This window comes from Trachypithecus francoisi, unplaced genomic scaffold (assembly GCF_009764315.1).
Source record: "Trachypithecus francoisi isolate TF-2019V2 unplaced genomic scaffold, Tfra_2.0 Contig01566, whole genome shotgun sequence".
NCBI classification, from domain to species: domain Eukaryota; kingdom Metazoa; phylum Chordata; class Mammalia; order Primates; family Cercopithecidae; genus Trachypithecus; species Trachypithecus francoisi.
Genome location: NW_022681441.1, coordinates 270472 through 414650, shown reverse-complemented (window position 1 = coordinate 414650; position 144179 = coordinate 270472). Strand labels below are relative to the sequence as shown.

At 37.6% G+C, this 144179-nt stretch overlaps 3 protein-coding genes and 1 long non-coding RNA gene across 5 annotated transcripts in view; 2 read left to right on the top strand and 2 right to left on the bottom strand.

Moving 5' to 3' along the window:
- LOC117064104 overlaps positions 1-17467 on the bottom strand; it is a 19788-nt gene extending 2321 nt beyond the window's left edge. Inside the window, exons 1-2 of the long non-coding RNA XR_004429267.1 lie at positions 17457-17467; positions 26-29 (exon numbers count right to left, since the gene is read on the bottom strand). This is a non-coding gene — a long non-coding RNA (uncharacterized LOC117064104). The remainder of the gene's footprint in view (positions 1-25; positions 30-17456) is intronic.
- An 8502-nt stretch (positions 17468-25969) lies between these two features.
- CUNH4orf54 (chromosome unknown C4orf54 homolog) lies at positions 25970-45083 on the top strand. Its single transcript, XM_033178215.1, has 3 exons — positions 25970-26143; positions 26978-32432; positions 40414-45083. The coding sequence occupies exons 1-2, from the start codon at positions 26076-26078 to the stop codon at positions 32394-32396; spliced, it is 5487 nt and encodes a 1828-aa protein (XP_033034106.1). The 5' UTR covers positions 25970-26075; the 3' UTR covers positions 32397-32432; positions 40414-45083.
- Positions 45084-56834: 11751 nt separating this feature from the next.
- Positions 56835-122811, bottom strand: MTTP (microsomal triglyceride transfer protein). The gene is made up of 20 exons (XM_033178181.1): positions 122658-122811; positions 115663-115828; positions 111612-111773; positions 104676-104863; positions 103221-103364; positions 97102-97209; positions 95517-95633; positions 95082-95221; positions 91684-91834; positions 89356-89513; positions 85864-86032; positions 84885-84992; positions 79743-79955; positions 78564-78775; positions 76304-76401; positions 76091-76212; positions 74397-74624; positions 62149-62273; positions 60002-60172; positions 56835-58127 (listed from the first exon to the last, which is right to left on the bottom strand). The coding sequence occupies exons 3-20, from the start codon at positions 111670-111672 to the stop codon at positions 57956-57958; spliced, it is 2685 nt and encodes an 894-aa protein (XP_033034072.1). The 5' UTR covers positions 111673-111773; positions 115663-115828; positions 122658-122811; the 3' UTR covers positions 56835-57955.
- A 26-nt stretch (positions 122812-122837) lies between these two features.
- TRMT10A (tRNA methyltransferase 10A) lies at positions 122838-139404 on the top strand. Of its 2 annotated transcripts, none has more exons than XM_033178194.1 (8): positions 122838-122985; positions 127224-127431; positions 128379-128541; positions 129171-129242; positions 130359-130433; positions 132792-132941; positions 136000-136105; positions 137635-139404. In XM_033178194.1, the coding sequence occupies exons 2-8, from the start codon at positions 127247-127249 to the stop codon at positions 137901-137903; spliced, it is 1020 nt and encodes a 339-aa protein (XP_033034085.1). In that variant the 5' UTR covers positions 122838-122985; positions 127224-127246; the 3' UTR covers positions 137904-139404. The 2 variants fall into 2 exon arrangements, with proteins under 2 accessions (XP_033034085.1, XP_033034095.1); XM_033178204.1 differs by lacking the exon at positions 122838-122985 and adding an exon at positions 123022-123340.
- Positions 139405-144179: the final 4775 nt, after the last annotated feature.

Here is a 144179-nt window from a genome sequence, read left to right as displayed (position 1 = left end):
ATGGCTAGATATGCAGTGCACTAACACAACTTTAGTTTTTAAATTTTTAAATTTTTTTTGAGATGGAGTTTCACTCTTGTTGCCCAGGTTGGAAGGCAATGGCATGATCTTGGCTCACCACAAACTCTGCCTCCTGAGTTCAAGTGATTCTCCTGCCTCAGCCTCCCGAGTAGCTGGGATTATAGGCATGCGCCACCATGCCTGGCTAAGTTTGTATTTTTAGTAGAGACAGGGTTTCTCCATGTTGGTCAGGCTGGTCTCTAACTCCCGACCTCAGGTGATCCACCCGCCTCGGCCTCCCAAAGTGCTGGGATTACAGGTGTGAGCCACCATGCCCGGCCACAACTTTAAAATGTGCTATGATTATAGACCGGAATGTTTGAAGCCTCTTTGAGTTGTGCAGTGCTTCAACTCTTCTTCGTATGGTCGTGCAAACAAAATTTTCCAAAGATAGTCTACACAGCTTCTTGAGAAATGTCATGTGAGGTATATAAGCCCTAAGATCTAATGTAAGACTGAAACAGTTATTGCTCCACACAGGTGCTGAGAGAGGTAAGAGAGAAATGCCGATGGCAACAGGCTCTCACGTAGCTGGGGAAGGACCCCACAAGAAGGTAATATAAAGCCCTTTGTATCAAAATAGACTGAGGGAAAACTTCCACTTCCATCAATGTGTCACAGCCTGGAAACCAGTCCCAGTAGGGATACTCCACCATGGTGCCCAATTCAGGGGCTCAGGATATGGACTGCAGAAGAATGTGGAAGAGTCTCTAGATTGCTAAGCTCCTCCATAGGATCTGCTCCCAAAAACCAACAGTCCTTTTTCTTTCCGTTCTCTTTTTGGGAAAGGCTAAGATACATGCACCTTCCTTTGCTTCACTGTAGCCAATAAAGTTTGTAAGTCTTCTAGAAGTAGGCCCTTTGTTCACAATCCATGGTGTATCTGAAATATGTGAAGAAGTAAATGAATGTCTGTACTTACCCATTTCTGTACACAGTAGATGTATCTCTGATAAGTTGTAAATATACTTCATAGAAACCAAATTTTACTTTTAAATAGTTTTTCTCGTGATGACATTATAAAACTATCTAGCAATTATAGTTTATTTAAACATTTATTAAGCATTTTAACCCAGGGTGGACGTCTGTAAGAGAGGAAAATTGCAGATGAAAGTACATACACTGTGTTGATTATAATATCAGTGCTTAACACATATATGCACCTGACACATAGTAGATGCTTGATGAATGTTCACTGACTTCACAAATACATGCGTCTGTTCAACCAAGAGCTTCTACACAAATTATCTCATCACTAACAAGTCTGTGAAGTAGGTGTTCTTATCTCTGTTTTGCATAAAAGAAAACAGAAGCTCAAAAATGTTCATTGACAAGTCCTAGTTTCCATTCATTTCGAAGATGGAATAATGGAGTACATGAAGAATATACAAATAGTTGATAGGCACAAAAAGAGAAAAAGAAAAAGGGCAAAATACAAAACAAAATCCACGAAATTTTGACTTCTTAACTCTCCTATTTTGTTCTGCCTATTGTTATCATTTCTTTCATTTTTTAGTTAGCATTATATAACACTTATTTTTTTTATATCTACTTTCAGATTGAAAGATTTGTTTTCCAAAATTGTTATCCTAATTTGTTGGGTTGACTTGATAAACTGATAAAATAGATATTTTAGGAAGAAGAACAAACAAGCTTCAAAAAAAATAGCAGGTGTTGAAAACGATGGATGGAAGGGGCCATGATTCGCTGGGACTCTGATGTTTCCTCTGCACAAAATCTAATGCTGTTGACCCTAATGTTGGGGGAAGCTGGTTTCATAGTGTCACCTCTCCAATATACCACAAAGTATAGACTCTGCCCATTTGTGGTTATTCAGGTTCCCACATCTCTCCCACCTGCGTGGAGACCTCCTGGGCTTAAGTCAGCTCAAACCATCACATCCTCCCTTGGTGATCCCCATGGCTTCCACTGGAGATCGTGTTACTTGGTTCCTGTCCTAAACCAGTGCTGAGCTTTGCACACTTGATGTGCTTTTTCTCTCCTATCTTTTTTTAGGTGAGGGTGAACAGAAGTCCAAGGATCAGGTGCTGGCTACAGAACAGAGAGATTTGGTTTCTGTCAGGATCAAAGGTGAACATAAACCAAAAATAAGGACAGCACCTCCACTGTTAGGGTCCTTTCAGACAATAAAACAGGATACATATTTACAATCTGCAAACACCACTCAGGAGAATTTGTAGCAAGCAATGCACTGTCTTAATTTGATTGACCCAATCCTTTTTTGGGGGCATTGGGTCTCTGCAACCTCAGATGGCATTTTCCAAGAACTGCAGAAACCTCAATCTTATCTTTGGTTAAACTTCTTTCATTCAGCCTGCTCTGACTCAGAGATCTTTTTATTCATACTTTTTCTAAATCATTGAGCAGGAATTGATTAAATATCAGACTTTAAAACAAAAAATAAATTTGCTGGGGGTTTTAGTTCATAAAAGAAGGTCCAATAAGATAGAAATAAATACATGCATGCATGAAATTTTGGTGGAGGTGGCAATGTACTCCCCAGCAAGTAAACTGCAAATTCACAATGGTGTTTACTGAAGTGCACTATTTTTAGAAAAGGCAAGTCTAATAGAGGTTGGCTTTGAGAGCTGTTTGATCCAGCTTTTCATCGCTATGAGGTGGAGACAACTTTGGCAAGCCCTCAGCTGGGAGAAATCACCACCAGGGCTTCCACTGCACGAACCTCTGCTCTTGTGACCAAACATAGACTTGCTGCTTCAGGAAGATTTGCATAAAAAGGGATTGATTTTCATTTGATTCTGCAAATGGACTCTCTGAGCTAGCCTGGAGGAAAGGAAGAGAATAAAAAGGGGAACAAAACTGCTTTGGCAGTTCTGGCCAGCTTCCAAATGCTTCAAGCTGCCAGCACAACTGGCTTAATCTGCTTCTTTAGAGCAGAAGATATGCTTAACTTTCAAGGCCAGAAACTCAAGACTTAATGAGGGATAATCTAAAATTCTGACTCTTTTTTCTGGTAAGAAACAAAAGCAAAAGAGAAAAAAAGCAAGTTACTATTCTTGGACTCTTCTGCACTTAAAAATTTTTTAATTGCAGGAATGGTGGTCGTTCTCCTTTAAAAACATTTTAAAAATTGTAAAAATGCACAACATCTGTAAGAAAGAATCCTCCTGCATGTGTTGTTATTATATTATTGAGTTAAGATTGTTTAAGACAAGAAAATATCTCTCTGAAATAAAATTTATTGAACTTGATCTAAAATTGTTACTTTTTTGCAGACCATTTATCATGGGCAGGCATTAATTTTAGTTTAGTTACAAAGATGAAAGATCAATAAAATATATTCCCTATACTCAGGGACCTCACAATCTAGCAGGGGAAACACAAATTCATGAATATATAAAGATATGTCTCCTAATTTTCATGCAGTGTGAAGAGCATTATATGAAAGATATGGGCAAGATGTGAAACAAGGTAAGGTAGCAACAAATTCAGCCTAGGTGGACAGAAGTTGATTAAGGCTTCACAAGGATATTAATGTTTGAGCTGGACTTTAAGGAAATATTATCTAACAAGTGTTGGAAGTGAGACCAGGATTAAGTGAGGACTTAGAAAGCACTTGCTAATGGTGAGGTCAGCTCTGTTCAGACAAGGGGGCTGGGCCACACACAAGATTGCACAGCTCCTACCACCTGGTCAGAGCTCCAAGAGACTTCACCAGAACTGGAGCACTAAGCTTCTGACAGGGCTTCTTGCTTTACCCATTATCCTTCTATAGAAGACTTTTCTCCGCAGAGTGTTAAGACTCAATCCTTTAATATATAAATCATTTATTTCTTAAAAACGTATTTATATAGTGCCTACTATGTGTCAGGCTCTCTACTAGACACTTGGAATACACCAGTAAACAAAACAGAAAAAAAAAGCCTTGCTGAACTAATTCCTTAGCAGTGGGAGATAGTCTCACCATGAAAAAAACATAATAGATAAGTATAAACTAAAATTTATAGTATGTTAGAAAGTAGTATTATTTTTTAAAAATATGAAAGCAGATCAGAAAGACTAGAGCTGGGAGGAAGTTAAAGTTTTAAAAAGAGTGGTCAAGGTAGACTGCACTGAGGCATTGGTCTTTAAGCATAGACCTGAAGGGGTTAGCCATGTGAGTGATTGGTGAAGAGTGTTATAGGCAGAGGGAATAGTCGATACAAATGACAAAAGTGTTTTCAAAAACAGCAAAGAGGTCATTGTGGCTGGAACAGGGATTGAGGGAGAAAGAAATAAAGTCATCTCATGAAGGGTCAGGGTATTACAAGATATCTGACTTTGCTTGGTGGAAAATGGGTTTTGAGCAGAGGATTGACATGCTCTGATTTATACTTCAAAGTTAAACAACCTGACTGACTTGATAATAGACTACAGGAGAAAATGTTGAAATGGAGCAAGCTTGAGAGACTACATCAGCAACCAGGAGACAGGAGGAGGAAGCTGAAAACAGGGAAATAAGCAGAGGAAGTTGGGTGAAGCAGTGAGAGTCTGGATATACTGTGAAAGCAGAGCCAATAGGATTTGCTGATGAATTGACTGTGAGGTGAGAATGGAAGGAATTGGTAATGACACCAAGGTTTTTGGCCTGAGCATCTGGAAGAATGGAGTTGCCATCCACTGAAACGGAAAAGACTATAGGTAAAACAGGCTTGGGGATAAGACAAGGAGATTAATTTGGGGCATATTAAGTTTAGACACCCCAACAGAGACAGAAACCTAAGTTTATGGGAGAGGTGAGAATTGGGATATTCATTTGGAAATCACTGGTGTATAAATTGTATTGAGTCATAAGCCTGGGTGAGATCACAAAGTGAGTATGTATACAGGGAGAAGAAAAGAAGATCATGTGCTGGGAAAGTAACAAGCTCAAAAGACTGAGAAGGAGCAATGATCAAGGTAGGAGGAATACCCAGGCAGTGTAGTTGCCTGGAAACCAAATAATGAAAGTTATCATCAAAAAGTAGAAAATGGACAATGCTGTCAAATGCTGATGAAAAAAGCAGAGAACTGCCCTTTGTATTTATCAACATACAACTTATTGTTAAATCCAGGGAGTCACTGGTAAATTTTACAATGGTAAATTTTACAAGAGCAATTTTGGTAGAGTGGTCAAGGTAAATCTTGATTGGAGTAAATTATTCACAATTTCTGCTTTGGAGCCATATTCCCAACCTTTTCTTATTTTTGCCCTGCATCTGATCCTCCTACTCACCTTGCTGTTTTCTTTTTTTTCTTCTTCAACTTATATTTTAAGTTCAGGGGTACATTTGCAGGATGTGCAGATTTGTCACATAGGTAAAGGTGTGTCGTGGTGGTTTGCTGTACAGATTATCCCATCACTCAGGTATTAAGCCCAGCATCCATTAGCTATTCTTCCTGATGCTCTCCCTCTCCCCACTCCCTCAACAGACTCCAGTATGTGGTGTTCCCCACCATGTGTCCGTGTATTCTCATCATTCAGCTCCCACTTATAAGTGAGAACATGCATTGTTTGCTTTTCTGTTCCTGTGTTAGTTTTCTGAGGATAGTGGCTTCCAGTTCCATCCATGTCCCTGAAAAGGGCATGATCTCATTCCTTTTCATGGCTACATAGTATTCCACAGTGTTACGTACATTTTCTTTATCCAGTCTATCATTGATTTACATTTAAGTTGATTCCATGCTTTTATTACTGTGAATAGTGCTGTAGTGAACATACATGTGCATATATCTTTATAATAGAATGATTTATAATCCTTTGGGTATATACCCAGTAATGGGATGGGGGTCAAATGGTATTTATGCCATGTGTAGATCTTTTAGAAATTGTCACACTGTCTTCTACAATAGATGAACACATTTACACTCCCACCAACAGTGTATAAGCATTCCTTTTTCTCCACAACCTCACCAGCATTTGTTGTTTTTGACTTTTTAATAATAGCCATTCTGACTGTAGTGAAAAGGTATCTTATTGTGGTTTTGATTTGCATTTCTCTAATGAGCAATGATGTTGAGCTTTTTTCATATGTTTGTTGGTCTCATGTATGTCTTCTTTTGAGAAGTGTCTGTTCATGTCCTTTGCCTGCTTTTTAATGGGTTAGTTTTTTTCTTGTACATTTTCTTAAGTTCCTTGTAGTCTCTGGATATTAGATCTTTGTCAGATGGATAGATTGCAAAATTTTTCTCCCATTCTGTGTGTTGTCTGTTCACTCTAATGGTAGTTTATTTGGCTGTGCAGAATCATTAGATCCCATTTTTCAGTTTTTGCTTTTGTTGCAGTTGCTTTTGGTGTTTTTGTCATGAAATCTTTACCTGTTCCTATGTACTGAATGGTATTGCCTAGATTTTCTTCTACAGTTTCCAGAGTTTTGGGTTTTACATTTAAGTCTTTAATCCTTCTTGAGTTGATTTTTGTATATGGTGTAAGGAAAGGGTATAGTTTCAATATTCTGCATATGGCTAGCCAGTTATCCTAGCAGCATAATTTATTAAACAGGAAATCATTTTCCCATTGCTGGTTTTTATCAGGGTTGTTGAATACCAGATGGTTGTAAGTGTCAGGTCTTATTTCTGAGTTCTTGATTCTGTTCCATTGGTTTATGTGTCTGTTCCTGTACCAGCATGGTGCTGTTTTGGTTACTGTGGCCTTGTAGTATAGTTTGAAGTTGAATAGCATAATACTTCCAGCTTTTTTCTTATTTCTTAGCATTTTCTTGGCTATTTGGGCTCTTTTTTGGTTCCATTTAATTTTAAAATAGATTTTTCTTATTCTGTGAAGAATGTCAATGGTGGTTTAACAGGAATAATACTGAATCTATAAATTACTTTGGACAGTATGGTCATTTTCATCATATTAATTCTTCTTATCCATGAGCATGGAATGTTTTTCTATTTGTTTTTGTCCTCTGATTTCTTTGGGCAGTGGTTTGTAGTTCTCCTTGGAGAGGTTTTTCACTTCCCCTGTTAGCTGTATCACTGGGTATTTTATTCTCTTTGTAGCAATTGCGAATGGGAGTTCATACCTGATTTGGCTCTTTGCTTATATATTGTTGGTGTATAGGGATGCTAGTGATTTTTGCAAATTGATATTGTATCTGAGACTTTGCTGAAGTTGCTTATCAGCTTAAGAGGCTTTCGGGCTAAGATGATGGAGTTTTCTAGATATAGGATTATGCCATCTGCAAACAGAGATAATTTGACTTCTTCTCTTCCTATTTGAATACCCTTTATTTCTTTCTCTTACCTGATTTCCCTGGCCAGAACTTCCAATGCTATGTTGAATAGAAGTAGTGAGAGAGGGTATCCTTGCCTTGCACTGGTTTTTGAAGGGAGTGCTTCCAGCTTTTGCCCATTAACATGATATTGGCTGTGGGTTTGTCATATATGGCTCTTATTATTTTGAAGTATGTTTTTCCAATAGCTAGTTTATTGAGAGATTTTAACATGAAGGAATGTTGAATTTTATTGAAGGCCTTTTCTGCATCTATTGAGATAATCATGTGGTTTTTGTCTTTGGTTCTGTTTGTGTGATGAATCACATTTATTGATTTGTGCATGTTGAACCAACCTTGCATCCCAAGGAAGAAGCCAACTTGATGGTGTTGGATAAGCTTTTTGATGTGCTGTTAGATTTGGTCTGTCAGTATTTTGTTGAGTATTTTGCATCAATGTTCATTAAGGATATCAGCCTGAATATTTTGTTCGTTGTTGTATCTCTGCCGGGTTTTGGTATCAGGATGAAGCTGGCCTCATAGAACAAGTTAGGGAGGAGTCTCTCCTTTCTAATTGTCTGGAGTAGCTTCAGTAGAAATTGTGCCAGCACTTCTTTGTACCTCTGTGGAATTCAGCTGTGAATCCATCTGATTCTGGGCTTTTTTTGGTTGGTAGGATATTCATTAATGTATAAATTTCAGAACTCATTATTGGTCTGTTCGGGGATTCAATTTCCTCTTGGTTCAGTCTTGGGAGGGTGTATGTGTCCATGAATTTATCCATTTTGTCTAGATTTTCTAGTTTATCTGCATAAAGGTATTTACAGTATTCTCTGATGGTTGTTTGTATTTCTGTGGGGTCAGTGGTGATATCCCCCTTATCATTTGATTGTGTTTATTTGATTCTTCTCTCTTTTCTTCTTTGTTAGTCTAGTTAGTGGTCTATCTTATTACTATTTTTTTCAAAAAACCAACTTCTAGATTCATTGATTTTTCTGAAGGTTTTTTTCTGTCTCCACCTCCTTTAGCTCAGCTCTGATTTTGATTATTTCTTGTCTTCTGCTAGTTTTAGGGTTTGTTTTCTCTTTGGTTCTCTAGTTCTTTTAGTTGTGACATTAAGGTGTTAACTTGAGATCTTTCTAGCTTTTTGATGTGGAAATTTAGTGCTAGAAATTTCCCTCTTAACACTGCTTTAGCTGCGTCCCAGAGATTCTGGTATGTTATCTCTTTGTTCTCATTAGTCTCAAAGAACTTCTTGATCTCTGCCTTAATTTCATTATTTACCCAGTAGTCATTTAGAAGCAAGTTGTTCAATTTCCAGCAGTTGCATGGTTTTGAGTGAATTTCTTAATCTTGAGTTCTAATTTGATTGTTCTGTGATCTGAGAGACTGTTATGACTTCAGTTCTTTTGTATTTGCTGAGGAGTGTTTTACTTCTGATTATGTGATTAATTTTACAGTAATTCCCGTGTTGCAAAGAGAAGAATGTATATTCTGTTGATTTTGGGTGGGGAATTATTTGATATCTGTCAGGTCCACTTGATCCAGAGCTGAGTTTAGGTCCTGAATATCTTTGTCAATTTTCAGTCTCCATGATCTGTCTAATATTGTCAGTGGAATTTTAAAATCTCCCACTATTATTGTGTGGGAGTTTAAGTCTCTATGTAAGTCTCTAAGAATTTGCTTTATGAATTTAAGTGTTCCTGTATTGGGTGTTTATATATTTAGGATAGTTAGCTCTTCTTGTTGAAAGGTATTACATAATGCCTTTCTTTGTCTTGTTTGATCTTTGTTGGTTTACAGTCTGTTTTGTCAGAAACTAGAATTGCAACCCCTGTTTTATTCTGTTTTCCATTTGCTTGGTAAATTTTCCTCCATCCTTTTATTTTGAACCTATGTGTGTCTTTGCATATGAGTTGGGTCTCTTGACCACAGCATACCTATGGATCTTGGCTCATTATCCAGCTTGCCAGTCTGTGTCTTTTAATTGGGGCATTTAGCCATTTACATTTAAGGTTAGTATTATTACGTGTGAATTTTATCCTGCCATCATGATGCTAGCTGGTTATTTTTTAGACTTATTTATGGGGTTGCTCCATAGTGACACTGGTCTGTGTACTTCAGTGTGTTTTTGCAGTGACTGGTAACAGTTTTTCCTTTCCATATTTAGTGCTTCCTTCAGGAGCTCTTGCAAGGCAGGACTGATGGTAATGAATTTCCTCAGTCTTTGCTTGTCTGAGAAGGATCTTATTTCTCCTTCACGTATGAAGCTTAGTTTAGCTGGATATGAAATTCTAGGTTAGAAATTATTTTCTTTAAGAATGTTGAATATTGCACCTCAATCTCTTCTGGTTTGTGGGGTTTCCACTGAGAGGTCTGCTGTTAGTCTGAAGGGTTTTCTTTTACAGGTGACCTGGCCTTTCTCTCTGGCTTCCCTTAACATATTTTTTTTCATTTTTGACCTTGGAGAATCTGATGATTATGTGTCTTCTCATGGAGTATCTTACTAGGGTTCTCTGGATTTTCTAAGAATATTGGCCTGTCTTGCTAGGTCGGAAAAATTCTCCTGGATGATATACTGGAGTATATTTTCCAACTTGGTTCCATTGTCTCCCTTGCTTTCAGGTACCTCAGTCAGTCATAGGTTTCATCTTTTTATGTAATCTCATATTTATCAGATGTTTTATTCTTCCTTTTCATTATTTTTTCTCTATTCTTGTCTGCTTTATTTCAACGAGATAGTCTTCAAGCTCTGGAATTCTTTCTTCCACTTAATCTATTCTGCTATTGATATTTGTGATTGCATTGTGAAGTTCTTGCATTCTATTTTTCAGCTTCATAACGTCAGTCGTGTTCCTCTCTAAACTGGGTATTCTAGCTATCACCTCCTGTATTGTTTTATTATGATTCTTAGCTTCTTTGCATTGGGTGACAAGACACTCCTTTAGCTCAGTGAAATTCCTTATTGCCCACTTTCTGAAGTCTACTTCTGTCATTTCGGCCATCTCAGCCTCAGCCCAGTTCTGTCTTTGTGGGAGAGGTATTGCAATCATTTGGAGGACACAAGGCACTCTGACTTTTTGAGTTTTCAGCATTTTTGCGTTGATTCTTTTTCATCTTTGTGGGCTTATCTACCTTTGATCTTTGAGGTTGCTGACCTTTAAATGGGGTTTTTTGGAGTTTCTTTTTGCTGATGATGTTATTGTTTTCTGTTTGTTTTTCTTTTAACAGTCAGGCTACTCTTTAATAGAACTTCTGTGGTTTGCTGGGAGTCTGCTCCAGATCCTAGTTTCCTTAGTTTTTCCCATACCTGGAGGTATCACCAGTAAAGTGTGCAAAACAGCAAAGATGACAGCCTGCTCCTTCCTCTGGAAGGTTCATCCTAGGTGGGTACTGACCTGTTGCCAGCCTGAACTACACCTGTAGGAGGTGGTTGGAGACCTCCATCAGGAGGTCTTACCCAGTCAGGAGGAATGGGAATAGGGACCCACTTAAAGAAGCAGTCTGGCTGCTTTTTGGTAGTGCAGCTGTGTTGTATTGTGGGTGACCCTTCCTCATCTGCACCATCTGAACTCTTCAGAACTGGCAGGCTGGAACAGCTGAGTCAATGGAAACACAGAGATTGTAGCTTTCCCTCCCTCTTAGAACACAGTCTTTCTCAGGCAGACTCTAGCCTGTTGCTGGTGGTTGGCTGGAATTCCAAGCCAGTGGCTCTTACCTTATGAGGTGCTGTGGAAGGGGTTTAAGACAGAAACCAGTGGCTCTTAACTTGTGGGGATTGAGAAACAATGCCGCTTGGCTCCCTGGATTCAGCCCCTCTCCTGGGGGTATGCATGGATGGATCTCCCACCTTGCTGGAAATCCTGAGGCAGAATATGCAAAACTCCTTGGTCTCTGTGCATGCCTGAGTGGCTACTCTGCTGGGACTCCACACAGCTCTGTGTGTTGGAACCAAGGCCCTGGTGGCATGGGCTTACAAAGGGATATCCTGGTTGCAAAGATTAGTGGGAGAAGCATGGTTTCCAGGGTGGGATCACACAATCACTCACTGCTTCTCTTGGCTGGGATGTGGGTTCCTTTGGCTCTGTGCTGCTGCCGGATGGGCTGTTGCCCCACCCTGCTTTTCTTCATTCTCTGTGGGCAAAGCTGTTTGCCTAGTCAGTCCCAGTGTGAGAATCTTGATATTTCAGTTGAAAATGCTAAATTTACTTGCCACTTTCATTCCCTTCTGTGAGTTCTGCAGACTACTGCTGCTTCTAATCGGCTATCCTGCCTTACTGGTTTTTTTGTTTGTTTCTGTCTTCCTGTCAGGTTTGTACTTGGTGCTTGGCCCCATCTCCATGGTTACAACTTTGCTTCCTTTAAATAATGACTATCTGTCCCAGTCACATTGCCTTCAGATGTGTCAAATACAAACCTCTTCTAGCTCTCGCAGACCCTTATCTTCATGGCTTGTTGCTACTGGATTTTTTGTGGCTTTAGAAGGGACCAGTGACAAGTGTCAAAGAGTTTACTGTAAATTGGATTATTGGCAAGACTTCCTGGTACACAGATCCTAAACCAAGTTTCGTTTTTCCCTTCAACCCAGTCTGTTTCATTTTCCCTAAGGCAAATTCACCAACCTGGCTGTAACGATTTGTCTACCTTTCCATGAAACTAGGATATTTCATGTCTTTATCTGGCCACAAGACCTAGTTTTTTTAATGGAGAGTTCTATCTCCTGGAAAGCTGTCTTATTCTGAATTCTTTTGAAGATATTTTGGCATTTTCTACTTCTAAGATCATCCCATATCAGAACTTCCACTAAGTTTTTGTTATCAAGAACAGGTCTAATATTCATCATATTTGCAACCCTATATGCTAGGGTCTGCTGAAAGCTAGAGACACACAGATGAAAAGAAGGTCAGGAAGGTTCCTAATACTTTTCATCAAAAGAAATATGATATAGGGTATTCTTCAGGAGCTTATGCTGATCCTTATGTTTGTTGTGGCTCCATTCAATACCAAGACATGGCTATAACACCAGCATGACGGTAAATCTAGTATTTAAATTTCCATAAAAATTAAGGGGATGAGAGGATAAGAATAAAGAGTTGTTGAATAATGACTGCTAAAAGACACTATCCAGGGAGAAAACTAATTTCTCTTTGTCCATATCCTTTAGTCCAAATATTTTATGATGGCTTCCTAAAAATAAACACAGTAGTGGCACCTTAGAATGGCCATAGTGTTTATGTAAGGCGTCCTAATAGCAACTGTGTAAAATTCACCATTTACTTAATTTAACAATAATGGAAAATGTTGATGGTAAGCTCTTTGACACTTTGATAAAAATGATGGTCCCAGTGATCTCTTCCTTCCAGTATTCCCACTCTTATGTAGTCCTCTTCCATAATATAATCAACAGAATGGGGCAGAAGTGATGGATGCGACTTTTAAAACTAGGTTATAAAAGGTGCCATGGATTCTGTCTTGTTCCCTCTCTTTCTTGGATCACTTGATCTGGGAAAGCCAGCTGCCATGTTAGGAAGCCATTCAAAACTGCCCTGTGGAGAGGCCCACGTGGTGAGGAACTGAGGTCTACCAACAGCCAACAAGGAACTAAAATTTCTTGCCAGTGTATGAGTGAACCTGGAAGTGGATTCTCCAGCCCCAGTTAAGCCTTCGTATATCTTCAGCCCTGTCCTACATCTTGACTGCAACCTCATGAGAGGTTTCAAACCAGAACCACTAGCTAAGCTACTTCCAAGTTTTTGACTCACAGAAACTATGCGAGATAGTAAAAATTTGTTGTTTTAAGCCACTAAATTGTGGCATAATGTGTTACGCAGCAATAGATTACAAATACAGTGTTTTATGAAAACTTTTGAAGGTACTATCTTCTCTCAAATTCTCTCAAATTAGAGCACTAATAAAATAATTGACTTTGTTTAGTGTCTCTGTGTACAATTTAATTTCCATTTGAAAATGTTTTCAGAATTCTGGAAATTTTATTTCTTTACCTTGATATTTACCAAATTTTAACAATAGCACTAAATGATTCAAAAGTTGGGCCTTGGAATCAGCAAACTGTAGTTTTAATCACAGTCCTGCTATTCGTTACCAGTATGACCTAAAGAAAGATGTGCCTCTGTTTTCTTGTCTGAATCATGATTATAATAAACACCTAACCTAAAAGACTAACATAAGGATTAATTTGATAATTGCAAGATCCCCCAGTTCCTCTTGCTTTCTTCCTGTGTCCTTACTGAAAATCACAGAGTGCCTTGACCATTTTGTGAGCCAACCCGCCGCAGGTTTATCCCAGCAGGCCTGAACCCAAACTGGGGCCTTGAACATTCATAGACACTGATAAAGGTCTCTAGGTTGTTGCCCAAAACTCTGAGAGGAGCTGGCTCCAGCCTTGAGCAAAAAATTTTAAACCTTCATATAAACTCTGTACCCTGACCCTTTCTCTGCAGACATACCTAAGTAAAATGTCATTTCTCTCTCACTGTCTGTCACAAGGATTAGTGCAGCACTCTGTAATTAGGTTCGTCTCATAAATGCTTTGGGCCGATTACCCTGGCATTTATTGCTTCTTTCTTTGGAATCCCAACCAGCTCCATCTCAGCTTGGTGTGGGGGCACTCCTCTGTAGGAATTCCCCTGACACTGCTTTTGGGGTGATTCCAGCCTCAGCGTCAAAGGACCAAAACAATAATATATGTAAAACCGCATATTGCTAGCTTATAACAACTACTGATTAAATTGTACTGAGGATGATGATATGATGATGATGATGATGATAATGTTGACACAATGATGAGGATGATGGGAAAGGAAAAAAAACTCCTTGTTTTTAACCTGTAGGTAAATTCTTTATGAAGTAAAAGATAGAACCTTTGCATTTCTGTATTATGATGTTCTCAGTTTATTGCCCTGTATTTTCTTCTTGAACATGTATAATTACATCTTTAATAATCATTATTTAACTTGGCAACATAACTCCCTAGCTTCTTCACAGTTTTCCATAGCCCATGATAAAGAAGGCATGTTGCAGGTATTCTCATGACAAAAAAAAAAAAAGCACATACTATTGAATCAATTAAAGGACAATTTTAGCAATAAGTTTAATTTTGGTCATTATTTAGATTCCTGTTGATTGCTTTTTCTGCAGTTAGTTTACTTGATAGTAAAGAGATAATGAAATGCATAAATTGTTCAACTATTCAACTCTTTGTAGAGACGTACAACCATATCCTTTGGCCAAGTGTCTGAAAACCTTGTGAGGTTAGTTAAATCTCAATAGTAGGATTAATTTTTAAAGCTACATAGAGTTCACTTTCTTTAACAACGTTTTACTGTGTTTCAATCTCATAGTTAAATGTGAGTTTGGATTTCCTTTCCCCATGGAGTTTAACAAATGAGCAAAGACCTACTTATTATCACTGATATGACAAGAATTTGGTGCTTCTCTTAGTCTCAATTTTATTATCTTTAAAGTAAGTGGATTGAGCTAATTGACTTACAGAGTAATTCTTCTTACAGATTTCTACTCATGCTCCAAGTGGTGAACCACAAATCCACTTCCCAACAAAGGCTACAAAATAAATGCTTTGTTGAATCGTCTTTGTTTCTAAATGAATATCTAGCATTAGAGGAGAACTCTACCCAGCCTTTTATATGTCTTTGGAGTACCTGGGGTCAGTAAGTTATGAAAACTTTGCTAGATGCTCCCCAAAAGATCAAAACTCATTGCTAGGATGTCCTTTGTGATGAGACTGCAATAGAAATGATAGCAACAAACAACAATTATGGGCTCACTGTAAGCTGGGCACTGTTCTAAGCAATTCACATGTATTATCTTGTTCAATCCTAAATCTGACTCTATCAGCTATTGCTATATTTTACAGAGTCACCTGGTGTCTCGCTAAGAATATTCTACATTCTCTACTTCCAGACACAGGAGAGATCATTCTTATTCTCTCTACAGTGTTCTGGCCTAAGCAATTGAGTCATCAGCATTGTCTTCTTCATGCCAGTAGCCATGGAAGGTGAACTTTTAAAAAGTGCAGTTCTGCAAACCTAGAACTAAGTAAGAAAATGTCCATTCACAGCAAAAAGATAAATGTGTTGTTTAGAAGTCCATTTTGAGAGATATAAACACTTTGCTCAGAAGCTGTGAAGCCCAGTACTCCCCTACCCTTTCACTCCATTATAAACACAAATACTGTATACACATACACGAGGTGTTCACTTGTGCCATTTTACATAACCTAAATTTGATTGCATACCAGAAGAAATGGAAAACACATTTAATGGCTTTTTTAAAAAATGCAAGTAAACCAGATGAATGAATCATTTTATACAAGAAAGGCAACAAATAACAGGAATTTGAAAAGATCAGGGCTATGGCTAGGAAATAAAAAATTCTGCCTTTCTAGCTAATAACATGGATCAGTGGTTCCTAGATATGTGTTTCTTGTGTTTATCTGATTTGTCTAATTAAGATCACTGGCATTTATGAAAGCGCTTTCATGGAAACAATGTCTAAGGTGCACAGCTGGTTCCAAATGACCTTGCTTCGGACACAGAACAGGAAGCAAGACTTCAGAATAGAACTCAGAGGCCAAAAGATATATCTAACCTCTGAAATAGAGAACTTTCTTGACTCAAGTGCATTTGATTTATATAAATTCAACCACTCTGTGTGTGGGGGTGGGGAACTCGGAAATAAAATGTTGCAAAGTGTTATTTTGCATATATGTTCTTTATTATATACTGAATAAATATGTGCACTTATATACTGCATACAAGTATGTGCATTCACATATTATGTTATGCAGGTTTTTACTCAAAATCCTGAAATCAGAACTTATGAGTGATTTAAAGGATTTCTGAGGATAATTTTGACCTTTCCTGCTTCTTATCTTAACCTACCTTAGAAGCCCAATCAGATAGCAACCTGAGACTCCACTGTGAATTAAAATGGCCCTGTGAGTGAGTGACAAGGCTGATAGGATGGATGTCTCCTGGTTCCAAGTATTAATTCAGATCTGTTTGCTAATAAAGTAGGGTCTCTCCCTTTCATATACTGCAATTCACCTGGAATAGAGAAGGAGGAGAAGTCAAAGTGGCTCAGGAGTATATTTGGTCAGTCTGTTAGATTTGATCCAGAATTGTGCAGAAGTTGCTTTTGTTACACTAGGACAATTGGGAGAAAACCCAGGTAAGAATTATCTTTCAACTAGGAGAACATATTCCAAAATCACTGAGAGAGAGTTTTGTATGGTATCACATTAGAACTGTGTTGTGTTGAGTTAGAAATGGTTTTCTTGCTCACAATTTTTCTTCCTCAGCTGGTGAAGGCATGCAGAGAGGATGACTTACCAGAGTTAGTCAGAAAAGCCCTCTGCACCTATTTGTATTCTTAGAGGCTGTGTGCATGATAAAGGTACAGAGACCAACTCAAGTCTTGTGGAAGCGGGTATATGTTTCAGGGACTAAAATAATACCACATATAAGTCAGGCAGGTACTTGCCTAGGAATGAAAAACCATCCTCTCAAAAGAGTCTCTGGAGGTTTTTATTTAAATGTTTTCAGCAAAATAAACTGTTACTAGGAAAACATGTTCTCATAAATATAAGAAGGGTCTGCAGGCCTGAAATGTATCTGGCTGATGTATCTTTCTTTGTAATCCCACTAAGCCCAGATACTCAGCCATGAAAGTCAGAACTCCCTGCACCCTTCATCACCCATTGCTGCTGGCAGAAAGCAGCCAGTGTTCTGAGCTTAAAGTAAACAGTCTTTCTTGATTAATGACCCCTGACCTTTTAAAGACTGTGTCTTCAGTGAGCTATTTTGAACACAGAGGCTCTTACATGATATATGGGCTGATCAACAGACTTAGAAGAATTCTGTTGGCCTGGTTTAATGAAGTGCTATAGCATACTCCAAAGAGACCTACTCTTTACTTGCCTCATCAATATTTGAGCTGAATTATAAACTAAAATCATTACTTCAGAATTTGTTAATTCTGAATTTGCATCATTTAATAGTAGCGTGTTAAGTATTTTATCATTGCTTTAATTTAAAAAGCATTTTACTAAGCAAATTAATAATGTAAACAAGAGGAAATTTTTGCTAAGTTTTGAAAATTAAGTGTTTCTAAGGAGTTTGTATAAAACTATTTGTAAACAACTTGTTAATAACACCTATAGATCATAATGCTTTGATGCATTAATTATAAACTTTTTAACCTATTCAATAAAGCAGGATTTTTTCCTAAATATTCTTGCTAGTTTCTCTCCAGTTATACAAAAGTAGTAATTAGACAGTTTAATTATTAATTCAATAATGTAGGTAAAATAGCATTTGCTGAGTTTCTATTGTTCAGTCGTTACAGAGTTAATAAAGATGTATTGCATATTCACTGTGCTAGGCCCTTTTTTCGGCACTGAAGACAATATAATGAACGAAAGAGAAAAAATAAAAAGAACAAAAAGAAAAAAGAAAATCTTTGTCCTTGTGAAGCTTGTATTGTCCTAGATGTTACAATTAAAACAATAAATACGTTAGACATGATTCCTGCCTGTGTACAGTTTTGATTCTGGTATAAAAGATGGGCAACAAACCAGGAAAATAATTTCATAAAGAGAATTCAATAATAAGGTAATGTACAGGGTGATGGGATAGGACATGGCCATTCTAACTCCCACTTTGGATACAGTGGTCAGAGAAGATCCCATGAAGAAATGATTAAGCTAAAGCATGAGGGATAAGAAGGAGCCAGACATTTACAGCCAAGGGAAAGGGGAAGAGTTTTCCAGGCTGGTTGACAGCCCTAGGCAGAGAAGAGTTTGCTGGGGGAGGAACCTATGACTATAGCTTAGTGTGAGCAGCCCTGGAGGTTCAGTTGGGAACCAGATCATATGTGTTCTCGTAGCCTGAAGTAAGGGGATTGGGCTTTACCTAAGTGAAATGAAAAGGGGTTTAAGACAGGGAGTAGCAACCAATTTCTATTTGTAAAAAAATATTTCTACCTGCTGAAGAATGGATTGTGGAGGGGCACGAAAGGAGCAGGAGGGCAGCTTGGAGCCATGTAAGAATGGTGAGGGCTTGGACCACGGTGGTGACTCTGAAGGTGCAGAGTAGGGAATGGGTTTGGGATGGACTTTGAAGGTTTATTTGAGAGCATTATTTAAAAATGGGATGGGGATGAGCACAGCAAAAGGGAAGAACCAGGTCTAAATTGATGAAGTGCCACATATTAAAATGGAAAAGACCAGGGTAGAAATAAGATTTGCTGAGGGGAAAGTTGACATGAACAATTTTTGATGTTCAATTTTTGATGTGTTAACCTCTGTGATGTCAGTCAGGCATCCACATGAAAACATCAAGTAGTCCATGGGATATGTGAGTTAGAATTGAGGGGACTGTTTAGGCAAAGGCATAAAAATTAGCAAGCAATCATCAGTAAACAAAAAATGTTTAAAACAAAGGGCCAGGATGAGATCAACGAAGAAAATAATATAGATGAGTGGGGCCAATTAGTCAGCAATTCTTTATTGTGTGCTCTTATGTGAGAGGCACCCTGCCTCGTCATTGTTGACAAACAAACATAAGATGTATAAGACAATATCTTTATCCTAAAGAGACTTACATTAAAGGTGAAAGGAAAAATACATACAAATGAAAGCAAATGTCAATAAAACAATCAAAATGTATTCATCCAGAGAGTAATTACTTTGGGTATTGAGAAAAAGAGTCATTTTGTGATGGTGATGGTAGTCTGGGGAACCCTAGATGGGGGGCTGGTCTAGGATTCAGGGGGATTGTAAAACTTCCAAAACTAGATGGTTTGTATACATGTGCACTTTTTTTTTTTTTTAAAACAAGAGTGAATTGTAAAATTCTCAAAGGGTTTTCTGAATCAAAAAAAGGATTAGAGGCATTGCTGTGGGAGATAAATTTAGTCTCAATCTTAAAAGGATTGGTTAAATTATAGAAGGTACAGAGAAGAAGGAAGGATATTTTAGGAAATGAGGAGAGTACAAAGAAACTTCCTGAGATAAAAAGACATTCAAGGCATCTGTGGGAATAGTTTTAGACACTGTGTTTGGGACAGGGGATTTATATAAAGCAGTGAATAAACTAAAACTAGAAAAATAGTTGGGAACTGAAATGGGGGACAACCTTAAAGGAGAACTAAGGAGATTGAATTTTCTTCTACAGACCATGGGGAATTATGGCATTCAATTCAGCTAAAAAATATTGAGCATCTGATAAATGTAAAACAATGTGTTGTGCCCTGGTGTGTGTGTGTGGTAGGGGGTAGAGACTCACATGTAGTAGGAGAAGGGTTAAAATTTCCCCATAGCATAACAATAGTTAGCAATTATTAGCATTTATTCAGTGCTTACTATGGGCCGGGTTCTGTACTAAGTGCATTAAATGTATTCTGTAACTTAATCCTCACAACGTTATTGAAGTGGACCCTATTAGGATACAGGGAAGCTAAATGTCATGTCCTTGGTTACATGACTAGGAATGGTGGAGTCACTATTCAAACTCAGTCACTATTCAACATTCAGTGCCCATGCCCTGAATGTTGGCTCTGACTCTCTGCTTCTCACACCAGGGGCGTTGACACCTCTAGAGGCACTCTGCAGTGTACAAACTGGCATGTGAAGGACAAAATAAATATTACATATTTTAATAAACCATAAACTTCACTTGAAGATTTGAAATATATACATATGAAAACAGACATGATTGTAAAAATCACATCAATTCTTAACGACCATATTGTATAACATTTATTCAGAAAAGTGCACAATCATAAGGATACAGCTCAATATACTTTCACAAAGTGAATGCATCCATGCAATCGCCACCCAGATGAAGAAACAGAACATTATCAGCACTCTAGAGCCCCAGCGTGCTCTCTGACACTATAACTAAAATTAACCCCATCCTGATTTCTAACTAATCACTGATTACTTTGTCTTGTTTTAGATTTCTATATAAATAGAATCATATAGTATATTCTATTTGCCACTGATTTCTTTTCCTTAAAATTATGTTTGTGAGATTCATCCTTATTGTTACATGTGACAGTAGTTTGTTGATTAAATTCACATAGTTTTTAAGATAAAATATGATGTCACAATGAAATTTTTTGCCTTTTAAGGGAGTATACAACAATTTTTTGAGAATGCAATTAAGTCTCCTCTTCCTTCTGGTCACTCGGATGACAAAGTTTAAACAACACAAGAGCAAGCCCTGATTTGAGGTCAGGAGAAACGGATTTTAGTCTTCCTCCACTATTCATAGCTCTGTGACTTGGGCAAGTCTCTTCTCTAAACTTCTGTTCCAGTACTGATAAAATAAGGAAGTTAAGCTAAAATGTCTGTCTTTAGTCTACTCTATTGTGAATGTTCCTTGCTCTAACTCCAAACTTCAGCTTAGTTTGGGTTTAACTTAAGGAAAAGTTATAGAGAAAATACATTTTTCCAAAATAAAATTATTTTTTCTATTATAAAAGAAAAGCACATTTGTTTTAACAATTCAAACAACACAGAGCTACCTAAAGGAAAATGTAATAATGCACTCATCCCTTTGTTGAATTCTACCTTCCCAGACATGCAAAAATAATGTTAGTTTTGTATTTATACTCCCATAATATTTTCTATGCTGATAGAACTATATGCTTACTTAAATGGATGTTACTGTTTGTTTGTTTGTTTATTTATTTATTTTGAGACGGAGTCTCACGCTGTTGCCCAGGCTGGCATGCAGTGGTGCGATCTTGACTCACTGCAGGTTATGCCTCCCGGGTTCACGCCATTCTCTTGCCTCAGTTGCCCGAGTAGCTGGGACTACAGGCACCCGCCACTACGCCCAGTCGATTTTTTTTTTCTTATTTTTAGTAGAAATGGGGTTTCACCGTGTTAGCCAGGATGATCCCGATCTCCTGACCTCATGGTCCTCCTGCCTTGGCCTCTCGAAGTGCTGGGATTACAGGCATAAGCCACCACGCCTGGTCTGTTATTTTTGAAATGGAATGGTACTAACACATTTTATTCTTCAATTTTCTCTTCATGGAAATCCTTTCAAAGTTAAAACTGTTCATTTGAATTAATGTCTGCACAATGTTCCATAGCATGCATTCACTGTGATCAGTCAATCATTTCTCTATTGATTGATATTTAAGTGGTTTCCATTTTTTTCTATCATAATGCACTGCAATAAGCATCCTCATGCATATAATATTAAGCCCTCATAGTTTTTCTCATTTTGTATGATAGATAAAAATGGTCAGATTGTTTTCTAAAAAGTTGCTCTAAATTGCATCTCAGTACTTGATGTTTCTGAAGGTTTGAATGTGAGATTTAAAGAAAGGGAAGACATGATGTCTTAAATAATTTTCAAAAATATTCATAGAAATAGAAAACTAAAAAATAAAATATTGGGTGTATCTTTACAGGCTCGTGTTTGAAATTGCTGAAGTCTGAAATCAGATGTATAGGGAGAAGAAACATTTTCCAAACTAAACAGAAACAGAAACATGGTTTTAGCCCCCAAAATGCAATATCAAGAATTAAAAGGCAAAAAACAATTATTTCTTAAAAAGTCACAGAAATAAGTCAGTCATGTGATTCTGTAGACAGGCAGCTGAGCTGGCTGCTTAATTAAACTCTGCTTCAACATCAACCTGAAAAAACTTACAGCAACTTCTGAAAGCCTAATGAGGCAGCTCTTCTGTCCTGCCCTCCACACTGGGGAGGATATTCTTGGCCACTCACTTCTCTGGGCCCTATATCATTCATGCTGGGATAACAGACAGAGGTCTTGGATAAGACGGACCAAGATTTAGGATTAGGCTACTTGAAGTTGCCAGTATCATATAGAGAAAGAAAGATTTGTTTGTCCTGTTGGTGTTTCATCCTGAGGCTGGTCTGGAAGGAATAATTTTCCATTATCCAGCAAAATCTGAAACACCAAAGCTTCCACAACTCCCTTAAGAGAAAGCCAGATGAAAACTATTATCTGGGACAACAAGTCAGGTGCTAAGAGGAAAAAGAGGGGCAATGGGAGTGAGGAAAGGGAGGGCAAATGCCTAAGAGACCATTCAGAGAGGAGAAGGAGAGGGAGGGAGATCAGAGAGGAGTGACTCCTTGATATACAACCTGACTCAAGGGGGAAGGTAGCAAACATTTTTGTATCACCTCTGGCCTCTGTGTGCAGGTTTAAGTGGCTGTTAGTAAGGTTTTATTTCTGGCGGTGAATTGTTTCGTCCTGTCCTTCCAAGTTTTAATGGCATAGCTAAGGGGTTACATCTACAATGTGTATGGCATGATTCTACAATAACGTGCTCTTCTTTGCACAAGAAGATAGTGCTACTTATTTATCCTCATAGTACATGCTGTTTTTCTATTCACAGGGATAGTTTATACTAATCATGCCATTCCATTTCCTTGGACTCCATGGTGACCAGCTGTTCCTGTGTGCAGGCAGCTGGTTGAGGCTGTGAAACAGCTAACGGGCCAGCAGTGGGCATGACCCTGTGACCTCCACCAAATAGACTAAATGCTCAATCATCAACTTAGCATGAGCTCCAGTCACTCAGAGCTGAGTTCTAATGAAGGCTCTAGCACTTACTGATTATGAAAAGTCATTCAGGGCACGTGTCTTCACTCAGCCTCCAATTCGTATCTATAAATGGAAATAATCGTTGTTCTTTCACAATATGTTTGAGAGGACTAATGAGCAAAAATATGTAAAGTATTTACCCCAATAGACAAATAAATGATAGTCTTTGGCACCCTCAGGAAAAAGATAATACAGTACCTTTCCTTCAGATATAATTCTTTTGCATGCCTCCCTTGGCCAGGAAGAGAAACAGCTGGCCACCCTCTGAGTATTAAGCTGTGGCCCACGGAAGAGACTCCTTTCCATCAGTGTGTGTGAATAGCTGCGCAAGAGTCTATGGAAAGCCTGACATAAAATGTAAGGTAGTCAGAGAATATCCCTCAACCATGACAGCCCAGAAAATCCTGAGAATGTCTGTGTTTGGTAAGTCCTTTTTCTGACTCCTTATTTGAGTCTGAGTTTGACTCTGTCTTCATTTCTGGTCTAGTGCTCTACCTTTGATAAACTGTTCTTCCTTTTGAATAACATATTTATTTATCCTATTATGCCACTGTCAGAGACCCTAAATATAACGATGTCCTTTTACCAACTGGTAGATAGTCTGGCCTTCATTCTTTTACATACCATCATCTCCAACACTTTCAGGGAATGCTAAGAAACTTTCTCTGCAGAGATAAAAATAATGATACTGAGTCATTGCCTTTGTTACTCTTTGAATTTCCATATAAAGTTATCAACTAAGTGTACCTAGCCTGGTCTAGCAACTATGCCTGCTTAATATGGTTTAATGCTGGTGACATTAGTCACTGTTAATTGCTCAAGAGTTGAGATCAGGTAGGCAATCGCTGAGTTCATCTGTAAAAAAAATGACTGTAGTCATATTAAGGAATAAAAGGCTCAATGGCTACCTAATGACTGCAAGTTATTTCAACAAAACTGACAGCATCCATTTTCATAGTAACATATACTACAGCAGAACTCTGAAAATGCCAGAGGGCAAGCAGTTTGGGGTTCTTAATTGTTTTACTTTAGCCTTTATTGGTTTTCTATTTATCAGTTGTTTTTGCTTTTAATAGAGTCTGTTTTATTAAAATTTTTCAGCTCATATGGTTTTTAAAGAGAATTTGTGGTTTGAATTAAACCCAACTCGAAATTGACTTCATTTAAAAAGATTTCTCTGCAAATTTTTTCCTACACTGGCATTCATTTAGCTAGAAAGCAGTAAAGGAGCCACACAGATACTTTGGAGGTAAGTACTACTGTCAGAACGATGTTCTCTCTTTGCCTCTTGGGGAGTTTTAACTAGGGCTGTGCTCTGTGGAGGAAGCAAGATGCTGGAGGTAGATTTTCAGAACTTTGGGTGTTAAGCAATTACGTTTTAACCTACACTTAGGGCATATGACCTTCCAATTTTGCAGTGTGCCAACTGCAGGGAGAATCTCTGCTGAAATCTGTTTTCATGACAGACAAGGCCATATGAAAAGTGCTGGAAAAATTCCTCCTTAGACTATAATTGCCTTGATGGGCAGCAACTCTGCCTTCTATTCCACTGTGGAGTATGTATGCGCCACAGTGCTCACGGCTGTGTTCAGGGTTTATCGTCCGAGACACGGTTAGCCTCAAAGCAAAATTAAAATGGGACATTGAAAATACTTGGCTTGCCTGAAGGAGCCAACTATATTTTATTTCATTTTATTTCTAGGATTATGATCCTTAATCCCTGAGTAGATAAAGTGTACACAGTTTTGTTATATGAAAAACCACAAAAAACAGACAAGTTATGTGGTATATTTGTAGTCATGCAGATGAAATGAAATTGCCTAGTGGATAAGTGGCTTCCTTCTAATTGTGAATCTGGGTGCCCTGTAGAGTATTTGAGCATGGAAGTCAGTAACACTGTGTAGCATAATGGTTAAGGTCCAAGCTCTGAAGCCAGACTACCTGGGTTTGAAGTCTGTCACATCATTTCTTAACATCATTCTGCCTCAGTTTTTCCATCTATAAAATTAGAACAATGATTACACCTAACTCATCAAGTTGTTAGGGGGATCAAATAAATTAATACACACATTTAAAAATGTTTCAAGTAGTTCTTGGCACATAGTAAATGCTCTGGAAGTCTTAGCTATGAATATTGTAATTACTATCATTAAGAATCTAAGGGCTGGGCATCGTGGCTCACACCTGTAATCCCAGCACTTTGGGAAGCCGAGGCAGGTGGATCACCTGAGGTCAAAAGTTTGAGACCAGCCTGGCCAACATGGCAAAACTCCATCTCTACTAAAAATACAAAAATTAGCTAGGCATGGTGGGGTGCCCCTGTGGTCTCAGCTACTAAGGACTTGGCTGAGGCATGAGAATTGCTTGAACCTGAGAGGCGGAGGTTGCATTGAGCCAAGATCGTGCCACTGAACACCAGCCTAGGCAACAGAGCAAGGCTCCCTCTCAAAAGAAAAAAAAAAAAAATCTAAGATTTTGTGGTATTAAACATGGTTCTTTATAATCAAAAAGTTGATTGCAAAACATTTAGCAAGTTCTCTCTATTCTTTCATTCTCTTCCTTTCTTTGTTTCTTTCCTTTTCCTTTCCTCTTTTACTCTCTTCACCTAGATCTCTGGCTTTATGTCTGCATTCTGATTCTTGGTATTTTTAGTCTTGCCTTAAGTCATACTTTTAATGGCAGTGGTGTGGGCAGAAAGGAGTTGGGAGGATAATGGCAGGCCTGTGCTGTCCACAGCCCAAGTATGAGAAGGTAGATGCTTCAGTTGTTAGGGGCTCCCACTCCATACCTACCCACATGCCTATTTGGAGGAAAGAACATTTTTCTGTGTGGAGGTGGCATTCATGTTGAAAGGGGATGGTTGATGGTGTTATTTTTGTTCCCCACAAATGTGGATGTTTAAAATAGTGCTTTATTCAATCGGCATAAGTGACACATAGACTATGTATAGTGGTGGAACTGGGCCTGGCAGGTGACAAGGGTCAGATCTCACCAAAATCAAGCATCATGGTTCTCCACTGATAGTACCCAAGGAATCAGCTCTGAGGATGGCCAGCACAGACCCCCATCTTAAGCGGACTGGCAAATTTGCTTGCACAACTACCGAATTGTCTGAAATGGAGGTACCTCAGAGCCAGTGAACTGGGATTTTGGCTTCATTTCCATGGGTCATGCCAGTGGGTCACATTTCCTCTCTGAATCTCCCTCCAAGCTGCACTGTACTCTTAAAGGGTAAGTGTATTTGTTATTCTTTTGCTTTTTGACTCAGTGCCCTGCAGGCCTGGAATTCAGCCAGTGTAACTGAATCATGAGGCTGCAGCTCAGGCTATATTTAATTGGAGGTTTATTGTCTTGCCATGGTTCCACAAGTTTAGGGATCTTTTTTCAGATTGATTAAGGCACTGTAGGGATTTGAAGTAGTGTCAATTTTGGCTCCATGTGCCCTTTTTAGTGACTATAATGAAAAGTTTACTTAAAGTGTTAAGTTTAGTTCTTTGAAAATTGCCCTTTTATAATTTGAGTCACCATAGTAAGGATTCCAGGAGAGATCCTTTTGAATCAAACAGGTCATGTTTCATAAAGTGTAACTTTGGGGGAAAAGGGATGGAATATTCTATTCCTATGAAAAGTTTTACTACCAAAACTCATCTGATTTGGCTCTCCAAAGAAAAAGAAATGCATAGATTTTGAGGCGAATATAAAGCTACCATATGTACCAGGGAGACTTTGAAATATTTCCAGAGTGTCCTTAATTCATTTGAAATGCGTGAAAATTTTGAATTTTATTTAAGAACAAGTGGGGGGAACCATTTAATCAAAAACTTGAGAGTGAAAGATGGCTGTGAGGAAAGAATAATCTCATACTTGCTAGACATCGCTATAATAGATTACATAGAACATTTGGCTGATTTGAATTAGAACCCACATGCCTCCTCCACCCCCAACCTTCTCTTTTCATCTCATTAGAGCCTCTTCTTTTTACCCTCAAGTGTGGTTTCGATATGACTAGGGAATGGACACTAAAAATATTTCTGGAATGACGTGACCCTCTCTCGCCCCATCCAGGAAAGGGACAAGGCTTCACAAGAAACAGCACATGCTTTCCTTTCATTTCTGGGAGTCCCGGGGTCAACCTACAGATGCTGCTTCTTCCGTGGCCGATGGCATTCAGACTCCTCGCTGCTGCCGATGGTGCCAGGCAAACAACTGGACAGGACAGCTCAGCTACAGAACACTGGCCACAGTCTCGGCCAGAGCAGCAGCCCCCCAGCCACAGACCACCTCCACCGCCCCATCCAGGAGCCTTCCCACCTCCCTCAGGCTTGCTGCGGCCCCGCCACAGGGGCTGAAGAACTGGGAGGTGGTGGCAGCAGTGGCAGCTGTACCTACAGCCTTGGGGCCAGTCTGGACACGTGGGACCCTGCTTCGGGCAACTCTGCAGCCCCTCCGGGGCCGGAGACGGACCCAAGACTTCCCCAGTGCTCACCATTGTCTTTTCCTGTCGCTGAAACCTGGGCAAGGGCTCATAATGGAAGCTGCCCCTCCTGAGCTGAATTCGAAAGCAAGACAGGCGGAGGTGGGGGACGGGGTGAGCAGTGCTCAAGACAGCCAGGAGCCCAAGCAGCAGCTGTGGCCACTTCCCAAGCCTTCAGCCTCCTCCCAGCGAGAAGCGAAATACGTGGAGATGTGCGCTTCAGCTGAAGTCCAGAGGGAGAGCCCCCGGACCATGAAACTTACCCTGGGGCACTGCCCTGGGGATCAGAGGGCCTCTAGGAGCCCAAAGGAGAAAGCCCAAGAAGAACCCAGCAGTCAAAAGTGCAAGACTCCAAGCCCCCAGAGCAATCCTGCCTCCTCCGAACTCTCTAGATCCCAGCACTCTGCCTCTGAAGAGGGTGGCAACTTCTCATCTTCCTCATCCTCCTCCCCGATGAACAAAGCAGAAGAGGATGGCGTTTCCAAAATGGAGGACTCCACTACACCCACAGGGGCTCTGGCCACCTCCTCTTCATCCTTAGGCTTTGAGAGTGAGAGTGGTGAGAGTGAAGGTTGCCAGCCCGTGGGAGGAGGAGAGAAAATATCAGGAGGAGGGGGAGGAGGAGGAAAAGGAGGAGGGGGAGGAGGGGCAGGGGATGGAACAGAGTGCAGGGACATTATTGCCAAGTCCCAGGGTAGCAGGGACCCCCCCAAAGTTGAAGAGGCTCACTACATCACCACCCATGAGATCCAGCTGAGTGAGGTGGAACAGGACATGGATTTTGACGTGGGACTGGCCTCCCGCTGGGATTTCGAGGACAACAACGTGATCTACTCATTCGTGGATTATGCTTCCTTTGGTGGCAGCGACGAGACCCCAGGGGACACCACCAGTCTGACCGAAGAGGACGACGACAACAGCTGCTACCTCAGCACCACTCCCAGCACCAACACCACCCGGACGCCCAGCCCTACCAGCAGCGACCTGGCCCGCCCCAATGCAGGCCACAGTGGCCGCGACACCAGCAGCACGGAAGTGGGCAGCGGCCCCTCTGACAGTGGCCCCACTCCCCCACCCACTGGGCCTGGCACTGCCCCCCTGACTGAGGCCTTGCCCGAGACCCCGGAGGCAGCTTCAGGGGCAGTAGCCGCCGCCGCAAGCAGCTGTGGGAGTGCAGCAAGCCAGATCCTCCTATCAATCAAACCGGCTTCCCGGGCTATAAATGAGCCTAGCAACGTGCGTGCAAAGCAAAACATTATTTATGCTGCCAAGCATGAAGGCGACATGAGCCTCCGCGTCTCTACAGCTGCTGAACACAATTCAAGTTCTCTGAAGCAAAACCCGGCTGCAGCAGTGGCTCAGGACCATGCAAAGAAATTCATTGCTGTCCCTGCTCGCCTGCAAACCAGGTGCGGGGCCATCCGGGCGAAGGAGCTGGTGGACTACTCCAGTGGAGCCTCCAGTGCGGTGAGCGAACTGGACGATGCGGACAAAGAGGTGCGTAACCTGACCTCCCGGGCCTTCCGGAGCCTGGCTTACCCCTACTTTGAGGCTCTGAACATCAGCTCCCGGGAGTCCTCCGCCACACTCTCCGAAGTGGGCTTTGGGCGCTGGTCAACTTTCCTGGACTTAAAATGTGGGGGTGTTGGGGCCAGGGTGGAGCAGAGCCTCCTCAGGAGCAGTGCAGCCTCTGTGGCTGCAGGTCTGAGGAAGGGCAGTGGGGCCCGGGCCACTGCCGACCAGCTCTACATCCAGTCCAAGAAGTCTCAGACCAAGGCCTTGGAGTTCGTGGTTAGCAAAGTGGAGGGGGAAATCAAACATGTGGAGACGCCCCTGTGTTTCCAGAAGCAGGTCCAGACGGGCTCCCGCGTCGTTACCCTTTTGGAGCCCCTGAATGTACGCAGTGAGAGCAAAGCCAGCTCGGGCCCTGGGCCTGGCAGGACCACCAAAGGCCCCGGCAAGGGTCCGGGGTCGTCATACACGGACGACGGCTCCGAGACCTCGGAGGGCAGCAAGCCAGCCTCCCGCGCTGATGGCCCCCAGAAGTCCAAGTTCGCCTCCAGTCTGCTAAAAAATGTCATTTCCAAGAAGATGCAGCGGGAACACGAATTCAAAATGGAGAGGGGAGAAGTCACGGATACATCCCACCACCTCGCAGGCACCTCCAAGGAGACAGAGGGCGCCCCCGGGAGCGAGAGGCAGCGAGAGAGGGGCCTGCAGAGGCAGAGCTCTCGTCACTCCGAGGTCGGCTCCGAGTACACCGTGGTCAGCGTGTCCGACGCGGGCGGGGAGGGGTCCGTGGCAGGCTCCAAATCCCCGGTCTTCAAAGCCAGTACTCCTCGCGAGCGGAGCGCAGGCCCTAGCCGGAATTTCACTGATGGACACACAGAAGTGTGTGAAATTAAAAAGAGTGCCTCAGAGACTGTCAAGGGCATCTTCCTCCGCAGTCAGAACAGTGCGTTCCGGTCATGGAAGGAGAAAGAGGCCGAGAAGCGGGAGGAGCAAGCCCCTATCGGGAAGCTGAAGCTGCCCAAAGGAGGCGACTGGCGGGCTGATCTCGGGGAGATTTCTGCCAGCAAGAACACCATCATGTCACGCCTCTTTGTCCCCAACATCCAGCAGACATCCAAAGACAAGCAGCCGGGGAAGCAGGCCACCAAGTATCCTGCTGCTCTGGCCACTTCCACGGCGGTGATCAGACCCAAGGCTCCCGAAATCAAGATCCGGCTGGGGAGTGTGCAGCAGCCGAGCTCAGACTTCAACATTGCCAAGTTGCTCACGCCCAAGCTGGCAGGTGGCAGCGCCTCTAACCTGTTCAAGACCATTGAGGACAATAGCAGGGCACAGCAGAAACTCTTCCGCGGGGACAACCTAGAAAAAGTGCCCCATTTCCAGGTGAGAGACATCAGAGACAAGTCCAAGGCTCAAGGCCCCCTCCACCAGGTGAGAGATGTCAGGAAACTAATTAAAGGGTCAGGGGATAGCAGTGACAAGGGCAGTGTTACCCCAGAGCAGGGGCTGACTGGACCCAAATCCAGGCAGCTGTCTGCAGCAGCTGGCGGATCTGGATCCCTGTCTCCCATGGTGATTACATGCCAGGCTGTAGTGAACCAGAGGGAAGACAGCATGGACCGAGAGCCCAGGGAGAGCATGGGCAAAGGGGGCAGCAGCAGAGTCTTGAATTCCTCCTCCCCAGAAGGGACAGTCCTGGTTCACAGGGCATCTGGCAGGCTGCCTGTGGCTACCATTGCCCCCAATAAGCCCGAGCAGGGCTCATACCTGCCTGTGCTCAAGATTGTCTCCAAGGCTTCCACCCAGAAGACTCCAGAGAAGCTCAAGGAGGAGGAGGTAAAGGAGGAAGGGAAAGCTACAAAGCCAGCCCGGAATGCCCTGGAGAAGCTGACTGCAGCCGTGAGGTCCATGGAAGAGCTGTACAGCTTCAACAGGAATGAGTGGAAGCGCAAAAGCGACCCCTTGCCTATGATGATGGACAGCCACGTGCTGTCACTCATTGCCAGTGAGGAGAGGGAAGGGGTAGTGGGTGCTGAGGGAGACCACGACAAGCTGTCCAAACGGCTTGGTGAGGTGGAAGAACGGGGCACAGGAAACAAAGCTGGTGTGGTCCTGCGAGGGGCCCCCATAGAACGTCTGCAGCGGAGAAACTCCAACCCCAGCACTGAGAGTGTGTCTGCCAGGGCAGCGGCCTTTGAGAACCTGGCCAGGGAAAGACCCCGATCTCTCTATATTCCCCAAGTTCACAAGGATGTGGAGAGAACACAACCCCTGCAGCCCCTCCCACCACTCCCCAGCAACCGGAACGTGTTCACTGTAAGTGCCAGCAGCATCCAGAAAACTGGGGGTGTCGCTGGCAAGTTCCCACAAGGGCCTTCTCCAGAGAGTCCTTCAGCGGCTAAGGGCGTCAAATCGCAGGGACTCCGGTCCCTCAAGATCCCTCCAGCCACCCGGACACCTCCTGATGAGGTGACCAACAGGAAAAGTGGCAGCAATTTGGAGAAGAGCAACAGTGACTGTGAGAATTACCTGACCATCCCTCTTAAAGGAAACTCTGCTGCAGGGGAATTTCTTAGCAGGCCTGGGGTTTCCAGGGAGGGGCCCCCCAACTCCTCAGCTGCCACTCTCTGTAGTTTACCCCCACTGAGTGCCCGCAGTCAGGTCCCCAGTAGCTCCAAAGGCTCTCAAGTTAGTGGAACCAGCCGACCAGCTTGGCGTACCAAACCTGAAAACCCCCGGGAGACAGCTGCCCCCCAAGGGCCCCAGAGCCCTGAGCATCCCCCCACCACCATCTACCACCAGCCTCCACTGCCCTTCACTCTACAGGGGGCCCAGCCCCAGGTCCTCTGCTTCTCCCCACCCAGCATGCCTGCCCCTGCACCTGCAGGCTCAGCTCCAGTTCCCACAGACCCCTTCCAGCAGCCACAGCCTCAACAGACCCAGCGTAAGATGCTCCTGGATGTGACAACTGGCCAGTACTATCTGGTGGACACACCGGTACAGCCCATGACCCGGAGACTGTTTGACCCTGAGACAGGGCAGTATGTGGATGTGCCTATGACCTCCCAGCAGCAGGCTGTGGCTCCCATGTCCATCCCTGTGCCTCCCTTGGCCCTGAGTCCTGGGGCTTACGGACCTACTTACATGATTTACCCTGGGTTTCTGCCCACCGTGCTGCCCACAAATGCCCTGCAGCCCACACCAATTGCTCGTACTCCAGGAGGCGGTGAGCTCTCCCCAATGGCGGCCGAGCCTTCCAGCAAAGAGGCAGCTGCAGCGTTCACTGAGGCCCCATACTTCATGGCTTCTGGTCAGTCTCCAGCCTCCTCATCCTCCTCAGCCCCAGCAGCCACATCTCAACTTGTAGGGGCCAAGGGCTTTGCCCAGCTGCATGGCAAGCCTGTCATCAGCATTACTTCGCAGCCCCTGGGGCCACGAATCATTGCTCCCCCTTCCTTTGATGGCACCACCATGAGCTTTGTGGTAGAACACAGATGATGGGCAGCCACCAGGAAGTGGAATGAAACACTCCTGGTAAGTGAATTTCACTTTGATAATCAGGTTTACGAGAGTAAGAACAATAATTTTTTTGTTTGTGTTTGAAGTAAGAGATTTACAACAAAGGAGGCTGTCTCTAAAAATGGATGTTTTGAGAGAATAGAGTAAAACCACATCCAATTTACAAAGGGGATAATTTTGCCAGGATTCTCCCCTCTCTCCAGGCTTCAGTCCCCAAGGTCAGCCTTTGCCCTTTGACCTCTTCAGATTGCCTGAGTGTTTTTTCCCACCTGAGAGTAGAAGGGAAGTGAACCTTGGGTCTGTCCCTTTGGTCTGTGGTAAATGTTGTCAGGGCAAAGAAATGAAAATCCAGCTTGGATTTTGTGGAGTGAGCCTCACTCTGTTTGTGACAGCCCTAGGGACAGGAGGCACTGAACATCCTAGGAGGTCATTGCAAAACCCTTCAATCTGTTTGCTCCCCAGAAGTATGGAGAAGCAAAGACAGATGTTTCTTGTAGGAACATTTTCTAAAATCTGCAAAAAAGCTTCTTTCTCCTCTTGTATCTTCCTTTTGAAATTGCTTATAAAAGCGGCTGTATGTTTTAAGCTCTTGTTTTTCAGTTTTCAGATAATCAGAACACATTCTTGGGATGAGTTCAAGGTCTTTAATGTGTCTTACACATACACACACACACACACACACTTTGATTTCTATGGAGAATTCTGGAGCTGCAGTTACTCCTTGCTTGAATGGAGTTGCTGTGTTTAATCCAGTCCTGTTCAGACTGAATACATTATGCTTTGCTGCTAATCCCCACAAGACTATTATTTTCATGTCTGCATTCTTTCTTCAGAAAAGAATCAACTTCCACACCTACCCCCAGGTAAAGGAAATCAGAGTAAATAGATTCCTGACACCTAAGTTAATCCAAATGTCCAAACAGGAATTCCTGGAAATACAGTACATGGAACTTGATAGGAAGAGGGAGCTTTACTTGTTCAAACTGGGACACTTCAGGTCAAACACATGACAGGGCAAAGACACCTTCAGATACGAGCGTAAAGGTGTCAGAACTGTGTGGGGACAAACTTGTCCCTTACACTCCTGTTCTCTTCAGATGGGGAAAGGGTGATATTATAAATGCTTCTAGAACTTTCAGTCTTTGGTAAGATCATATTCTGAACTAAAAAAAAAAAGAAGAGAAATCCTATTTATGCTTCCATAATAAAAAATAAGTTATTTCTCTCTTCTCTGTTATAACTGAAAAGGAACAGGAATATTGTTGCTTTGTGCAATGAAAGAGCCTTCATTCTGGAGTTAACGATCATTGGATTTTGGAGTCACACAGCTTCTCACCAGCTGTGTGATGTTGGGCATTACAAGCTTTTTAGCATTCATGTGTCATCTCTAGTGGGGGCAATAATATCTAACCCTAAACACGCATCTAAATATCAGATGATATAACAGTGTACTGCAAGCTAAAAATTTTGTTCAAATTAAGGGATTGTTACTGAATATTATTACACTTATTGGACTGTAAGACAATATTAGGCATTGTTTAAAAAACCCTTAAACCTTTCTGTAAGAATTCAGTTGAAAGCACAAGCCTCATTTTAGCTGCAATCTAGAAATACATTATTTAAATTCTTCCTCTGGGAGAGTCTGCAACAGGCACTGTGTGATGATAACATATAAAGAGGGGAGGGAGAAAAGTAAAGACAAATAAGTCATATTTTGTTTAGTGTAGAAAATTAAAAAAAATATTCAATATGCATGGGTAGGAAACTCAGAATTAGATAATTAGTTTCGCAGAAGGAAAAGAGTAGCCTATAGGCAAAAGTGTTTTAATTACTTAGACAGGTGGTGTGTTTACCTAGGACTGTTTGGGACCAGCTAATGCTACGAGACCTTTGTGCAAGCTGTGGAGGTACAGAAGCAAGGGGAAGGGAGGACAGGGAAGAGAGGGAGGATTGGGCACACACTTGCACAGTATCCTCTTAAGCAGCTGCCTTTGGCCTTTCGCCTGTCTGTTGAGTCTAGAGAGATTAGACTTGGGGTTGTTTCCAATAGACACAGATATGCATTAGAGTTTTTAGCATTTGGGACTTGAATGGTGATATTTGAAAATTTTTCCCTTTTTGAAAGCACGACCTTTATTTTAGTAAATAAAGCCCTAAAGATAGACAGAAAGGCCAAATCTGGTTGGCAACTAAAGATTAGCTTTTTGTATGTAGGCAAAAGTTGACTTAGCCAAATTGAACTAATGAATTAAAAATTTTTCAAAATTCACGTTTTTGAACATTCAATACCACCCTCCAAAGAAAAGCCAGATGGATTTTTTTTTTAAGTGTGTAATTCTTCTCCTTGTGTAAAAAATTATAAGTACTGTTCAGATATTTCAAGATGCTCATATAGATGGTCAGTGTGAGAAATCTTGAAAGGTGATTTCAGGTCAAAATTTCCTTTAAAAACCAGACTTATTGCAGATATTTGTTTTGAGGTAGGGTGGGTTTATGTGCCCTTTTCAAATGAGAATTTATGTAAATGATTTTTATCTGACCACAATATTTCACAGAGAAGAAAACTGGAACTTAGAAAGAAATGGTTTGCTGAGGTCCCCAGAGAATGAGATAACCAGGATGTTTAGAACCAGCTCTTAACTCCTGGGCGACACCATGCTCCCTGCAGACCACTCTATGTTCCTTGGTGTGATGCATGGAGCAAAAAAGAGACAGTAAAGAAGGTATAATGAGCTCTGAACTGGCAGCAAGGACACCCGGGATCTGCTCTGTGGTGGCATTTGGCTATTAACCATCTGTGTTTCCATTTGCCTCTCTGGACATTTGTAAAATGAATGTTTCAACAAAATGCACTAATTCAACAAGCATGAATTACATGCCTACATTCCACCAGCCACTGTGTACTCCCTGTTGGGGCCGTAAACCCACATACGGATAACACAAATTAGGGGCTTACACTCCAGCAGGAGACAAACTTGTACACACAAAACTATAAAACAAGTGTTCAAGAACTGTCATAACCTTTAAGATTCCTTCCAGTTCAAATAATAAGTATTTCATCATCTATTTTTAGCACCACATTGCAACAGGGAGCTTCACTTTTTTTCCTTCCCGTATATATTTGGACATAAACAGCTGCTGTTATCTTTTTCTGATTATTCTCTTATAAATGTTCCCTTATTAAAAAAATTTTTATAGGTGAGTTTTTCTCACTTCTCTTCCATCCTGTGGTCAATATTCTAGTATTTCTCAGATTTTGCCATGCCACACCACATCTAAAAAGATAATAATATTATTCATTTTATTATTATTTAGGACTCCGATCTCACATTGTGATTAATGGACAAGGCTGTGTACCACCTGGGACCCAACTGCTCAGATGGCTACAGCAGTAACCCAATTGCAACACACCAGTGTACTAGGCACACCAGCTGCAAAACTTCACCACTTTCTTTTTCGTTGTTGTTAGGCCTTTTTGTCTGTCTATTTTGGTTTTTAATGTTCCCTCTCCACATGATCTTTGAAAACTTTTTAATGAGTTTTTTTTTTTTTTTAGATTTCTGTTATTCGAGGCACATGGCTATATTTTTCTCTTCCTGACATACTCTCCTGCCCATCCACTTAGATGCTATATTTTTGTTTTAAGATTTTAATTGAGACTTGATACTAAATACCATTTACAAGGGCATAAAGATAAAATAAATATGTAATATTAATAAAAGAAAACTTTCATTGGCACAAGTAGTGGATATCAGCCTAAGGGAACAGCAATTATTTTGTTTCATTTTTATGTCCTTTTTCTCTTTTTACTGTAAGCCTTTGTTTCTTCATTTCTCCCTGTGTTTCATGTTGCTCCTGCATTGTTGGTCTTTCTTTTCTATTTACTTCCTCAGAGTTATTTCTACCCCCTGTATAGGGCCCCATGCATCAGCAACTGAAGTAGGAAGAGCAAGGGCTGGATTCAGGGAGAGCTGTTTTATTATTCTAAGGGGTCCCTAGACTGGTCCTTAGATTGTCAAACCCAGTCTCTTTGTACTAAAATTCCAAGAGGAAATTGGCACATAGAGAGGTTAAGTGACCCTTCCTTAGTCACAGAACTGGGACTCAAAACCTAAATATTCCATGCCAGATATTCCATGCCAAATATTCTTTTCCTTTTTTAGAGGTGGAGTCACTACATTGCCCAGGCTGGAGTGCAGTGGTGCACAGGCACTTTCTTCTTGCTGTCCATTTCTCCTTTTCCTTTTCTCCCTAAGGCCACTTTTCTTTGATGGAGTTACTTCCAGGTGTCTGTCCCACTAGTCTCTCTTTTTCCCGTTGCCATTTACTTGAGAGTTTATTTTCTGTCCTTTGCTTTTTTATTTTTGCAACTTGTTCCTTATTGTGGTTTCTCATTTTCCATTCACTTCAACTTGATTTAGTTCAACGTGCCACCACCTTGCTTCTTCCCTTTTCCTCACTTTTTTCGTAGTTTGTTTTTTATCACAGATTAGACCGCTTAAAGGGTAGGACTGGGTGGGTTCTCCAGCTCACCTGAATGTTCTTAAAGCACTGTACTTGCAGCCCAGGCAAGTCATCTGAGGGACAGGAACTTTGCTGCCCCAGCGCATGCAGGCCAGGTAGCTAATCTGCAGGCTATAACCTAGACATTTTATTTTCACTTCATTCCATAATTACCTTCATGAATTGATTCGTTTATTTCTATTTTCCCCACTAACTTGGTAGTGACTTCCTCTCCCAATTATTGTATATAGCTGCTGTTTTGTTTTATCTTCTTAATGTATTTTTTTGTTTTTGCCTTTTCTTTTCTCCCTTTCCCTTTAATTGCAATGTGGCTTTCCTCTAGCTTACTATTTCATACCTTTCTTCACAATTCCACTGCCTTTATATTTTCTTTTTTAACTTACCTAAAAATTAATAAAAAATGAAAAGTAATAGCTAGTGTGTATTAATCATTTAGTATATACCAAGACTTAACATCATTGAATTTCTAACACAGGTAGGTACTATTTTTGATCTCTGTTTGACAAATTAAACAGTAACTTGTCCCACATCAACAGCTATTGAAATCCAGGCACTTGGAGCTCCATGCCCGTTCTCTTTTAGATCACCCCCTTGTTCATCTATTTGTCTTATTCTCTGCTTTCTGGTCTCAGTTCTTTGTTGTAAATTGTCCCTCTTCCCTTATCTGTTCTTTGTGTCAGGACTTTCCCACTACCTAACTTCTCCAAAATTTTTCAGCCCTTGCATTTTTCCTCTCGGCCACATCAGTCCGCTAAAGGGTTAATTATATGAAACATTAAAGTTGTTGTGGATGGATGAAGAGAACACAGTTGGCATTTGACTGGCTGCCCTGCTGCTGATTTTCCAAACTTCTGTTTCATTCAGAGGAAATAGAATCTTCTGGCCATTTTACTGCCGTGGAGTGTGTGTGTGTGTGTGTGTGTGTGTGTGTGTGTGTGTGTGTTGTGGTTTGGGGGAAAGGGCAAGGAAAGGGAATAAAGTAAGAAACTGACCCTGAATCTGTCAGTGTTCAGCATATACTAAAACTCTATGTGTGCTTTTCATTTTATTAAAAAACTAGCTGTCCTTAGAACACTGTATGCCCCAAAAAGAAACCTGAGCCAGCTTAAGGACTCCTAGGAGCTGTGGCTCCCAGCGGTGGGAGAATTTTTGTTTATGTAAAGCAGAAGAATGTGGGCTATAAAGGTAAGGGTGAAGTCTTCTTGGATACCAGTGAATTAAAGCATTTTAGTTAAAGGGGAGCTGTGTGACTTTTACTAAAGCACAAGTATGTGTGCCTTGAAGTCAGGCAACCCCAACTCAGATTCTAATACTGTTACTTACTAGTCTAAGTAACTAGTCTTACTTACTAGTCACAGTGTAGTCCAGGCAAGTGACTTGCTGTCACTGAGCCTCATTTTCCTCATCTATTAAATGGGGTACATTTCGGGAGAGTAGTGAGGACTGAATTACAAAACCATGACAGAAGACAGCACATATATATGGCATGTAGTAAGTGTTCAAGCTCCCTCATAAATGCCTCAGAATCCCCTTATCTTCTCAGGGCCCCTCACCAGAGCAGAAAATCAGCTCTTATCAATGCAGACTCCCAGGGTAAGCATCATGGACCTGTGCCCAGGATTGCTCTGTATTTCCCCCAACCGGAGGCAGTGCCCACAGCTCTGCAGTCCTCTCTGAGCTAGCTGGCTGATCTCTCAGAGCAGGCCAGTTGGCTGTGTGTCAGGGTACTCTAGTATCCCCCAAGGCCTTCCAGAATGTTATACAACTCTGAGCATAGCTTGCCAGCTGTGTCTGGTGATTTTCCCCTCTGTCTGGGCACAGGCCGGCATGGAGAAAGGGAAAATCTGACCCAGGATCCCTGTTGAACTCTGTCATGTGTTCTGGTCCTAAAACCGTGGGAAGTCATCCAGTTAAACTCCCTGGTGACACAGTGTAGTCATCCTGCATCTTTACTGACTTCTTCATGATCCATTCTACTGCAGTAAATGTTTGTGTGGCCTCTGACAGGTTAGCTATATTGGCGATTTTTATTACTTTTTCTTTAACAGGAATTGGGAGCAACTTTACTAATTCTCAATTTCAGACCAAATTCCTCTGAAATTAGTGTAAGCAGAAGCGATATTCTGTGAATATCCAAAAAGGCAGTATCTATACTATCAATCCCTAAATATGATCCTGGTAGATTGATTAACCAGATTTCTCCTTCATTTCTCAGACTATTACCATCCTATAGTGCAATCTCTCTCTTGACTGTTTCTTTCTTTTCTGTCTCTCTGTCTCCCCTCAATGTCTTCTCACTGCTTAAGGAGTCTTTGCAAACCTTGCCTTGTGATAGGACTCAGCCAGAGTTGTTGTCAAATCCTTGGATCCACTTGAAATGATTCTTCTGAGTCTCATATTTTCTTTTCTCCCTCTTGTAATTAAATTTTATTTTCCTATTGCTGCTTTTGATCTCCTAAGGTAGAAAAACTTACATTCAGCAAATGAGGGGTCTCCAAATTCACAACAGTCCCTTTCATCTTGCAGGTCATTCCTCAATATAAAATACAACACAATAAAATAAACATGGAGTATATACATATGAGCTTACAAAATTATTCTTATGGACTTCTTTTTTAAAACACATATTTAAACAGGTTTGTTTCTAGATAACAGAATTAAAATGTCCCTTGCCTTGCTACTCCGAGTGCATGTAATTGGCTAGATAGCTGTTATTTGATACTTTTTGGAGGTTATTTTTCGCATGAGTCTTCTTAATCCCTAACAAATATTACCTGTAGGCCACTCTATTTCTGTTTTCATAATATTGTGTTCAAATATTAACTCCCAAATGTTAAAAAAAAAAAAGCTTATTTAGGCAAAGTTCTGGTAGATATGCTAGAACTTATGTGGAGATAGAGAGAAAAGGCTAACTTTCAGTAAGCTTTTGAACATGTCAATGCCGTTCTAGATTGATAGTTAGGTTCTAATCAGTACATCTTATTTTAAACAAAATGTACTATGTGAATTTTGACATAATTTAAGTACTAGTCATTTGCTTTATAAGAATTCTCAGTATAGAGTTTACTCATTTAATAAGATTAATAACTAAATTTCAAATATTTCCATTTAGCTTAAATATTTCTGAATGCTAATATTAGAAATATATCTATTATATTATTTTATCTTTGCTATGAATGATTTCAGTGAAAATGAACATTTAACTTTAAAGTCATTTTTGAAGAGTTGATTAGATTTGATTCAAGTTCCAGTTGGAGCAATTTCTCGAAGTTGGCATAATGTTCAATAAGTTCATAAACATATTTGCCAAGCACGTTTTAAAATGTTAACTTCATTATTAACATTGAAATTAGCCAAACAGTTAAATAAAATGTATTTTAATATTTTTCTTGTTTCGTAAAAGTGAAATTTGCTTTTAGAACTAAAAATGTTTTCCTTGACTATGTTTTTTTTTAATTTTTTTATTTTATAGGAGCAAGACAAAAAGATGGACTATTCTTCTTTAATCTGGAATTTGCATTGTAATAGCACTAAGAATTAATTCATCTGAAAAACTTCTTCCACATGTGTTATTCTTAATTTTTGCTTCTTATAAGCCAAGTGTGTAAGTTTCTACATTTTTCTGAACAACCCTCTTAAGGCAGTTTTTATTTTAATTTTATTAAGTTGATTGAATGGTTGCATTGCTTCCCTTTATGACTATTTCTTTTTATACTTCAACACAGGATATAAACTTTCTATTCACCTCCTTTCCCCCTATACTTGTGACTAGACAAACAATTCCTTTGTTCCCATTGTTCAGTCAAAACATGCAACAGAATGGGATTGATTCTGTTGTGAACCAAGCTAGCAAATCAGTAATTTGGATCACGAATCTCCTTATAGGTTCTTGGAATATATCAAGACTAGCTGGCTGAGTTGTAGTACATATTTAAGTTTTCAATATGGTGGTCTGCTCTTTGAATAATATATCAGCCAAACCTACCCATTCTCTTGGTTATGCTCTATGTGTTATTTTATTAGGTTTGGCATGATTTCAAATGTGATTGTGAAAAATGGTGATTTTAATGTTTGTGCTTTATTTTATTTTTCCCATTTGTACAATGCCACGACACTATTTGTTGCCTTAAAATAGAATAGCTTGAAATACTGGAAAGCCAATGATTGCATCTAAAGTACTTAGTCTCAGAAAGGTATAAAATATCTATTTTCCTTTAAGAATCCAACTATTTTTGTGGGTGTATAGCATTTTTCTTTTCTTCAATAATTCCCTCCATAGTTGCATACTCATGTCTCTCATAGATTTTTTTGGAGTTTAAAGAGTGACCCTTTGGGGCAGTAAAGTAGAATACGGCACTAATTCAGTGGCTCTGATTCACTCCAGCCGTAGCCTTGCTGTCCCAATAACAGTAACCTAGAGTTACAGCACTTGCTCCTTATGAGGCAGGTTTGAAGAGATGTCAAGAATCCAAATCATGGAATCTTTTATCGACATTCAGTACTGTCTCAGTTGTAACCCAATTCTGAAGGCTATTTGAGTGAGTGTTTGCAGTGAGTCTTGAAGACTGGAAGATTTGATTGAACAGATAAATATTTAGCTTGCCATAATAAGTGTATCGATATATACTTGGCAAATGTTACATTGAAATATTACTTAATTACTTTTTAAAGGAATAATTTGAAGTGTTTCCCAGGCTTCTTTTTTTTTTTTTTTTGAGAATCTCCCTTTATTTACCAATTTGTTTAAAGATAAAGCATTCTGGTAATGTTTTTAATGCCCTATTATTATTTTAATCATCAGCAATATTTTATTTCTGCTTAAAATTCCTTCATAAGCCACAGAGTTTTATGCTACTCATGACAAAAAGTGTGAGTAAAAAACTATGAGACTGAGTTTTGTATGATTTATATAATCTTGTTACTTTGTAGTTATGCTTCCCATCTCAGACTCTTAAAAAAAACTTAATTTAACTTTCAGGGTCTTCCTTTAAGGGATCTTACTCTGAAAAAAACTTCTCTTGGGTATAGGGAAAGGTTTGAGGCAGGAATAGTCAACTCTGATCATGATTCAATTGCTTGTTGTGCTGATGAGCTATGAAATGAAGCTATAGACTTTATGAGACATGAAATACGAAACATAGTCTCTATGTATAAAAAAGATGCCCTTGTGCCAAATTCAAGAAAAAGATATTTCTTTATCATAGAGGTCTTCTTACCCAGGCATATCAATCAATTCCCCCCAGAACGTACTGAAGTTTTCTCCACTGGGGAACAAATCTTACAGCATCAGAGCTTCCTCGTTTTCAGAAGAGATTGGTTGGGTATAAGGTAACTTAGTATTGACCCAAGAAAGTAGAATCCCTTTCAGAAATCTTTACACTTATTTTACTGAAAGCAGCACCAAGAAACCTCCAGTATTTGAATACACCTGGTGAAACGTACATAGAATTTGGGTGGATAGTACCAAACTTGTTAAGACTGGTTTAAAGCCAAATGTGACTTTCAGGAAAAACCAGTGGCCGTGTTGAGTAGTGACCGCTTGCTCACCAACTCTTCAAAAAGAGAAACAACTCCTTCCCTAGAAAATGTGGTAGAGTTGAGGGTTTGGGGCCCATAATCTATGTATCAGTGTTTCTCGCCAGCAGATTTGAGTTTTAAATTCTCACATTGAGGTAAATTAGGACACAAACTAAGGAAAGAAAGAAAAAGCTTTTCATGTGTTTGTGCTATACAAGACACTTCACCTTTTAGGAAGCTGCCAAGGACACAGTGATGTCGAAGTGGTTAAAAACGCAACTTTTACATCATGTTCTATTAATATCACGTCATCTATTGATAATTTTATGGTTCTCTATTTCACCAAATCATACAAAGCTGCTAGGCCATTCACTACCTCCAGTGATAGGAAAAAATATTTTCACAGGCATGAGGTAAATCTCAATCTTTATTTTTATTGTTTTGTCATTTCTTGAGGTTGCATGAATATTTGAATGAAGTAATATACCCTTCCTTTTATAATTCAAGTGGAATCAAACAAGAGTCTATGAAGCCTTCTGACCCATAAAACTATTACTCTAATGATGTCCCTTTAGCTACTGAACTTCCTTTTTATTTTTTATTACTATAATACCATTAGTAAAACATTTCCTAAATAGTGCCTTGAACTTGAATCTAATCAGATTTGCAGAGTCTGGCTTTTATAATATCCTCTTAGGGTTGTATGTGTGGCTCAGTTTTCCAGAAGGGCCTCTTTTTATTCTTGATAAAATGGTCATATTTGAAATATGTCCCATTTCAATCGTTTCTGGAAAACTGAACACATTTGTAACCATATAAAAATTGAATTCACCAGAATGTATTTTTTTTAAAAGTACTCACTGAAATTGCCCTCAGGATTAAGTGAAGGCCCAGATATGTAGGTAATGCCATAGCAGATAGGCTCTCTATATGTCCATTTATCATGGAATAAATAAGCTAAAGCAAATTACACTTTATATCTTTATAACAAATCTCAACTATTGACACGCATTTCTAATACATCCTTATGTCACTGGAAATATCTGATGATATAAATTCCTTTTTCTTATTTTCAAATTTGACATGATCATCTTTACCTCTTAAAAAGATACATCTTAATTGTTTTCATACTTCATAGAAATCAAAGTCTGTGTTTGCTACAAATTGAATGCTCACATTACCTGAAATAATATTTTGGACTGCAGGACAGGACAGTATTGATTCCTAAGTAGATTGACTATAATCTCATGATAAGTATGTATATGTGCATGGGAAAACAACATTCAACAATAGTCTTTGTGTTTAAAAACTATCATGGTATACATTTACTTATGTGGTGCTTGAGGAGTTTCATTCTACAGTTTACAAGGTGTAGGTTTGCACCCCAAATTCTCAGGGTATGCTATTTCACCCAAATACTTGAAAGAAAAAGGTGCCCTGTATTTTATCAGTACTGTTGAGGTGGACATTTTTTGTGTAAGTTTGTTTGAGAAAACTGCTTATAAAAATCAAATTCACAAAATATGTTAGGCTTTCACATAATTTCTAAGGAGATATATGTAGAAATAAGATATATATTATCAAGAGACTGCTTATATATTCTTAACTAACTTCTGGGTCCTAAGTAGACCTCACAGGTGCATAAAATCGTTAATAAAGCATGTAGCACTTGCTAATTGGTGCCTTAAGCTTGAATCTAATCAGAATTGCAGACTCTGGTCCTCTGGGGTAAAAAACATGTCCATCTGTGGCACGTGTGAGTACTAGGCCCAGAGGAGGAGTCTGAAAATTGAACTCCTTAGTATGTCCTGTGTCTCAGAAGAGAACTGAATGTACAGAGCAGCGTTTGTAAGCTGTTAACATTCAGTATTTCATGTTGCAACTAGAACACATTAGATTTATTCCTGTTTAATTCATCATGGTGCAGAATAAAACACACACACATCTGATTTGATTTCTTTTTCGTTTTTTAAGTTTCATAATTGCTTTTTATGGCTAGTGTTAATGGCAAGAAGTCCTTCCCAGGGCTCCCTGAATAACCTACTATACCTGTATCCACAGCAGGTGATGCTTTCTTTTTAATCCCCACTTTGAAGACATGTGTTTCTGTATTTACACATAAATTATACTATTGTATAGTAAAGACAGCAGTGGTTGAAAAGAATGTGAACACTGTAGACGTTATGTTGGAAAAGAGGAGAGTAAATTGTGTGATTAATGGGGAAGGATATTGGATAATGTTGTACCCCGGACTATGAAAAAAGCTGGTGGTAAATGGGAAGAATGTGAAATTTTAAACTGCTCTCAACATAGGAATCTTGGTGGAAAAGGTTCCTACCAGAGGTCTGATATGATTCAATTGTAGAATGCAATGAACTTGGCCAAGGGAACTTTGAATCCAGCCAAAGGGACTTTGAATCTCAGCAGCTCTGAGAATCACATTTTCAGTGCATTGAATATGGAGTAAACTATTTAGACAAGGATTCTGTGAGACTAGCCTACTTACCTTTAATTGCCAGCATTTGTAAATGATTGTGCAATCTTGTGTAAAGGTCTTTTAACTGTTTTGGAAAAAAAAAGTTTTATTGTTTTTTTTTCCCAGTAAAAATTACTTCAAAGAAAAAACGCATTGTCTGTCTTTATTTTAACTCAAAAAACAAGCTGTGGATAGTTTTATTTTCTTCTACTTTAAATCCTTCATTTAATTAAAATACTCTATTAGTATTTCACATCCAGGTACTATTCATTTTCTATTGCTGTGGTAACAAATGACCACAACTTTAGTGGCTTAAGACAACATAAATTTATGATCTTACAGCTCTGGCTGTCTGAAGTCTGGTACTGATTTTTGCCTATACCCAGAGTATTTTACTTCCTGTACCCAAAGTATTTTGGCCAACCTAAGGAGTCTGATCTCAGCTCATTAAGTAGCATTGTGAGGAACACCTCCCAAGGTGCTGACACTCCACTGACACCAGAGAGCAACACAGACAACCTATGTGCCTGAGAGTCCACACTGGGACCCCAGAAAGTAATGTGGCCATCCCTCTCAGAAACTACACATCAGAGACATACATTTTGGAAATCTACTGCACAGTGAAGATTAATGCTGTAATATGTCCCTTAAATAATCCACTAGTCAGGTGAGATCACTATAAACCTTAAGATTAAGGACCCAAAACACTTGAACATATATTCCACAAAGACAAACATCCAGGATTCCTCACATCTGTCTAGTGGTTGGGGAATATAAAGCAAGAAAGGAAATTAAGGGCAGTTTCAGATCTTATATGTCACCTCTGAGTCACCTCTGGCTTCCGGGTCTTGTTTCTAATGAATTCTCAAACTACAGTCTCCACTTTGCATCAAGTGTGCGCCATTTTTCTCTGCATTGCATTGCCCTGCCAGCCTTCATTGCAGCATGCTCACCCAATCCTGAGTATTTCAGAAACAGGGACTGTATGTGTGGCAGGATTTGGCTGAAGGTTTACCGTAACTCGATGGAGATTAGCAGGTAGTTCATAATATGGCAGGCAACTGCATTAGCATACACCTTAAATCTGAACCACTGGCATTCCTATTCTTAAATAGCCCCATGCCATCTCTGGCACAATGTCATTTTCACTGGTAGCTGAGTTTATTTGTGCTCCAGATACTCTCCTAATTGCTAGAGCCCTCTCTTTCTTCCATCCTCCACTTCCTCTGCTCCCTAGATTTCTGACTCCCAATCCTCCATGTTTCTGTAATTTCTTGTATAAAGCAATTTACCTATCTAATGAATCCCTACTGATGCAGACCCACTACACTATATCCAGAAGATCTTACTTTCATAAACAAGCATGCCCATTGTTCTAGCAATGTATTGCTGAGAAACAATCTACCTCAAAACTTAGTGGCTAAAAACAACAAAAATTCTTCATTTAGCTCATGAATCTGCAATTCAGGCAGGGCTCAGCATGGCAGGTTTGGCTGTGATTCACATAGTATCAGTCTAGGAATGGGAGAATCCACTTCCAAGACGGCATACTCACATGACTGGCAAGTTGATGCTAGTTGTCAGCTGGAAGCTTAGCTAGGCCCAAAAGAAAAGGGTCTTGATTCCTTTTCATTTGGGCATCTTTCTGCTTGGGCTTCCTCAAAATATGGTGACTGGGTTTCAACAGTAAGTATCCCAGAGACAGGGGGCAGACAGTGCCAGTTTCTTAAGACCTATTTCAGAAACTGACAGCAGCACTTTCATCATCTATTTGACAAGAAATCACAGAACCCAGATTCAATGTACAGGAACATAAATTCTACTTCTCAATGGATAGAGTGCTGAAGAACTGGGGGACATGCTTTAAAAGCACCATACTCATTAAGGGGTGTTTTTAAACAGCTATTTTTTTAAAAGGAATTCTAAAGTCAGTTCTTAGATCAGTATCATCTCTGTGAAATAAGTTTAGTAATAGCACTACTATTAACAGTATATAAAATACTATCATTTGTGTGTGTATGTATATAATATACACAAACACAATATATTTAACAGTATTGCAATATAACATATTATATTTATGATATATGTATTATTATAATGAGAAAATTATGAAATAATATGTATCACTCGCAGCTTATAGTTAGCATTCAAGAAACATTAACTGCTATAATACACCTCTCCATTATAGCACTTCTTCTGAAAACTTCAAATTCACTGTTATACAGTGTACTTAAAAATACTCAATCATTTATTGGGATTCCTTGTATGCATTATATTTATAAATATAAAGAAATGGACAAATGGTCTTATGTGGTCTTATGATTGTCATTGTCTTTCTTCATTCCTAGCTCAAGTTTCTCTAGAACAGGGCTCTCGAAGTGTGGTCTCCATATCAACAGCGTGGGAAACTTCACCTGTTTTCAATGCAAATCCTTAGGCCACCTTACACCCGTTAAATCAGAAATGGACAGGGAGTGGTGAGAAGCTGCAATCTATATTTTAACAAGCCCTCCAGGTGGTTCTCATGCAAATTTGGGAACCGCTTCTCTGGAACATCATGGCCTGGCAACACAGTTTGGTCACCTTCCTGGACGGCAGCAAGACTGATATTCCTGAGTAGAAAACTCTTCTCTTGACCCATTATATTAGTGTACTAGTCCCCAGTGAGATATTTTCTCTCCAATGCTCATTTTCTTTGATGACTTTTAACAATGGGGACAATAAATGCCTGTCTCGGGGTTTTTGTGAATATTTTATAAAGAAATCTTAAAAAATACTGTTTTCCTTCCATATTGGTACAATTAATCTAGCCTTTATTTTTTGACCCTTTATCTTTTTTTTTTTTCTTTTGAGGGAAGTGTCAGAGTACCAGGGCATGAGGGGAGAGTAAATTGATTTGCTATGGAGGCTCTAACAGAAATCTACCCACTTCAAATGGCACCTTGGCCATCCTGAAGAACAGTTTAAGTTATGGATGCTCTTAGCATCCATAGGGAATAGCTCAGTGGTAATTGAACACAGACTATACACTGCACGGAGGATACTGAGGATATACACATAGCGCTGAGTTTGAGAAGCTCACACTTTATTTAGAAAGATATTTACATAAGTAATCTTAAAGTAAAACTTCTAAAAAATAATGGCATAAGGCAACAGAGAAAGGCAGTCACCCACGTTGGTTTGGTTAATTTCCAGTTGGGTTGTATATTTAATAAGCGTACATGGGAAGCAGGTGTCTCCATAGCTGGCAGATTCTATGTGCAGGAAATGTAATAGGAGCTAGGCTTGGTAAGATTATTTGGGCAGAAGGGAAGGGAGAAGGCAAGAACAGAGAAACAAACAGCTAAGGGTAAGGTCTGTTTGGGACAGTGCATATTTCAGGGGCAGGAAAGGTGACATTCATGAAGAGTCATGCATAGGAGACGGGAATGAAGTGTGGAATGTGAGTGTGAGGAGAGAATCGAATTCTAGTCTTAGGAGCTCAGACTGGATCTTGCCATAGGTAGCAGACTCCTCTAGAGTTAAATCTTTCAGAGTTAAATCCAGACTCTGCCTTTCACCAGCCGTGAGACGTTGACAAGTCACTGAATCTCTCTGTGTTTTGATTCTTCCTAAACAAATCAAGTGTATAATAATAGTTCCTACTTGGTAGGGTTGTTATGAGAAGGAATTGATTTAATGCCTGTAAAGGGCCTAGAGCAGTACATGACACTTAACAAATGTAATATAGGCCGGGCGCGGTGGCTCAAGCCTGTAATCCCAGCACTTTGGGAGGCCGAGACGGGCGGATCACGAGGTCAGGAGATCGAGACCATCCTGGCTAACACGGTGAAACCCCGTCTCTACTAAAAATACAAAAACTAGCCGGGCGAGGTGGCGGGCGCCTGTAGTCCCAGCTACTCGGGAGGCTGAGGCAGGAGAATGGAGGGAACCCGGGAGGCGGAGCTTGCAGTGAGCTGAGATCTGGCCACTGCACTCCAGTCCGGGCGACAGAGCGAGACTCCGCCTCAAAAAAAAAACAAAACAAAACAAAAAAACAAATGTAATATAAAATGTTTGCTAAATAATAAAGGTGGAGAAAACTTTGTTTAGGCATGTTAAGTAATGTTAATTATTGGAATTGTCTGCTCATCTAACAAGTGCTTTGTATTTACCGTAACTCTTTCAGATCTCATTAAAGATCGAACGTCTGCTTCCTTTTTTTTTTTTTTTTTTTTTGACAGAGTCTCACTCAGGCTGGAGTGTAGAGTTCAGTGGCATGATCTTGGCTCACGGCAACCTCCACCTTCTGGGTTCAAGCGATTCTCTTGTCTCAGCCTCCCAAGTAGCTGGGATTACAGGCGCCCACCACCCTGCAAGTTTTTGTATTTTGAGAAGAGACGAGGTTTCACCATTTGAGAAATATATGAGAGCGTCTCTACCTTTAAGCATCTCTGTGTATCTTGGCAATTTGAAAGATTCATTGCACCCTGAAATTTTACTCCATAACTGTTTACATGGTTAATCTTCAGGCAAACTGAGTGGGAGAAGTGTTTTAAAAAGATAGGTACCCCCAAACCAAATAGCATTGACTGATTTTCACTAACAAAAGAAATCAGTTAGTTTATAACTAAAGCCTATTCTGGAAAGAGAATGTCCACACTTTTACATGTAATCCTAGATGATTATGGCAGGAATCTTTCTATTAAAAATAGAAGGGTGAAAATAGTTTACAGATTTACATCATGTTCCAGTTAACTATGAATAAATTAAGCTTTTATGAATAGGAAGGTAGCAAAGGATTACTAACATCATTCTAGACTAACTATAATCCCAAGATAGGAGGCAAATGATTAGCTAATATAACTCCATCAGTGGAATTTTTATCAATCTAAATATTCATCTTCTTTTCTACTCTCATCAAATATAATTGCAATTTTTACAGCAGGCTCTGTGAGACTGCAGATTATTTCTCTGTACACTCAAGCTGAAGACCAACAGACCTGACCCTATGCTGGGGTCTTAGATGTCGTGGACAGTAATGGAAGCTGATAAACAGTTAAAGTAAAATAGCAGTTGGTTAAGTAGCAGCTGGGGTTGAAGTAAAGGAACCATGTAGCCTAATTCAAATATCACCTCCTCAATGATGTTTTCTTTATCTTTTTTCTCTTTATGCTCCATTAGGATTTTGAATATGTTTCTTCTACACTTGTTTTATTGAACTAAATTATTTTTAGTTGTATTGCTTCCCTCACTTCACTGAGTTTCTTGAGATAAAAGCAGCATATCTTGCCTTTAAAAAAAAAAACAAAAAACTAACACGTTTCTTGATTCTAACAGATGTTCCATATTGCATAAGACAAATGATTAAATAAATTAACAAGTTGTAGAGAAGGACTCATCATATAAGCTTGGCTGGATTTATTTCATTTTCCCCTCCACCCTGCTCTTGACTATTTCTACCTGCTTTGTATATAGTTTGGATTAATAGGGCACTATTGCCCTCTGGCTCCTGGCTGGTTCAGCTAAGGGGTACCATCAACAGAAGACAGAGAGATGAAAGAAAGTGAAAACAGAGTTTCCCTAGTTTCCACCCAGTGGAGATGGTGAGGGTGGATGCATTCCTCTACCCAAGGCCACAGCTCCACACAGTTTATATCCCATGGGTGCCAATAACCACTCCCTCCATTGACTTTTTGGGATCCCTGTTGTTAGAAGCCTCAAGGAGCTACATCATCCCTTGTGGCTTTTTTATATCCTACCCACATCTTTATGGAGTTTATTGAGCTCTCCTCAAATTACCCAGTTTCAGTTTCATGCAAAAACCCTATTTCTTACAGGGGCCTTGACATGGAAGGAGAAACTGATGTTAAGGAAGATGAAGACTGAGAATAGGTAGAAGTTTAAACATAGATATGACATTCAGCTCAAGTCCTAAAGAAGAATGACTGAGCTGGAGTGATGTCTTCTGGTATTTTCTTTCCTCTCAAAAATCCTATCCATTTTACTTATGATGTAGAGTTCTTTTAAGATTTTCTCCAGAAACTTTCTACTAGAACTTTCTTATTTTGTGGATGAATTTTAGATTCATTCCATGCCCCCTGGTGAAAAGACTTATTCTTTCCTCTTGGTAATTATCATATTTACAGAGGACAAAAGCAAAAAAAAAAAAAAAAAACTGCAAAGAAAGGATCAGTGAAATCTGAGGTCAATTTAGGTATGCAGAGAAATGGATGAAAGTCATGTTTTTAGAAAATGGAAGAATAATTTTTTATAATGTGAAAGTAGTGTTTTCATGATGAGTAAACAAACAAAACTGGTTGCCATTCCAAAACTTATGATGTTCATGGATGAAAGTCCAGCAAATAGATTCACTCCATTGAGTCAGAACACAAAATGTTGCTTTACTCAGAAATTGTATAAGACTGCACATGAAAAGTTAATATTAATGAGTACTTATTAAATGCTTGTTATGTACCAGGAACTTGCTTATTACCTTACTTCATCCTCGCAACAACCTATGAGGTGCTGCTCATATTCCCAATGTGGAAGCTGAGAGGTTTGAAGGTTTATCTAGCAGCAGTAAGAACAAGAGGTGAGATTTCACGTATGCAGGAGTGTCTTACTCCAAATCTCCTCACTGCTGCAACCCCCTGCCTCCCACCTTCCTGGAATCTGCATGGGAAAGATTTTCATGCCATTCTGCACCAATTCTGGAGAGTTAGAGAGAAAATGACTACTATGCTCTCCAACTACCTGTAAGGAGGAGGTAGAAATAAAGTGCAAACAAACTCCTTTTTATTAAAACTAATCAGTTATAAGATATTGCTCACTACATCTCCAAAATTAAAAATATTAACCAAATGCTACCAAGTATGTGCTGGGCAGTATGCTTCACATGCATAATCTCCACGAATCCTTAAAACAACACAGTGAAATAGAGATTATAATACCCATTTTGGAAATGGCAGATAGGTTGAGTCCCATGCCCAAGATCCAGCAGGTAGTGGAACTGGATTTCTAAGCCAGGCCTCCCTGTCCTATTCCCTTTGTCTCCACACTTCCTTCTGGGGGAGGACTAAGTTGACAAGGAACACTGAAGCTTCGACCAGTCTGAATCTCAAACATATTCTTAGTGCTGAGAAAGGCACCTCAAGTTGTGTATCTCTTCTCTGTGCAGTCGGGCATCTAGACTATCTTGAAAGTGTTTTAAACGTTCAAATAAGCTTGTATTAATTTTCAAGCACAGCAGAACTTACAGTACTTCATATTCATAAGTTCTCCATCTATGGATAGATTCAACTAACTGAGAATCAAACATATACAGAAAAAAAATTTATGAAGTTTCAAAAAGCGAAATTTGAATTTGCCCCACATTGACTACTGAGTTGAAGCCACGTGAATGAAGTGATGTTTAGACATTTTATTAGGTATTATAAGTAATCTAGAGATGCTTTAAAGCATATGCAAGCACGTGTAGGTTATATGCAAATACTATGCCATTTTATGTAAGGGATTGAGCATCTACAGATTTTAGTATCCACAGGGGTCCTGGAACCAATCCTCCACAGACACCAAGGAACAACTGTATATTACTGAGTGAAAATAGAACCAGAGCTACCGCCAAATGATTTGGGCCTTCCTTTCATGTCCCGTGGTTATTAGTGTCTGTCACTGTTATCAACACCACCACCTTTTTTACCAGCATTATCATCTTTAGTATGTCTACTCTCACCACTTCTATTCAAGATTGTGCTGAAGGTTCTTGCCAGGGCAATTAGTCAAGAAAAAAAAAAAGTCAGATGGGAAAGAAAGAAGTAAAACTATGTCTATTCAAAAATGACATTATTCTTTATGTAGAAAATTCTAAAGAATCTATTACCAAAAGATATAGAATGAATAAATGAGGTCAGCAGTGTTGCAACATAATTTAATTTTTACGTGAGCAGTATATTATACAAAAATAAACTATATTTTTATATTCTTGCAATGAGCAATCAAAAAATGAAACAAAACAAATATATTCAGAATAGCATCAAAAAGAATAAAACATTAGAAATAAATTTAACTAAAATAGTGTAAAGCTTATACTCTGAAAATTACAAAACACTGTTGAAAGAAATTCAAGATGTGTGTAAATGAAAAGATGTTTCATGTTCATGGACCTGGAGACAATATAATTAATTTTTGATGCACAGGTTCAACACAATCTCCATTTGAATCCAAACTGGCTTTGTGGAAATTGACAGGCTAATCCTAAAATTCATATGAAAACTTAAGGGACTCAGAATTGCCAAAACAATCTTTAAAAAGAACAAAATATGCAATTCACACTTCACAAGTACAAAATTTACTACAAAGCACCAGTAATCAAGGCAGTGTGGTACTGGCATAAAGATCAACATAGAGATTAATGGAATAAAACTAACAATCCAGAAATGAACCTTCATGTTTGTGGACGCCAAAATAATTCAATGAGGACAGAGTTGTTTTTCAGCAGTCAATGATGGGATGACTGGAAATCCATACACAAAGGAATAAATTTTAACCCTCTACTTCATATTATATAAAAAATTAACCATAATGGACTAATTTAAGAGCTAAAATATGAAGTCCTTACAAGAAAACATAGGATTAAATCTTTGTGACTTTGGATTTGGCAATGGTTTCTTAGATATTACACCAAAAGAACAAACAAACAAGAAAGAAAAAGTATAGATAAATTGTATCTCACCAAAATTACAAACTCTTGCACTTCTAAGGCCATCATCAAGGAAGTGAAGACACCAACAGAACAAGAGAAGGTTTTTGCAAATTATGTATGTGATAAGGGACTTATACTGAAAATATACAAATAATTCTTACAATTCAATAATAAAAGGAAAAATATTCAATTTTAAAAAGGGCAAGGACTTGAATCTTTTTTTTTTTTTTTTTTTTGAGACAGGGTCTTGCTCTGTCATTCAGGCTAGAGTGCATTGGCACCATCATGACTCACTGCAGCCTCAACATCCTGGGCTCACATAATCCTCCCACCTCAGCCTTCAAGTAGCTGGGACTACAGGCATGTGCCACCAAGCCCTGCTAACTTTTTTATTTTTTTGTAGAGATGAGGTTCTTCCTATGTTGCTCAGGCTGGTCTCAAACTCCCGGCCTCAAGCCATCATCCCACCTTGGCCTCCCAAAGTGCTGGGATTACAGGTGTGGGCTGCCAAATAATTTTTTTTATTTATTCAAGCCAAATACTTTTTTTATTTATTCAAAATATAGTGATAACTTCACACCCACTAAGATGACTATAATAAAAAAGAAGGATATTAATAACTGTTGGTGAGAATGGAAATATCAGAACCCTTATACATTGCTGGTGGGAATGTAAAATGGTTCAGTCACATTGGAGAAAATTCTGGCAGTTCTCAAAAAGTTAAATATAGTGTTATCATTTGACTCACCAATTCTACTGCTAAGTTCACAGAAATGTAAATATATGCCCACCAAAAAGTTTGTACACAAATGTTCACAGCAGAATTATTCGTAATATCCAGAAGGTGGAAACAAACTGAATGTCCATTAACTAATGAGTGGATAAACACATGGCATGACTGTATAGTGAAACATTTGACCATGAAAAAGAATAAAGTGCTAATACATGCTACAATGTGTAAGAAACTTGAAACACAATGCTAAGTGAAAGAAGTCAGTCACAAAAGACTACATAGTATATATGATTGCATTTATACGAATTGTCCAGAATGAATCTACAGACACAGAAAGTAGGCTAGTGATTTCCTAGGGCTGAAAGATGGGTACATTGGAGGTGGTAGCTAAAGGGTACAAGTTTCTTTTTGGAATGATGGAAACATTCTACAGTTGATTATGGTGGGCTTCTGATTCCATCAGAGGAGGAGACTGAACAACCACAGAGAAAGGGCAACAACTCTGTCAGGCGCGGTGGCTCACACCTATAATCCCAGCACTTTGGGAGGCTGAGGCGGGTGGATCACAAAGTCAGGAGATCGAGACCATCCTGGCTAACGCGATGAGACCCCGTCTCTACTAAAAAATTAGCCGGGCGTGGTGGTGGGTACCTGTAGTCCCAGCTACTCGGGAGGCTGAGGCAGGAGAATGGCATGAACCTGGGAGGAAGAGATTGCAGTGAGCCAAGATCGCGCCACTGCACTCCAGCCTGGGTGACAGAGCGTGACTCCGTCTCAAAAAAAAAAAGGAGGGGGGGCAACAACTCTTAGCTTTATAGCTGCTATCACATGTTTGTCATTTTCATAAACTACTGTCTGTATTCGTTTAGCAGCAAATCTTTAAAACCAAAAGCATGTGGGAAACATCCTATAGTGGGTTCAGAGAGCAGGTTCTGAGGTGAAACTACTTATATTTGAGTCCTGTTCTTTCACTTTCTAAGTCAGAAAGTGTCTTCTGTGGGGCAAATTAAATGTCTTGTGTGCCCAATATTGTACTATTCAATATAGCAGCTTCTAGCCACATGCATCTACTGAACACTTGAAATGTGTCTCATCCAAATTGAGATGTGCTTTATATACAAGATATATACTACATTTTGAAGATCTAATCTTCCCCCAAAAGTAAAGCTTCCCATTAATAATTTTTTATATTAATTACCTATTGATATGATAATACTTTGGATATTGTGGGTTAAATAAAATATATTATTACAGTTTATTTCACCTATTTTGGTTTACATTTTTAAAGTGGCTACTATAAATTCCAAATTACTTATGTGACTCATATTTCTCTTAGTGCTGATCTATAATACGGAGATAATGCTACCTGTTAAATATAGTTTTTGTGAAGATTAAATTAATATGTGGAAAATGCTTTAAAATATCTTGTATATAATACGCCCTCAGGAAGTGTTAGCTTTAACATTTACTTGAAGGTGGTCAGTTCAGAGAAGCAGGGAGCAACTTGTCACAGGCAGGACTGCAACATGAGCCAGGGAATGACAGCAACACTTCACAGAAGAAAAGAAGCCAGGCTAACCTTAAGGCTTGCAGGAAAGCCTGACTGGACAGAAGCCTGGAGATTCGCATTAGGGGGCTATACAATTCCCAAATAGACGTCTTTTCAGAAGACAAATGTGTCTGTATGCTGACATTTGTAATGGAGAAGTAGTCAGAACTAGAGGACTGCAAATGAGGTTTAAAGTTATTTTTCTGGCTCCGATACTATCTTATTTTCAAATGTGGACTGTCACTCTACCCCTCTTCATTTTCTATCTTGTTTATCTACAAAGGAGTTACTGTTTGTCCTATGCTGCTGCTTTCTTGTTTCTTTGGAGCATGTTAGAGTTGCTCAGGATCGTCCATTCTCCACTGGGTGGGCAGATACTTGGCTCAGCAGCCCAGTAAACAGTTGGGAAATGGCCAAACACTAACATTCAGGGCACCACAGTCGTCACTGTTAGGTAAATGATTACATTTCGCAGAGCTGGCTGTGTTTTGTTAAACCTCACAGGGCTGAAGCGCCTGAGTCCACAGCATACTCAGCTTAGAACCCTAGACCAACTCACTTTCCCTGCGATGTCAGCATCTTTACAGAGTGGTTTCCCCAAGGCTGATGCTACCACCTACCATGTTCCACCCACCACCTTAGTTTCTGATTCCTTTCTTCCTTTATAGTAACATGAGAGTAAAGGGGCCAATCCAGAGCTTTATGAAAATTGGGGTTATGGTATGTTTTCAAGCTCACAGGTCCTTAAGAGGTTTCGGCTGCTGCTATTTTCAGTAGCCCATTTTTCAAATGGGTCTGGTCTCCCATCTAGAGAACCTGGCCTGACCTATATTGCTGCAGAGGCTTAGCTGTGTATGTGTCTAGACTCAGAAAGTGGCAGGAATGAGAAATATGGTGTTGGAAGTAATGAAAGACAAAAGGGATTCAATATTATTTCTATATATTTATTTTATCACACTTCGTTTTCAATTTACAACAAATAGTGGGCTAGCTAAACTTTTATTTCATGTGTGTGTGTTTAGTGGAAAATAAGCACCTGTCATTTGTTTTGGGTTTATCACCACATTTGTTTATTAATAAATATTTGCGAATGTTCAACATGGCTCTTTTAATTCATGCAAATAAAGACATTGTTTTCTTGATTTCATATTTTGGAAATCCGTTTCTTGAAGCAATGTTCTCTTAGTCATCCTAGCTATTGTGCAGATTACAGTTAAGTGAACTAGAGCTCTCACCCCCAAAAAGTTGAGATAAAATGATTAATATATGAGGCTGTCCCTTAGAGGACAGTGTATCACAATACAGTCTCAAAAAGCCACAGCAAAAGAAAAATCAAAGGGAGTTTCTGAAATTAATTTTTCTGATTCCTCTGTGCTAAGTCCAATATTTTTGCAGGGCTGGAGGTAGAGATCTGAATGTCTTTGGAGCAACCTCACTACATGGTCAGCAGAAAGATGAGATATTATTTCTATGTTCCTTCTTCCTTAAGGCTTAATAAAACTAACAATAACAGAGACATAAATATTAATTCTTGAAGTTGGCGAATAAGTCTTTTAAAAGTCTTGTCCCTTCTCCCCGAGCCGCCAACTCCAAAAAAGAGAGAAAAAAAAATGATTTGTTTCTTACTTTTTTTTTTTTTTTCTGATTAGGGAACATGTTTGGATTTCCTGTCATGCTTAAGGAAGTCTTATCAAGGGCTTCATATACATTGATCAAAAATTGTTGAAACAAAATTAGGTTCTCCTTGTGTGGTTTTGTTTTTGTTTTTGTTTTTAACAAACACTAGTTTCCTCTTACCAAATGGGATTTGAGAGACGTACAAGAAAACTAAGAATGTTGTTGAAAGTGTCACATGACGATTCAAAATGACACTGTGGGTAGCATACTGCATATACACAAATTTGATCAAACTGCAGTTTTTTGTAGCTTTTTACAAAAATCTTAAATACAGGTAAATATGTAAACGCTGTGCTCTCAGAGAGCAAGTACTTAGTCATGTCACATCGTGTCCCTTTCGGGGAGACAAATTCAAGTAAAATATCACAGGTCAGTTTCAAAACCATCCGCTGGAAGTACTATCTGGCTGAGGGGCAAACACCACTTTGCACATCTCCGAGTTCTCTTGATGGAGCGGGAATTCACATCCTGCTAACACGCTTTCTTTTCTTTTCTGAGAGACATAACCTCTGCCTGTGGACAGCCTTTCGTACTTTTTCTCGAATTGCCTATACAACAACAGCAAGAGTAACAGAATTACACACACAGTTAAGTCACCCTACACCTCTCCAGCCAAGTTACTGAATGTATACTTGAAGTTTCTGTTCCAAAGCAATTTGAGAAAGGATATGAGTGTCAAAGGCTACTCCATGAATGGGTGATTTTCTTCTCCTTCCTTTCTTTCCTTTCTTTCCTTCCTTTCTTTCTTTCTTTCTTTCTTTCTTTCTTTCTTTCTTTCTTTCTTTCTTTCTTTCTTTCTTTCTTTCTTCTTTCTTTCTTTCTTTCTTTCTTTCTTTCTTTTTTTGACAGAGTCTCGCTGTGTCGCCCAGGCTGGAGTGCAGTGGGGCGATCTCGGCTCACTGCAAGCTCCGCCTCCCGGGTTCACGCCATTCTCCTGCCTCAGCCTCCCGAGTAGCTGGGACTACAGGCGCCTGCCACCATGCCCGGGTAATTTTTTTTTTTTTTTTTTTGTATTTTTAGTAGAGACGGGGTTTCACCGTGTTAGCCAGGATGGTCTGGATCTCCTGACCTCGTGATTCACCTGTCTCGGCCTCCCAAAGTGGTGGGATTACAGGCGTGAGCCACCGCTCCCAGCCTCATTTCTATTTATATCAACAGAAACACTTCAAATGCCTGGGATATGGGAGTCCTGCCATACAGTTTTCTAGAATGAAAGACTAAATTCCTTTCAGCTTTTTGGTGATGCTGTTAACGCTTTGCATGCTGTGCTGTGTCTCACCCTTCATTCCAGAAGTCCCACCTTGGGAGCACTCTCCTTTTGAGTAACAGGCAAGCCCCGCTGGATTTAAGCAGAGAATGTGGACAGAGAAACATTCCAAGAGCTCTGGCCCAAGGGAAATGTGGAACCAAACCAATTAATCATGTGGGTGGGTTGGTGGTCACTGCATTTCAACCATTAGAAGGTTGGCTTTTTTTAATGCATTTGTGGAGGTTTATTCTAGATGTAAGTTAATGTAAGTTAGTGACAGCTTAATAGGTTTACTATAATGCGCAATATTTTATTCTGTGAAAATACAGCCCATTCATGTTTACATTTATATAATCGATGCATTTTTTAATATGAATCATGAAATGTCAGTAAAACAATGAAGATGCTCGATTTGGCCTACTTGTCAAAGGAGATGATGTAAGATGTGGCTTGCTGTTTTAAGTCTACAAATGATCCTTATAGTTAGTGTAGGTCAACTACTATGAAAGGGTCAGTGCTACCTAGACCCAAAGCATTCTAGCTCTGTGTGATAGTACTGGTACAAATAATGGTTACAAAATTCAAATGACATAGCATAAAGTTACATGGAAATTATATCTTTATATTTTAAAACACTAACAATTCTACCAAAAGCATTATTTAAAAAAATTCAGAATCTCAAACTCTGAAACTTGAGCCAAAACTTAAACAGGGTCAAGTTGCTGTTATATGGAATACTTAATAACTGCAAATTCATTTTTGCCCTTAAAGATGGTAAACGGATTGCCAGGTGTTTTATTTGAAATCTTCTGTCCAGCAGTTTATTGTGAAGATATCAGAAAGTAAATGTGTATCTGATTTTTTTTTTATGAAACTATGTGGCAACTCCTATGGTAAATCATAGGCCTTTCTTTCCTTGATAAATTGTTTCTGGATTAGAATATGATACTATCTCCAGAAACAAATGAACTAGTCATTAGATTTTTTTGGTACCCCAGAAACTGACTTTTTTTTGGCCTTATCAATTATTCTTCTACTCATTTAAAGAAAATTCATCTTTCACTGAGTTTCTACTGTTTCCTTTTAATTCTGAAACTGAATGTTCTAGATTGAATGCAAGTTCCTGGTGCACTGGTGATGGTCCTGGAACATTACCTGAATGCTGTATCTTACCTGAATGGAGCTTCATCCTTGTCCATCTGCATGCAAACTAAGAATGGGTACTGAGAAAACTGTACTGTGGAGATAAACTCCAGGCTTGCTTCTGTTTCTGTACTGGTTTCCAAGCCAGCTTTCACAAAAGAGGAGTCTACTGTGATGTCAGTAGTTATTACCACAGTCACCCTAAATATTTGAGAAAAAAAGAAAAAACTGTTCATATTATATTTAATGGAATTGGACTAACAGCTATAATTTTACAGGATCTGAACTTATGATGCCAGTGACTGGAAGAAGACACTTAAGGGATTCAGAAGTGACCTGGATGTGCTCAGAGTTCTGCTGGTAACCAGGGCCTGGTGAGTCTCAGATATTGGGCAGGGAAGATTTGCCCTTCCCCTGAGCTCTCCCCCGCCTTCAGTTGCAAATGTGGGAAGTGCCTATAAGATACTACATTGTTTTGTATTGGCATAACAAAGACCAAAATGAAAACATTCTTGGAACCCAGTCCTCTTAGGAGGTCAGAAATACTCAAGTTATATTAAAAGGGAGTCTAAACTCACCAAGAAGACAATTGATGTTTATAGTTTTTGTTAACTATCTCTCTGTTGGCTTCTAGGCAGCTTTTTAATTCCATTTCATTACCTTCCCCAAAGAATCTCTAGAGGTGTAAGCCCTTGGTTGCCAAGATATTTGAAAAAAAATATTGTGTTACAAAAAATCATTCTTACAGTGGGGCATGTACAGTAAGTAGGTCCCAGGAGGAACGAATATGGTGGGTCCTTTAAGAACTGGATAAACAGATTGCACTGGCTGGGAGTGTGCCTTGGATAACAATGAAAAGGATAAATAATTTCAACAGATGGTTTACCTCTACTTTAATTTAATTGTGGACTTTAAATCAAACTGTGATAAATTATTTTCACAATTATTTCACAACTCTGATTTTCACAAAATCAGAGTTCTATGCCCATATTTTTTGACAGGCGTATTAATTTTTGCTGTGCAAATTAAAACCCCTGCTGCTGTTATGATCAGTGTAAAAGTAGGTCACAGGTTGTTTTAATCCCTGAATCACTTAGAGTACTTTCTGATGTCCTATATTCAGCAAAGGCTTAAAAGATATTTTTTAAAATGAACAAGTGGAAATGGAAGACAGATTGGTTACACTATGGCTAATAAGAGATTCTTAAGGATACTGTGTTCTTTAGAAAAAAATCCAAATTACTTTTTGTTGTTGTTGCTGTTGTTGATTTCTCTTTACAAAGAATTCAATTCCATTTCATTTGGAAAAACTTCTGTCTAGAAAGTACTTTGGAAAGAGGTGAAAGATGACTGATTATGTGGGAAGCCCTAAATTATATTGCTGAACCCTTTGATGACCAGTGTCATTTTTCATTCTGTGGTTCCTTTTAGTAACATTGTGGGTCACAGTTCACATTAAATGTACTACTGTTTGCTCTCAGTTCCTTCATCCGTAGTTCAAAATGAATCAAAAATTTGATTTTATCACATATCTCACTTTTGCCCAAGTGTGTTTTTAAATATTAAAAAAGTAAAAATAGGTTGCATTTCTATTTCCTTTTTAAAAATTCTGTAACAAAAGAAGACTAATAATTTTCATCTTCACACTAGTTCAAAGACATTGTTTCATGCTCAAAGTAAAACACTTTCATTAAATCTCACAGGTAGATTCGAAAAATTAAAGGAGCTTAGACTATTTTATTTAGAAAAAGAAATGCTGATGAAAAGACTTAAGGACTCCTAACGTTTAATACTTAGTTTCTGCATAGATGAAATTATCTTCTTTATTTTTCTCCATTGAAGACAACAAAAGAGGAAAGTTTGCCTTAAAGTAAAATTTCTTCTTTTGGTGAAACACCAAAAGAAGATGAACCATCTGATTCACAGGGCATTCTGTCAATGTATGTCTTTAAAAACAGGAAAATTGTTGGCTGAGTCGTGTTAGGTACTGACCTGCTCATAAGAAGCTATGGACAGAATAACTTCCTGTGATCAGTTCCAACTCTATCATTTTATGATTACAGATAGAAAGCATAGATTTTGAAAAGTCAGAAGGTTAATTCCCAAAACATATTTCTGAAGTTCTCTGCATACAGTATTATATGTAATTCATAAATGTATAATGCATAAATACTTACCTATTTTTCACTCGGGTTTTAGACTCACGATACCACAAGCTAAACTCCATTGCACCTGAAATATCAATAGCTAGGCCACCCTGGACCTCTATATTGGCTTTTAGTCCAGATTGTAACTGAAGTTCCTAGAAGAAAAAAAAACATAATAGTTATAAAAATAAGAATTACAATTTAGTTAACCCCCTTTCCAATGGCACATTTGACCTCCTGCTGTAGATAATTCCATTTGAATTGTGTTGATGTTGGAGTCTTTCTCTAGGCTTGGAAACATGCTGTCCTAATCTTGATCACCAGAAGTAGACTCTGTTGATTTGCTAAATTAATTAGTAAATTAAAACACCAGAGTAATGAAGTGCCAATTAAGAAGGATGTTTTCCTTCAATCATTGCCACACTTTGAAAGGAACAATGATTCTCAAAGTGTGTTTCTGTGAGGAACAGCATTAGCATTGCCTGGGAACTGGTTTGAAGTACAGATTATCAGCTCCCCTCCATACTTATTAAATTAGAAAATCTGAGGATGGGGTTTAGCAGTCTATGTTTTAACAAGCCCTTGTATGATTCTGATCCACCTAAATTTGGAAACTTTTGAGCTAAGGAAAATGACGTCATCTCTATCAGAAATCTAGCTGTGGCTTTTTGTCCAGGGAAGTAAGGGGAGGAGGTTTGGATCAGGTGATCTCTCGAGGTCCCTCAGCACTTCTCTAGTTATGTGCTGTGTCAAATACAGTCAACTGCATCCTGCTAGAAAATAACAGACAAGTTTTAAAACTCCCGGTGGAGTGTGTTTGTCCGTTAGTTTCCAAGGGGAACTTGTTACAGGACTACCTTTGCCCAGCCCTGAGTATAATAAAATCCAAGGGTGCTCAAGTCCCTTATATAAAAAGGCATAGTATTTGCATGTAACCTACACCCACTCTCCCAAACACTTTAAATCTTCTCTAGATTACTTATAATATCTAATACAATGTAAATGCTATGTTGCTGTTATGCTGTATTTTAAAAATTGTATTAATATTTACTGTCGTTTTGCTATATTTTATTGTTCGGGTTTTTTTTTTTCAAATATTTTTGATCTGGGGTTGGTTGAATTTGATGAAGAACCAGCGGTTATAGAGAGGCCAACTGTATACAAGTTCCAGGAATTGCTTACATCCAACTAGAAAAAGAAGGCAAAGCAATTTAACTAAGCCTTAATATGCTGCTGTTTGACATTTGAAATGACATTGAGTTAATGGTCAAGTTCAACATGAACTCAGTAGCATTTTTCAGAGGGACAGTAATTATTTACAAACATGGTCCATCCTGAGCAATTTTGTCGTTGTCTGAAACCCATTGTTTTGTGAAGTTTGCCTGCATTTAGCCTTTAAGTCTTGCTTTTTTTTTTTTCATGTACATTAGTTGAGGTGATGTTGGCACAAAACTTTTTAGCTGGATTGGAATCAGATTGCCTGGGGACAGTGTTGAAAGTGATAATGATTTTGAGAAAAAGACTCATTCTTAATTTTGATATTCCTCTAAAGATCTTAAATTCCTGGCAACTGGCAGGATGACTAACTTCTTTATGTAACTGCCCTACTCAGACCAAACAAGTCATGCATTTGCCAACTATAACTGCCATGATTTCACTTTCTAGAAAGGATTGTGTTGATTTCCTTGAGTTCTCTCCACTTTCCAAAAAAAGGTGACAGGAAATCCCAGGCAAAGGACTTGGTTTACAACCAGGAGTACTAAAAAAGTATGGTTGTGGCATGAAGCTATTTTCAGTATGAAGGACACTCTTTGATGGAAGCATGAGATTCTCAGTGCCATGCTCAGGACACATTAGGAGATAGCCCTAAGGATACTTAAAGAGACATTTGGTATAGAACAAAATATGGCTGCATGGTGTGAAGGGGTTGCCTCAGGCATTATAACTAATGTGATGGATGCAAACTATCCCGAGGAAATGACAATAGTCATGCCCACATTTTCACCTATGCCTGTGAACTACGGGACCAAAATATGAGAGTTCTGTATGTGTATGCAAACGTGATTGTTCCCAAATGAAAGCTATGGTGTGCCTCGCCTCAGAAGTATTCCTTTCTTTGCATCTTTTTCTCTCTTCCTAATTTGAAAATTATAATCTTGGTCATCTACCCAGTCCAGCAGAGCCCTGTGATGTGGACCTTGACCTTCCCACCAACCATATATTAAATGGAAGGCGGGAACGGGAGCAAGATGGCCGAATAGGAAGAGCTCCAGTCGCCAACTCCCAGCGTGAGCGACACAGAAGACCGGTGATTTCTGCATTTTCAACTGCGGTACTGGGGTCATCTCACTAGGGAGTGCCGGACAGTCGGTGCTGGTCAGCTGCTGCAGCCCGACTAGTGAGAGCTGAAGCAGGGCGAGGCATCACCTCACCTGGGAAGCGCAAGGGGGAAGGGAATCCCTTTTCCTAGCCAGGGGAACAGAGACACACAACACCTGGAAAATCGGGTAACTCCCACCCCAATACTGCGCTTTAAGCAAATGGGCACATCAGGAGAATATATCCCACACCTGGCCGGGAGGGTCCCATGCCCATGGAGCCTCCCTCATTGCTAACACAGCAGTCTGGGATCTAACTGAAACAGCAGCAGCGAGGCTGGGGGAGGGGCGCCCGCCATTGCTGAGGCTTAAGTAGGTAAACAAAGCCGCTGGGAAGCTCGAACTGGGTGGAGCTCACAGCAGCTCAAGGAAACCTGCCTGTCTCTGTAGACTCCACCTCTGGGGACAGGGCACAGATAAAAAACAACAACAAAAGAGCAGCAGAACCTCTGCAGACGCAAACGACTCTGTCTGATAGCTTTGAAGAGAGCAGTGGATCTCCCAACACCGAGGTTGAGATCTGAGAAGGGACAGACGGCCTGCTCAAGCAGGTCCCTGAACCCTGAGTAGCCTAACTGGGAGACATCCCCCACCAGGGGCAGTCTGACACCCCACACCTCACAGGGTGGAGTACACCCCTGACAGGAAGCTTCCAAAGTAAGAATCAGACAGGTACACTCGCTGTTCAGCAATGTTCTGTCTTCCGCAACCTCTACTGCTGATACCCAGGCAAACAGGGTCTGGAGTAGACCTCAAGCAATCTCCAACAGACCTACAGATGAGGGTCATGACTGTCAGAAGGAAAACTATCAAACAGGAAGGACACCTATACCAAAACCCTATCAGTACGACACCATCATCAAAGATCAGAGACAGATAAAACCACAAAGATGGGTAAAAAGCAGGGCAGAAAAGCTGGAAATTCAAAAAATAAGAGCGCATCTCCCCCTGCAAAGGAGAGCAGCCAATCGCCAGCAACGGATCAAAGCTGGTCAGAGAATGACTTTGACGAGATGAGAGAAGAAGGCTTCAGTCCATCAAACTTCTCAGAGCTAAAGGAGGAATTACGTACCCAGCGCAAAGAAACTAAAAATCTTGAAAAAAGAGTGGAAGAATTGACAGCTAGACTAATTAATGCAGAGAAGGTCATAAACGAAATGACAGAGATGAAAACCATGACACGAGAAATACGTGACAAATGCACAAGCTTCAGTAACCGACTCGATCAACTGGAAGAAAGAGTATCAGCGATTGACGATCAAATGAATGAAATGAAGCGAGAAGAGAAACCAAAAGAAAAAAGAAGAAAAAGAAATGAACAAAGCCTGCAAGAAGTATGGGATTATGTAAAAAGACCAAATCTACGTCTGATTGGGGTGCCTGAAAGTGAGGGGGAAAATGGAACCAAGTTGGAAAACACTCTTCAGGATATCATCCAGGAGAACTTCCCCAACCTAGTAGGGCAGGCCAACATTCAAATTCAGGAAATACAGAGAACGCCACAAAGATACTCCTCCAGAAGAGCAACTCCAAGACACATAATTGTCAGATTCACCAAAGTTGAAATGAAGGAAAAATCTTAAGGGCAGCCAGAGAGAAAGGTCAGGTTACCCACAAAGGGAACCCCATCAGACTAACAGCAGATCTCTCGGCAGAAACTCTACAAGCCAGAAGAGAGTGGGGGCCAATATTCAACGTTCTTAAAGAAAAGAATTTTAAACCCAGAATTTCATATCCAGCCAAACTAAGTTTCATCAGTGAAGGAGAAATAAAATCCTTTACAGATAAGCAAATGCTTAGAGATTTTGTCACCACCAGGCCTGCCTTACAAGAGACCCTGAAGGAAGCACTAAACATGGAAAGGAACAACCGGTACCAGCCATTGCAAAAACATGCCAAAATGTAAAGACCATCGAGGCTAGGAAGAAACTGCATCAACTAACGAGCAAAATAACCAGTTAATATTATAATGGCAGGATCAAGTTGACACATAACAATATTAACCTTAAATGTTAATGGACTAAATGCTCCAATTAAAAGACACAGACTGGCAAACTGGATAAAGAGTCAAGACCCATCAGTCTGCTGTATTCAGGAGACCCATCTCACATGCAGAGACATACATAGGCTCAAAATAAAGGGGTGGAGGAAGATCTACCAAGCAAATGGAGAACAAAAAAACGCAGGGGTTGCAATCCTAGTCTCTGATAAAATAGACTTTAAACCATCAAAGATCAAAAGAGACAAAGAAGGCCATTACATAATGGTAAAGGGATCAATTCAACAGGAAGAGCTAACTATCCTAAATATATATGCACCCAATACAGGAGCACCCAGATTCATAAAGCAAGTCCTTAGAGACTTACAAAGAGACTTAGACTCCCATACAATAATAATGGGAGACTTCAACACTCCACTGTCAACATTAGACAGATCAACCAGACAGAAAGTTAACAAGGATATCCAGGAATTGAACTCATCTCTGCACTAAGCAGACCTAATAGACATCTATAGAACTCTCCACCCCAAATCAACAGAATATACATTCTTCTCAGCACCACATCACACTTATTCCAAAATTGACCACATAATTTGAAGTAAAGCACTCCTCAGCAAATGTAAAAGAACAGAAATGATAACAAACTGTCTCTCAGACCACAGTGCAATCAAACTAGAACTCAGGACTAAGAAACTCAATCAAAATCATTCAACTACATGGAAACTGAACAACCTGCTCCTGAATGACTACTGGGTACATAACGAAATGAAGGCAGAAATAAAGATGTTCTTTGAAACCAATGAGAACAAAGATACAACATACCAGAATCTCTGGGACACATTTAAAGCAGTGTGTAGAGGGAAATTTATAGCACTAAATGCCCACAAGAGAAAGCTGGAAAGATTTAAAATTGACAGTCTAACATCACAATTAAAAGAACTAGAGAGGCAAGAGCAAACACATTCAAAAGCTAGCAGAATGCAAGAAATAACTAAGATCAGAGCAGAACTGAAGGAGATAGAGACACAAAAAACCCTCCAAAAAATCAATGAATCCAGGAGTTGGTTTTTTGAAAAGATCAACAAAATTGACAGACCGCTAGCAAGACTAATAAAGAAGAAAAGAGAGAGGAATCAAATAGACGCAATAAAAAATGATAAAGGGGATATCACCACCGACCCCACAGAAATACAAACTACCATCAGAGAATACTATAAACACCTCTATGCAAAACAACTAGAAAATCTAGAAGAAATGGATAATTTCCTGGTCACTTACACTCTCCCAAGACTAAACCAGGAAGAAGTTGAATCCCTGAATAGACCAATAGCAGGCTCTGAAATTGAGGCAATAATGAATAGCCTACCCACCAAAAAAAGTCCAGGACCAGATGGATTCACAGCTGAATTCTACCAGAGGTACAAGGAGGAGCTGGTACCATTCCTTCTGAAACTATTCCAATCAATAGAAAAAGAGGGAATCCTCCCTAACTCTTTTATGAGGCCAACATCATCCTGATACCAAAGCCTGGCAGAGACACAACAAAAAAGAGAATTTTAGACCAATATCCCTGATGAACATCAATGCAAAAATCCTCAATAAAATACTGGCAAACTGGATTCAGCAGCACATCAAAAAGCTTATCCACCATGATCAAGTGGGCTTCATCCCTGGGATGCAAGGCTGGTTCAACATTCGCAAATAATAAATGTAATCCAGCATATAAACAGAACCAAAGACAAGAACCACATGATTATCTCAATAGATGCAGAAAAGGCTTTTGACAAAATTCAACAGCCCTTCATGCTAAAAACGCTCAATAAATTCGGTATTGATGGAACGTACCTCAAAATAATAAGAGCTATTATGACAAACCCACAGCTAATATCATACTGAATGGGCAAAAACTGGAAAAATTCCCTTTGAAAACTGGCACAAGACAGGGATGCCCTCTCTCACCACTCCTATTCAACATAGTGTTGGAAGTCTGGCTAGGGCAATCAGGCAAGAGAAAGAAATCAAGGGTATTCTGTTAGGAAAAGAAGAAATCAAATTGTCCCTGTTTGCAGATGACATGATTGTATATTTAGAAAACCCCATTGTCTCAGCCCAAAATCTCCTTAAGCTGATAAGCAACTTCAGCAAAGTCTCAGGATACACAATTAATGTGCAAAAATCACAAGCATTCTTATACACCAGTAACAGACAAACAGAGAGCCAAATCATGAATGAACTTCCATTCACAATTGCTTCAAAGAGAATAAAATACCTAGAAATCCAACTTACAAGGGATGTAAAAAACCTCTTCAAGGAGAACTACAAACCACTGCTCAGTGAAATCAAAGAGGACACAAACAAATGGAAGAACATACCATGCTCATGGATAGGAAGAATCAATATCGTGAAAATGGCCATACTGCCCAAGGTTATTTATAGATTCAATGCCATCCCCATCAAGCTACCAATGAGTTTCTTCACAGAATTGGAAAAAACTGCTTTAAAGTTCATATGGAACCAAAAAAGAGCCCACATTGCCAAGACAATCCTAAGTCAAAAGGACAAAGCTGGAGGCGTCACGCTACCTGACTTCAAACTATACTACAATGCTACAGTAACCAAAACAGCATGGTACTGGTACCAAAACAGAGATATAGACCAATGGAACAGAACAGAGTCCTCAGAAATAATACCACACATCTACAGCCATCTGATCTTTGACAAACCTGAGAGAAACAAGAAATGGGGAAAGGATTCCCTATTTAATAAATGGTGCTGGGAAAATTGGCTAGACATAAGTAGAAAGCTGAAACTGGATCCTTTCCTTACTCCTTATACGAAGATTAATTCAAGATGGATTAGAGACTTAAATGTTAGACCTAATACCATAAAAACCCTAGAAGAAAATCTAGGTAGTACCATTCAGGACATAGGCATGGGCAAGGACTTCATGTCTAAAACACCAAAAGCAACGGCAGCAAAAGCCAAAATTGACACATGGGATTTAATTAAACAAAAGAGCTTCTGCACAGCAAAAGAAACTACCATCGGAGTGAACAGGCAACCTACAGAATGGGAGAAAATTTTTGCAATCTACTCATCTGACAAAGGGCTAATATCCAGAATCTACAAAGAACTCAAACAAATATACAAGAAAAACACAAACAACCCCATCAAAAAGTGGGCAAAGGATATGAACAGACATTTCTCAAAAGAAGACATTCATACAGCCAACAGACACATGAAAAAATGTTCATCATCACTCGCCATCAGAGAAATGCAAATCAAAACCACAATGAGATACCATCTCACACCAGTTAGAATGGCAATCATTAAAAAGTCAGGAAACAAGAGGTGTTGGAGAGGATGTGGAGAAATAGGAACACTTTTACACTGTTGGTGGGATTGTAAACTAGTTCAACCATTATGGAAAACAGTATGGCAATTCCTCAAGGATCTAGAACTAGATGTACCATATGACCCAGCCATCCCACTACTGGGTATATACCCAAAGGATTATAAATCATGCTGCTATAAAGACACATGCACATGTATGTTTATTGCAGCACTATTCACAATAGCAAAGACTTGGAATCAACCCAAATGTCCATCAGTGACAGACTGGATTAAGAAAATGTGGCACATATACACCATGGAATACTATGCAGCCATAAAAAAGGATGAGTTTGCGTCCTTCGTAGGGACATGGATGCAGCTGGAAACCATCATTCTTAGCAAACTTTCACAAGAACTGAAAACCAAACACCGCATGTTCTCACTCATAGGTGGGAATTGAACAATGAGATCACTTGGACTCGGGAAGGGGAACATCACACACTGGGGCCTATCATGGGGAGGGGGAAGGGGGGAGGGATTGCATTGGGAGTTATACATGATATAAATAATGAATTGATGGGTGCTGACGAGTTGATGAGTGCAGCACACCAACATGGCACAAGTATACATATGTAACAAACCTGCACGTTATGCACACGTACCCTAGAACTTAAAGTATAATAAAAAAAAAAAAGAAAATTTATGTATCCTCTCTCAAATGTATTTATCTTGTAAAATGAGGACAATGATGCCAAATTCACAGGGTTATTATGAGGATTAAATGTGAAACTACAAAAAAAAAAAAAAAAAGGAAGGCAAAATACACCAAGTGCCATCGAAAAGGCCATTTCATGGCTGTTAGACAATCCACCTTTTGTGGGGTGAGAGCATTTCCATTGCAAGGTGGGTTATGAGGAGTGCCTTGGATTTCTGGGAAAAGTCCACTTCTTTACAGAAAGGGACAATAGAAGAGTGTGTATGTACAAAGAGGAATTTTCTTGGACCCTCTTATAAAGATAAACCACTGACCCCTGTAGAAAAACAAAGCACTCTTTCCTTTTTGAAAGGGACTAAGCCACATGGTGCTAATTTTTAAGCAGTATAAAGTAAGTGGAACTAACAGGTTTTGAGTACATACTGTGTGCCCAAAGTTCTATAAAGCTTTGATGTCTCATTTAATCCTCATACCAATCTTCCATGGTAGGCATTATATCTTAAGATTGAAAGGAAAAATTAGTCTCAGCGGCTACACATCAAGCCAGAATAAACGATCCAGCTGTCTGTAGGGTGAAGACATTTCTTTCTTTCTTTGAGATGGGGTCTTGTCCTATCAACCAGGCTGGAGTGCAGTGGTGTGATCATGGGCCACACCAGCCTCAACTCACCCCCAATTCAGCCTCCTGAGTAGCTGGGACCACAGGCATACCCCACTATGCCCAGCTAATTTTTTTTTATTTTATTTTTTTGTAGATCTGGGGTTTCACCATGTTGCCCAGCCTGTTCTCAAACTTCTGAGCTCAAGGAATCCACCTGCCTTGGCCACCCAAAGTGCTGGGATTACAGGTGTGAGCCACTGCACCTGGCCTGTGTGAAGACTTTTCTACTAATATTCATAGCTATCACAAGCTCATAACTCTGTTTTGTCTTCTGGTGTACAAGAAAGCCTGTTCTAAGAAACAGAGAGAGAGAGAGAGAGAGAAAGAGAGAGAGAGAGAGCATAGGTTTATATCCTTGTTTGGCCCAGAGTGCATATCTATTTAGATTCTTTCCTATGAACTAGAGGAAAAAGATATTAGAACTTTGTATTTGTAGCTACTGTGACTGCTTTGATTCTCTTAGTCCCGTAAGTGTTTCTTATAGCTCAGATGCCGACATTTTGACAACTCATCCCATTGCTTCCATTTAGGGAAATACGTTCTTTACTGGCTAAAGAGGATCCCCCTTATTAAACTGACTTTATCAGACATCTTTCTCTGAAGAGTAATCCAATTAGCTGAAGAGAGAAAGTGTGAGCAAGCACACAGTAATTCCATCTGCCCTAGTGGCTGTGATGGGCTACCCACTGCCAACATTTCCTTTAGTGTCAGCACTTGACCTAGAGTGGTATGTGCCTCTGAAGCTAGGATGGCATTACTGGAGTGCTCTGCAGAGCCAGGGGGCCTCAGACAGCTTAATTTGTATAATAACCTCAGATCTGCCAAATACTCCAACCTGACACACAGACACTGGGCTATGTTTAATAGCTAGGGGACAATCTTTCTCATAGAATATGCCTTGCCTTAGCTGCCCTAGCTTAGTGAATAGAAAAACTGTACAATATAATCCAGATCAGGGACTGGCAAACTATGACCAGCAGGCAAGTCTGGTCCACTGGCTATTTTTGTACATAAAATTTTATTGGAACACAGCCATACTTATTTGTTAATGTATTGCTGATGGCTGTCTTCACTCCACAGTAACAGAACTGAGTGACTGCAACAGAGACCATGTGGCCTGCAAAGCCTAAAATATTGACCTTCTACCCTTTACAGAACAAGTTTGCTGACCCAGGTCTAGATTACTCCTCATGGTTTTACACCGCAATTCAAATTCTCAAGCATTGTTTATGGACGGCTAAGCACATACAGGAGGTGTTGAGCTGTCCTCTGTGTCTTAAAACGTAGACTACTTTTTCAGTACTTGTGCTGCCTTTAGACAATTCTTTCATTAAAACTGGAATTGTGCAATGTAAAATTCTGATATAATTTGAGAACTTTTTTTTTTTATGTGTGACTTGAGGATTAAGGGATACAAGAGGCACTGCTGTTTGTCCTTTCTACATTTGTATTGACAGAAACAATTTTGTTCAGACACCCATTGAAAAACTATGTTCACAAGCTTCCCTCTCAGCTAGAGGTAGCCACGTAACACCGTTTTGGTCCAAAACCTAGACAGGGATTCCAAACAATTCTTGAAAAAGAGTCAGACTCTGTGACCTCTTATCCTTCCCTTCTTCCATCTTGGCATGAGGAAGTGGTTCTGGAAGTGGAACAGTCATCTGATAATCACAAGGTGACAAGCATGAGGTCAAAAGTCACAAGTAAGAATGGCTGAACTGAAGGAAGGCAGCTTGAATTCGGATGATACCTTAAGTTTTCCATATTAACCCTGGACCACCTACTTCCAAATGTTTGTTACACTATAAAAGTCAAACTATTTAGTTAAGCCACTCTAAATTGCTTTTTGTTTTTGTTCTATACAGCTATCCTGAGCTGATAGGAGGAACAAGAAAGATAGAAAATTAACACTGTTTAATTCCAAATAATGAGGTTTTGGAGGAGTTTTAATACAATCTAATATCTAAGATGTCTCCCAACCATTAAAATCTATGATTTCTTAACCAGAATCTAACAAATCAGAATCCTCAAATTATCTGGCAAACAACAAAGCTGATAAAATCTTCAGACCACCTGCTCCAGGTGCCTCACTTTACTAGTATGAAACTGTGGCTTAAGGCTATTAAGTAACTGCAGAAGAGCACATAGCAAGAAGGTAACGGAGGCAAAATTCAAATGTAGGCTATTATCCATTAATGTATTAAAACAATAAAGCAAACTTTACAAGTCAATCCAATCATCTGTAAATTATTATTTCAATCTCCTTATATATTCTCAATATAATAAGTATGAATCAAAGTACACAGTGATCACTTTGATTCCCTATAAGATCTTATTTAGCAAATATTTCATTGTTTATGTTGTTATGCTTAATGAAGCAGGAAATAAATCAAACTATTAAAGAAAAATTTTAAGCACCAAACATTCAAACTCAAAGGTTATTCAGATTAACCCTCTTCTGTTTTTCAGAAAATCTAATTAGGCAGACCATCTCCATCCCACAGTAACTTGGCCACTTAAATCTTACTGCACCAAAGATCATATTGTCATTTTTTGGTACAATATCATAAGAGTTTGGGCCACAAAAAATTGAAAACCAGTTTGAAGAATGTGACTCAAGAGAATGAAAGTACTCCTATACTCTTAAGAATGAACACATTTTTCTAAGATTTTATATACATGAGACTTTTGGGCAAAGAGTCTTCATGATTTCTTGCATGTGGCTCATGGCCGTGGTTGCTTGTGCCTCTACTAATTTGGCAGGGTCAAAATGATGCACTGTATGCATCTTCATCATCGCTGTCATTACAAATGTCATCAGTGACTTATAAGGCCACATAGTTCAGCCTCTGCCTTCAGGATAAATATCACCTAAGCCCTCACGCCGGAGAAAGCCAAGTGAGAAGACAATGGTAGCTCTATTCTGTTGTGTCCTAACCTTTCTCGTTTCTGTTAGCATCAACATTTTCTCTTTGCCTCAAATTAAAGGCACTTATTAATCATCTAATAAATGAAATTATAACATATCTATAGTAAAGGAGAAAGGGCAACAATACCAAGGGCCAAGTGCTTGGAATATGAGCTCCAAGATGGGCACAATTTTGTCTTGTATCCTCCAAGAACCAAGCATATTTAAAACGTGCCAGGTATATTTTAGGGACTCAATAAATACTCACAGACTGAATGAATTACCTGAGAATGATCTATTAGCAGAATAAGTCCTTTCACCACACTGATAGGGTCGCTAGATGCTGACAGCATTTTGGACATCAAATCACTGTATCCATTGAAAAAGGTGACAGGTCTGAGCTGAACATCAAAGAGGATGGCTGACAGGCCAGCATAGGAGTCAAGGTTCTCCTCCCCCTCGTCAGGGGTGGCTGCGATTAACGCTTCCAGTCCTTGGGCTTCAATAACCACCTGGAGAAAATCAATATAATGTTCATGATGCAAGCTCCCTCCCTGCTCTATAAATAATGGTGAAGCTTCTGAGCTGCAGCTAGAACTTCTCAAGGGGCCAAAAACTTAAATATTTGCAACAGCTAAAAACAGAAAATAAAACAGACAAAAACCTCTATGCCCGAATACAAGGTGGGTTAGTTTTTTATTTAATCCTCACAACCACTCTTTGAGGTACATATGATATTACCCATTTTGTAGATGAGGCAAAAAAAAAAAAAAAATCTCAAGTTTACTCAGCTAATATATGTCAGAGACAGGACCCATACCCCTTCTGTCTGACTATGAAGACCATGAGCTTTCTATTTTATGATGTCATCCTAGAAACCCTTAGTCTTTCCAGGACTGTCATATACAATGCATCAGCTATCTTGCAGAGCATCTACAATGAGATGGAAAGGTGTTGGCAGAGTCATTCTAAGGCTGCTGCTATGTGAGGACATGGTATTCTCCAAACCATGACTCACCCCATTCCATGTCAAACTTTTCTCCCTAGCCAAAAAAAAAAAAAAAAGTTGATAAACACCATGAGGGGACTAACACCCTTATTTCCACCAAAAATAGGAATCCTACACATTTTCTGTCCTCCATATCCAGCCCTTTAACTCCTGGGTGTTTTGCATTTCAAAGTACATATCAGAAAACAGATGGTGATTCGTCAGGACAGAAGGGCATAGTATTCTGACTATAGTACTACCAAAAGGTATAGTAATATAAGATTGATAAAAACTCAAGTTTTTATAGCATTGGATCATTTAGAAAACTTAAATGGCTGTATTTATGAGGTTATAATTTGATGTACATAAAAACTAAAAAGAAAGTACATGTCATTATTAGGAAGTCTTTACAGACCATCACCTCAATTTGGTTAACACTAAAGGGATGGAAGTCAGCCAACTGTTGAATGCCTACATTTTATTCTTTTCTCTCCTAGCAGTGTTGGAGAAATACAGATTGACCCTTTAGAGCGTCATATTCTATTATGAAAGGTTTTATTATGGGGAATCAATCTCTTCACAGAAACACCCAGAAAAGGAAAATATATTCTAGAATTAAATACTTGGGGGTGAGAGTGGGCTAAGAAATATATCTGTGAATAAAAATAAAATATTATATTTAAATGTTTGTGTGAGAAATATTGGTACAATTTCAGTTTTGTGAATATGTGCACCTTTGAAAAGACAAATAGACATTTGGCAAGTTCAATTGATCAAATTACTTAGGTTTCAAGTTCATATTTGAAACTTTCTCTGAGTGACCATAAACCATACAGCCTCTTACAGATAAGGGAACCTTGGGCAAAATATGACAGAAGCCAACATTAACTTATACATTCTATGGCATTAACCACAGTATATATGTTTTATTTTACCGTAGCCTGATTTCTTGCGTACTTTATTAAGCAAAATCCATGAGAAGTGAGTTACCTGGCTACCATGAAGACCAGCCTTCCCAATGTACTGAAAGACGTTCAGGTTACTTCTCCTTAGAATGCCAGAACCCGAGTAAAGAATGTCTAGGCTGTAAGTAGACGCCGAATGGGGACTACCTGATGACATACAATAACTGTAATTTAATAGCAGTTCCAGCAACGCTAAGTTGTGGGGTACAGAGGGAGAACTTCTTTTTGGTGTACATACGTTCTATGTAGCCAGTGTAGGCAGAAGAAGATCCACTCCTGGAGAAACGGTCATAATTATGAGCAACCATTTCCTTCAGAACTCGACGGACAATTTTGCTGCAACACATGAGGGGTAAAAAAAGCTGCACATTCATTGTAATGACTGTTTCCCAAGTCAAATTTGGAAAAAAGAAATCCTCAGTGGAAAAAGGAGGAAGCCAAATTTTCCTCATGCCTTTCCAAGAGCCAGGGCGATGCCAGCTGGCGTGGTAGCATCAGGATTAGGGCTAGCCCCTTCATTACTCAGATATTTGAAATTTAGTTTGGTATCAAAATGACAGCAAGGCAAGGGTGTCCAGCTTTGAGGTGGCTTAAGTTGACTAGTAGACACATTTCAGGCATGGCAAAATTCGTCATGGCTTTATTGTTAAATAGTGCATACACTTAAAGGAAAATTGTGCCAAACTGGAGAGGTTGCACAATATTTCTTTAAATGTTTTTCTTCATTCTCTAATAGTCTCTCTTACTAATGACATATAACAGTACATTTCCAGTATTTCTTCTATATCTGTGAAGTTTCCAATTACAGAAACAGCTCAGTAAAACCCATATAGAAACCATTGTCTCCTCTGAAGCAAGTCTTAATCCTTACCCCATGCTTCCATCTTGTCTAAGTAATTAGTGTTAAGATGTTCATTTCTGATTACATAACACTAATCATATCAGTAATAGCAACATTATGACAATACAGCAAAACATCAAAATAATCAACTATAGAAATCTGGTCCTAGGTCTGAGGTAGAAAATAATTGAGGGGAAGCAATGGCATCCTGAGAGGTTTCCCCTCCAATATCACTAGGTTATAAGATTTTAGCTTAGAGAAGCAAAGATGAGGAGGGTCATGACAGCTGTTCTCAGATATTCAAAGAGTCTTCTTGTGGATGAATGACTAGATGTATTTTGCTTTGCTCCTGGGATAAAACCAGAGCCAATAGGAAGATTTCACATTATACAAAGACATAACGTTGAGAGTCTCTGAACAACACTGGCACAAGTTCCCTCAAAGATGGTGAGCCTCCTGTCACCGGGAGAAGGAAGCAAAGTCTGAATACCACCTGCTGGGAGACTACAGCCCTAGAGTGGAGAGATGCCAAGCAAGGGAGCCTTTAGTGTTCCTCCCCACTCTAATGTTTTTGGTTCGGAGACTCTGACCCATATTGTTGGTGATACTTTCCTCACAATTTCTAGTCTGTTCTCTATCCCACTGTCTCCTCTTTCCAGGTCCCTGAAATGCTAGGGCCACAAGACAAAGGCAGCAAGTACACCCAGGATCTCCTCCACAGGGTCGCATAAAAGCAAACAAAGAAATAGAGGGAGAAGCTAAATGCATTCAACTAGAAATACATGGCTGCAGAGAGGCTTGGCTTCTTTTCTCACTCGCTCACCTGCTCCCTTCCTCTTTCCTGAATGTCCTGCTTTTATCTCTGCTCTACTCGCATCCGTTTCTTAGGTCTTCCTTCAGTCTTAGTCCTTGTTTCTCTTTCTTTCAACCTCTTAATGCCGTCTTTTTTCATTTTCTTTCTCTTTATTTTTCACCCTTCCAATCTCTGTGGTGAATGCTTAAATCTGATCTTTCCTGGGGGTAGTGTTCTGCATGTAACTCAGAAAAAATGAAACTTCCTTCTCTGACCCTCTAATTCCAGGGAGGAGGCACCTTGGCGGAGCCACCTTGCATTTGGGAGGAGAGACTTGGGAACTGGAAGGAAATTAATTCAGCAAGAGTTATAGAGTGATGAACTCTACTGAATGCACTCTTTAAATTTTGTATCATCTTAAAATGTAGGCAGTGCCTAAGATTTTAAACTTAAATGGGAAATTTATTTGATCTGTGATAAATGAGGTTTCAAAAATTCCTAACACTCAAAATGTTACAACAAAAAACCATTTGGTAAGAATTTACGTTGTTTTGTTGTATGTATTTTAACAATCCTGCTGAAAATGCAGTTAGCTTTTAAAATATTTGGCAATATACACTTGCCAGACTGAACAAGACATCCCTAGTAAAAATTATACCGAGTTCCCACTCATGGACTCATAGTGCCAAACTGAAGTTGTTTCACCTGGTCCCCTAAATAGCCCTATTATGGGAAATCTGGCACTCTTTGGTTTTATGCAATGCAACCCTGCATAATGGCCACATCATTATTACTAGCTGCATGGGTACCACATGAACACACAAATAAGCTTGACTACACAGAGAGACGTGCAATATATTATACCTTGCAGGCATTTCAAAATGTAGGATGTCTTGAACAATGGCGAGCATGTATTTATTCATTTCTTGGGGAAGCTCCCCAATAGACAGCAGGATGTTCTTGACTTCCATGTAGGATGGATTGTTATTTAAAATGATAGCAGCTGCAGTAGTGCGCACAGTCTTTTCATGAACTTTACGGTTTTGGTGGTATATTCTGTTCAAGGTCTTCTTCACCTGTTCATGAGATGTTCAAACTTAGTGCACATCTAGATATTTTTTAAATGGACATTTCAGCAGGAATAGTGAGTGTTCATAAAAATATATATGTGTTACTACATTTCTCAGATTCCTTTGTGATTTGGTGGGGGCCACGTGACTAGTTCTGGCTAATGGGCCATTGACAGAATCTATGAGGATCACTTCTAGGCTGAAGCCATTAAGAATGCCAAAATAATTGCATTCCATTGCAACAAGTAACTTCATAGATTATTAGAACTGCCTAATGATATGCAATATGTAAGGATCTATACTAAGCATCTATATTTAATTCCATTTCCCCTTACCTTTTACTAACTCCCTCAAATCCTGGCTTTGCCCTCAGATATACAGACGTTAAGTAAGTCACCCAAGAACAAACAACCAGGGAAGGACAGAGCCAGAGTTTATGTGTAGGTCTGTCTTTCTCAAAAGCGTGTGCCCCTAACCGTCATGATTTGCAGCCACCAACTTCAACACAAAACTGGTGGGCAGGTGCTTAGCTACAAACTGGAAACACCATCCTTGGCAGATGGTTTATCTTGAGATTTGTAGACATTCTTTGCCCTAACAAAGGTTTAATTTAGTTGGCTTCCTGAAACATGTAGTTGTAGTAACAAACAAAGTTATATTTAAACCAGGATATTTCAGTATTGAAAAATGTAACAGCATCTTAAAACTTATAAAAGTAAATATATTTCAAAAAGGAATTTGTTTCTTAAAATAAGAGAATATGCTTCAATATTTACGCTTCAGGATATAGGATGTTACCCTGTGAGGATATTTAGAGTAGCCTCAAATGCAATTTTAGAGTTATTTTTAAGCAGGAGAGAAGACTATTTGGAGAAAATACAGAGTGACTTGAGAGGAATTTGCATTTGACTCATGTTCAGACATGCTTTTTTTTTTCTTCTGTTAATGTCACAAATATTCTCAGAGATTTTACCTCATCAGTTATGAAAGGGAGATCATATCTCTGGAGAGTAGTGGTAGCCAGGTGGCTGATGGGCCCTTCTCCTGCTTCTGCGTACTTCAGAAGACTTGGGATGCCTTCTGGAAGCAGGGCATTCTTCAAAGCCAGCAGATACATCCTGGTGTCCTCTTTTTTCTCTGCTTTTTCAAGTCCTCCTAGGATTAACTTCTTAGCTTCCACTACTGCCTGAAAAATCATATACCTTAGATATATGCATGACCATACATTGAAGAAGACTTGGTAAGACTGGCTTTATTCTTGGGTCGAAGAAAGCAACCTACAGTTTTACAAAGTTTTCCATTGGTTGCTTGACTGAGGCACACAGTGGAATAAAAGCAAACAAGTAAAGCCTGATAAAGGTGTTGTGCTTTTTTTTTTTTTTTTAATACATATACATTCTCAAGAAGCGGAGAGTATTATCAATTGCTAAAGCAGCAATTAGATGGAGCCTTAGTGTCACCATGCACCTTTCCTTAAGTAAAAACTCGGGTGAGACCTCTTAGAGCTCAACCATAAGGTCTGGCTCTAAATGTTTTAAAAGTGCTTGTTTTAACTTAATTCCAAATTTAATTAGTGCTGCAATATAGCTTAAAAAATATTTCTTAAGTACCTCCTATGTGGTAGGTACTTTACTAGGTACTTTTCAAATACATTCTATAATGAGACAAGTCCTTTCGTCCTAGTCTGAGAAAAGGGAGGATTGAGTATAAGTTAATAGTTTAATGGGAAAGCAAATTAGAAACAGGGACATCTGGGTTCTGGTCTTATATTTGCCACTACATATGTTTTAGAGATTTCAGTTTCATGTTTAAAATAAAGATTCTTTGGATGACAGAGCCTAGGCTGAAAAAATTTTTTTAAAAATAGAGGGTTTTAAGATCTAATTCATCCACAGGATTCATAACCTCTGAAATTAGGCTACAAGCACACACACACACACACACACATACACACACACACACACACACACGGGGTTGGGGAGAATGAATGATATGGGGAAGAGTGGAGAAGTATTAACAAAAGGCTCCCAATAGAAGGGAAGATGCTAAACATCACAATCAGAGAAGTGACATTTCTCAACTACCAAACTGGTGAAAAATTCAAAAGTTTGCTACCATATTTTGTAGGTGAGACTATGGTGAAGTAGGCCTTTTCATAAATTGCTGATGAAAGCCTAAAACGGTACAATTCCTATGAAAGATAATGTGACAAAAACAAACAGAATTGGTTTTTGGCAAGCAACTCTATCCCTGAAGCTACATCTCAAAAATAGCAAAAATCTGTGCCTGAGATTAGTCACTTCAGTATTATTTGTAATAGCAAAATAGTGGAAGCCACTTACATGACCATTCATAGGAGATGTTAAATAAAACATAGTCCATAGACACAATGGAGTACTAGGCAGTTGTCAAAAGGAATGAAAAAGATCTCTACGTAGGGAATATTTTCATGATATATTGTTAAGTGAAAAATGTAAGATACAAAAAGAGTATATATAGAATGACATATTTTGTGCAAAAACGTATGTAAATGTGTGAACATCTGTTTACTGTTGCAAAAGGAAACATAGAAAGAAATTTTTTTTTTTAATCAGTGATTTTGTTTACCTAGAGGAAGTAGGTGAGATTGGGGAAAAGCATCAAGAAGTGAATGAGACCTCTTTGATAATACTTTTAAAACACAGTTTTGCCTTTTGAACCACATTGCTATTTCACATGTTCAAGAAATAAAATTAAATCAACAGGATGAACAATTATCAAAATTCAATTTAACCAGAAACAAATGAAACTAAATGTCTGTCAACTTGTTAATATGACTAAACAGAAGAGAATAAAAAAGAATTAATCCAAGTAACTTTGGAGTATAAAACTTTGTGTACATGCAATGGAATATAGTCTAAGGACAAAAATAACTATAATAAAGTTTTGAACTTTACTTAGTTTATTTCTGTAGCAATACTGGTGTGGCAATTCCAAAAAAATATTGTGTAAGTTTTAGAATTGAGCAGATGAATCAATATATTGATGTTCTCGAAAACCACATTTGTCACAGTGAGAGAAGGAAAATATAATGATGAAATGAGGGAAAAAGAACCCTATAATGTTGAATTAGAATTAGAATTAGAGATAGCAGTGGGAATTCACGATTTGGTAAATACATGTATTTTTTTTTTCATTGTAAGATACTAGTTGCAATGGCACTCAAGTAATAAGAAGTAAAAGTATTTAGAGGTAAATGTCAGATGTCTGCAAATAACTGTCAAATTATACAACTAAAATAAAACAGAAAGAGATAAAGCAAAGATGAGAATATCTTAACAACTGATGAATCTAGATGAAAGATACCCAGGTGTTTGTGGAATTGTACTATTCTTACAACTTTTCTGTAGGTTTAAATTTTTTCAAGTACAAATTCAGTGAAAATAAGCAATTAGGATGCAGGGAGGTCAAAACATAAGCAAAAGACAAACATAAAAAAGAAACATGTGGCATAGTACTGGTTGTGCACTTGTCTAGCCACCATTCAGACTGTCATAGGACAGTAGCTTTTATGCTAGTAAGTTCTGAAAGGCTATAGAACTACATAGGATGGCAGATACCTTTTATACAGTATGCATATAGTGTGCCCAGTAGCTACATTAAATTTGTGCTTATTTAATACAAGACATCATTTTCTTTCCTTCCTTTCATATATCTTTGATTTGGGCAAAAGATAAATGAGTGTTCCACAGCAGAAAATTCAAAAGAAAAATTGCACCTTTATTACAGTTGTTCGGTACTAAATTCACTACGGCCAAATCTCATCATCCTCAAAGATGAAAAAAAAACGTTTGCTCAGAAACATGAACAAAACTGAATGCCAATGATAGTAGATGGTCTGCAGCTACCTTCAAGGTAATTTTAAAGATGTGATGAGAACCAAGCTGTCCATTATCAGAAGAACTTTAAATTTGATCGTTTGCTCTGTTTCCTTATGCTACATGACTTTCCTAGGTAACCCCAGTCTCTTTCAAGGTTTCAGCCTCTCTCTATTTCTGACCCTAACTTCTCTCCTGAGCCGCAGGTGAATATGGACACCTGTCTGTTGGACAACTGAACCTGGTGACCCAAAGGATTTCGAACTTAACATGGCCAAAACAAACTAATAGCTCTACTCTCCTCCCACCCCCAAACTAGGCTGTATAAACCTTACTTAAGTGGTTGGCATCACCATACACCTGGTATCCTCAACTGAAAGCTTTAGAGTCACCTGGATTCTTACATCTTTCTCATTCCCCACATCTTATCAGTCACTAAATAAAATGGTCCTTGAATCTATCTCCTCTCAGCCCCCTGCCCCTACATTAATTCAGACCTTTACTAATTCTTGCCTAGGTTATTGCAAATGCTTCCAGTCAGATCTCAGTAACTCTAATCCAGTAAACAATCAGTCCACACAACATCTTGCTTCTTTCTTAATAAAAAATCTGAGTATGTCATTCATCTGCCTAAAGACTTCACTGGTCTCTTCTTTCTGTAGAATGAAGGCCAGACTCCTTAGTTTGTTATTAATGAAGATCCAGCTCACCTTCCATCTCTATTCTCATCTTTCCTATGTCTCCACTCTCACTTATCTGCTCCCAGAAACATACATATTTTATGTTCCAACCCCACAGAATTTCTCACTGTTCCCAAGCATACCAGGCCCATTTTGACTTTGAGCCTTTTCATACATTGTTGTATGTCTCCTAGAACATCTTTCATTCCATACTTTGACCTCTTCACTTAAAAACCTCTTCTAGACTAAGTTTAAAAATTGTTATTTTGGTGGAAACTTCTCTAACACACTCAAACAGAAAACACTGCTGCATCTTCTGTATTGTCTGAGTACTTTATTTCAATATTATTTATTTGTTTATATTTGATAAACAGACTAGGAGTTCTTTGAGGATGGTAGAATATTTTACGTATGTTTATATTTGAGGATTAGCATCATGCCTAGCACAGAGTAGATGCTCATTAAATACTGCTGAATAGATCTTTCGATATGTAGGTTTTATCTTTAGCCAAGATATTTAATATACAAATAGCTGAAGTAAATCGGCTACTCAAATAATTACAGAAATTGAAAAATATAAGAAGTCATGCTTCCCTAATATAAAAATAATAAAATTAATTTCTGCCAGAACTTAATAAGTTAATACTCAAACCTTTTCAGTACTACTGGTTTTCAGTGATCTTTTTCATACTTAATGTATATTCTAGTTTTAGCTTGCCTCTTTTGGGACTATTTGGTTTCAAGAACATTTTCCCTACTATTTTTAATAGCAAGCACTTAGTAAGCAAAATGATACATAGTGCTGTCTGAGGTAGAAAAAATGCGGATGGAACACTGTCTGTATAATGTGGACAGAAAAGAGACTTATTTTTTATATATTTAGCATCTTTATTTGCATTATAGAAAGACGGGGTGTGTTAGACATTAATCTATTTTGGTTTTCCATATTTAGTTATACTTAAAAAGTGTTTTTGCTTTTTGCTTTTTAGTAAGAAAGATGTGAAAATTGATAGTCCACTCAGGCAAGTAGAAAAGTTTTAGGCAAATGAAATTGAAAATAAAATATAAAGTTCTCTGTGATTAGAAGTAACTAAATTCCTACTATCAAAACTTAAAACTGAAAATCACACTTACTATAGACAAAGTTCTGCTCTAGGAGATAGCCTTAGAGTCTAATATTTCTCTGAAAACAAGAAGTATATCATACACACCATTTAAAACTGAATACGTAGTGGGTACTCAATAAAGTATATGGGTAGGGAGGTTATCATACTTTCACTTTTGACCAAGTCTTTATTAAATATTATCCATGTACCAGGAACTGGTGAGCAATTGGTGTTGAAAAAAACCGAGTTCCATTTCTTCATGGAACTTACATTCTAATGAAATGGAAATATACAATAAACATAGTAAGTGAATGAATTGTAATGTATGTTAGATGGCAAAAATTGCTATGCAAATAAGGTAAGTAGAATAGAGTAAAGAGAATTAGTAGTGCCAATAGTAGGCAGCATGGTGAGTATCAAATAGGATGATGGTGTAGAATGATGTAATACATGAGATTGGATTTGCACTTACTTTGAGTTTGCAGCCTTCATTCTGACACAACTTTCTGACAAGTGTCCCAATGATGATCATAACAGTTTCTCTGATGTCACTGCTCCCAATAGAACCTTTGAACTTACTCTATTAACCAAACAGGGATAAAATAGGTTACCAAGACATTTAAATATTTCCAAGGAACACTTTTAGTTAAAAAATCGGTAACCAATACATCCCTGGGAAAGTATTTTTACGTTTCTAGATTGCAAACTCAGAATTTTGCTTTTGAGACACTTACACATTTGCTATGTAGCTTTGAATTGAAGAGTTAATCCCCTTTTCAGGGATTTTTAACCTGCGGTATAGGGAATTCTTAACCCTGGAGGTTTATGGATTGGATTCATTGGGTCAATGAACAAAAAATAAAAGTGGGGGAGGGGTTATAAAATTTTATGTATGAGTAAAAAGGGGCTTCATCACTTTTATCAGATTCTCAATGGGTACATTTTCCATAAAGATTATGAACTATTCCACTAGATCATAGGTAAACAAGTGCAATTAAAAAGAAAACATTCTTGGACACAAGAGAAGTCTAGCTTTCGTTTTCAATATAAATCTTTAACAGCAGAAGAATTGTATCTCTTCAATGTAGGTATATTAAGTATCACGAGAATTTTTGAAGTCGAAACAAATCTTGTAAAATTGATTACTGAAGCATAACCCAGACTTCCCCCCTCTGAAATTGTGTCCTGTGCTATTTAACATGATAGGTGAACACAATCTTTAAATTTCCATATAGTTTATACTATTTAGTGAAATTGCGAATAAGGCACTAAGTGAAATAATTTATTATACAGTTAATAATTAGTGGATAGAAAATACCCCAATTTGAATATGAATACTCAGAAGTCTCTAGTTGATAGCCTTCATTCTGATCTAAGGAACTTTTAATTACTGTTAATATTCTTAAGAAGTTTTACAGGAGCTGAGGGTCTTTATTTTCTATTTGACTTACAATGAGGGCTCTCAGGAGTTCTTCATCGGGATGAGAAGCAAATCCACAGGCATAGAGAAACCTCTCCTGGAGGATAATGCTACTGTCACTTTTGAAATCCAAAAAGTCCAAAATGGCTTCTAATGAGTCTGAGGTCTGAGCAGAGGTGACAGCATCCACCAGCTGAGGTCTATAAAAAAAGGCATAATCATGGATATCAACGTTTAGGGGAAGGAATGCTTAAAAATCTCTACCATTCACAGAGTCTCTATTGGCTTGAGTTTTCTCAAGAAGTGATTTTTTAAAATTTGAACCAATGAAGAAATGATTAGGACTTTCTCAAAAAGACCCCTCCCCATTTAATTTTAATTTTCTCCTTTAACGCCCCCTCTCTCACTCAAACAGTGTATACTCAGAATATACAAACTAATTTTACTATATTAACCTAAGCTAAGTATAATTTGGAGATTTGTAAATAAAATTATATAAATACAATTAGAAATTAAGTTCAAATTCTTTCCTATATAGTAATACATAAAAGCTATGGGTCCCCAAATTTATTCTCTTTCTTTAATTAGCTTTACAAATACACACATTTCAGAAGTGCCTACTTGAACTAAAGCAGTATTATTTGATGGAAAATCCTTTAACCTTATATCCAAGGAAGAAGGTTTTGCTCTTTTTAAAAATTAAAAAAAAAAACATGGTATAGCTCTATGTTTAATCACAATGAATATGTGTGAGCAGAATAGAACTCCTACAGAAAAACTCTAGTTACATATTCTAGTCATCAAAAATCTTTGTTTTTTTGAGCCTGGGACGGTAAAACTTCTAAAAGTAGTTGTCATATTAATGAACACATGTATGTAAATATTACATACTACATCTATTTAAACACACCAGACAATGTGACACGTGCTTAGTAGTTTATACTTTTAAAAAATGATATACTTGTACTATTTTGATCCTAACAAAAACCTAGTGAATTAAGGTTAGATAACTAGAAGACATAATACTTATTGAGTTTATATTGCGCAAGCTCTGTGCTAAAAATTTTATGTGTCCAACCTCTCTTTAAGTTCTTCATCTGTAAAATGAAGTTAAAGTAGTATTTACCACAGGATTGTTGGGAGGATTAAATTATGTTATCTCTGTAAAACATTCAGAAGAGTGCTTGACATATAGTAAGTGATTGATAAATATTAGCTGTTATTAATACTACCACCTCATTTAATCCACTGAACATTCCTGTCAGTATAATATTAATATTCTCCTGTACATGCTAGGAAACAGACGCAGATATACCTAGTCATTTGTTCAAGGTCACAAAGCTGGTAAATGGGATTGCTGGAATTGAAACCTAAGTTTTTCTGACTCTGGAGTCCATGGTTTCTTAATTACATTGATGTTTCTCAAAGTGTTTTTCATGTTAACACTAGTCCTACAAAATGCTTTAAGAAAAGGGATTTTCAAGGTCATGTATTTTAGAAAATATTGAAAACTTACCAGAATATTATCTGATTAAAGATACTATAAAATTCTGCAACAGAGAGAAATTGACATGGTTTCATCCAGTTTTACAAACTCAGTTGCTCACAGAATCTTTTCCTTTTTGCATACCTGTTAACTTTCTGCAAATTACAGGATACAACATATAGGCTCTTTGGGAAATGTTACATTCCACCACCCTGCCTCTCGCTATCCTATAATAAATAGAAAGAATTATTATCCTTATTTTACAGATGTTGAAAGTGAGGCTCCGAGAAGCTAAATATAAAAGACTTCCTTGGCCAGGTGCGGTGGCTCACATATGTAATCCCAGCACTTTGGAAGGCCGAGGCGGGTGGATCAGCTGAGGTCGGGAGTTTGAGACCAGCTTGACCAACATGGAAAAACCCCATCTCCACTAAAAATACAAAATTAGCTGGTGGTGGCACATGCCTGTAATCCCAGCTACTCCGGAGGCTGAGGCAGGAGAATTGCTTAAACCCTGAAGGTGAAGGTTGTGGTGAGCTGAGATTGCACCATTGCACTCTAGCGTGGGCAACAAGAGCAAAACAGGGTCTCAAAAAAACAAAAAACAAACAAACAAAAAAAGACTTCCTTAAAGGATATACCGTTACTGGAGGTTAGAATTTAAACTAGATTTTCTGATTTTAGTTCATCTTAGTGTCCTTTCTATTACACTACACTACATGTGTGTTGCATGTTATATGGTTCAATATTGTATAAATAATCTGATTTAGAAAATACGTCATGCAGTCCTCCAAATTATTGCTGCCTTAAGATTTTTAGGATACAGATAATGCTAAGGTAGTGTAATCTCTATTCTCAATTAATACCTAATGATTCCACTTTTATTCTCAGTAATTTCTGTCTTTAATGTTAAGACAATGTACTTTGAGAGTGGTAAAATTTTTAAAGAATCTTAAAAATACAAAAAGTAATGTTAAGACAAGTCCTTCTACCAATATATTTTAACATGCTGTAATTGAAACAGAGCCTAAGAATTTATGATTTTGATTATTTTTCAATTTCTGATTTAAATATTTCTTTTTGAAGAGAATAACCAACTTTGATTAGTCATTTGGAATTCTTATCAATTTTTTAATATCCTTAAGGCAAGTAAATAAATGCAAGTGAACATAAACAGACTATTCAGAAAAAAGCTACAATTGTCCTCCTGTTGGGGAATTCAGTCCTTTGAACTCAGTGACTGCTACTGCTGTGTGTGTGTGTGTAACTTGGCTAATTTCCACTTTTGATTATGTTAATGACTGTTTTTCACTGTCAAATTAATTGAGACTTGTTCTATATCATCAATTAAGATAATTGGTATCATAAGCTCAATTTGTATATATAAACAAATTCTGTATTATAGACTAAAAATACATTGTATTTAGAAATAGATGCAATGTTTTGGGGAAAGAATTAAGTCAACTCTGTTTATTACACATGTAAAATGAATCATATTTTCACCAAATATTAAATAATGTATGGATTTATTCTCTCCAGATTCTTTTCACCATTTGCCTCAGTTCTCAGTTTTCTACATAAAACATAGTTTCAACTGGTTCTTTAGTGAAATCACATTTTCAACTGAACAAGTCAAACCTTTCTTGTTGTTTTTTTTTAAATCAACTCAAATTTGTTCAGGTGTCAACAGCACGAGGAACACAATTTCAAAAACAGCGAGGAAGCACATGCCCCACGGTGTCACGACGAATCCCTGCCTTCACTTATCTATGTACCAATCTAGTCCCAATTTAAACTCATAAACACAACAACATATTTATTCCAAGTCCCTGCTAAAAATCTGCTATTGTATTTCTGGTCAAGTGACCATTAAATTACAGAACTGTGGAATTACTGTCCAATGAAAATGTAGTACAACAAAATAATTGTTTTGGAGGTGGGGCAGTTGGTTTAAAAGGGGTCTTTCTTGCTTCAAAAAAACCAACAATCCAGAAATGTTTCTGACAGACAACCCCACACAAAGGTTGGGGAACTTACAATACTTCCTTGCTTTCCATCTTTAGGATTTGAAGGATCTCTTCTTTCTTTGCATTCCTGAGGTGCTGAACAAAAGCCAGGAAGTTTCTGACAGCCTCGGCCTTGGAGAGGCTGTCAGGCTGCAGGTATTTCCTGATGGATTGCCAGTGCTCCAAGATCTGCAAAACATAGCTGTAGGCTCATACCCCACTCACAACTGTGAACATCCACATTTACAAAGGGTGTTCTCCCAGGAATAAAATGCCCCTTGTGTCTGAAGCAAAAGCAGCTTTTTGTACCTTACCTCAATATACCTGATAGTTATCTGCCCCTATCACACCCCTGGGACTTCCATTCATTCTGTGTACCATTCCTCTGTAGGAGGACTGTTTTTGTCTATTCCTATTTAGCTTGAAGAGCCTAGGACAATAATTAACTGGTTTCTGGGTATACAGGTCATTTCATGGCTACACCAAGGGAATTGTATCTGAGACCAGGCTTTGACTACCATAGTGTAATTTAAATTGTGCAGAATTTTAATTAACAGCAAAATATTTCAGTGATAAAATAATAGAACTGCTGAAGAATTGTATCAGGTTTCTAATTTACCTGCACTTCACCGAAAATCAGTTTTTTGGTGAGCTCCCCATTCTGTCTCTTTATTGTATTATTTGTATGAAATTCAATGTTTTGCTATTGCTAAGGTCTGAATTATTCATTTCTTATGTCTATGTTTTTTAGAGTAGAATTTAGACAAAGGTAATTCTCACACACACTAAGTTACTCTGTTGCGGTTTTGAAACTAGTATTAGGTTGTTGCAAAAGTAAACGCAAAGATCACAATTACTTTTGCAACAACCTAATAAATAGTTCTAATTAATGGCATCTCTTGGCTTTGAAACTAACTAAATAACTTATTTTTCATACTTTACTACTTTCCCCCCAGTTTTATGAAATCCTATCAGTGACTTCTGACTCTCTAACTCTATAGTAATAACTTGCTGTCAGTTTTTAAATTATTCATTACTTCTAATAAGCCATGGATCCTTTTTTTTTCTCTTTTTCAAGTCCCTTTTAGCTATCTAATCTTAAGAAGATATTCCAAGTGAAATTCCAGCTGCACTTAGCTAAAGATTTACTGGGTCATTTCTGAAGGCAGAGAACATCAATATGAATTCAGGTGTTTTTGTTTTTCTTTAAAGAGCTGCAACAGAATTTACAAAAGCAAATTTAGAATTTGAAATTCCAAATTTGGAAAAGCAAATTCCTCAATGACATAAATAAATCATTTTCTCTAATAATTAGGAAATAATTATCAAAAATCTTAGATGGCTCATAATGTTTAATATCTATGGGACAAAAATTAATAGTGCAGAGCATAAGAAAAGATTAGTTTTATTAGCCACCTTCCTAATTTCCATCTCATACATTAGAAAATTACATTAGAACATTAAATGACATATGAAAAAAAAAAACAAGTAAAAGAAGAAACGACATTTGAAGATGATGATTTTGTGTCTTAAAATGTTTTGTTTTTCCTCTAACTCAATTTCAGAAACTAATAAGCAATTACTGTTTTGTACTTTAAGCAAATTATGGTATTACATCTTGATGATTTCACTTTTCTGAACAAACACCAGTAGTATTGAAGGAAAGAGCATCTCCCTGTAGTTACACACAGAGCATGAAGCCAATGGTTTGTTCTTCTGATAAAAGATTACAGATAAGGAAATGCTGGATGGTAAGTCATTTCTCTGACTGTATATCATAATTGATTCATGCAATAAAAAGAAAATTTTCTTTGTTGTATTAAAAATGTTACAAGATAATCTACACTTTGCCCTGGGGATGAGATATCCCATTTCTGAGAGTAATTTTAGGGGAAACTGGGGTAAATAAATGTTTCCTAATTTAGGCAAAGATCCTGGTATCCTTTTTCAGTCCTTGCAGCAATACTCAGAACACTGAGGCCAGTAAAGTATGTCACCTGTGGACAAATCACTATTATGTGACAGAAATTTCAGGGTTCAGCCCATGTCCACATTCTTGATACCATATGCTTCCCCCTGACTTCATTAAGCCCTCTATCCTCCCTGAATTCTAGATGACTTATTAAAAGCTGCCCTTGAGTTATAACACTTTTTGAGAGGAATGAATGGTAACTAGTTGTTAATTATTGGTGTGTCATGCACCATGTCAGGTGCATATTGTGACTGCTGTCATCACAACTCTGTGGTAGCTGGTAGTTCTTCAGAAACTTTCTTCATTAAATGAGCTGATGTTTTCACTGGAGACAAAAGGAAAACAGAGTCTGATGTCATGATTATTCCCACATTTGTCTGCACTTACAGAAGGACATCCTTTACACTGGCTCTGGAAGACCTGCCCCACAATGGGAATGGCCGTGTACTTTGAATCAACTGCTTTGATTATGGTTGCAGCCTGCTTTCCAGACATCAGTCTTGGGCCTGCCTCGGTTGTCTTCAGCTCTAATTTCTGCCTGCATAATACCAAAGGGAAATGCTATATTATAATCATTCTTTTGAGTGAACAAGATATTAATTGCCACTCTTTTGGCAAACAAGATAGTAATTTATTCAAGTTGTATATAGCCATGTCTTTCAAACTGTGATATCTCCAGAGGTAACTGAAAGCTCATTATGAAGTCTTTCTGGAGCAACAATTGTATGAAAAGATTTGAAAATTTAAGTTTGGATTTTCAAAATATTATGTCAACAGTATACAGGGAAGAAAAATTGCCTGGATGATGTATAAGATATGCGATGTCAGCTCTTTTGAATTTAGCCCAGCTTTCTGAAAATGATACTGTCAATAAAACCATGTGCTACTTATTAACCAAGACAGCTAGAAAAGCTTATTTTCCAAAAATAGTCTCAACTATATTTTTGTCTGACACGTTCTTCCAGAACCTGTCTGTCTCAAAAAGTAGGGTCTACATCCCTCTCCTTGAACCCGGGTAGGACTCTGCGACTGCCTCAACTAATAGAGGGGAGTGAAAGTAACGCTATGTGATCTCTACAGCTATGTCTTAAAAGAGGATTCAGCTTTTCTCTGGCACACTATCAGTACATGTGCTTCGGAGCCTCGAGCTACTACATAAGAAGTCTGACATGAAGCTGCCATGCTGAGAGGCCCCAGGGAAATAAAAGATAGTTGCACGAGGAGCCTCAGTTGTTTGAGTCTTTCCAGCCCATGCACCAGATACATGGGGGAACAACTTTTAGTTGCAGACTGTCTGCAACTACATAGATGCCGACCAAGTCTAAGGCAAGCCTATAAATTATGACAGAGAACAGTACAGTGATTGTTGCATTTTATACCACTAAATCTGGAGTTGTTTGTTACATAGCAATGGAAATCTCATAGGCCTGATAAGTAACTTAAAATAATGATTTTATATGAAAATATAAGAAAACATTATAGATATACTGGTAGTATATGAAGTAGAAAGCAAAATTCTACTCCAGATGAGGCTTCCATAAAATTTCAAGCATTGTAATGAGGCATTATTACTAATATTTTGTATCTATTTGGTACTAACATTAGAGCTACTCCAGAGAAATTTTTTGAGAAGCAATGGCATAAGGTATAATACATTCACTGCTAGAAAACATTGTTTTCTGAATTAAAATCTGAAAATAACAGAAACTCTAAGATTTAAAATTCTAATTCTTAATCCTGGTAGAACAATTCTGTCCAGAGAAATGGTCTTCAGTTGAAAAACTGGCCTAAATATTTAAGTTGCATAAGTCATATCAAAAATTTTGTCACATCCCTTTACTATGGAACTTTTTATGATTTAACAACAATATTTATTTTAAAACTCTTAAAGAGAAAAATTACAAATGCTACCATTTTTTAACCTTAACATATAAAACATTTGACAGAGAAATTAGAAAATGAACTAGAATGAATCAAGTAGTTTGTCTTTTTAAAACTTAAAATCTGTTCAATAAATAATTGATTTTTAATACAATTTTATTTAAAACATGGTTATTTACCATGTACCATGAATTGTTGTAGACGATGTAAAAAATAAAGATGAACAAGATATAATTACTACTTTCAAGGAGCTCACAGTTGAAATGAGGAAGCACAATAAATACAGTCATGTGCTGTGTAAGGACATTTTGGTCAATGATGGACCCATGTACGAAGGTGGTCCCACAAGATTATGAAGCTGAAACATTCCTCTTGCCTAGTGACATCATAGCTGTCCTATCATCATAGTGCAAAGCATTACTCATATATTTCTGCCAGTGCTGGTGGAAACACACTACTGTGCTACTGTTATATAAAAGTATAGCACATGCAGTTATATACAATACATATTTGATAATGATGACAAATGACTATTAGTGATTTCTGTATTTATTATACCATACCTTTTATTATTATTTTAGAGTGTACTCATTCTACTTATTTAAAAAATTAACTATAAGACAGCCTCAGGCAGATTCTTCAGGAGGTATTCCAGAAGAAGGCATTGTTATCAGAAGAGGTGACAGCTCCACGTATGTTATTGCACCTGAAGACCTTTCAGTGACACAAGATTTGGAGGTTGTAGGTGACTTCCACTGGAGGAAGACAGTGATATTGATGATCCTGACCTTGTGTAGACCTAGGCTAATATATATGTTTATGTCTTCAGTTTTTAACCAGAAATTTTTTAAAGTAAAAAATAAAAATAAAAAATTTAAAAATAGAAAAAAGCGGCCGGGTGCGGTGGCTCAAGCCTGTAATCCCAGCACTTTGGGAGGCCGAGACGGGCGGATCACGAGGTCAGGAGATCGAGACCATCCTGGCTAACATGGTGAAACCCCGTCTCTACTAAAAATACAAAAACTAGCCGGGCGAAGTGGCGGGCGCCTGTAGTCCCAGCTACTCGGGAGGCTGAGGCAGGAGAATGGCGTAAACCCGGGAGGCGGAGCTTGCAGTGAGCTGAGATCCAGCCACTGCACTCCAGCCCCGGTGACAGAGTGAGACTCTGCCTCAAAAAAAAAAAAAAAGAAAAAAGCTTATAGAATAAAGATTTAAAGAAAAAATATTTTTGTACATCTGTACAAAGTGTTTTAAACTGTGTTATTACAGAGCAGCTCAAAAGTTAACAAAAATTAAAAAATTTTTAAAGTAAAAATGTTACAGTAAGCTAAGGTTAATTTATGATAGAGGGAAAAGGTTTTTTAGAAATTCAGTGTAGCATAAGTGTACAGTGTTTATAAAGTCTACAGTAGTGTACAGTGATGTCCTAGTCTATGATATTCACTCAGTGCTCATTTGGTGATTTATCCAGAGCAACTTTCAGCCCTGCAAATTTCATTTATGTACCTTTTATGAATAAAGGTACACCTGCATACTATCTTTTATACTGCATTTTTTTACTGACTTTTTCTATGTTTAGAAACGTAAAAACTTACCATTGTGTTTAATTGTCTACAGTATGCAGTACAGCAATATGCTATACAGGTTTGTAGCCTAGGAACAATAGGCTATACCATATAATGTGGTGTAGGCTATGCCATCTAGGTTTGTGTATGTATACTCTATGATGTTTGCACAATGATGAAATGGCCTAACAATGCATTTCTCAGAACTTATTCCCATTGTTAAGCAACGCATGACTACACACACACACACACACACACACACACAGATCTATTTACAAATCAAGTATAATAATATAACAAAGAATAGCAAAGAAAATAAAAATTTTAGCATTATCTTACTTTGATACTATTTTCCCTGTAATGGTTTGTAGGAAATTCAGTCCGAAAGCATGTGTTTCTTCAGCAAGCACAGCTATAACAAAGCTGTCTTCTATCTCATAGGTGGTGACAGATGTAGCTTTTGAACTGACACCCAAGACCTAAATAAATAAATAGCCATCTTTATAACAAGTAATCATCTTTTAAATTATCGAATCAAGTCAAATAGCAAAGTGTCTTTCGGTCTACAAAACAACTTCCTCATTACACCCATCCCTCATTATTAACACCTACAACTTATTGAAATGGGCCTATTCATTTCATATATATGAATTTACAGCCTAAAGTAAAAATTATAAATGTTTCAAAATTCTACTTTATTTTTCTATTACATTAAATTAATCTCTACAAAATGTAATTATTTGAATGCCTCAAAGAAAGTGATATCTATCATACCTGATTTGGGGTTGTAAATCCAGACCTCGCTATTTTGCATGAATCCAAGGCCTTAATTTTGATCACTTTGCCTTGATGAGCCTGGTAGGTCACTTTACAATTTCCAGAGATATCTACCTAAAAAGAAAGGCAAGGGCATAATGTTTGAGATTCCTTGTGGGCCAATTGAGTTCTAATGAGAAGTGGCTTGAAAACTGAGGTCTCTAATATGCCACAGGGGACTTTTTTTTCTCCCCCAGGATGATAAGATACAAAGACAGGAACAAGGTTTCTGGTAGCTTGCTGATTCCTTCCCATTCTCTTTGGTTGAGTCTTACTAGCGCCTTCTCATTTTTTTCAGGAATAATGTTGGATTTCCTACTTCTCTCTAAATCCAATCAGAATTAGACAAATGGCCTGGTAACAATTGAAACTTCTGATAAATGGGTAATTCTGTGGCAAGGGAGTTGATTGTTAATGCTGTATCTAGATTCTCTGTGCATGTGGGGGGGGGGGTGTGTGTGTGTGTGGTGTGTGTGTGTGTGGTGTGTGTGTGTGTGATGTGTGTGTGTGTGTAACTTCAACTAGCTGAATATGATGAGAAATTCTTAAAATCCTGTGGGACTAACTCAAATCATCATTAGTTACACATCATTAGTTTGAATTTAGGCAAATGTATCCCAGTACAGATTCTGTCTAGCTTCTCTGAGCTTTCTCCTGGGGCCTCTGCCAGCATCACAGAAGCAGAGGTCTCTTTTCTAGCAAGCTAACCAACATTTTTTTGGTCCAATCCTACCATCAGATTTTTCACTCACTCATGGGCTGGTTGAATTCAGTCTAAGAAACTTGGACTCCAGTCTTGACTCCAGGTATGATACTGGAAGCTCCACCTAACTTCTCTAGTTTCTTCTTTTGCAAAATGAACAGTATTGGTACAGATGAGTGGTTCCCCACCTTGACAATGCATCCAAATAATCCACAAAGACTGTTAAAATACAGATATTTGGCCAAGCGTGGTGGCTCATGCCTGTAATCCCAGCACTTTGGGAGGCCAAGGCGGGCAGATCATCTGAGGTCAGGAGTTCAAGATCAGCCTGGCCAACATGGTGAAACCCCGTCTCTACTAAAAATACAAGCTGGGCATGGTGGTGCATGCCTGTAATCCCAGCTGCTTGGGAAGTTGAGGCAGGAGAATCACTTGAACCTGGGAGGCAGAGGTTGCAGTGAGCCAAGATTGCACCATTGCACTCCAGCCTGGGCCACAGAGTGAGACTCCATCTCAAAAAACAAACAAACAAAAAACAGATATTTAGGTCCTCCCTGATCTACTGAATCAGAATCTCTGGGATGAATATAGGGAATCTATATTTGTAACAAGCCCCTCCATGGTACAGTGGTGCACAGTGACGTCTGGGAACCACTGGAATGATCCCCACTACGTTCCTTTAGTATAAATAATTCTAATTCTCTAGGTAAACAAGACTTCACTATACAACTCGCCTTTTCTGAGCATTACCTTAGTAGTAACTCTTCTACTGAAATTGTATAAGTAGAAATCCTTACAAACTTATTGAGATGCTGAATCCTTAATAATATTTGTTAGTACCTCATTGGTGGTTCCAGAGCTTAACTGTGTCTGAAATAGGCTAGCCAGGCCTCTTTTGATATTTTCGATGGCCACTGGCTCATTTTGATATGAGTAGAACTCTTTGACCTGGTGGGGAGAGGGGAACAGAACACAAATGAAGCAAAAATGCATCATTTATCAGATTTAGTTAAATAAGTGTCAGGCAAGGTCAGACACTTACCTGTATTAATCCTGGGAGAAAGAGATCTGACACTCCAAATCTGGAATTTCCTTTTTGTGAAAAGAAGCTATTTAAAATCTCTGAGACCATCAAAATATGAAGTTTAGGGAGAGATTGATAATGAAGGCTCTTGCATGATGGGCACAGCATTGGGCAAGAGCACTGATATAAGCTGGGAGCCTCATGAAAACAAGGGTGGCCCAAGGGAAGAGAAATGAACATTCTGTTTGAACATGTCAGCATGTTCTCTACCTGTAACGGTACTTGAAACAAAAAATAACTAAAGTTTAAAATAACAGCAAATAAAAAAGTTCTTGGCCGAAAATGGCAATCACTACCTTTGAGATTCCTGAGATGGCACAGCCTCTATGGGCTATCTCAAGGCCCCAGGCGTGGCCATAATACCCATGGTCAACATTTCACAGGGGCAATGTTCTTCACCCTCCAGAGCATTTATGTTGGTGTTGGGTAAATGTATACCTATTTATACACACATATATATACACACATACAGAAGGCTGGGAAATTTGAGGTTGAGATTGCTACTGCTGCATAGGTTCCCATCAGAAGGGCACTGCTTTGAGGTTCCCATCAGAAGGCAGAGAAAGGAGGTTGAAATGAGGAGGGTGACTATGATTTGGCAGGAATAGTAAGCCACTTAGCTTTGTTTTATCATCTTTGATATCTATAGGCACAGAGATGATAACTGTCTTTTGCCATTTTGATAATTTAATGTTTAAGAAACAAGGATAAAAGTACAAAGCGAATTTAATGGAAAGCAGCTTGTTGGTTTTCATCCTGTAGACTTGATACACATCACACAATTTAGAAAAGGAGGATAGATATGTGTTCCCTGTAAAAATTCCCAAGGTCTATGATAATTACAGCTGAGTATTTCTACCAGAAATATCCTGAATGCCTTCCTAGTACTCTTTAAAACCAACCATAGCTTCTAAAGTAAAACATAAAGCTCAATAACTATGCAATGAATCCAAATAATACCAAGCTCAGTAATTTAGCCTACATAAAGACTCTCTTGTGCCTTAGAAGAAGAGAATATTTTTCTTGAATTATCCAAACAAGTGTCTCAAATCTCTATTTTTACTTCCTACATATACTCTGCCTAGTGATGGATTTACTAGGTACTTTATCTGGCAATCAGTTTTAGTCATTAGACTGGACTAACCTATAAGTGTTGGAATAGTGTTTGTCCAACTTAGAAAGAAACTGGAATAATGACCTCAGTGTCTGAAAATTCACAGTATCATATTCTCAAACAAATCACTGGCAATATCTCAGACCCAAGCCTGAGTTTCTGAAGTTCTATTTTGTAAACTGTATCTCCTTCCTTTAATAATCACAATGTAATTTCCTTTTCAAATATTTGGAAGTGTATCTCCAGATATCATGACTATTAGAAGTTCATAACTAGATTACCCCAAAATAGTCAGAAAGTGTTCACTCAGTGGCAATACACACATGTCTATATGGCCCATGTCTTTTTGGTATGAACCATAAACACTTTAGAAAGCAAGATCTCCTAAGTGGGAAAAATACCAGCATTGTCACTACTGTGTCACTTTCCTTCCAGGCTACAAAATGTACCCGAACTATTTTTAAAGTTTTACCTAGAAGGTAAGGAAACCAAGTTCTTGGATTTAATCTTTGGACTATGCATAAGATTAAGTGCTTGTCTGTTACTGACCTACTGCTATGGACCAAGTTTTGATCTTGACCTCTGGATCCCTTAGAAAATGGTGTTAGAGCCTTTTTTTCCCTTCTGGCAGGCTGAATGATAGATATAAACTGTGAGACACAAAGAAAAAAGTTTTTTTCATCCTTTCTATTAGTTTTTATTGCTTCCCCAGAACTAGAAAAATGAACACATCTCTTTTTATTTTATATGACTGCTACTTCTAGGGCCTAAATTCTTTTTCTTTAGTGCAGACTGATGAGATCCAAAGTGAAGATAGTACTGATATCCATACCAGCTAAATGTCAAAACTGTTAGAATTGAGCTGCCTTGTAATCATTTAAAAAATAATAGTATGAAGTCAGAATTTTGCAGTTCAAGCCACATGGCCATCACAGCAATAATTGTAAATTTATTATTTCACAACAGGAACTGAGTAAGTTTTATTATACTCAGGCCATAAAGTTGATTACTTCATTCAGCATTGAAATTAGTTCTGAACATCCAACAGCACAGGGCTCTTATCTAAATTCACAGTACTCAGAGCTTCCAAAGAGCAGCAGCAGGTACGACCTGGTTACAAACGAAGTCTTTAATCCAAGGAAACCACACCTAGAGGGAGACTGGGTAAAATGGCTGGGAAGGCGGTGCAGTGCCTCTTCCAGCCAAATATGAGGGGCCAATTTCCTCTTGAAATAGGTAGTCATCATTCATATTGTTTTATTCTTAGGAAGACGATGCCTTTCTCCACACCTTCCTTTACATATCTTTTAAAAATAAGAGGAGACTAAATTCCATTAAGTGGCCAAACAATCAAAATAATAAAAAGAATCCCAGCAAATAAAGATTAGTAATTTTATATTTGATATCTATCTAAGACAGAGCACAGCTAGGAAATGACACATTGGAGAGCAAACAAGTAAAGGAATATATAACAAATTTCAGAAGGACTTTCAAGGTGTCACATTTCTTGTGGCAGTTCAGTGTGTGTACAAGAGCCATGCTGATTTAGAGAGCAAATCAATGCCTGGAAACAATACAAAATAAAGGTCCAACTCAGCAGCCACGTGGTTAGTTTAATCAACACAAAGCCAAAACCAGAAATGGAAATCTGGTAATTATCCAGTTAATTGGATTAGCCTTTCAGGCCAAAAAAAGAATCCATAGTATAACTTGAGGCATCTTTCACTCATCAGCGTTAATCAACTTAATCAGATTACTGTCACGTTTTCAACTTGATGGTTTGTAGACAAAACTAGAGTCATGCCCACTTATGTAGGGAAGATGAGTGGGCATAGAAAAAAGATGTGCAATGAATATGTATCTAAGTATTTTAATGGACTCTCTTTTAAAATGTAAACATGAGACCCTCATATGGGAAAGGGAGAGAGGGGGAGGTCTGGAAGGACAAAAGTTACATGCTGATAAGCATCCTTGAAACCACAGAAACTTCAGGGAGCACAACTTAATTTGAGCCTATGGTAGAAAATGCTCTCTAAGAAAGTAGCCCATCTGCAGTTTACTCTGCCTGTCCATAATTTCTCTCATAGTACACTGAAATGATAATTTAAGTAATGATCTTTCTGATAGTGATATGGCCAAAACTTCCTGTTGGCTTCTTAGTCTTCATTGTTAAGTTTTTTCCAATACTTTATTATATATTTGAAAGATACGATGATGTACTTTAACCTGTGGTTACAGTAAATCATCGCAAATCATAGCTCCTCTAGAATTGGCCCATTGCGTTACTAAAATAATGATGTGGCAGTTCCATCCTAGCCTTTGAACGGTGAGGGTACTGAGTCCTTTCATGTGTGTAGCAGAAGACTTTGTACTCAGCTGCTACCAAAGGAGCTATAAAATGATTGGTTGTCATTAAGATTATAAATGCAAATAATATCTATGAACTCAAGTGTCTTGCCACACTGGAAGCTCAGAAAAGAAAATAACAATATTTCATGTTGTTAACAAAGTTGAGCCATAAGAAAATCAAATAGGTCAACTGATCTCATGATGTAAATAAGGAATACTACAAGTCAACCAAAGAAGCAGGCATTTCTCCAAATACTTTCCAGCTGGAAGACAGTAGACATAGAAGTTTGAGCATAGACCCTATTTCAAATCCCAACTCCACTGCCTGCCAGTTGTATGACCATAGGCAAATTTCTTAACTTTTCTTTTTTTTTTTTTTTTTTTTGAGGCGGAGTCTCGCTCTGTCGCCCGGACTGGAGTGTAGTGGCCGGATCTCAGCTCACTGCAAGCTCCGCCTCCCGGGTTTACGCCATTCTCCTGCCTCAGCCTCCCGAGTAGCTGGGACTACAGGCGCCCGCCACCTCACCCGGCTAGTTTTTTTGTATTTTTAGTAGAGACGGAGTTTCACCGTGTTAGCCAGGATGGTCTCGATCATTTCTTAACTTTTCTTAACTTTGGTTCCTCAACTATCACAAGAGGTTGATAAGGCAGCCCTTACTGCTCAGGGCCATTAGAAGAATAAAAGAGACAATTCGTGTAATGCCTTTAGTCAGCACCTAGTACACAGTAAGTGCTTAGTTCGTCTTAGCTATTATTAAGTAAACAATAAGTAAAACCTTTATCAAAGTTCAATTCAGTTGAGCCCCATATAATCTTATTTGTTTATCCTTTATTTTAGAAGCATCTATATTCAGTCCTCCCTATGAGCAAGGTGCTGAATAGACAAAGATACAACTCTGCCCATGAGAAACTTACTCTGAATGTGGAGAGCCAAGACATAAAAAGAGAATGACAATACACTGTGACAAATGCTTTGATAGAAATAGGCCCAGGGGTTTGGAAAGATGTTGGAGAAAGCTTCATAAAAATATGCAGTGCAAGGCATGATTCTGGGTGCTTTGGGGAAGGAGGGAGTAGAAGGGCATGGATGTGAGGGGAGAGGCTGAAATACAAAGAGGAATTGGATTTTTTTCTATCCAAGATCCATAATCTAGCAATGAACACGAATGACCAAAAGAAAGTCATAAGGGTCATGAGTGAGCTGCAAAGTGCTAAGAGTATTCTAAAGAGTGATGGTTATTTCCAGCTGACTGGAAGGGTGTGAACTTTATGACAGAAATGGCATGTGAGCAGTCACAAACATGGGAAGTATTTTGACAAGTGGAGAAGGAAGAGAAAGCATTCTTAAAGATAGTGATTCATATTTGGTTGTAGGAGAGGTGAAAATATAAGATTTCTTCTTGTGAGCTCCTTTTTAGAACTTCATACAAAAATGTGCATCATGATTAGCAATATACATATATGAAATGTCCAAAGTATTTGTTTTCAAATACTTTAGTTGAAAATAAATAAAGTATTACTTTATCAGTATATAAAGATCAGTTTATCTTTATTTTGAATTTAGAAAGTGAAATTTTAGAGATGTATGGAGTTATAACTCTAATGTTCCCTTTCTGTTTTCCTGCTTTTGTTCCTAAAACTGAGCTCTCATCTTTAGACACATTTTTATGTATGTCAGCACACTATCTGTAATTTTCATAAACACACATATGTAATGCCTAATAATTAACTGATCACAATTGTTTCTCAATTCCAAATTTATTAAGACCATTTTAAGTGACTAGACTCAAGCCATAAGTAATGCACACTTACAGAATTTTTAAAATAGAATTTCAAATAGATATTATAAAGCATTCAATCATTATTTTAATATACAAAATGCTTTTCTATGTCATAGTTTTAAAATAATTTCTAAAGGCTTTAAAAAACTCTACTTTAGACTTCTCACACCCTTTTAAAAGCTTTAACCTTGTACTTTAGCCAAATATTGATAATCTCATAACAAATCAATATTACTAATCTAAGTTGGATCATTTCAGTCTCATAATTTGTCTCCTTTCCTGAATTTATCCAATCATGCTTTGATGACTTCCTTTGTTACATTATGTTTGTAATCCTTTATAATTGATAAGAAAATTACCTTTTAATAACGCCTTTCATCAATAAATAAATACTTGATTCTACTATAAAGATTTTCAGAAAAATAGGAAACAAACTGGCTAGTAAATGTAAGGGAACTCGGGGCATTGATTTAGTTTGGAAACATTTAATTTACAACCTCTGTTCTTTAGTTCTTGAAGAAATTCCATTTACCATAAAAGTAGTTATAATGTGATTACCTCAAAATAATATCTGCTGAAGGGAAGAAAAATATGAAGTTGGAGAAGATGTGGAACCTAAATGCCCCTTTACCTTTCCATGGATTAGATGAAGGAGCATAGGTCTTTGCAGAGCTTCCAAGTTTTCCTTTCCCATGATTTTAGGTGGACTTTTTCCTTTGAAGATGCTCTTCTCTCCTCTCTGCTGATTCACATTTTCAACATTTACATCCTTCATCTGGAGTAACAGAAAGAAACCTGTTTAAAAAAAACTTTCTATGTCTGTCTTCATCAGAGTCTCTCTGCAAATAAAATAGTAAAGAAACAGACAGAGTTGGCCACAATTTCTTCTGTCATTTTTCAGTTCATGATTTACAGGACCTTGCCACTCACTTTAAAAGAATGGAGAAGGTATTTAAAAACTAGGTTTTTTAATAAGGCAAAAATAGCAATACTTAAAGAACTCTGTGACTTTAGGCTTAAAATAACTGTGACTTGAATGTGATTCTTTCCTATCATTGCCACTCTTCATTTGTTTTGTGTGGTTTCTGTCTGCCTGATCACTTCACTTTCTTTACCACTTGTTGAAAAGGACCCCCGTCCCCTTCTACCTCATCTGTATAAATAAAAATAAAGCCGAATTACTGAATAAGGAGGAATATAATGTTTTCTGGAGAATAGTTTACTGTTATATTGAGAAATGGCTCGGAGAGATGGATGATGATGCTTTGATCCAACTTGGAAAACACAACAGCAATTAGAGACATCCAAAGAAGCAAATATCACTTGTAAATGTATTGCTATGCCACCTCATTATAAAGGACACCAGCAACTACTTGTTCCAAATACTTTGTTCCAAATACTACTTGTTCCAAATACTTTGTCCTGTGTGCCTGTTTCACACCAGATGCAGAATAATAACTGACTTTACTCAAGGAATCTATTATCTTTAGGTTCTTGAGAAGGAAATAAGGGAATCACCACATATTACCATTGGAAAAGTCCCCAGAGACCATCTAATTTGGCCTCCCTCTTCAACACATACATCTAAACCATTTTAACCGACCAAACACTGTTATTTGGGGGAGTACTTGGTTCCTTCCTCAGGAAGAACACAGACTAGGTTTACTCTTTCTTCAGTAATTCTACCTGTTGTATCAAGGAATGCAGGAACCTCCTAACTGATCTCCTCTTGAGTTAGAGTGGTCTAAATCGTTTTCCATACAAAATGGATTATTGACCCTTCTCTCCGAGAACATTTTGAAAAGACTCTAGCATAATGTCCCTGTTAACGTGATCTATAGAATTGAACACCATACTCTGGTTGTTTACCAGTATATACCTTCTGTTGTCTGTTTCAACAATTTGGAAAGATCAGTTCACTTTTCATCAGCAAAACCTTTAAATACGTAGAATTGCTTATGTTGGAGATAGATAACAAACTAAATGGATGTATAATCAAGAACCCAAAACAAGTGCTGTCAAATGGTAGACTTCTCAAAAACTTCTGACATCTAATCTTTGCATTTATCTGGTAGAAAATGCCCACCGTGATTTGGATCAGTTGGTCATCATCACCATCAGGATTCCTCCACAATAAGGCCACATCCACGTTGGAGGAAATGCGGTAGCCCACGCTGTCTTGCAGTTTTCCTTTGCCCCGATCAAGAAGAACTTCAGTAGAGTACGTGAGCTTGTACAGCCGGTCATTATTTAATGAGAGACCAGTTGTGTGACCTGTATAAAGATAATGACACAAATCAAGTTTTCATTGTAAGGGATCATGCTGTCTCACCATCAGTGCATCTCTCTACCACAGTGGGGCTCAGGAAGCTCGGTAAATATTCACTGATTGAAACATGGTTCTACTTCGTCTGCTGAAATCTTTGACTTGTAAAATATACATAAACAAACAAAAACAAACAAAGAAGCTCCCATTTCAGAGAACTTTAGTTTGTATTCCTAATCAATTATCAGATAGTGCCATGGTTGAACTATAGATATTTTGTTTTTTTGTTTAAATGCCATTGTATTTCTCTTAATTATATGAATATGATTTCAAGTAGATGACTCACCAAGAATTGGTTTATAAATGTAATATGAGCCATTTGTAATTAACATATTATTTAAATGCAAGCAGATCAATTCCAAAGTAATTTTAGCGGTTAGAAGGAAGTTCTTTAATTTGGATATTTTTGATATTTAAGAAACATCTCTTCAGTACAAATTTACTCTATTAATGTAATTAGCAAACTTTTAGTACAAAGGTACATTTCAGGGTTGCACATATGTAACTTTAAATTAGCTGTGCCCTAATAAAATAATGTCTTACTATATGAAATCTTAGTATAGGCTTAAATTTGGCATGGCTTAATTTAAAAAGATCAAATAGTATACAAATCTGTACTGTGATCCAAGAAAACTGATATATCAATGAGTTCACACAGTATCCAATTCAGTTTATCTAGCCAAAAGAAATGTCAAGGAGCAAGTCTTTTCCCAGAGATGATTTAAAATGTATAGTCACATAAAGTTTTTTTCTTTTGTATATTTTCTATCTATGGCTCTCAGGAGATAGTTAAAAAAGACTTCAGTTTACCTTATTCCTCAATGCTAATGGGGTTTCATTGCCCGGTTTACTATAATAGGCAACCATAATCATTTTTTCTCTCAGGAAATATACATATGGGGAGAGGTACAGGAAAGGGGTTTGGGGTGTCTAGACCAAAGCAAAGCAGTCGAGAAAGGTGATAACAAAAACTACTTTGCAATGCCAAAAAATTAAGAAAATTTCTGAAAAGGCCCTATCCATGTACACAGTAACAATCTGTTCACTGTCTCCTCTATCTATTACAGCACATACTTGCCCAGAGGAAATAGTGGTCAAAAATCCATCATCTGCATGTTATGTGTATTAACTTATTTAATCCTCACAAAAATCTAATGAGGTAGGCACTATTATTAGTCTCATTTTATAGATGAAGAGACTGAGGGGACACAGAAACAATATAATTTACCTAAGGTCATTCATCATAGAGATATGATTTTTTTTTCTTTTTTCTTTTTTTTTTTTTTGAGACAGAGTCTTGCTCTGTCAGCCAGATTGGAGTCCAGTGGCACGATTTCGGTTCACTGCAACCTCCACCTACTGGGCTCAAGCAATTCTCCTGCCTCAGCCTAGCCTCCTGGGTAGCTGGGATTACAAGTTACAAGGCATGTGCCACCATACCCAGCTAATTTTTGTATTTTTAGTAGAGATGGGGTTTCACAATGTTAGCCAGGCTGGTCTCAAACTCCTGACCTCAGGTAATCCACCCATCTGGGCCTCCCAAAGTGCTGGGATTATAGATGCACATCTGGCTGGAGACATGATTTTAATCCAGGCTGTCTGTCTGTAAAGATTATGCTCTTACCTATACTATATATCTCTAAAACTTTAGGTTGCATTCTTTTCCATTCCTAGGTAGTGAGCTAGAAATTTATTCATTCATTCAACTAGAATATAGTGAGTACCTGTTGAACAGTAAGTACTTTTTAAGGCTCTGGGACTATACCAGTTAACAAGCAGAGAAAGGCAGAGAAAGTTTCTTCTTGTTTTCTTTACTTTTTTTTTTTTTTTTTCGAGACAGGGTCTCACTCTGTCACCCAGGCTGGAGTGCAGTTGTGTGATCTCGGCTCACTGCAACCTTTATCTCCAGGCTCAAGTGATTCTCCCATCTCAGTCTTCTGAGTAGTTGGGACCACAGACTCATGCCACTAAGTCCAGTTAATTTTTATATTTTGTAGAGATAGGGTTTTGCCTTGTTGACCAGGCTGGTCTTGAACTCCTGAGCTCAAGCAATCTGCCCACTTCACCCTCCCAAAGTGCTGGGATTACAGGTGTGAGCCACCGCACCCGGTCAGGAGACAAAGTTTCTACCCTCGTGGAGTTTACATTTAAATGCGATGGAGAAGGGCAATTAAAAAGAATGAGTACATAAGCAAGTTATATAGTATGTTAGAAGTGCTCATGAAGAAAACTGAAGCAGGAAAGGGAATGGAGGTGCTGAGAGAAAAACCTCTGTGGAAAGGTGACATTTTGGACAAAGGTTTTCGGTGAGCCACATGGATATCTGTGGGAAGGGCACCCCCCTCCCCCAACTCCTATCCTTTCTACTCCTTCCCCTCACAGAGGAAATAGCAAGTGCAAAGGCCCCAAGGAGGGCTCCTGCAGGTGTAATGAAGGAAGAGCAAACAGCAGGGAGACCAAAGAGCTGGAAAATCAGTAAGTAAAAGACACAGTGAAGGAGATGAGGCCAAGGAGGTACCTATGGATGGCAGGAAGATTTGGGGAGTTTGAGTGAGGTGGGACGCTGTCATAGAGTTTTGGGTAGTGAAGTCACATAATCTGTCAAACCTTCAAAGAAAAGGGACAAGGATTTTCATAGGAATCAAGAAGAGGCAGAAGAAGGAAGTATGAAAGGATCTAAATGTGTATACACAAAACCAAACTGTGTCCAAGCACCAAGTCAGGCAGAAACTGAGGTGTGAGATACAGAAGGCAAAGAGAGTCAGGAAAAACCTTGAAGGGGATGAAGGCTGGGATTCCCTCTTATCTCTATCTCTTCTGCATTTTAATTGGGGACTCTATAGCAGGTTCAAATACTGGCTTTCTGGTTAGGAAAAATATTTTGGTCAGGAGGCCTTCTTTTTATGACACCTATCAAATTCCATATACGGCATAAAGGAAATACATGTTGTCTTATCTAATCCTCAGAGCAATTCTTAAAAGTAAGCATTGTGTGACACCAGATAGAAGCTGACTGCAAGTTCAACCCAACATAGCAAATATAATGCAGATTTGAAGTCTAAATTTACCAAAATCCAAGTTTTGTGGACTTTATTAAGATGTCTTCTGGTTAAAATAACTATGAAATATTTGTAGGAAGATAACCTTTCTTAAATTCCAAAGTTTTCCAAACTATTATGTTATTCACCTTTTTTCTTACCTCACTTTACCGGCCATATAATAAATCAATTTTTGACTATGACTTGGAAATGATAAAGCACAGGAAAGAATGGGCCTTTTATTCCTCCAAACTATTTCTTACCTCTTTCAACAGGAGAAAAAGCCTAAAATGGTTCAACTCTCCTAAAATGGAGAGTGTTATCCCTCTTATACTTTCCTTTTTGGTAAGTATTTCTCTGTTTATGTTTTGCAGAGTTCTGGCAACACTGGGCATTGGGGCATGTCCAATTTATATTGTTGACTTAATTCCTTTTGTAGGATATTGCTCTTCAGAGTATGTATAATAATATTTTTGATAACTGTTGTTAGATAAAACCAAAAAAGAAATTAGTATTAGCCAAAAAAAGTCAGAACCTCTTTAATTTGCCCTTCAAGTGCATTTAGAATTTTTAAGTGACTTAAAAGCAACAAAACTGTTAGTTTTGAATCTTCAAGAAATATTTTTTACATACTCCTCTGTCAGATTTATATGAGTACAATAACTGATAATTGGCTTAGTCAAGAAGATAAAGCAAACATAAGTTAATGGTGAGGTTTGAAGAGATGTACAATGATGATAAGGGTGATAGGTAATGGCATTTATGAACCCAACAGAAAACTAAAGGGTCAGAAGTTAAAAAGGAGGATGAAAGGTAAGAACAAAAAAGAACTGGAAGATGATTAATAAAAATTGACTAAAAAGTAAGGGTGGGGTGAGGGATTGAGAGAAAGACTGGAAATGAAGGAAGTGTACAGGTTTAAAGATGACAAAATTAAATAGGTAAAAATACTTTATAAGGAAAACCCAGAGAATGCACTGAAAATAGTCCAATCATTACAAAGTATAACTAAGAAAAAGTAGGGAAAACTTAAGTCTTTAGAAAGTTCACACAGCAAATCATATAGATGTGCTCTTGTATCCTAATCCTAACAGCCTCTTCAGATTCCAATCTGCCATTCAATTTTCCTTCCTTCCTTCTTTCTTTCTTTCTTTCTCTCTCTCTCTTTCTTTCTTTCTTTCCCTCCCTCCCTCCCTCCCTCTCCCTCTTTCTTTCTTTCTTTCTTTCTTTCTTTCTTTCTTTTCTTTTCCCTTTCCTTTCCTTTCCTTTCCTTTCCTTTCCTTTCCTTTCCTTTCTCTCTTTCTTTCTCTCTTTCTTTCTTTCTTTTTTGTTGAAACAGAGTTTTGCTCTTGTTGCCCAGGCTGGAGTGCAATGGCGTGATCTCGACTCACTGCAACCTCCACCTCCCAGGTTCAAGTGATCCTTCTGCCTCAGCCTCCTGAGTAGTTGGGATTACAGGCATGCACTCCTATGCCTGGCTAATTTTGTATGTTTAGTAGAGACAGGGTTTCTCTATGTTGGTCAGGCTGGTCTCAAACTCCCAACCTCAGGTGATCCACCCACCTTTGCCTCCCAAAGTGCTGGGATTATAGGCATGAGCCACCACACCCAGCCTCAATTTTCTTTAGATTCTAATCTTCCCTCAACATCCCCCCAGATCTGAGGATTTACCAAAGTTGCATTGGTAATTTAGAGATGAGTTTTGAGGCAATGAGGCATGGGATCCCCAAATTTTAAATGGACTGATTTTAAGGTAAACTCTTCACGAGTTGTTTGCTAACTAATGTCAGTCGTTAAAAGGGAAAGAATCTATAATTAAATCATGGTACCATAATGCAAAAAGTTATTCCATCTAGGTAAAGAAGCTCTCAAGTCAAGCACTTTAAATTTATGAAATCAGCATAAGCAACGTACCATGATGCTAATGAAGCTTAAGCTCTCTTGCCCAGGATCCTTCCAAAGACTGCAGAAGAGGACCCTAGCAATGTATCCACATGCCAATTCTTTTTGAGCAACCTTTGCAATAGTAAGATATTTTTGTAATCTTTTCTCAAAAGTGGCCCCTAAATTATATGTTTCAAGCTTTAAAAATCTAGATTTACTACTAAGCTTGTACACAATAAACTGTAGCTACAGCTACCTATGATATTCTAAACCACATTTTCTCATTTATGCTGTTTCCCAATAGTCATTGTCTAGTGTATGTGTATATTTAAATCTTTTATAAGTACATTTGAAAACATGAGGTCACCCAATTTCCTAGTTTATAAAATGGGAAAAGAGGAGAAGCTCATAATAAGTACCACGTCTCAATTATTTTTCTCAAAATACTTATGGTATTAGGTTTGATACTATGGTATTTAAATCACACATATTTTGACTGCTCAACAGTTTATCTGGCAGACAAAATAGTAAGTTCTCTATATAACAACTCTCAGTCAGATATAATTTATAAATCTTTTTCTCATTAAAAATTTTCTTTTGTCCAAGTAAGAACTGTATGTTTAAATAGTAAACATTTAGAGATTGGTGAAAATATTTTCTTTAGTTCAAGAACCTACAGTGTGATTTGCTTAGGTGAATTGGTTTAAATTTAGCCCTCTATTGCTCCAATAATGAAGATTAGGTTTTTTTCCTCATGTAGAAATTTTCTAAACAAAAGTCCTGAGGCAAACTTTACTTTAATATCAAAAGCTACATTTATCCCTAACAGGTTTTAGAAGTTTATAAGTGAATTGTTTTCTATCATTTACTTAGAGTACATGGTTTTAAAATTGGTCCCTATAATGCTAAGCTGTTTGACCAATTGGTTTTAACAATGTATCTTCTTAAGAAATGAAAAAGTATTCATTGTATATAATGCAGCATTTGGAAATCTGGTATTTATAATCTAGCTGATTTGAAACAAGATTCTATATTAATACATTTCACAACAGTTTTATGAAACCATTGCTCATAAAATGTTTGTTTTATCTCTTACCTTTTCAATGGCATTAATGCATACGTATTTTTAAAATTAATTTCCTCTTAAAATAGAAACTGTAAGCAGCAACATTATTTTTCCAAAGATAATCTTTTATTTCTTAAATCTGTATCAGGAAATTTAATTTTCTTTAATTCACTATGAATTCTATCTTTTTTGAATTGTAACAGAATTAAATACATGTTGTGCCATTTCATTCATAATTCTTTGGCAAATCAAATGCCTTTTTCATTGGGTCTAATTCTTCTTGAGGTCACATTGCTAAGCAACTAGAAGAAAATTTAAGAACTGGGTTTAAAAAAAAAATCCTCATTTACAATTCAAGTGAAGGAGCTGCATTCAGTGTGACCAACAGCAGCAGATAACAATAGCGGGTATCTTTTTATCTTCTTTTAAAAACAGACCATGAATGAGAAATTAAAGCAAGAACACACTGGTCTGAGGAACTGAACCTAAAAGAAATCTCTGTTTTCTTAATGTTTATAGGGATTTGAATTTGGTTTTCATTTCAATTCAACCATGCTTTCACAAACATTCCAAAGTTACATGGTTTTGAAGATACTTTAGTTAGAAACTCTTTCACTGTTCACTCATACAAACACACACACACGCACGTATCCGCCTCCCACCCCAAAGATTGAAATTAAAGTTTAGCAAAAGGCAACATAAACTTACCTTTAACAGAAGCTGAATATGACGAAATGAAGCAGAGAAAAAGCACAGCAAGGAGAATCATATTGACCAGCGACCCTCAACTGCATCCAGTGCCCAGCTAGGAGTCACTGAGAAGTGGACTTTTTCAATGGCAGCCAGTGAGGGAGTGACCCTCTTCAGAACCTGCAACAATCATGTTTATCTTTGGGGAAAGGTCAGACTCCAAACTCCAAAACCAGGACCTAAGTTCACTGAAGGGCTCACTATTAATGATTAAACGTAGGTGGGCTGCAGTTTTCAGTCTCTCACTCTTTTTAATTTTTTTTACCCAAGGAGGAAAGTTTAAATGTTTTCAGTTTTGAGAGCTAAACCAAACCAGTATACCATCCTATAAATGCAGAGACACTGAGGGACATTCCAAGAAAAAAACTGGTGGTGATACTTTCTGCTTAATCTATAACCATCACTATGCCTGTTACAGTAACTGCCTATATTCACATTACAATACTATGTGGGAGGGTAGTAAGGATTCTCAAACTCAGCTAAACCTAACCAAATTTTAATATTTCTTGTATGGATATCTTTGAATTTTTATACTATTTGTATGCTATTATAAAAAATTCACACTGAATTTTAGGATTTATATTTAAACTGTTAAGTCATACCACCACCAATCACTTCAAAATAATGTTAAAGTAGATAGAACTTTCATGAAACACAGATGATCATCCTTATGTGTGAAACTGTATGAGGTCTGAGCAAATCAGCATTGTTTGTCATTAGCACACTAGCAAGCCGATTGAGTATTTCATAGTAGACCTCTATTTGTGTCTGTGACAAGACACATTTGTCTGAGTCCCCCAACTGGTTGGATGCAGTCCTGTCCTTTCTGAATCCCATTTCTAGGAAGAGATTAAGAGGGGGAATTCCAGCTCTTAGTTCTTTTGCTACAGAATATTAATTAGAAAACTTCTGTAGAATTAAAGTAAATACCCTAGTATGGCTGAGGCCATACTAACTGAACCAATCCTTGTCCCTGGAAACTCCTATGAGAGAGACCTGCTATGAACAAAATCTACTAAAATGAGGTGGCTTAGGCAGTATGTGGGAATGTTTTGGCAAAGTAGGGAAAAATGTGCTAGTGAAGGGCTATCTGAATGTATTTTAAAATATTTATGGCCATATTTTCATATAAAATGAATTCTTAAGTCTATCCTGGTCACTCTCAAAACCCTTTTCTCAAACCCTAACCTTGAGATTAAATCTTCCAGACAATCTAGGTAAAAGATAGTAGACATGATAGGGGCACGATGAAATTTAAAATTTTAAAATCTACGAAGTTAAGCATATTTCCTCTTGAATAATATCTTTATATAAAGATCAAAATATGAAAATTGTTCTTCTATTGATAATAGAATTTCACCTGCTATCACAATTTTGTATAAAAAATATAGCTATAGTAGCAAGCAAAAATAGTTTGATTGGAAATATCACCTTCAAGTTATAAATACGAAGTTTTCCTGGAGTTAAACAGAAAAGTAGCTTTGTGAAAGAAATGTAAGTTTTTATGAATAATAGGGATTATGAATATAAGGCAATGTGAAAGTGCTTTACTTTCTATTTGAATAGATTTCTACAGTTTGCCAAAATTTCTGTAATACATACATAGGGATATAAAGCCATTATAATCACTTGAACTTTATTTACATATTTATTTAAATTAAAAGCTAGTTTGTATCATATTTGATTGTATGAGAACTGTCCTTACATATTTTCATTTGAGGCTCACAGTTGCAAGACCTTTAATGTTTGTGGTTAGACTATGTGGTGCGTGATACTTGTCCTTCGGGTAAAGTACTATTCGTTGTCAAGTGTTTTCCAGAGTCCAACCAATAAAAGATATATCACTATTGCCTAACAAAGTAAATTCTGTTTCATTTGAGCATTTGATTTCCACTAGAAAACTCCAATGAGTCACTGTTTTAAGTAGTCATTTCAACATAAGATGTTCAAATAAGGCTGCTTCTGCTGGTTATAAATAACATCATCCTTTTATAAAATATAAACTTACAACATTTTCTTTTTATAAGGACAATTTAGAAAAGACTTCTTGAGATCGTTTCATTACAGATGAAATAAGAATGCCAAAGCCTCTCCAAATTCAGTGAACTCTGTGTATCGAAGAAGTATTCTCTTCTGTTACTCTGTTGATTAAGCACAGCAAACACTGTGCAAGTATGTGAGCACTATCTCCTAAAACTCACCAGCTATTTTACATAACATGTGAAGCAAAGCACAGTAAAAAAAACAAGAGCTGCCATCTATGGAACAATTACATACTGTTAATCACCTTACATTTTTATAGTAATCCTTACAACAGTCATTTGACATATTAGATAAATGAATCTCAGATTAATTTACTGAAGTGATTTTAGGACTATAGAAAAATAAACCTTGAAACCTAGACCCAAGTATTCCTGTTTGCTTAGAAAACATTAGGGGTGGGAAGTGAGAAAAAAATTGATTTCTTACAGATGACATGCAATTATTAATTGGGACTGTTTTTATAATAAGTCATCACAATTTTGTATGAAAACTAACAGAGCCCTTGATTTTTGTGAATTTGTGGTTAGACATTCAGGCTGAACATACAGGGGTAAAAGTTGATCTATGATAGTTAAATTAAAATCAAATGATACATTTTAAAACAATGCTATTGCAATGAAATTCCTTTGGTAGTACATGACACTGTGAAATATTTGCTATACTTCCATTTACATTGATAAATAAGGAGACTATGAAATAAAGATGGATGATTAATTCCAAAGTACAGTTGTGTTTCTGTTGAGTGTCAGAGGTTGTCAGGAGTTAACGTATTTTCTTAGATTAGAAGACAAATGAACTTCACCACACTAAAGGTTGGAAGGAAATGTATTACCCTACTGGATATAGAAAGTCAGGATGCATGAAAGGTATGTGAAAAAAAAAAAATCTGTTTACAACATTGAAACACTTTGTTCTTAGAAAGAAGCATGACATTAATGAAAAAAAAATTTAGAAGGACACTTTAAGTTATCCCTACATGGTCATAACAGTTTAAATCTAAAAGTATTTTCAAATCAATGAGAGAGTTAGCATTTTGAAAGAATCTTGAAAAAATTTCTTAAGTTAAAAATATTCTTAATGTGGTGACTTTTTTTTATTCCAAGGCAAAATTATATAGGAATACATACATTATTTTGAAAGGTATTGTTTAAAGAATTCTCTATAAGAAAATAAAGATTCATTGAATTCCTTATCAAAAGCAAAGCTGGTTTGAAACACTGGGAATCTAAGAATCTAAAAAGAACATTCATTTTTCCAAAATAGAGTCATTAACCAAATTTTATGCCCCCATACATATATACACGCATATAAATTTGACAACCAAAAAAAGCCTTTGTATCATATCAGTTACCATAAAAGGATTCTAAATTATCTTTGACCACACAAAACTGAATTGCTAGCATTTAAAGGAGAGAATTGATGGAAACTCTTTTAGTAGACTACTGTAAATACAATAAGATTTTAATTTTGATCAGAATAAATGTATTGAACATTCAAAAAAAAGAAATTTAAAAACTTAAATTATATCCTAGCATAAATGCAATTTTCCTTTTAAAGTATATGCAATGCAACAATTACATTTATGAAATGATTCTTAATATATAGGTATAAAAATACGAATTTATTTGAAGTGGAACCAGAAGTCAATTGTTTTAAATAATTATCCAAATAAGAAAATAAAAAAATGTTAAAGAGAGATCAAGAGATATAGAGGATAGAGTGAGTGGGGCAAAGGCAATATTTGGGGAATATATTGAAGAATTTCCAAGAACTATTGAAAGGCACTGTATCAGTTCTCCATAGCTACCATAACAAATTACCACAAAATTTAGTGGTTTAAAATGCAAATTTATTGTCTTATACTCTTGGAAGTCAGAAGTCTAACACTGGGGTCACTGGGATAAAATGAAAGCATTGGCAGGTGTATCCCTTTCTGGAGGCTTTAGGGGAGTATTTGTTTCCTTACCTTTTCTAGCTTCTAGAAGCTACCTGCATTCCTTGACTCATGGTCTCTTCTTCCATTTACAAAACCAGCAAGAGTAAGCTGAATCCTTTTTAGTTCACGTCACTCTGACCATCTCTTCTGTCTCCCTCTTCCATTTTATGAATCCTTGTGATTATACTGGGCCTGCCTAAATAATCCAGGATAATCTTTTTACCCTGAGGTCTGCGGATTGGGAACTTTGATTTCATCTACAACCTTAACTTAGAATATCACAGGTTCTGGAGATTAAGACATTTAACATCTTTGGGGTGCCACTGTCTGCCTATCACAGACACCAATCCACAGATTCATGAGGCTCAATAAATCTTAAGCAGGATAATTTTTAATACACACATACACACAAGTAGACACATCATAATTAAACTGCAGAATATCAAAGAGAGAGAGAAGATATTTAAAGGAACCAGATAGAGAGGATAGATTATTTTCAAGGAGAAAAAGCAGCAGACAACTACTAAATTATTAACAGTATCAATGAAAACAAGGAGACATTAGAATGTTGTCTTCAATGTGCTGAGAGAAAATAATTGTGAATTTAGTATTCTATATATATTCTGTAAATATGTCTTTTGAGTATAAACTTGAAATAGAGATTTTCCAGAGAAATTAAAACTGAAAATTTACAACTAAAGGACCCCTCCAAATGATATCTTTAAAAATCTGCTTCAATTAGAAAAAAAATTGACCCCAGATAAAATCTGAGATGCAAGAAGGGATGAAGAGCAAAGAAAGTACGGTGGAGAAACACACTAGCTCTTAATAAGTGTCTTGTGGGGTTGAGCATAAAGTGCACAAAAATCACATTAAAAATGTTACCACAAAGACCTTTGTGGTATAGTGAAAATTTGGATACCAAAATGTTTAAGTACAAAAATTAGTTCAATAAATTATGTGTATCAATTCAGCAGAATTCCACTAAGCCATTTTAAAATAATACTATATAAGCATATATTTTGTATAATATGGTATATGTAAATATGCAAACATGTAAATATGGTATATTTACCATATCTTAGTAAGTAAACAGTCTGTTAAACAGCAGATGTAGATATGGTTTGAGATTTCTTGTTTAAACAATATACCTACATGTTAGCACAGAAAAGGATTAGAACAATATTCACTGAGCACCTTAATAATTATTATCTCTGAGAGATGGAATATAGTTTGTGTTTGCATTTTTTTTTTGCCGTTATATTTTCTCACATTCTATAATGTATATGTTACTTTAAAATACATTTTATTGTTTATAACAGTTTAGATTTACAGAAAAATTGCTAAAATAATACAAAGATTTCCCATACAGCCTGCACAGTTATTTCTACTGTTAATATCTTACATTAGTGTAGTTGATTTATTATTAATAAACCAATATTAATATATTATTAACTAAAATTCATACTTTATTAGATTACCTTTGTTTTTACCTAATTCTTTTTTTCTGTTCCATCCAGGGTACATCACATTTAGTTCTCATGTATCTTTAGGCTCCTCTTGGCTGTAATAGCTCTGAGGAGAACTGGGCAGATATTTTGTAAGATACTCCTCTAGTGAATTTTTGTGATATTTTTCTCATGATTTGACTAAAGTTGTAAGTTTGGAGGAGGAAGACCACAGAGGTAAAGTGTCATTTTCTTGATACCACATTACATCAGAGGTACATAATATCAACATGATTTATCTCTATTTACATTGACTTTGATCATCTGGCTGAGCAGTGTTGTCAGATTTCTCCATTGTAAAGTTAATTTTTTTTCTCCCTTTTTTTCATACTGAGCTCTTTGTAAGGAAGTGCTATGTACATCCCACACTTACGGGGTTGGGAGTTATGTTCCTCCTCCTTGAGGGTGGAGTAGCTACATAAATTATTTGAATTCCTCTGCATGGGAAATTTGTCTTTAATTTCCCATTGATTTATTTAATCACTATATCAATAAGGACTTGTGGATATTTAATTTATACTTTAGGTTGTAGTCAAACTGTTCTTTGTTGCTACAATTGTTCTATCTTTAGCCACTGGGGAGTTTCTTCAGTTGGCCCCGTGTTCCTTTGACATACCCATAAATGTGTTTTGCTTGGGTTCTGATTCTGGTTTTGGTTTTTAGCATCTCCTTATTATCTGGCACTGCAAGATGCTCCCAGCTCATCTTGTACATTTTTACTCCAATCTTAGAATCAGTCACTTCTCCAAGAATCCCTGGTTTCCTTTATTGAAGAACTGTACTAGAAACCAAGATCTGGACACCAAGAGTGGCTCCTTTTTACAGCATCAAGTCTTTCAATCTATGAATACATCTCTCTCCATTTATTCAGATCTTCTTTGACTTTTTTCATCAGTTTCGCAACTTCTTCATGTAGATTCTGTTCAAATTTTGTTAGATTTATACCTATTTCATTTTGGAGGGGTTGTTGCTTTTTAATTTCAAGTTCCATTTCTGCCCTGCTGCTGTATAGGAAGGCAATTGACTTCTGCATGTTAACCTTATATCACAAGGCCTTACTATAATTGCTTATTAGTTTAGTGAAGGTCTTTTTTAGTACATTTTTGGATTTTCTAGATAGATATTAATGTCATCTATAAATGGTTTTATTTCTTCCTTTTATTTTATTTTTAAATCTTATTTCACTGGTTAGAACTTCCAATATAATGGTGAATATATGGGTGTGCTTTCTATATTTCTTATTTTCTGAGTTCTGTTATTCATCTTCAAATATTCATTTTTGAATCATTTTCATTTTTATGTTGTTCTTCAATATTTTCTATTATTTAAAATTTGCTGTTTTGAAATATTGTATTATAGTTTTCATCTACCTTTTTTTTTTTTTTTGCTTCATATTCTCTTTTCTATTATAGCAACTTTAAATGAAATTTGACCACGATCCTTTTCTGTGGTGCATTTTTAGGCTAATTAAGTTATGCTGTATTTTTAAGAGGGAGGATTGGGTAGAAGAGCTTTTCCAGTTTCATGGCTCTAGAGGTACCTTTTCTAGCATTTCATAAAATGATACACGTGTCTTTATATTTTCTGAGATCTGTCTCCTCTCTATTCTCCCACTTTTATCTGCATCTGCTTTTTTCTTGGCCGCTATTGTCTCTGTTCTGTTCAATTTGGATTCAACTTTCAGCAGTTTCTCCTTAGTGTTGGGCTATGTTCAAGAATGGAGATCCAGTTTGTTGGTTTCGAGACTTCACAGGCCTCACGTCCCTCCAGCAGCTTCAGACCCTCTGCTCATGCCTTCACACTTAGCTGAGCTTAGAGTCAGATGAACAACCTGCCAGTTTTGCCGCCGACCTCACATTGGTTTCCTTTGTTTTTTAGTGATTATTTGTTTGGCAGTTTCCGGGCCTTCCCATTCTGAGGGTCTTCAGACGATCTGTTGTTTTCCCACCACTCCCTCCTACACAGTTGCCGATATTAAGTTGGGTTTGCTCCTTCCTGTTCACATTTTGAGGTTTGTAGGGATTCCTTTTCACCTAGTTATGTTATAGCTATCTTCTGGGATTGTTATTGTCTATCCTAGATGCTTTACCTGTTTTTATGAGGAGATTCAGGAGGTTCACAGACTACACTGCCTCTCTAATCATCTTCCCAGAGTCTTCAGTATTCATGTATTACTTGGGAGGATACGAGTAATATGTATGTATATGTAAATGTACAAATACATTTTAAACTTTTTTTCTGTATTTTTGGAGTCAGTCGAAATGCAAGTTGAAATGATTATAGATGACTGGTCGATTCTTCCTTTTAGCTACCTTTCAAGTCATGTTTAAAAATGGGTTTCTTCAAATGTCCATCTGTGACAGACTGGATTAAGAAAATGTGGCACATATACACCATGGAATACTATGCAGCCATAAAAAAGGATGAGTTTGCATCCTTTGTAGGGACATGGATGCAGCTGGAAACCATCATTCTTAGCAAACTATCACAAGAAGAGAAAACCAAACACCGCATGTTCTCACTCATAGGTGGGAACTGAACAATGAGATCACTTGGACTCCGGAAGGGGAACATCACACACTGGGGCCTATCATGGGGAGGGGGGAGGAGGGAGGGATTGCATTGGGGAGTTATACATGATATAAACGTCATGCACATGTACCCTAGAACTTAAAGTATAATAAAAAAAAAAAAAAAAAAAAAAAAAAAGAAAAATGGGTTTCTTTTTGGCTTTCCTAGACTGAAATTAAAGTACTCACAAGTGTTATTCTATTTCCACATCTCCTCACTCCCAACTTGCTGAAGAGTATCCTAAGACTTAAAATCAGAATTAAGCTTAAAATAATGAAATTTGTAATGATTGCCCAATATTTTGAAATCAAAGTTATGGAGGGGTTCATAATCATAGTTATTACTGTATTTTTATGTTCTAAAGTTCCAGTTCTATCTGTGGCCTCCTTCTTATTCTGCAGACTAGGGTCCAATTTAACAAAGTGGTTGTCAATTGTCTGAATATGGCCCACAGACATATTTTATTTAGTCTGCTCAGTATTTTAAAACAAACTACATAACTGCCAACACTTTAAAACCAGATTTCATATTTACGGCTGTTCTTTAAAAAATGATGCCATTAGGCTCATATTCTGGTGCATTAGGCTCATATTCTCTCTTGGAACTTGTACCCTGATTAAAGAGGAAATGCACTCTCAGTTTTGTAATACTTTGCTTCCAGATGCTTCTCTCATTTGCTACCTTCCAGTCCCCGTAGATAGTATGCATTTGTTTTTTTTTTTTTTTTTTTTTTTGAGGCGGAGTCTCGCTCTGTTGCCCGGACTGGAGTGCAGTGGCCGGATCTCAGCTCACTGCACGCTCCGCCTCCCGGGTTTACGCCATTCTCCTGCCTCAGCCTCCCGAGTAGCTGGGACTACAGGCGCCCGCCACCTCGCCCGGCTAGTTTTTTTGTATTTTTAGTAGAGACGGGGTTTCACTGTGTTAGCCAGGATGGTCTCGATCTCCTGACCTCATGATCCGCCCGTCTCGGCCTCCCAAAGTGCTGGGATTACAGGCTTGAGCCACCGCGCCCGGCCGATAGTATGCATTTGTAACCCACGGAGTATTATCTCTTTGAGTTCAACCTCTTATATTGGCTTAAACTACAAGTATGTGCTCATTCTTTTAAAAATCTGTTGCTACTCAGATGTCCTGCAGACTCCCCAGAATCTACTATTTTAAAACAAAACTATTTTTTCAAAACCTATTTTTCTTCCAGTATTCCCTAAATGACCCTGGTAATGTTACTGCAATGCTACAGTTGTCCAAGTTAGAGAAGCCCTTAGGGTTTTTATCTCCTCCTTCTTCCTCATTCTATCCACAGCTTTTCAGTCATGTGCAAAACTATGACACGCTTTTTTGCTTTTACTGTTCCCAAATCTTAAACTTCTTTACTTTTCTGACACCTGTACAATTCCTACTTACTTTCCAAGATGAAACAAAATTATTTAATCTCCAAAATTATGTCCTCTGCCTCAAGGAGCATTTAGTTGCTTCTTTCAAAGTACAAACATCTCAAGTAAATGTTGTATTTATTTACTGCTGGCTCCCCTATTAGATTAAGGATTCCTTAAGGACAGAGAGAATGACTTAGTCATTTCTGTATCACCAGTACTAACACAAAAAGTATAGAACTCGATACATGTGTCAAATAAACACATAAATTTTACAAATCAATGAAAATATTGTTTCATATTATTTCACCTTCTTAAACTTTCTACGTTTCAATTTTTTGTTAAATTGACTTTTTTGCTGGTGCTTTTTTGGTGCTTACTTTGGATTAATACTAGAATCATTTTAAATTTTGCACCAAGTGACTACAAAGTTAAATGTCTATGTCAAAAGGAAAATTTATTGACTTAATTATTAGAATATGGCTTTTTTGTTGTTCTTTTTTGTTTGTTTTTGCTTTAAAACTTTGCTTAAAATATCTAAGGATGCCAGGTAATAACTCTGAAAAAAATGTATAATTATTTATAAAACAGATCCCATAGGAGCAACTGAACAGCTGTGGAAAGATTTGGCACATTACTTTGCCAGCCTGAATTTAATGACCTACATGTGAAGGGCTACATATCCAATTACTAATCCTCCCTCAGCTACTCTTTGCCCTGATATGGAGGCAGCTGAAAAAAGATGCCCTACTAACAGATCAGAAGTGGATCCAGATTTTTTTGCTAGTGCTTAGTTAACAAAGATCTTTCAGGTTTGAGATGAGGAAGAAACAGAAGAGGGACTCATAACAGTGTTATAGCTGACATAGTGTTTCAAGTAAAATTTAAGCGCTTATGGCAAGACTGACTTTAGTTTTGTAACTAGAAGTCAAAGAAATTTCGGCTCTTTTAGAGAACCTCAAATTCTGGATTTAATTTTCTATTCATTGAAGCCTTTAAACATGTTCAAATACCTTCAAGCATCAAGGATAATTTACTTCAAAATTATTTCTATATGAGAAGCCAGTCTTCTATTCAAAGATGCAAACCTCATTCTTATCTTCAAATTCTGCAATAATCACCTATTAGAAGTAGAGGGGAAAAAACTAAATAGAAAACGACAATCTATGGGATTGTGTTTCATTTCTCTCTCAGTTGACATGGTCTATATATAGCAAAAAGATTATATAAGGTCAAGTATTATAAACAATGAAATGTCATCTGATGTTCTGCAAAACAGCATAGGAAAAATAGCTCAAGGAATGAATAAAGAGTAAAGCTATGGCTGTTTTATTTCAGCCATAAAAAAGCCTTACAGATTCTAAATTTAAATGCATTCTACTGTGAATCTGACTCACTTTTCGAATTTTCCACTTGAGCTATGTAAAATCATGTGATATGGTAATTTTCTGTATAAATTAAAAATAATATAGGCATGAGATGCGTTTCATTTTGAACACAAATTACGAGCCTTTCTTCGTTGTTTTGCATTTTTAACAGTGATACTATCCTAATTCCTCCATCCAATACTCACAAGAATATATGAATGAATAAATACACGTCTGCAGGTACACACTTACTTCTTGAACGTGAAAAAACAGACATCACTGTAACTACCTCCCACTCCCAAAACCCTAACTCCACAACCCGCCCCGCATAAACCCCTCCCCTTTCTCCCATTGCGGGTTCGAAATTGGCGCAGTTCGATGACGTAAGACGCAACCGCCGTAGCCTCCACTGTGTAACTACCGCCCCTGCCTCTGGGAATTGAAGTTTCTGCGGAAGGAAGCGTGAGCGGTAACCAGGCCAACCTAGAAAGGCTTTCTTTCTGAGATTTCACTTCCTATCAACTCCTCAGCTCGGTAAGTGTCCTGCACTGGCTGGCGCTCCCCCGCACTATGATATTCTTGGGGCGCAAAGGGGCGCGTGCTATGCAGCCCCCGACTAGCAACAAGGGCTTCCGGGGTAGAGGGGAGCGGTGGTGTGGAAGTGGTTGCCTGCGGCGCTGTTGCTGAAGGAAATGACGTCGTTGATAGGCGCCTCCCGCGGCCTACCCAGCTGCTCCTTGGTTCGCCAGCGGCAGCTTAATCCCGCCTCTGAAATGCGTACGCTGGCTGGAAGCGTAGAAGGGAGAGTGGGCGAGGCTCCGCCCCTGTGGTGGTGCGCTTTTCGTTGGCGTGTGTTTTGGGGTTGCCATCGGCCAGTAGTATGTTAAAAGTGAGTTTGCAAAGAATGAGAGGGAAATCTGTACTCTAAAGGGCCGGAAAGCGTGTTATGACCCTGCCACTTCGTGGCTAGAGACCGTGGGCTTTACCTCTTTAAAGCTACCTTACCTCATTTTTCCTGCGAAGGGCTGACGTGACTGAACTCTCTGAAATGTAGAGAGCCCGAGGGGAAATTGCTGCAGGCGCTGTGAGCTGAGGACAGTTTTAAAAAGATCGAAGTGTTACTTGATTTCACTGAACAACTTTAAATTTTGGGAGTTTTTCTGGAGATATAAAGAGGATGGCAACACATTACTTGTCACTTTCTGAAAGAATCTCCTCTGCCCCTTGCATTCCCAACCCTCTGCTCAAAAGGCTTGACAACTGAAGTGAACAAAGGGCTTTTCGCTGCTCCACGTTTAGCCAGCATGTCTTTAAAAAGGGCATTCCTGACCAGGCGCCGTGACTCACGCCTGTAATCCCCGCACTTTGGGAGGGTAAGGTGTGTGGATCACCTGAGGTCAGAGTTCGGGACCAGCCTGACCAACATGGTGAAACCCCGTCTCTACTAAAAATACAAAATTAGCCGGGCGTGGTGGCGCATGCCAGTAATCCCAGCCAAGGAATCTGAGGCAGGAGAACTGCTTGAACCTGGAAGGCGGAGGTTGCAATGAGCCGAGATTTCGCCGCTGCACTCCAGCCTGGGCGACCTAGTGAGACACCGTCTCAAAAAAAAAAAAAAAAAAAAAATTCCTTCGCTGTCGCTGTCATTAATTCTAATCTGCATTATTCCCACATTCGTTGAGATTTTTCTGAAAGGGAGACTGTCATAAATTACGACGAATATTTATTTTATCCCAATCCATAAATTAATGCAGTTTTTAAAAACTTTTTATTTCTTTTGGTGCTCATTGATTTAGGATGTATCCTCCTTGCCTTAAGCTGTGCTAAGATGTGTAAATACAATGTGAGATAGTTTGTAAGTCCACCTGATAACCTATATCTGCAAATGAACCCTACAGATTTTTAAAGTTTTATGCCAAAGTAAAATTTCACACACACACACACACATAGGAGGCAGAGTCTTGCTCTGTCGCCCTAGCTGGAGTGCAGTGATGTCATCTTGGCTCACTGAAACCTCTGCCTCCCAGGTTCAAGGGATTCTTCTGCCTCAGCCTCCCGAGTAGCTGGGATTACAGGCGTCCACCACCACGCCTGGCTAATTTTTGTATTTTTAGTAGAGACGAGATTTCGCCATGTTGGTCTCGAACTCCTGACCTCAGGTGATCCGCCCACCTCGGCCTCCCAAAGTGTTGGGATTACACGCATGAGCCACCGCGCCCGACCTCACACAAATATTTTTATAGTTACTGTAAAATACGTTCTTGAACATTTGTTGAACTTGGTTGAATGAATGAAAATGTACTGTGAGCATCACTGCATGTGAAAAAGGAATGAAAAACTGCCACAGAATTTTATAAATTATTGCCCAAACTAAAACGATTAGAAAGCAAGTATACCTAATAAAATGCTATGTTTTGCTTAACATGTAATCTGAACACGCTAGTACATAGTGCAGTGTAGATATACATTATACTTACTGTATAATGTAGACAGTGCGAGTTGGTAGGTATCTTTGTAAAGTATACTATAAGGAGTAATTTATAAGATATCAAGCTGGCATCATTTTTGTTGCATTTGCCTCAGTGCACCTGGCTTGTTTAAAGCCTAAAAACTTCACTTAGTACAGTGTGTTTTCTTAATTAGGAATAGTTTTTAAAAAGATGATGGTGATGATGATGGTGATGATGAAGATGAAGATGTTGACCAGCTCATGACCTTTCCTTGTATTTGAGAGACTGAAACATTATTATACTATGACAGGTCAAATTAAATTTAACTGAAGACTTCTTGGATAGGAAAAGCAAATGCTCCCCCTGGTGTACAGAAGCTGTAAAACATTAATTGCTTTTTAAAAAGTCTTCATTTAGGCGGGCCTGGTGGTTTATGTCTGTAATCCCAGCACTTCAGGAGGCCAAGGTGGGTGGATCACGAGGTCAGGAGTTCGAGACCAGCCTGACCAACGTGGTGAAACCCCTTCTGTACTAAAAATACAAAAATTAGCCAAGCATGGTGGCGCGCGCCTGGAATGCCAGCTACTCAGAAGGCTGAGGCAGTGGAATCGCCTGAACCTGGGAGGCAGAAGTTGCAGTGAGCCGAGATAGGGCCACTGCACTCCAGCCTGGATGACAGAGCGAGACTCTGTCTCAAAAAAAAAAAAAAAAAAAAAAAACTTCACATAGAGCTAATCAACATGTGTAGTTTTTGAATAAAATAGAGAACTAACTGAAAATAATGCCACAGATAAACAGATAAAATAATGCTCTCTTGGAATATTATTATTTCATGAAGAGAGCAGTTTGTTTTCTGTGAATTTTAATTGTGCTTTTCAGTTTCTTCCACCCGGTATTATTTTGGGTACCTGCATTGCTGAATTTTATTTAATGTATTGTGTATTGAAAGAAAGGAAAATAAAAGTGATCCAGGGAATCGTATATATATTTTAATTTTTTTTTCCATGCAGTCTTTTTAGACTTATTCAGTTTCCCCACCTCCAGTTTCTTAAAGTGAGTGCTTACCTTACTTTCTAGCTTTAAAAAAAAAAAAAAAAAAAAGGTGCATTCAAGGCTATATGTTTATCTCTAATTACCTTTTTTTCCTTTATCTCTCTCATTCTGTTATCCAAGTCCTTACTGCTCCTCCATATTGTTTTTCTGTTCTATTTTTATCTGCATCCTGAGTCAGATTGTCAGGATGTCTTCTAAGTCGTCAGTTACTTCTTGGGACTCCAGGTAATCTGGAGTTTGTCTCTTCTGTTGAACTTTTTATGTCTTCATTTCCTAGTTTTCAAATTGTTCTTTTTCTCAGATTCTTGTTTTGCTTTTTAGTAAAGCCTGCTTTTATATCACAATTTTCTGTTTTGTTCTTATAGTTATTATTCCCTTATGACCTCTCTGAAATGTTTCAGCCAAATTTATTTTAAAGTCATTTTCAGATTGCCCTATTTTTAATTTGTATCAAGTGAATTTATTTCCTGATTATTGATTTCAGTTTTAAAAATCAGTTCTGTCTTTTCATAGTTTCCCTCATTCTACAGCATTAAAGAAGACTATAGAAAAGATGCTTTTCGTCTCTTTTTAAAATGTTTTGTTTTATTAAAAACATTTTCATTACATAACTTTAGAAAATGTAGAAAACCGTGGGTAAGAATTAAACTTGTGTGTGTGTATACCTTTTTTAAAAAGTTGGTCGTAACGTATATATTGTTTCATTTGGTTTTATTTGACGTATAACCGTTTCCCCTTACTAAATAATTATTACTAAATAATTTTGGATATATACGTTTTACTGGCTGCTTAGTATTCCTTGCCCATGTTATAGATTAACCATAATTGTTTAGTTTCCTTTCACTGACATTCAGAAGGTTTCTAACTTTTCACTGTTTTTTAACACTGCATTCATTGCATGTACTCTTGTGCACATTTTTGTGTGCATTTCTGATTTATTTACAGAAATTTAAGGAAATAAATTACTGGGTCAAAGGGTGTCTAAATAGAGATTTTAAAGCTCTTAAAACATATGTATGTCTTGCCTTCTGGAAAAATTTTACCATGACCACCAATAGTATATGAAACACCCCATTTCTTTAGACCTTTGCTAGCATTGCTGATGAATGATATTTAATTTATATTAAATGGTATTTAAATGATAGTTACCAATAAATGACATTTATTTGTCTAAAGTTTTATTTCTATTTATTGTATGGTTTAACTTTAATCATATTGATTGAGTTTTTTAACTTTTTGTGCTTGTAAATTATCTGTTCATGTCAAAAGTTGTTTTTCAGAGGCACCAAATAATGTCATCTGAAATGTTGCCAGCATTTATTGAAACTTCTAATGTTGACAAAAAGCAAGGCATAAATGAACATCAAGAGGAAAGCCAGAAGCCAAGATTAGGTGAAGGGTGTGAACCAATATCTAAACGACAAATGAAAAAACTAATAAAACAGAAACAATGGGAAGAGCAACGGGAACTCCGCAAGTATGTGTTTCAAATGTATATGCTCTCTTCCTATTTAGAAATATGGAATGTTAGACCTTGCATAGCCCTTTGGCATATTAAATGTAATTTTGTTACTTAAAATTCATTTACTAGTTTTAGACAAAAGCGAAAAGAAAAACGCAAGGGAAAAAAATTGAAGCTAAAAGTGTATATTGTTAGCTAACACTGTCAACTGGCTGTTAAGACTATTTTTTAACATTATTATTGGGGTATCTTTTAGCACTGTTGATGATCTTGCACTCAACAGTTTTTCTCATGCAGAACCTTATTATGAGTAGCAGCACAATTTTTGAAACAACTGACTTAGATAAGGGATGTAATTAGTGTCCATGTGCTAGTTATGGAATAAAAACAGCCAACTCAGAAAGATCAAGTTTTGGCCTAATATTGATTTTGCCACAAGAACCATTGCAGGTTTTGGTGAAAACAGTCAGTCTAAATTTGTTACTATGATAAATGCCAAAGTTTGTGGAGAGAAAATAAACTCTAGTTGGTATAAATTAGAGCAAAAGTATGTAATTTTTTTAATGAACAATTTTATTTTGCTTTTTTCTATACCTTATAAATGTGGCTTAAAAATCATCTAGGTGAATTATGAAAGTGAAATTCAGTGCAACTCAAACTCAGTATTTAGAGGGTTTTCTTAGGGATAATATGATACCAATAACAAATGAAGCTATTCAGGTGGTATAGTTAGGATTTAGACAGAAAGCTTTAGATCATTTTTGGAAGCTCATTTCCTTCCTATCTGAAGCTTTTAGATGTACTGTATAAAACTGCTAATACTTGACCATTTTTGAATAGTCACAGAAGTGACAATTTCATATGGCTTAACCTGATGATTTTTAGAAGTTATTGTTTATATAGAAGAGTTGTGAATAACTGAATACACAATAACAAAATGTTATTTCAATTACTAATTTTAGACAAAAGCGGAAAGAAAAACGCAAGAGGAAAAAATTGGAGCGACAATGTCAAATGGAATCAAACTCAGATGGAAATGACAGAAAACGTGTTCGAAGAGATGTTGTTCATAGCACCCTTCGCCTTATTATTGACTGTAGTTTTGATGACTTGATGGTATTAAAGGTATCATGAATCATTGTCAGAAAAATCTGGTGTATGAATTAGATTGAATCATTTTTGTTTTAATATGTAATATCCCTTTTATACAAATTTGTGTATTGAAATGAATCGTAAGTTTTTCAAAATTTCTTTCCCCTAAGTTAAATTAGCTAGCAAATTGCATTGATATAATAAATATGTATATTTATATGTGTGTGTGTCAGTATATGTGCAGACAGGAAAGAGAGACAAACACACACTTCACAGTCTAGATGACAGAACTGAATTAACCACTTATTAATCATAAAGATCTGCGGGGTTTTACCAGTGTTGTTGGTAAAACATGAAAATAGTAATATGGCTCTGAAAGTCTTTTGTTGTTGTTGTTGTCTTTTAAGACAGTAACTGTTTTCATGAACTAACATTTTAAATAAATACAAAATACGTAATAATGGGTCACTTACAGAGCATTAACTTATAGTAATTTTGTTCATGTAAGGAAATCAAATAACATTTATCAGAATGCATTTGTATTTAAGAGGAAAAATTGTATGTATATAGTCATCCCTTCTGCCTATTCCATTCCTTTAAGATCATGGAATGGCCATAGACAATTTTAATAACTTTGCTTTAAAAATTGAACTCTGTAATAGGACATTAAGAAACTTCATAAGCAGATTCAACGATGTTACGCAGAAAATCGACGGGCACTGCATCCTGTGCAGGTATGTCTGAAGATTAATTTAAAGCAGACTCTAGTTTTCTTTTATATCTTTTGTGGCAAAAGACATAGATGATTCCTATAGTCTTTGCAGGAGTCTTACAGATAATCTTTTTTAATGCCTATTTGAAAAATGTTTTCTGTTTTGACAAAAATAAAGCAAAATATTTTAAACGTCTTTTAATATGTTATCTTAGACACACTCTTTCCAGTAATCATCAGTCTTATACAAATTGGCCTTTTCATTGCCTGTAGTTGAATATCTTCTTTATGGGACATACATATATTTTTATACCAGTTTCTCAGTTTACAATTACTTCCAGTGTGGGAGAGAGATTGGACAGAGAGGCAGAAGCTGTGGCTGCCACCGCTTGATATATGCTGTGGTATCTATTGTATAGGTTTTGTCTACTTAAAGGTTTTTAGTTTTCTTTTGAGTCACTGAGAGTTTTGTCAAGTCTTTTTTAAGCTGAGATGAGGGAGTGATTTGGGAGACTGTTTGGCTACTGTTAAGAATAACATCTTTCTGTTGGAATTCTAAGTGAGCTAAAAATTAATACTGGCTCACTGATGTTAAGAACCAGGAACTGTTAATATATTTTGGTTAGATATTTTGTTTTTACCAAGTAATAGTAATTTTAAATTTTTGTATTTTGTACTTTTTGTTTTATAGTTTCATGATAGTCCTTTTATCCCCATTTTTATCTGTAGTAGACCCCTTCTTACCCATGATTCAAACTTAAATAAGTATCAGGGTTTAGAATCAAAGAAAAATTATCAAGACTTTGTATTGTTTAAAAAAAAAAGAGGAGTGGGAACTTGACATGGAAGCAGGGAATTTGCAGACAAGTGATGATTAAGGTACAGGCATGTTATAACTACTTGGGATGAAAATGTAAATGGGATACTGCAGCTACTGGGTTATGAAACATGCACACGAAACATACTATTTCTGCCACAGTTTATTGTATGTTCAAAGCATGTCACAAATTTTTTTTCTAGATAAGTTAGAATATATTTTGTGTTTCATTGATCATCAGATGAGTAGATGAGAGAAATAAAACATTAGACTTAAATGGTCATTTGTTCTCTCTTTCTATACCTACAAATCTTTTATCAGTTTTACTTGACAAGCCATGGAGGCCAGCTGAAAAAGAACATGGATGAAAATGACAAAGGATGGGTCAACTGGAAGGTAATTAAAACAGATAAACTCTCACATAATTCCAAGTATTTTTATGTTTCTGAAGGTCTACATTTTGTACCTAAATTCTATATAATGCTACTTAATACAACAATCTCCAGATGTAATCTCTGAACCTAAGTCTAAGATTACATATCAGAGATGCTGAAGAAGGGAGTGAGATATCTGGTAGCTTGTATTTGTTCTCATTAAATCTTACCTATTTTATGGTCAACTTTTAAAACGTATTTTTAAAAAGAAATAATTTTAAGGGCCTTTATATCATTTCTCCCTGGCATATTAGCTATACATTATATGTTACCTATAAAAATGAAGTCGCTCTAAATTTTGGAAGTGTGCCTGCATTCTGTTTCTTCTTACGCTGTGCTGGCCACTAACTGCATGTGGCTATTGAACTTGAAATGTGACAGTCTGAATTGTGAATTGAGATGTGCTATGAATGTGAAATACATATTATATGTTAAAATGATAAAATTTTGGGTATACTGTGTTAATAAAATAAATTGTTAAAATTAATTTCACCTATTTTCATTTTTAAAAATGCGGATGCTAGAATATTTAAAATTGCGTATGTGGCCTCACAATTTTTTCTATTGGACCAAATTGTTCTCAGTCATTGGTAAAGGTGACTAAATAGATTGGAATTGGTACCAGTCCCTGAGGAACTTGATCCTTTTTAGAGAAGTACTGAATTGTCCCTATACCTTTTTTCTTTCTCAAAGTCAGTTCTCTCAGTGACACATTTTCCCTTTCACACTCACTAATTCCATAACGAGGGCATTTATTTTATTAATAGCCTATGATATGAAACATTTTCAAAGGCTTTTAAGTTTTTAAGTACAATATATTTATCAAATCCTACATTTGTACCTGTTTTTCCAAGAAGTAGTGTAATAAATTAAAAGAGGCATGTTTTTAGTTATTTTGCAACTTGTTAAATTTATCATTTATACCATCAGCTTTCCAGAGAGATTTGAGATTCATTGGTCTGTAATTAATCAGGTTCTTCTTGGGGCCTTTATTAAATTTATAATATAACATTTTCCAGAAAAGTGGCTATTTATTAATTATACATTTTAGTAGAGAGTTCTTTTGCTTCATTCTTGGTTTCATTAAAAATTATGGATAAATGTCATCTGAGCCTGGTGATACGTCTTTTATGCAATCAGTGTGGCTTACAAAATCATGACTGCCAGCTGTTGTTCAATTTTGTACCTGTGACCTGACAATTTTGGTGAAGAAGTTTTCAAACGTGTATCTCTTTGTAGAAACAGATACATGGAATTAATTAAATCTATAAGCTGTTTCCTTTTTTTTTTTTTTTTTTTTTTTGAGACGGAGTCTCACTCTGTCGCCAGGGCTGGAGTGCAGTGGCCGGATATGAGCTCACTGCAAGCTCCGCCTCCCAGGTTCACGCCATTCTCCTGCCTCAGCCTCCCGAGTAGCTGGGACTACAGGCGCCTGCCACCTCGCCCGGCTAGTTTTTTGTATTTTTTAGTAGAGACGGGGTTTCACAGTGTTAGCCAGGATGGTCTCGATCTCCTGACCTCGTGATCCGCCCGTCTCAGCCTCCCAAAGTCTCTTGCACTGTCACCCAGGCTGGAGTGCAATGGCAGGATCTTGGCTCACTGCAACCTCTGCCTCCTGGATTCAAACAATTCCCCAGCCTCAGCCTCCTGAGTAGCTGGGATTACAGGCACCCACCACCATGCCCAGCTAATTTTTATATTTTTAGTAGAGACGGAGTTTCACCATGTTGACCAGGCTGGTCTCGAACTCCTGACCTTGTGATCCACCTACCTCAGCCTTCCAAAGTGCTGGGATTACAGGCATGAGCCACCGCTCCTGGCCAGCTATTTCCCTTTCATGATTCATGTAGATGGAGAGGAAGTAATTGGAGAAGGCATTCTTTCGTCGTAGAACAATGTAAGCAAATATGTGGCAGTAAAAACGCATTTGTTTTGTTGGAACCAGAAACAAAGTCGGCAAAGTAGATTAGTGCTATATTCAGGAAAGAGTTTTTAAATTAAGGAGTTTAGATTTTATCCCACAGAAAAAGATAAAACATTAAAAGTAGGGTTTTTAGAGCCTGCTATCAGTGTGTCGAAGTAGGTTGGAGGGGTCTGAGGCCAACAACGAGGAAATAAAATTAAGAGGCTATTTAAATGATCAAAATGTGAGATTATAAGAAATTGATGTTGTAAATTCAAAATAATGCATTGTAATTATATTCTTTCAAACTTTGTTTCATATGTTTTTGAATGGATTTGTTTTGGGAAAATAGAATAATCATTTTTAGCCAACTTTCATAAGGTCCTATTAATTAGTAATCTCCCCATTGTCTTAAAGGATATCCATATCAAACCAGAGCACTATAGTGAACTCATAAAAAAAGAAGACCTGATTTATCTTACATCAGATTCACCTAATATACTGAAGGAATTAGATGAATCAAAGGCCTATGTGATTGGAGGATTAGTAGATCACAACCATCACAAGGTACTATTAAATTTTTATTTTTGCTTTTGCTTGTACTTAAAATTGATATATCACCATTTCCTGAAAGTAACAATAATACTAACAATAGCTGATGTTTATTGAGTGCCTACTATACGCCAGTCACCTTTTGAGCTAAGCAGAGTATTTCACATACATTAGCTTGCTTAATCTTTACTACAACCCAGTGTGATTAGTGCTATTGTTATCTACATTCCACACGTAAGGAATTCACAGCACAGAGAAATTAAGTCTAAAATCAACAGTAGTAGATGACAGAGCAGCTATTTGAAACCAGGCCGATTGTTCTGGAGTCCATCCACATGCTTAAATGCTATGCTTTATTGATAGAAGAATCTGCTGCTAATCAGTTGCTAAGCCCTTAAAACTTAACTAGTTTTTAAATATGTTATTTTCATGGGATGTTTTTTCTATTCTCTTTCATTTATACTTTTCTCTCTTCCCATCCATACCTTAATTTGGATGAAAAATTACAGAAAAGCACTTTCTAAAAGAAAATGTCATTTTGTACTTTGCCAGTTACATTGCAGCATGCAAAATTCTTCATATCTTGTAATCCCAGCACTTTGGGAGGCCGAGACGGGCGGATCACGTGGTCAGGAGATCGAGACCATCCTCGCTAACACGGTGAAACCCGGTCTCTACTAAAAATACAAAAAATTAGCCGGGCGAGGTGGCGGGCGCCTGTAGTCCCAGCTACTCGGGAGGCTGAGGCAGGAGAATGGCCTAAACCCGGGAGGCGGAGCTTGCAGTGAGCTGAGATCCGGCCACAACACTCCAGCCTGGGCGACAGAGCGAGACTCCGTCTCAAAAAAAAAAAAAAAAAATTCTTCATATCTGCTCGTCCAGTATGTTAGCTCTGTGGCTGTTGAGCACTTGAAATGTGTGCAGTATGACTGAAGAACTGAATTTTTTAAATTGTAATTAATTTAAATTTAAGTAGTCACACATGGCTACCAATTGGACAGTTGCAGCTCTATTGCATCATAGGGAATTTTATCAGAATGATCTTTAGCCTTTTTATTTTTTTCTTTGTGGAAAAATTCTATTCTGTTATTTATATAGAACCACATTCTTTCTCATGTTTATGTTTCTCTGAACTAAAACAATTTTGTTTTCAAAAGCACCTGCTTCAATCTATTATTCCCCCCCGCCCCACCCAAGTATACAAACCATCAGTTGAGAAATTGAGCTTTTCTTTCTCCTGTACTCTGTTTTTTGACCATTTCAGTTCTGGTTAGACATAGGCTTCAAAGATTTTAATTTTGAGAAGAGTTGAAATTCATATTCTGTATTTTTTTAATTGACAGGGAAAAATAAAACTTATAGTCAGTTATTTAAAATTTCTCAATTCAAGTTTTCATTTAACTTGTCTTTGCCATTTGTGCAAAGTAGTGTTATTGGAAATTTAATTTTTTTTTTTTACATTTATGGGAAGAATGATGGTGATTCTATAGGAATTCAGTTTAAGTACAGTCATATGTTGCTTAACAATGGGAATAGGTCCTGAGAATTACATCATTAAGCGATACCAATATTATAGAGTGTACTTACGGACGGTACTTACTAGATGGTATAGCCTACTACACATAGGCTGTATGGCATAGCCTGTTGCTCCTAGACTACAAATCTATACAGAATGTTACTCTCCTGAGTAGTGTAGACAACTGTAACATAATGGTCTTTGTGTTTCTAAACATATTTAAACATAGATGATATAAAAGATTTTAAAAATACAGATTATACGTGGTATACATGTATAGAGCACTTACCATGAGCGCTGCTTGCACAACTACACGTTGCTCTAGGTGAGTCAGTGAGTGGCAAATAAATGTGAAGACCTGGATATTACTGTACACTACTGTAGACTTTATAAATACTGTACACTTACTCTACACTAAATTTATTTAAAAATTTTTCTTCAATAATGAATTAACCTTAGCTTACTGTAACATTTTTACTTTATAAACTTTATTTTTTAAACTTTTGGACTCTTTTGTAATAACATTTAGCTTAAAGCATAAACACATTATACAGCTGTACAAAAATATTTTCTTCATATATCCTTATTCCATAGGCCTCTTTCTATTCTTAATTTTTTAACTTTTTAAAATTAAAAAAAAAAATTTCCTCTTTATTTTTTAACTTTTTAAATTTTTTTGTTAAAAACTAAGACACAAACACACACATTAGCCTAGGCCTACATAGAGTCAGGATCATCAAAATCACTGTCTTCTACTTTTATATCTTGGTCCACTGAAAGGTCTTTAGGGGTAATGACATGCATGGAGCTGTGATAACAGTGCCTTCTTCTGGAATGCCTCCTGAAGGACCTGCCTGAGGCTGTTTTATATGTAATTATTATTTTTTTTTAGGAGTAGGAGGAGTACACTCTAACGATAAAAAGTATAGTAAACACGTAACAGGTAACATAATTATTCATTATCATTGTCATGTATTATGTACTGTACATAATTGTATGTGCTGTACTTTTATGTGACTAGCAGAAGGTTTGTTTCTGCCAGCATGACCACAAACACATGAGTCATGCGTTACAGTATGATGTTCCAACAGCTCCAAAGTCACTAGGTGACAGGAATGTTTTAGCTCCATTATAATCTCATGGGACTACCACTGTAAATGAAATCTGTCGTTGCCTAAGACTTCGTTATGCAGTACAGGACTGACTGTATTTTAAACTGAGATAAAGGCAGGGTAGAATGGGGAAAGGTTATTTGAATCAGGAGACATGTGAGCCAGATTTTTTTTGTGGTTCTGCTGCTGAGGAGCTTTGTAACTGGGCAGGAAGCATGTCTTTGGTTTCCTCATTTGTAACTTGAGGAGCTTAAAACAAATGCTCTGCACATTGACTATACTTATTTTCAAGAGAATGTTCCCAAATGAGCAGTAAAACACGCACATACCCCCCATTCAGGTAATAGTCTCTGAACTATAAATCTTATCTAAAAATTATTTATACTATTACAGAAGCTTTAAATAATTTAATGTTCTTGTCGAAGTCACAGTGTCTTTGTTTTAGGGACTCACATATAAACAAGCATCAGATTATGGAATCAATCATGCACAGCTCCCGCTTGGAAATTTTGTGAAGATGAATAGTCGAAAAGTTTTGGCAGTTAATCATGGTAAGCTATAAGGGATAAGCTGAAAATAGACCTGAGCGAACATTGTGAGAAAGAATATTGCATTTAATATTTGAACAGGTAGAAAGTATTACACCTTCCTGGAGACAAAATTGTAAAATGTAATCATTTATAATTTGTTTAAGTAACAGAATGCGTATTAGAAAATTTTGAAAATGTACAAAAGTGTTAAAAAATTAGCTATGTCTTACTACACAGAAATACTTGGTATTAACTTTTTGGTGTTGACTTCTAGTTCTTTTCCTATGTATATATATTATTATTTATTACATAATTGGATTTTTAGTATATTACGTACAGTGTTATAAATCTGGGATATTTTCTCTCCTTTATGACTTTATTTTTTCATGTCATTGAATGATTGTTAATGGTAGCCAGGCACGGTAGCTCACGCCTGTAATCCTAGTCTTAGCACTTTGGGAGACCGAGACAGGCAGATTGCTTAAGCCCAGGAGTTCGAAAACAGCCTGGGCAACGTGAGGAAACTTCATCTCTACAAAAAATACAAAAATTAGCTGGGCATGATGGTGGGTACTTGTAGTCCTAGCTATTCAGCAGCACAAGATGGGAGGATCACCTGAGCTGAGGAGGTGGAGGCTGCAGTGAGCCATGGTTGTGCCACTGCACTCCAATTTGGGTGACAGAGTGAGACCTTGTCTCAAATAAATTAATTAATTTAAAAACTTGTTGTTAATAGCTATGTAATAGTCCATCATTTGAATATACAATAATTTAACCATTCTGCTATGGTTGAATTGTGTTTTTTTCTTTTTGCTGTTGCAAATAACATATCCATTCTTGTACATGTCTTTGCCTTGACTTTGCTTCAAAAAAAATTTTAAGCCGAGTTCTTAGTCAATACACAACTACTTATTAAACTTCTTATACACTAAATACTTTCTATATAGCAGGTTCTAGAGAGTTATAAAAATGAAATTATTGATTCAACAAATGAATTGCCTCTAAAACCTTTGATATATAGTGGAAATTACTTTTTCCACAAAGTAATTCAGGTTTGCCCTTCAGCAGTATGCTGATGTGAGTACCCTGGAGACAATATTGATACTGTCTACTACAACCAATGGGAAAAGAAAAACAAAATAAAAAAAGCAGGCAAGGAGCTCCTAGCATGAGTGGCTCTTTACAGGAAACATGAAGAAAGTTAAATGAATGCTAACTAGGTTGTTAGCATGTAAAGGATAAAGACGTGAAGGGGCTAAAAAAGAGTAGGAGAGAAACTGAAAAGGTCTTTATTGATTATAATTGACATGGGATACTGGTAAATTTCTGAGTGCTTAAGAACTGAACTGAGAAAAAGCTAGATAAGAGGTAACAGGCTTGAGTACTTGGGGCAAATTGGGCTTGACAGACAATAGAAAGAAGAGATAAGAACAAAGTAGTTATTAGGACAAACTAGCACTCTTAACACAAAGATAATGTATTTTAAAAGACATTGTGCAGCATTGTGATTAACTTGGCTAAGAAATGTATGGAGTTTGTCTTTATTGCAGTGTTTGAGATTATTCTGGAATACCTGGAAACAAGAGACTGGCAAGAAGCATTTTTTACTATCTTGCCCCAACGGAAAGGAGCTGTTCCCACAGACAAAACCTGTGAAAGTGCTTCTCATGACAGTCAGTCTGTCAGGATGGAGGAATGTGAATCGGACAGTGATTCCAGTGAGGAGGAATATAGCAGAAATGAACTAGATTCACCACGTGAAGAAAAGCAGGATAAGGAAAATCACACTGAATCTACAGTGAACTCTCTGCCACACTAATGTTACCTGGTTTCCTTTTAGTTTAAGGAAAAATTAGGAGAAAGCGAGGTGCTGTATAGAATATTGAAATTGGAAGAACATTTTATTTTCTGTTATTTCTGTTGTGAATTTTAAAAACTTTTTTTTGGACCTAAATAATAATAAAAAAGCCCTTTAAACTTTGTAGGAAAATATTTTTGATTTAGAATAAGAAGATTTAAATGTGTATTTTTTGTTTGTTTTTAAAGCCTCAAATAGTAGTATCTAGATAATTTTACTTTATTAATATATTTTCATATTCTTTAGAATGTGCCTTCTGACCTTTCAGTTTTTGAATTTTATAGTCACATCAACATCTTTATGATCTATTGCCTATGTATCTGTGAGGGCACATATTCATAAATATACTGTCAATCTATCAGAATGTTGTGTATGGTAGGTTACCCTCTATTTGTAGCTTTTATGTTTAACTTAGTTACTTGAAAGAAATGTAGTAATTTTAGGAAGAAGTATCAGTTTGACAGACTTAGTTCATTTCTTTTGGACTATGGAGCACATATCTGTTCCTTCTTTGTGATGCCTTTTTATGGTTCTGAAGTAATTACTGAAGAGTTGAGAATCTCTTTAATGCATTTTCTTAATTCTTACAATGGTGATAAGTTACTTCAATTATAAAATTGAATTTTGCAGACTAAATTATTTTGTAAGGCTGTTGCTATTGAAAGATCAATTTTGTCTTTACCTGCATTTAAAATGGAACAGCTTTTAGCAGCTGTGATTTTTTTTCCATATATATTTTTAATTTGTTGGCTCTTAAGATGAATAAAGTTTATATGTGCATCTGCCTCCTCTCCTATAAGAATATGCATACTAATGTATATTTTTATAAATCAAATACACATGTGAAAATATGCATGTAAATATATTTAATCTGTCCTCATCGTGTATGGTTCTCAGTATTAGTTGTTGATAACATGATTGATTTGCCATATATCTGTATTACTTGAATAATACTGAAATACTTTATTATTCTGTAATACTGAATACTTATTGTATTACTTGAATGGTTGTGTTGAACACCCTAAGAACAATTTGAATTTTATTAAGTACAAAAATCCTTAACTAAACATTTGTATGGGAATGTTGGCAAAAAATAATAGTGTAAAAGGGAGCTGTTTTAGTTTCCTATCAGTAATTGTTATGCAGTTAAATGTTTAAGGTAAAATGGTCTCTGTCACAGCTAAAAGATTTCAGTAGCCTTCATTGAGTTTGGGTAAAATGAGTTGCTGTTCTTTTGTCTTCTTTTTAATATATAAAAGTTGTATTTTAAAAATGTGTAATATACTATATATGTTACATAGTAACATATATACACACACAGAAAGTTTATTGGATTTAGTACTGATATTTACTGTCTATTTTTGTTACTTTGTTCTTAGTAATCTATTATAGTTACCTATTTTAGGGTGAGGTCTATAGGCAAGATATGTAAGTAAAGACAAGCCCTACAATTTTAAAATAACAAAGCTTATGTCTTAAGTTGTATTTTTTCAAAGGTTCATGTTTTTCTGAGTAAATGTGGTTTATTAGCATGAAATATTATGCCTTTTACTTAAATTATGTAATGTAAAATAGGGCACTGTTTAATTATGAAAGGTGGGGGAAAATCATTCCAAATAAAAGTTTAATTTTTATTAATTATAAAAAAAACCCTGTATCAGTTTCCTAGATGTGCTATAACAAATTACCACAAATTAGGTGGCTTTAAACAACAGAAATTTATTGTGTTAACAGTTCCAGAAACTAAATGTCTAGACTCACAATGTCCCAGTGCCATGCTTCCTCCGTAGGCCCTAGGAAAGAATACTTCCTAACCTCTTCCTGGCTTTTGGTGGTTGCCAGCAATCCTGCTGTTCCTTACCCTATAGTGGCTTGACTCCAATCTCAGTTTTTGTTGTCAAGTGGTCTTCTACCCTGTCTTCTATGTTTGTATCCGTGTCCAAACTCTTTTTCTAGGGAGACCAGCATTGGATTAGACTTCACCATGATCCAATATGACCTCATCTTGACTACATCCGCAAAGTTACTGTCTCCAAATTAAGGTCACATTGACAGGGTGCCATGTGTTAGGATTTGACATATCTTTTGGGGGACACAATTCTACCCACTACAGGCCTATATCTTATCTAGGATGTTGGTGGCAAGAAGGCGAAAAGAAGGCAAAGATTACTACCTCTTTTGATTAACTAGTTTCTGAGGTATTTAAAATTTTGGTTTGAAGAATATTAAGCTTGTTGCTCATTTTAATGTATCCTTTTCTCTCAACATTGTTTTGGTTTATTTAGGTTATCTGTTAAAACTTAAGTAAATATTAAAGTTACTTGTGTTAGAACATAATAAAGGTAGAGAATTAAACTACCTAAATAAATGCATCAAAAAATATGTCTGTGGAAATATAGAATTTCCTCACATTTAATTTCTTTAATAACCTACAGTCATCATAAAGCAAGCTCATTCTTAAGAGAAGAACCATGCTTCATTCTGATTCTCCAGAGGTTGGTGCTGTTGACATTATAGCATTTGAAAATGCTCAGAATGGAAAAACCAAAAACGAGAAAAGAAAGTAATTCTACTGAATAAACATCTTTTGGGAGGTGAATGAACAATGATGAAATCCACCAGTGACTGGCAATTATAAAGCAAAAGGACATACTATTTCACTTTATAGACAGAAACGATCACAGAAATGATGTAGATAAAAGGCAAGAATTGTCTATAGAGCCCTGAGAAAGTATACAGACAACAGGTGTAAAATGAGATAAAGAAAAAAAGAAAAGAGAATGGCAGGGATTCAGATTAAGGGCAGTAAAGGCATACAGTAGTCATTAAACTTTGATTTCAGTTAGCATGCAGGTATTTATCTCTGTTTCCCTGTCTCATTACCAGACAAACACAGTAGTCATCTAATGTGAAGAAGAGAAGCAGTGACAGAATCAAAAGGTGGTATATTGACAGAATCAGTGGAAACAGTAGGGAATTGGACTAAGCATAAATCTTGCCACTGCCACTGTTGTGAGACTTTGGATGAGTTATTCAACCTTTGTTAGGTCTCAGTGTTTTTATATGTAAAATGGAAATGTTACTCCATTTACTCTCTCTCAGGGCTTGAGCAAACAATTGTCAAGCAGTAGCTAACAATTCTATTGGCTTTCTCATTTCTTGCCTCATTTCCCTTGTTTGTCAGTCTTTTTGACATTGCCTGCCCTAAAATGGTAATAACATATAGGCTTTTGTTTCAGGCTATACTTTCTGAGGAACCCAGGCTTAGGTAAGATTTTTAAAATGTAAACTTTCTAAGTTACCAAATGAACACTCACTAAACAAAACAAGGAAATTACAGATCATTTAGTGAAACATTTATAAAAGCAACAAAAACAATGCTAACATAAAATACAATCACACAACAAAATCTATATGTCCTATCAGCAAATTTAAATGATCCAAAAATCTCCCAGATTGGATTTAAAAAAAATACATGCTGTATTTAAAGCTACTCAGCAATATTGAAAATAAAAAATAGAAAAAGACATACCAGGCTATAAAATGAAGTCACAAGTCACAATCTTAACATTGGATAAGGTCCAACACATTACAAATAAAGAAAAGGAGAAGGGCATGTTATAACTGTCAAGAATGCAGTCCTTATCTGTGTATCAGGTAACACAGTATTTGAAGTCATTGAGAGCCTTTGGGAATTAAATGAGACAATACATCAGTATAAGGAATCTTTAACTTGTATTTCTCAACCTATGACAATGTAAGTAGACAAAAGATGAATATGTGGAAAATGTACATGCTATAATTAATACAGATAGTGATATCAAATTTTGTAGGCTGAAAAAACAATAATGCAACTCATATTCATAAAAGTAACTAATTAGACCACAAAGAAAATTTTCCAAAAGTAACAATATAGGCAACTTCTCTGATAAGAATACGTTAAACTGAAAAATAAACTTGGTGAGATGGGATGAAAGCCTCACTTTTAAAATTTTTTTCTCAAGAACTTATTATATAAAAGAGGAAACCAAATCTGAAATTATGTAATATTTTGAAAATAGAGATAATTAAAACACTACATATCAGATCTACAGATCTAGCTAAAGCTGTGATTAGAGGAAAATTCATCGCTTTAAAATTTTATGCTAATAAATGAGAATGACTGAATATAAACATATTAAGAAGATTTGACTCAAGGCATTAGAACAATAATGAACCTAAAGAAATAAAAAGAAAAAATGGAACTTAAAAACTGGAAAGAGATACAACATAGAAATAGGAAAATTGTTGGACATAAGAATAAATCCAAGATCTGATGTTTTTTGAAAACGGTAGCAAAATGTGAAAGTAATTAGCTAACTAGATCAAGAAAAAAATTACAAATACATAAAAATGAGATTGCAGAATAAACAAATTTAGATGAATTATGAGGTAAATCTCAATTCTATGAAAATAAACTTGGAAACCTGGATGAAATTGATAATTTTCTGGGAAAACATGAAGTTCCCAAATTGATCCTCCTCTCCAAAAATACAGAAAATATAAATAGACCAGTTACCACAGAAGAAATAAAATTGTCAAAAAGCTACGACCCCCCAAAACACAAAACCTATGCGGTCTGATAGATGAATGTTAGCAAATTTTTAAGGAAAAAGAATTCGCAATGCCATTGTAACATCTTCATAACAGAAAAGTGAGAAAGAGTGCACTTCATTAATTTTATGAGTTGAGCGTAATCTTGTTATGTGTCAGTAGCACCTAGTGCTTAAGCACATAGATTCTAGCCATACCTTGAGCTAGCCATGAAATTTTTGTGTCGGAGAAAGTTGACTGTCCACCAAAAGCTAATTTTTGTTAACATAGAACATAGCTGTAATTGGAATACGATTCCCACTCAAGAGTTTTTAATCAGTTTCCCTTTCAGTTATACTAATTCTCAACCATGTAATGTAACTATAAGTGATATTTACCATTTCAAGGCCAAGACTTTAAGCAGATATATCCTCCTTGTGGAAGGCATAATAATGTCCCTTTCAAAGACCCTAATTCCCAGAACCTTTGAATATGTTAAGTTACATGGTAAGGGGGAATTTAAGGTTGAAGATAGAATTAAATTGCTAATCAGCTGACCTTAAATGAAGGAGATTATCTTGGATAAGCTGGATAATAGACCCGATGCAATCACAAAGGTCCAAAAGTGGAAGATGGAGACAGAATCAGCATCAGAGTGATTTGTTATGAGAACAACTTGACTGACCATTGCTGACTTTGAAGATGAAAGAGAACCATGAAGCAAGGAGTGTAGATAGCCTCCAGAAAATGGAACAGGTAAGGAAACAAATAGTTCCTTAGAGCCTAGGAAAGGCATGCAGTCCTGCCACACCTTGGTTTTAGCCCAGTAAGACCCGTTTCAGACCTCTGCCTACAGAATTGTGACAGAATACATTTGTGTTTCATTAAGTCACAAAGCTTGTGGTAATTTGTTACATCAGCAATAGGAAACTAATACTTTACTCTGATTTTTTCTTTTGCCAGCATGGTACAGTTGACAATGGAGCTTTAGGTGATGGTTGAGCCACAAGGTGGAAGGATTCTGGGCCTCTAAATCACCAGGTAAAGCAATATCATCTTTGAAACATACACTTTAGACTCTCATGTGGGAAATAATTGTATTTGAATGATAGCATTTGTTACAACTTATCCCATCACAATGAGTTCAAATCTGTGCCTCAGCTTTCTTATTTTAAATAATGAGAAAAATAAGAGTAGTTACCTCAAATGGTTTTTGTGAAAATTAAGTTATTATATCTAAAGTGTTTAGAATGATTCCTGACACATAGTATGTTATCATTAAAATTTAACATATACATAGACATGCATGCACATACACACACCACACACTGAATTTATAGTATCTCTGATGAACATCAGTGTGAACATTCTAAATAAAGGATTGACTTATTAGGTAGACTGCAGCAACATGCTCCAAGAATCATATCTGTGGCCCAAGAGTGGTTTCTTTTAAAAATACAAAAAATTCAATATGAAATTTTAATATCCACCATTAGTACTGACTGAAAACTAGTTTCTTTCTAGCTCATGAGTTAGAAACAATTTGTATATGTGTTCTTTTTGGAAGGGAGGGGAGCATTTTTTCATAATAGTTCAACAACAGTGAGACACCAGATGATAAAAATCATCTCACATGTTAAAATTCTGTTGTTGGGTTTTTGTTTG

Bases quoted from the DNA above. Each gene is read 5' to 3' on its own strand.
- CUNH4orf54 (XM_033178215.1), top strand. From the start codon at position 26,076: ATGGGTCATGCCAGTGGGTCACATTTCCTCTCTGAATCTCCCTCCAAG. The intron at 26,144-26,977 runs GTAAGTGTATTT...CGCCCCATCCAG, and splicing joins CTGCACTGTACTCTTAAAGG to GAAAGGGACAAGGCTTCACA.
- MTTP (XM_033178181.1), bottom strand. From the start codon at position 111,672: ATGATTCTCCTTGCTGTGCTTTTTCTCTGCTTCATTTCGTCATATTCA. The intron at 103,365-104,675 runs GTGGGCATTTTC...CTGTTACTCCAG, and splicing joins ACCAACTGATCCAAATCACG to ATGAAGGATGTAAATGTTGA. The intron at 86,033-89,355 runs GTAAGTTCCCCA...CTTTTTTTATAG, and splicing joins ATGGAAAGCAAGGAAGTATT to ACCTCAGCTGGTGGATGCTG.
- TRMT10A (XM_033178194.1), top strand. From the start codon at position 127,247: ATGTCATCTGAAATGTTGCCAGCATTTATTGAAACTTCTAATGTTGAC. The intron at 128,542-129,170 runs GTATCATGAATC...ACTCTGTAATAG, and splicing joins ATGACTTGATGGTATTAAAG to GACATTAAGAAACTTCATAA. The intron at 129,243-130,358 runs GTATGTCTGAAG...ATCTTTTATCAG, and splicing joins GGGCACTGCATCCTGTGCAG to TTTTACTTGACAAGCCATGG.